A 121708-nucleotide genomic window follows, 5' to 3' on the forward strand; every position below is an offset into this window, starting at 1 on the left:
AATATAGAGTACTTGGAGTTAAAGGAAGACTTGGCGCAAAATCTAGTGGAGTGCTATTCTAATATTCATACAACCGACCTTAATTAGTGAAATATGACTTGGTGGTTGTTGTTATTGTTGTATAATTAAGCTTTCATATATATATATATATATTTTTTTTTTTTTGTTTTTTGTAAGCATAGTTTTGTATTAGAAATGGAAATTAAGGTGGTATAGCAGTTCGGTATAGTTAAGGGTTTTCCTTTGTTTGCTGCAAACAATTAAGGGTTTATGTTAGCCAAAATTATTAGACGATTTGTTTGGATCGATCATTGTAAGTTGGGATAATGAGAATGTAAGGATTGATCAATATTGATTATTGTTTTACTTCTTTATTCTGTTAATTATTACTTTCAAACTATATTTTGAAACTGGGAAAAAAAATGATCCTACTTAAAAAACCTTAGCTATCTCAAAAACTCACTTTTCATATTTAGGCAGGTTTGCTCCCTGGTCTTGGGTATAGGCACGAAGCTAGGTAAAAACATGTGCGATTCCCTAGTTGAAAGTTCTAGGAGGACGCGTGTCATTTGGTTGTGGTAAGGAGCTGGTTGAAATGTCTTTAGTCTTTACGGGTCTCACTAGGGAATAGTCCTACCTTCTGGGTGTGGGATACCTTAAGATTTGGCAAAAACAAAATAGGCAGCTGGGGGGAGAGGGGGTGTTTCGGCCAGATCTTTGCCGCATAGCAGGTGATTCTGGTTCGACCTCTGTTATCCTTCTCGTCTTGAGGAGATCTTCCTCGTTTGGTTTCTATTTGTCTCAAATCCCAACTATCTTGTTAGATCAATGTTTCTCCCACTTTGAACTGTGTACTAAATCTAACTTTTTGGGTAAGATAGTGGGTGGCCTCGATATGGCATCAGGGGCGCTATAGGATGAATTTTGCACATCTATGAGAATCATCTATGAGAATCATAAGCGTTGCAACTCGTGAGCTTTAGTTTCCAAAACCTTAGTTTGAATTCGTTGTATATTTTGTAGTGTCTCTAGTTGTGAGAGTCTTTCGTTTGCTTTTAGTATAGATACACACACACACACACACACACACACACAGATTGCTTAAGGGGAGGGATCCCCATTTTTTCAAAAAAATGGGGACACGCTCCCCACCATTAGATTGGTTTTAATGAAATTATGTGGTTGAGATTAAAACACAGACCACACAATCTCAACCACACAATTTTATTAAAATTAAATCCAACGGTGAGGAGCATGTCCCCATTTTTTTAGAAAAATGGGGATCCCTCCCCTTAAGCAATATGTATGTGTGTGTGTGTGTGTGTGGCACTATAATGTTGTGTGATATTTATTGGTGACTCGTATCAAATGACTTTTTACATAAGAACAGAGTGTGAAGCGCGACAAAATATAATAATAATAATTTATTCATTGAGCTCTAGGAATAGCGACATGAACTAAATATCTTGTCCAAGCCAAAGAACTCACTTCAAATAGTCTTGACAATTGATGATTTAGTCGAGATTCAGCATTTCTAAATCATCAAACGCTCAGTTTTCATTTCGATTGTAGGTGTAACCAACCCGCTATTAAGGATATGGTAGAAAGAAATAATAGAAAAAGAGCTCCAATATAAAGATCCTCTTTAGTACGTTAATTGACTGTATACCATCATTGATAACACCAAAATTCACCGAGGCATTTCTCTAATGCTTGGTAGACTTGTTGTCACTGGCCAAACCATGTTGCGCAAGCAATCTGATAAGTGATATCGAGAGAATATGTGGAGTGATGTTGATGCAACTATCGAGTTATGCCTAGCAGACATTACATCAGACACTTGGTAGACACAAAATGAACCCCTACTAAACATTTGGAGGGTCCTTAGAAGGCCTTCATATGTGTATTCTCGAAACTATGGGTGGTTTTGTGACCACCTTTATTCCAATGTACATTTGCCTCTGAAATTGTGGTATTTGGTGTTAGAATCAACGGTCTTTTTATCCATCGTTTTTGTTCGTAATTCTTTTCATATCTTTCAACTTTGCATTATTATTTGCACAAATCTGATTTTGAGATTGATCGCTAGCAAAAATTTTACACTTATTTGATGATATGTTTGTTCATCGTTCGAAGTTTTCTGCAATCAAGGTAAATACTGCATGTTTGTATGTTGTAATACTTATGTATAGTAATTCTTTAGGACGTAAATACCCTCAATTCAATATACGGTATTGCACTATGTATTGTTAAATTTAGAACAAAGTACTTAGTTACAAAGTTTGAATTTTAGTTATTAGTCATAAAATATTTGTAGGCCTTCCAAAGTCAATCATAGTTTTTGAATAAAACTCGATCCCACGAACGTATAAGTGAAAACCGTTTGCAAATCGAATTAATTTGAAGTTTTTACAGAACGCTAAACTCAAGGATAATTCTTAGTTTTCTCCATTTCTGGTAGAATTGTGTTGCCTGCTAGTGGTAGTGGGACCCAAGGGGATATTTTCATTCCCGCTCTTCTTCCAGGCTTGCGGGAACTCTCCCGATCTCTTTCTCGTCGTCCTCGGGAGACCACATCGACGCCACCACAATATTCCCCGCAAGATCCACTACAAAAAAAATTCATCACGATATTCACACACCAAAAAGATAAAAAAAAAAAAAAAATCATCACGGACTCATCATGATTCCTGAGCACAACTAAATTTGCTGGTCAACGAGTCAACGAGATTTGAGGAGGAGAAGCTCGAACTCAGTGGAGGGAAGCAACTCCGGCGAAATTCCGAGCCCAAAGCCAAGGTTCAAGCTCAAACCGAGGCTTAAGTACTAATTTGGTATTGAGATGATTTTATAAAAAATTAGTATAAAAAAATGATGAGCTCAAAAATATGTCTGTTAAATACTTAAAACTGCTTATTTTCACAGTTTTGAGTGAAAAAAAGCTGAAAACGTGAAGCAGTAAAAATGAGTTTATTCTCCCAACATAGCAGAAGCAATTTTTTTTTCAAAGCACAGCAATATCAAACCAGCCTTAAGAGTGGCCGAACAAGATGACAAATTACGGCAGGTGTAGAATGTCAAGTTTGACATTTTAGCTTCTGACAATTTATCACATGCGGGTTTGTGGAACATTTACTTGGGCCTGACCCAACTCCAAAACCGGAGCCTGGGTCCCATTGACATAACACTGCGCATGTCTTTATGGCAGATAGGCCTCGGCCCATACCCGATGCCAACTATTTGCGCGTGAATGTCACTGCGTGCATAAGTTTGAATCCCTAAGGATGAGTTTTTTGAGATTAAAAAGATTAATTAAATTAATTATTGAGTTTATTTATTAGACACCGAGCTTGAGAGACCCAAGGCCTAAGGCCTATCTTCTTCTATATATAAAGTGAGAGCTTCAGTTTGGTGAAACATTCAACATTATCAAAAATGTCCTTATTTAATAAGAGAGATAACTCAAAGGGACTAGCCTGTCCACACTCATATGCGAGAGGCATTTTCTTTAATCACGGGCACTACTCGCCCCTTAAGATGTGTTGTGTTAGTTGTTTTCTTTCTCATACCGCTTCATACAAATAAAATAGAACGTGCACTTCTAAATAAGAAAGAAATACGACATAAAGTTGTGTGTAAAATGCGTAATAAACAAAAAAACTCCTTGCATGCGAAAGCAAGTTTGAAGATGTTAACGAAGAATAAAGGAATAAATACAGCAAGGAACCAAATAATAGTGTTTGATAAAAATAAAAATAAAAAAACTAAACAATTAATTCATGACATTAAGCTGAGCAATAATTTATATGTATCATCTTGTCCTTAAAATACCACAAAATACAGCACACTTAAATCACATCTCTTTGAACACTTTATCTTATTAAAAGCTGCTAATTAAATATGAGTTGATAGGGTTTGTGGCTTCATAATATAATTTCTACTATTTTTCTAGACATATTTGTTGAACTTTCCCATTAATTCCACCTGCAAGCTCTTCCGTAAATTCAATGCTCCCACAACTTTGGTACTTTTTTCCATGGCTGCAAACGGATCATTGAAATGAGAATATGGGTTGAAGTGTACATAATTAGACGAAAAGTAAGAAATGAAATAGTCGTATCGAATTAGATTGAATCCCAAAGCTCAATCAAGATAATATCAAATGTAAAATTCCTTATTATGATTTCGTTGCCATGTTGAGCTGTATAAATTTGTTATTGTCACCAAAATTTAAATGGTTCGTTTGGATGTACTTTTAAAATAACTGAAAGTGCTTTTAGAGAAAATGTTGTTGCATTCCAAAAGCACTTTAAGTGTTTTCTGGAAGAAGCATCAGTTATGTGTTTTTTCCAAGAAGCACTTTAAGTGCTTTTCCAAGATTTACTTGCATTTTTACTAAGGATTCGTTCCAAAAACATTTTCATCAAAAACGCTTTCAATTATTTTAAAAGCACATCCAAACGAGTTTTAAAACAAATCAACCTATGTTCACAGAACGCAGTTAACCCTTCTTTTGCATAATCTTTGATATGAGCTCTCAATTTGGATTAGAGAGGAAATCATACAATTCTAAAAAGTACTCTCAAACATTAACAACCAATCTGGTATGAATTTCGAAAATTTCATGTAACAAACTTTATATTAATTGGAAAAACCTCCATAAATGAAACCGATGATGGAGCAATTATTTTCAAATTGCATACCAATTGATTGGACACCTTCCACAAAGAAACCACACATCATTAGCCCGCCCGGATTCCCACCACATCCCGGACTCGACTCCACTGTAACACGATATTGTTCACTTTGGGCCTCAACCACTGCCCTCACGGTTTTGTTTCTGGAAACTCACACAATAACTTCTCAGTAGGTCACTCATCATAGGAACGCTCTCGCCCCTTACTCGCTTAATTTTGGAGTTCCAATGGAAACTGAAGCCAATGAGCTCCTCAAATGCCTCGTGCTAGGTACGGATGAGAATATACACATAAGGCTTATAGGATCCACTCCCCTGGTCGATGTGGGATGTTTCAATCCACCACCCTTAGGGGCCCGATGTCCTTGTCGGCACACATCCGGCCAGGGATTGGCTCTGATACCAAATTGTCACATCCCAGGCTCGACTACTCGGGCTGGGATGTGACAAGTGTGCTTGAAATGTTGTAAAGCCCTGAAATTGGTACAATTTAAAGTTTAAGTTCATATGATTATATTTCTATACAATAGCATCAAAAATGGACTAAAGTGTAGAATATCAATTTCAATTTAATTATTAACCAAATCTCAATAACTATAAAAGTAGATCAAAGAAGAAAAAGCACATATCATGCCTATGCATGTACGTTTGCTTCTGCACATGAAAAAGAAATACAAATGAAAAAGAATACACATATGAATAAAATTAGACATCTATAAACCTTTACCATCGTGACCACTGTGAAAAATCTTCATCGTAGTTGGAGTCATAGATTGCAAAACCACGCTTCTTCAAACATTTTTTTAACAATTATAGGGGCTATGGTCATAAGAAAAATTAGTGTGACATCCCACATCGCCCAGGGGGTGATCCTTAAATGCATATTCCCATCCTTACCTAGCACGAGGCCTTTTGGGAGCTCACTGGCTTTGGATTCCATAGGAACTCCGAAGTTAAGCGAGTAGCGCGCGAGAGCATTCCCAGGATGGGTGACCTATCGGGAAGTTCTCGTGTGAGTTCCCAGAAACAAAACCGTGAGGGCGTGGTCGGGGCCCAAAGCGGACAATATCGTGCTACGGTGGTGGAGCGGGCCCGGGAAGTGGTGCGCCCCGGGCCGGGATGCGACATTTGGTATCAGAGCCTAACCCTGGTCGCGTATGTGCCGACGAGGACGTCGGGCCCCTAAGGGGGGTGGATTGTGACATCCCACATCGCCCAGGGGTGATCCTTAAATGCATATTCCCATCCTTACCTAGCACGAGGCCTTTTGGGAGCTCACTGGCTTTGGATTCCATAGGAACTCCGAAGTTAAGCGAGTAGCGCGCGAGAGCATTCCCAGGATGGGTGACCTATCGGGAAGTTCTCGTGTGAGTTCCCAGAAACAAAACCGTGAGGGCGTGGTCGGGGCCCAAAGCGGACAATATCGTGCTACGGTGGTGGAGCGGGCCCGGGAAGTGGTGCGCCCCGGGCCGGGATGCGACAATTAGACTGTTCGAAAGACATAAAAATGGAGAATTACCTGTTAGAACTGAAAAATTAGTGCAAAAGGTTTGAAAATTACCTAATTAGATACTAAAAAAGAGAAAGATGAGATGGAGTGTGAAGGTAAAATTAAGATCGGCAATGGTTAACAAATTCATCCTTTCCATCTTTGGACAGTGTTCCTTGTTGGATTTTTTTTTCTGAGAGACAAAGAAAACAATAACTGTCACAAGCGTTTGAGATTTACCAAATCTCCTCATTTGCCTAGCATTTAGAAAGGAATTCATAAATAAAAACATAACTAACTTACATCTTACATCAGTAATGCGTGGGTTTTTTCAAATCTGGTTAAGCAAACTATGTCAATCTTAATCTAATTAAACTAAGTGTGCAGTAAACAATATCCCTCAGACAACCATTCCCATCAGTGTTGTGTTTCATTTTTACTATCTTATTTGCCGCATAGCACGTGTTTCCCCTCCTCTTTCTTTTTGCACTCTCACAAAATAGAAAGCCTTGTTAGTTTGGAATTGCTCTTTTAATTGTAGTCATGAGCATTGCAACTTGTGAGCTTTAGTTTGCAAAACCTCAATTTCAATTGGTTGTACCTTTTGCAGTGTCTCTAGTTGTGAGAGTTTTTTGTTTGCTTTAGTCTACATATGTGGCATTATAACGTTGTGTGATCAATCTGCATTGGTATTCAATGTTCATCCTTTTTGTTAGTAAATATTTTCATATCTTTAAACTTTGCATTATTATTCGTACAAATGTTATTTTTAAATTTACCGAAAATTTCACACTTATTTGATGATACGTTAATCTTCGTATCAAAGTTTTTGCAATGTATGCCCAAAAAAAGTAAAAGAGAAATACTAAGATAACTCTCGCAAAAGTACAATTTTTCATGAATTATCTGACACCTTATGATTTAACGTCACATCATATACCAACTTATAAAAATTGCCTAAAATACCACTAAGATTCTTCTTACACACCAAAACAATAAAAATCAAACTTCCATTATTTAAGCAATATGATTTTGACTTCTATTCTTCTAGTTTACACCCTTAGCCATATGTAGTTGTTTTCTTTATGTGGGCATTCACACCAATTTCACAACAGAAATCATTACTTGAGTATTTATAGTCTCAACAACTACTAATGTTAGTGAGAAACAATTCAAGAATTAATTATAAAAAAAAAGGTACAACTTTGTATTACTTGTAGGGCAAGTAACCTCATTATTTTTCTTAAAAAAGGCACAAGGTACAGAAAAATATCATCACAGTAATTCCCAAGTCTATCTTTTCTCCTTATGCAGCTCCACCCCTCTTTCTCTCCTTCAGTTAAATTTAGGCCACAACGTATTGTTAAACACGTTCTTGACACTGAGCTAAGGAATTGAATGCTTGTTTAGTACAAAGCTGTTCACAATATTCATCAAGCAATCCAAGGAATCTATAAAACATGGTTTCAATTTTGATATTTTTTTAGCAATGATTGCATGAAACATTCACCATGAAGCATGAACTCTAATTTTACGTTTTTTTTTTCTTTTTCAAATTATAGATTCAGCTTAAACTTATTGTTCTTATAATTGTGGTGAATTGAATATGCGTGAATAAGAGAAGGAAAAAAAAAATGGGATTTTTCAAACCCTACACGCATGGGAGTCGCTGCCTGAAGCCGCGCTGCCTGAGCCATCAAGTCGTTCATGCTCCAAAACTCTAAGGTCCAAAACAAAGCCATTTTACATCACCTTTCTTACGGACCTAGGTTGCCTGCAGTCAATCCGCAACCCAATTGTGCATATGCACCAAACCATCCTACTTGTTTTTTTTTTTTTTTTTTTTTTTCTTTTTTCGTTTTTCTTTTGGGCCTTGTTTTTTTTTTGGCTCACATGAAATAACAAGCCCATGGGTTAGGCATTGTTTTTCACTTTTCCTTCTTAGCCCAATAATTGGGTATATAATCTGTTAACTCATTTACTTCTTATTTGTTGCCCAGCAACCCAACAACCACTATTTTGGATCTGCAAGCCGCGACAGCCCCATATTTTGGGTCGTCACTCATTCTTTTCACACATAGGTCCTGAAGCTATTCCCATTCACTACATATGTATATTGTGTTTGTTTGCATGTATCATGAACCTAGAGTTCGTACTTAAACTCGAACTTGAAGTTTTGAAAATAAGTGCTATAGAAATTCGAAGTTTCATAAAACAATACACCCGTAAAAATCTGGAGTTCTTGTAGGCGATTTGTTAGGATCACATGTAGATGATGCTTTTAAAAACAACTTGTAAAATTTAGTTTGTGCAAATTACTTTATTGTTCATAATTTTATTTTGTGATAGAAGACAAAAATGTTTTTTCACCCTCTTATAGTTGACAAAAAGAGTTTCATTAATATGTGGTTTAAATTAACTTCTTCTTTACAAATGTGGTATGTGTAAATAAACTAACTTGAAATAGGTCCAATTTTATGGAAAGATATCATCTCCGGATCCCTTCCACCAAATCCACCCAATCAATCAATCCAGGCCCTTGAAATTTGATTTAACGACTACAAACAGGGGGTCCATTTAAAAGTTATAATAACTTTAGCTGTTGGACTAAATTTCAAGGGTCCAAATTAGGTGATTGGGTGGATTTGATGGAAGAGATCCGGAAAGGATCTCTTTCCTAATTTTATGGCCTAACAATTAGATTAGTCCAATTTTTAGTTATTTATTTATTTATTTAGGTCCATGAATAGGACTCCATGTGTCAGCACTTTTTGTTGTTAGGTTGATACTTTGCATTGTGATTACTATTTTACTCTATTATAGCTATTCAATGGAAAAAGAAAAAATGAAAAAAAAATGAAAATGATACGATCGGTACTTTGCTAGCTATTGTCCTTGAGAATAATCGCTAAAAAGATAGCGACTAGTAGCCAAAAAAGTCGCTATCTTCATACCGATCCTCTCCTTTTTCAATTTTTTTTTAAGAAAATTAATGAAAAGAGCTTGAAAACTTTGAGTTTTAACGATAAGGACAAAATAAAGGGTAAAGTGAATAGTACTAGGATTGAATTTTTAGTGTAAAAATGTGGTTTTTCGTTAAAGTGAACAGTACCATGGGCATTTCGTTAAAACTCCCTTTTTTTTCAGTTTTTTTTTAATTTATTTATTTTGTTAATGTTTCTTTTATTTCTCTTACCATAACAACAAACTATCATATTTGTATTCTGTGCAAAATATATTATAATTCATTTTTAAACACTTGTAATCAATGATTTAAAAACTAAATTTAAAGATATTTTTCTATTTTCTCACTTTAAGAATCAATAAAAAATAGTTCCAGGACCTAATAATCGGTAGGATTACATCTAAAGGTTTTGCAATATTTTCCTTAACTCTAGCGCAAAATATTTCTTAAAGCTAAAAATTTCAATTTTTTTTTTTCACAAAAAACTGTGTGCTATAAGCCAAAGTTAGAGTCATTTTATTCGCACCACATGTTTCCTAAAATTAATTTATGATATTTCTAAAATTTCGGACACCTATAAATCTCTTGGGGCCTTGCTATTAGTTATATTATTTTTCTATTTTTTTTTCAACTCAGGTATCCTATTAGTCGGCATAAACCCTAGAATTCAGCTGATCTTTTACAATCTAAACTACCTATCATATAAGTACTTTTACAATCTAAACTACATGTATATAAGTGCTTGTACAAGCTAAACTACCTATCATATTATAATATTAGTCGGCATAAACTTAGATTTCAATTGATATTTTATAATCTAAACTACCTATTATATAAGTACTTTTATAGTCTGAACTACTTGCCATATAAGTACGTGTACAAGCTAAATTACCTATCGTATTGTAACTATCTATCATGATGGAATAAGTAATTTTACATGATTCTAACAGTAAGATGTAGTCCTCCATCTTGGTAATGTTAAAAGCTCCCGAAGCTAACACAATCAATGTCAAAAGCCACTTGAGCAATTACTTACGTAAGACAATCAATGTATAATACTTGCGACTCATGTAGACTAGAATCATGTAACAAATACCAGCAAAAATGAAGCTTACTGTTGTAAACGACTGAACAAAAACATGTAAAATTACTTGTAGTTCTCATAGCTTCATGCGAATTCAAATTCAAATTTGGATACTAATCTACAGGAATCGCATGGAAAATTCAAAATAGGAGTTGAACAGAGTTTTTGATGAAACGACGAGATTTGATGAGTAAATTTTTTTTTTAATTCTTTTAATAGAATGATATATTTTATACTAAAAATGATGAGAGTTTTTTGTGAAATGATAAGATTTGATGTGTAACTTAAAGTTCAATGTTAATTCTGGAAGAGTCATGATAAAACATTAAACAAAAGTCAGTGCAATTTTGTTTTCAAATTATGGACACTTTAATTGCTCTACCTATTAGACTCTACTTATGACTATGCAATACATTAGATTCATATCAAAACATACGGATTAGGATCCTCTCTTGAGCAAAAGGTGAGAATCCTCCTGACCAAACCCATCGGACTGTTGAAATTTTATCTAACGGCTACAAACAGGAGGCCCCTCTAAAAATTATAATAATTGTAGCCATTGGATAAAATTTCAACGACCTGATAGGCTTGGTTAGGAGGATCCAGCGGCCAGCTCTTACACATCATTTAATCACCTATGAGTGTATGCAAATCCAACGGCTAACATTTTTTGAAAATCCAGATCTGTTGACTTAATTTATATTTTGGTTATCAAGCGCTCCAATCCTCGGGAATCCATTATCAGAGAAATCCAGAGCTCCGTCGGAACCATGGCGCCACCGGCAGCGATTCGGTGGTTCTCGGTCGTTTTAGCTCTAATGCTGTGCTATCTCATCACTTCGTCTACGGCCATATACTGCGACGAGGACGACTGCTACGATCTCCTCGGGTCAGTTCAGTTGCCTCACAATTTTCCCTTTGATTCCCGAATTATCCCTCTATTGGTTGCATATTTACCCAACGTTTCAAGTCCTTGTCCAGGGTTACGCAGAGCGCCAATTCGTCGGAAATCAAGAAAGCTTACTACAAACTCTCATTGAAACAGTGAGTCCCCGCCATTTTTTCTCTGTAAAATTACTCTAAAATTTGATATGAAGTCAATATTTTGATCATATCTATTCACATTTTGGTGTTGAATTTTCAGTCACCCGGATAAAAACCCGGATCCGGAATCGAAAAAGCTGTTTGTGAAAATTGCCAATGCCTATGAGGTACTTGGGGATCATGTAATTTTGTGGAAAAAGATGGGAACTTTTGAAGGTTTTGTTGCTGTCTTGTGCTATTGATAATGGAGTTTAATTGCTACATTGCAGATTCTGAAAGACGACGCGTCGCGAGAGCAGTATGATTATGCCATTGCACATCCAGAGGAGGTAAAATGAACAAACTACTTAGTTATCAATGCGTTGAGTTATAGGCTGAAAAGTGGATTTTTTTTAGACTTGAGAATCGAGACTACACGAAACAAGAACATTCTTGTTAGTATGGTGCTGTATGGTTAAATTTAGATTGGTAATTTGAGTTCTTTGAACTGAGATGTTTGTGAAAGGTAATAACTTTTATCATGTTTTTTACTTGTTAGGTATTTTACAATACTGCTCGCTACTATCAAGCATATTATGGTCACAAAACGGTGAGAGACTTATTATAACTTCATATTCTGCCTGCGCAGAAGCAACTTTGTAGTTGCTAGGTGCAGCTCCAATTCCATTTACTTATTTCTAAAGTTGTTTATATGTTCACCTTCTAGGATCCTCGCGCTGTCCTGGTTGGCCTTCTTTTGATTCTTTCTGCATTTCAGTATCTGAATCAGTGGACAAGGTATAATCAGGTACTGTTGCAAATCAATAAAATTCCTACAAGACATTATATGTGTCTCAATGCGTTATTGTTTGATTTGTGGATATCAGTGTATTTTTTAAAAAACTTGCACCGCATGCCTTTGTTACTCGTGTGCTGACAGTTAATTTCACTCCCAAATATAGGTTTTATACTTTTATTAGTCTTTCGTTCTTGTACTTTGAGACTATAGTATAGAAATTGCAATGGTAAAGGTTTGTACTACGATGAGGTTACGTGCGTACTCTGGTGGATTCATACAGAACTTAGTCATACACATCATTTGTTTTATGACTCAGAAACCTGGAAAAGGTTCTTTTCTGTGACATTGTTGATTTTCCATGCTTTTGTAGGCTGTAGATATGGTTAAAAAGACTCCTGCTTACAAAAATAGACTACGGGCTTTGGAACTTGAGCGTAGTGGAGGGACTACAAATAAGAAAAAGAGCAACAGGCAGATGAACAAGTATGAACTTCTAGTCATTTTCAAAGAGAAATAATGAAATGCGTTGTGAAAAGTTGGAAATTTGTCCATAAGGATTAATCAATTGTGTATAGAACTGCATTTTATGATTGTGAAATTGTCTTTAAAAAAGGTGGATGTTTTTTTCTTCATAGGAAAGTGGAAGAAGATCTCGGCAGCGAACTGGAGCTGCAGATTAACGGAGCGGAACAACCCTCCATGTGGGATCTTCTTGGTGTTCGTTTCATACTTCTTCCCTACACTATTGGCAAGGTTAGAGTTCCCTTCATGTCATTCAAGAAATGCTGAGATTATAGGTTGAAGTCGGGGATTTTACATTGATTATTACATGGATTACCAATTAGTCTGTTGATTCAGCTATTGTTATGGTGTGGCTGTTGGTTCTGGAGATACAAGGTGAAAAAAGCACCATATACATGGGATGATGCCTCCTACCTGACACGGAGATCCCTTGGTGCGCCTATTGATGGATGGAGAAATCTAGGTAAATCAACTTTAAATTTTAATGATTTTTTTGTTCTTTTCTTCTAACGGCATTATGAATTTGGCTCGGGTTACCAACTTTAGATACATTAGGTCACCACCCATTCATACGAGAACCAACCTTGTTTTGCTTTAGCCATCCACCATGAACTTTTGGCTACACAAAATCTTCCATTCAAGACGCGACAACCTTAGAAAAACTGTTTCCGATCCTCAAGCTCAAGGGGATAAACAAGTCCCATAATGGAAAACTATTAAATTAATTACCGTTTTGAATTGTGAGTTCGAGAGTCTACATGCTTTCTTACACACCTACATCCCGGAGGTTCTTCATAACATATTACTCATTGGTTTGTTTTGTCAGATGAATCAAGAAAGGAAGATCTTATTCATAAACGTTTATGGGAGAAGGCAAACTTGGAGAGCTACCTTGCGGATATGCGCAAAGAATCCAAGCGGAGAAGATAGCAAATTTTGTCGCCAATGCTACCTTATGTTCTCAAAATACTGGCAAGATAATTAGACCAAGGCACGAAGGAGTCGACCTATATTTTTGTTGAAATAGCTGAGCGGCGGAGGAGGCGGAATATTAAGATTGTTACTTGCAAATCGCAACCTTAGCAAATTGTATTTTGTGACTTTTAATACACGAAGTTATAAGTTATATGGATTAATTTGTGTATATGAGACTTTGAGGCAAAAGCACTTTTACCTTCTAAATTCCATTTGATGGTCATTGTAAGAGTTACTGAAATTCTGTAAAATCCTTTCTTCATGGATACTCAAATTGACAATCAAATATAGGGTGAGACAAATTTCAAAAGTTTAAGGAAGTAACAAATAGCTTCTCTCAAAGTGCACTCTGTTTGTCAATTGTCGCTTGCGGTTTTGCAGACAAATTACAATTTGACATAAGTGCACAACTATAAGAAGGGTAGTACTACCTACACATTTTTCTTAATTTTTTTATTGTCGGATTGAACGAATTGAAGAAGATAAATTATCAAAAACTATCATATTTGTGTGGAAGGTAAAAATAAGTGTGTCGATAATACTTTTTGTATAAATAAATGTGTCGATAACACCTTTTGTATAAGAACTAGATCAAAGGTCTAAGTGGCTCAAAATCCACACGAATGCATGATCTGGTGTGTAAACAATTAATCTTGGTATGCCAGACTTGTAGTCAGAGGAAGGTTAAAATGTCTTTATGAGTTCTCCTAACCTCCGAAATGGGTGGATAACCATGACATACCACTATTGTCCTCCTTTTTGATTTAACAAAAAAAAAAAAAAAAAAAAGTTAAATAAAGAGCCCAAATAGAACTCATCAGTCATGTGATCAAATCCCTCAACGGAAAACTGCCGTAAGCTGCCTCCAAATCTGCCGACAGTCCCCTCCTGCTCCTCAGAGTCCTTCTTCCCCACCGAGTCAGAAACTCTTCCCCTCAAAAGCTCGAAGCTTTTCCCACTTCTCATGCACCCATACATTCCCCAATGGCTCACCGTCCTGGTACCTTTCTTCCCCTTTTGCCCCTCTCCAATTCCCACTTCTCAATTTCCAATCTTTTTTTTTCTTACTGATGTTTGTTCTGTGCTGCTGTGTAGATGGGATATTTGGTTCCTCTCAATGCCAAGCTAGAAGAAGACGCTTCACTCCCAAAAATACCCCTCTCCCGAGGCCCGAATTACATCGGCCGCAACACCACCGCTTCCCTCTCAGACAAACGACTCAGCCGGAAGCACCTCGCTCTCACTATCGATGCTAGTGATTCCGCCGTTTTGGTCGTGGTAATTTCGTAATTTAAACCTCGAATGAGTCCACTTTTTGAACTTTGATGGCCTTACTAGTTACTGGTTTATATATTGAAATATAAAGTTGTGAACTTTGAATTGAATGAATGTAAATTGTAGGAGGGGACAAATCCCACTGTTGTGAAATCCGGGAGTAACAGGAAGAAATTGTTTCCGAAAGAAAATGCAACGATATGCAATGGTGATGTTATAGAGCTGATTCCGGGGCATTTTCTTTTCGAGTATAAGACATTGTCTGATAATGAAAATGGAAATAATGTGCGTGTTGTCTGTGACCATAAGAGGGGATCAAATGATGGTGGAAAGGCCGGTGAAGTTGAAGAATTGGCTCGAAAGAGGCCACGTCAACTAGTGTCTCAAGATAAAGGTTCCGAAAGGAGTTTGAAGGTGTCGCTCTTTTGAAATGAAGTAGTTTGAAGTAAATAGTTGTTGATGATAGTCGAAAATGTGATTTTAAGATGTGAATAAAATGCATGTCTTTCTTCAATTTGAAGGCTGAGGTGGAAGGAAGCAGCTCGGGGGCTGATAGAGACGGTGGCAGTGTGGAGGCCATACGCCATTTTTGTGTTCCTAATGATCAATTACCACAGACCTTTCGGCTTTTGAATGTGCAAGGACTTCCCCCATGGGCAAATACCTCTTGTGTTTCTATAAGGGATTTGATTCAGGTAACGGTTGTCCCCTGCTGTATAGTTCATGTTGCATGTTACATGCATGAATCATGTTGCAAAGCTGTGTAATACGTTATAAGGTATGCGCAGCGGAAGTTCATATTCAGCATGCAAAATTCTGGAAGAGATTGACTGTCTTATGAATGTTTGATTTTGGATGGGAGTTTAATTATTGCCTTCTTCTTTCATAGGGGGACATTCTCGTTGCTATCCTTTCCAATTACATGGTAGACATCAATTGGTTGATCCCTGGTATGTTCATTTCACTTTGATTGTGTTTCCTGTTAAAATATTGGTCCTTTTCCATATATATACCAAACATGTATGTTACTTAATACTTCACAAATGTATATATGTGTAAGAATGTCTCAAATATATCTACAGCAGAACATGCCTTTCATGTTTGAAAGGTGTTTCTTACCCCAATGTTCTTTTGTTACAGTTTTTACGGTTACTATGTGTATATTCTGAATCTGGTTAATGGTATATTATTGTTGTGTTATGCATAAGCTATCCTAATTGGCTCTGATTGTGTTTTTTTCCCTCCTCATTTTAGCATGCCCATCAATTGCCAAGGTTCCACATGTGTTGGTTATTCATGGTGAGGGTGATGGTACACTGGATTACATGAAGGTTTGCTTTGGGTCTATTCTTCTTATCTCTGTCAACGTAATGCTTTTTGACCTTTTCCCATTTACATGACTTTAAGCTATTACCTGAAATTTTCAGAGAAAGAAGCCTGCGAACTGGATTCTACACAAACCGCCATTGCCCATTTCATTTGGTACACACCATTCAAAGGCCATGATTCTTGTTTATCCTCGAGGAGTGAGAATCATTGTACATACAGCAAACTATATACATGTTGACTGGAACAACAAAAGCCAAGGTTTGTGGATGCAAGACTTTCCCTGGAAAGATCAAAATAATCCAAGCAAAGGATGTGGATTCGAAAGTGACTTAATTGATTATCTCAGTGCACTGAAGGTATAAATACAACAATCCTTGAGGTTGATTTGGTTGGTTTTATGTATTTATTTATCGTTTTGGTTTGCTTCCTTCATTATCTTGTATATCTAGCTTCAAGATGTCTTGCCTATAGTGCCAATGAGACTATGAAATTGATGTTATTGGTTGGATGTCAGCAGTGGCCTGAGTTTTCAGTTAATTTTCCTAATCTGGATAGCTTCAAGATCAATCCGTCATTTTTCAAGAAGTTTGATTACAGTGATGCAGCAGTATGTTCTCTATTCCTTGAAATATTTAGATTTTTGTTTTGTCTGGGATAGTATAATGTCAATGTTAGTATCTGCGGCTGTGTGTAAATTTCAGGTGAGGCTAATTGCATCTGTCCCTGGATATCATACGGGTAACAACATGAAAAAGTGGGGGCATATGAAGCTTCGCACTGTTCTTCAGGAGTGTATTTTTGATAAAGAGTTTCGGAAATCTCCTCTTGCTTATCAGGTACGGTGACACAACTGCTTGACTCTTTTACCGGCAGTTATGATGATGGATGTCAATGCTGAATGTTTTTCTTTGATTAGTTGTAGTAATTCAGCAATATGTTTATTGCAAATTTACAAGATTCTGGACCTAGTGGGCATATATTTATTACATTTGATTTCTCCGTATTGGGGATTCTGGCCATAGGAATTTTGTTTGGTTTATAAAACGAAGATATATAGAACGGAATTGTGATTCAAGGGGTAAAGTTTGTGGTCATGAATGCTTCGCTCAGTGGAGTGTAATTATTAGAAATAGTGATAGTTTCAAAGAAATTCTATTTATGTATCCTTACCTTTGCAGTTCTCCTCCCTGGGTTCTTTGGACGAGAAGTGGATGGCTGAGTTTATGTCTTCAATGTCATCAGGCTTATCGGAAGATAGAACTCCTCTCGGTCCTGGGGAGCCACTCATAATATGGCCTACAGTAGAAGATGTCAGATTCTCTTTAGAGGTACTATCAAGTAGGCCATTCTTGTGAACTATTTCCTGTAGACCTTGTTTTACTATTAAAGTCAAAAGACCTTGTGTGGATAAACCTCGATAGATCTCATGTAGTGGTCAGGGTTATATATCATGAAAATTACCTCAAAACAGTTGAAAAGTTGGGTATACTTAGACGAGATTCCTTAAAAGTAGTAATTGAGCGTTAGCGTATAGCAATAGAATCATCCCGTCTATCATGTGGTCTTTGGGTGTACATTGTGATTCTGCATCCTGGTTTCATTTGCTGTTCTTTTATTGGTTTTTCCAGGGCTATGCAGCTGGAAATGCCATTCCAAGTCCACTAAAGAATGTGGAGAAAGACTTCTTGAAAAAGTACTGGGCTAAATGGAAGGCAAGCCATACCGGCCGCTGGTCTCTTTCTCCTACCTTTCCATTGAAATCTTTGACTCTGAGATGTTTAGTTGGACAAACTTATTACTTCTTTATTTTTCAATTTACCATTAACCTATAAATTGATTTACAGTTGTGCCTTTTCATTTCAGTCGTGCAATGCCACATATAAAAACATTTGTGCGTTATAATGGTCAGAAACTTGCGTAAGATTTTGGAATTTGGATCCTATTGATTGTGTTTTCTCAGTTTTATGTTTAAAAATATTTAGTAGTGTACCCATAGTCATACTAGATTTGAGCACTAACTGTGAGTTTCTACATTTTCCCTACAGTTGGTTTTTGCTAACTTCAGCAAATCTTAGCAAGGCTGCCTGGGGCGCTCTCCAGAAGAACAACTCACAGTTGATGATCCGTTCTTATGAGGTAGGTTTGTCTGAATCATATCATCTTCAACACAGACTTGATATCAATACAAGTGAAAACGATTCCTTTCATTTGCTCAGTTAATACAGTATTGCTTAGCTTACTTGAGATGTGCATCCAACAAGAAATTTGTCAACTTTTCAAATGCAAGTTACAACCGGTCTAATCATACAAGGACCTAATGGGTGTCGATATGTTGAATGATATGTGTCATTTTATATTTTTCTCTATATAGTTTGCTTCATCATCTACTCCTGTCAAAGCTTTTCTGATGTATATTTATTTACTTTGTGTGGCTCATTACAGCTGGGAATTCTATTTCTACCACGTAAAACATGCAGTTTTGGGTTTTCTTGTACGAGCAATGGGGTTCCATCTAAGGTAATAGCTACATCCTGGCCATTTTACGCATGTTACATAAATAGTTATTGAGTATCACACTTGCGTTGTTAAGAAAGGAAGGAAGGGAACATAAATGGAGCAGAAAGATATTAATTCAGTTGAGTTTCAGGATAAATCTGGACGGTCAGAAACTTCTGAAGCATCGAGAACAACACTCGTGACTCTGAACTGGCAAGGAAACAGGAATACAGATTCATCATCTGAAGTAATTAAATTGCCCGTGCCTTATGAACTCCCTCCTCAGCCATACACCGCGGAAGGTAGGCCGTTCTTAAATTTACTTCCTTTTCCGTTCCCATCTTTCATTCGTCTTATTTCTTTTTATCTCTCCGGCAGATGTGCCTTGGTCTTGGGACCGGCGGTATAACAAGAAAGATGTTTACGGTCAAGTTTGGCCGCGACATGTTCAGCTGTATGCTGCTCAAGACTCCTGAAACTCTTGTGTGTACTTGACAGCCATGTACTTACAATCTTTTCTCAGCTCTTTAAATTCGAGCATACTGAGCTTTTCTTACCCTCATCTTTTATGAGGCTAGAAATATTTTCTTTTAGTGTGATGGTTAAACCGCCACGTATGAATGTCACGGTCAGGACTGGTTCTAGGGTCGTTTAGTTGTTTCCTTTTGGGCTTCTGCCCCACATTCTCACAAGAACTAGTAAAAGATTCGGCTTTGATGTGTTCATTTTATTTATTTTTTAAACACGTTCTTAATTTAGTTTCCGAGAAAAATACTTGGGTCCAGACCAGTCAATTTCCATATTCTTATCCAACGAAATGAGACAAACAGGGTCCTGATTATGTAAGGATACTAATGGAAAAGACGTCACTCAGATCTTTCATTGGATGAATCCATGTAATTGAGCATTGTAAATGAGAATTGTTATTGGTATTATAAAATTTTTATTCTACGTTCCAAACTTTCTATATTTAGAAAGAAAAATACACTTGGGAGGAATGTAGAATGAGATTTTTGGAGTGTCAATAACACTTCCGTTGTAAAAGTAAAAAGCCTGGTCATAAAGTCGGAGAAAGTTTCTCATTCATCTAATGCAATCTAGCAAGCAATCTTGGACAATCGTTTTTATGAACCTTTCAGTTTAAATTTTGGATTTCGTTATTACTTAAAAAAAAAATAAAAAATCAAAAGTAGTTACTAAATGAATTTTAATTTAAAAGAAAAGGAAAAATCGAAATAGTTATCGAACGGCGCCGCTGAATAATTTTCAAAGCGAATCTAATCAGAACTAATTTTTTGGATTTAATTCTAATCCGATGCTCAAGATCGAGATCCTTGTAACAGATACCCACAAACATTTGAAAATTGAAACATTAAAACCTGAAAATCCGTGAAGATCACATAGTAAATGGATAACAATCTTTGACTCTTTCTCATTAATCCAGAAAATTTGAACCCCTTTCAGATTTCACAACATGCAAATCGGACGCAGTTACAACACATTTATATCGTAATCTTTATACATGCACAAATTACACACATATATATACACACATACACAAATATATAAACATATATGTATATATATAAACATATATATTTATATATATCCAAAACCCTTGCTGAATTCTGATTCCTGGCCATGGATGTTATTTTTGAGCTCCAGAGAGGGAGATCCTTCACAATTGAAGTTGGTTATTTCGACACCGTTCTCGAGATCAAAGAGAAGGTTCAGAAATACCAAGGGATTCCCATTTCCCACCAAACCTTAATCTTCAATGGCCGAGTCCTTGATGATGAACGCAACGTTGAATACTGCGACATCTACAACAATTCCCGCGTCCAACTCCTCATCGCATCTGAATTCGATAAACCGGCGAACAATAGCAATTGTAATAACAATGTGAAGGCTATGGAGGAGTACTGCCCGAAGAAAATCCAGCTCAACGTGAAGACCCCAACGTCCAAAATGCATGTCCCTATTGAAATGGATGTAAACGACACTGTCTCGAAGCTAAAAGAGAAAATCCAAGCGATGGATCAATCCATTCCACTTAATCGTTTGGTGCTTCATGCAGTTGGGAATGAGTTACATGATCATCGCTCGTTGCATGAATGCGAGCTTTCAGACAATGCGGAGATAGAGGTGAGCTTGAGACCTTCAGCTCCTGCAACCTCACCTGTGTCAATGGGTGGGGCTGGAGTTGGTGGCGGATGTGGAATGGGGTCCAAAAATAAGCTGAAGCTTATGGTCTTGACAAAGTGTGGGACGAAGAAGATTGCGGTGGACGTGAACCCATTGGATAATGTAGGAGAACTGAGGAAGGAGCTGCAGAGGTTGCACCAAAGTCAAATGAATTTTCATTTGCCGCAGGAGAGCTATTTCTTCATCTATAAGCAGAATGTGATGGAGGACGACAGGTCGTTTCGATGGCATCAGGTTGCGCAGGGTGATACTATAGAGATTTTTAATGGTAGCGTAACCGGTGGATCGTAGATTAAGCTATTGAGCTACAACATTTTTCATTTTGTTAGCATGATTTTTAATTATTATTTTTTAATTTGGAATAATTAGTGATGTGATTATATAAGTGTGATTTTTCTAAACCCTTCTTTTCCAAGTTGCTACCTAACTTGAGCCTTGAAAGTAACAGTGAATTATTCACATTTTTTTTCTTGTTAGAAGAGGGACAAAGAAAACGTAGAATCAATAACTATCTTGATTGCATGTTAGAACAGTGAATTAATCACATTTTTTTTTTCTAAACAAGGATGACTGAAAATCATTAATCAACTACTAAATAAAATCAAGATAATCAACTGAGCGAGGATGAAATTAGAATCTAAATCAAGCAATTTGATTTTCATGCTTAATGGTGAGAAATATGTTTAGGACCAACCAACGCACGTGAATCTATTACATAAGGCATACACAAATAAAAAAAAATGAGAATAAGACTGACGTAGCTTTGCCCGTTGGCGCAAGGCAGGACGTAAATTGCTCGCGCATTTGAGCCACTTTCGCATGCATCAATTGTTCTCTTCAAGATACACTTTGAGGTTGAAGGTCAATTTCCAAGTATCTCCTGACCAAAAGGAAATGCATTGGATACATCCAATATCGTCCCATGGTTGGTCCCAACAAAGGATCCAACCAAGCAAAGCCCCAGAATCGTTTTAAGAAAGACTCCAGCATCCTCCACCAAGCACCTCAAAGTTCAAATCCGCAGCCACCAAAAAAATGGAAACCAGTGAGAAAATACTTCTCACAAGCAACAGTGTCGAAACCGGCACACAGACTTGCTCTTAAAATATCTCTTGACCAAAAGGAAATGCATTGGATGCATCCAACAAAGTTGGTCCCAACCCAACATAATTATTGCCCACTTTCATAAAATAAGAGCCACCCACCCCACTTGGAATACAATACTATGTCTTTTTTGGGGAAAGGGATTCTCTCCGATCCCTTCCTTCTAATCTAACAAGTTCGGAGATTCGGACCATTGAAATTTGATCAAACGGCTACAAACAGTGGCCCACTTTAAAAATTATAATAACTTTAACCGTTTGATTAAATTTCAATGGTCTGGATCTCCAGATTTGATAGACTGGAAGGAATGGATCCAGAGATGATCCCTTTCCTTCTTTTGGCACCACCTCAATGGCTAATCTTGTTTAATACCTAATACTAAATTTTGCTCTGATTAATCGAAGGTCCTTGCAATACACGCATACATCATATTCAATTGCTATAAAAAATAAAATACAAATTTGTTTATCTTAAATTCTTAATCATGATAGTATTTATATTAGAAATACAATGCAAATGAAGTTTCAACACTTATAAACAACATGAAATGGTGCACAACCTTTTAAACTAATATAAATGAAAGTTGTAACTGGCGCGAAAGAAGTCGAGGAGTCAGGATTTTCAAATAATTGAGTCATGTTTTCGATAAAAAAATTTTATTAGATATTTCGTCGAGCACTTGTTCTACATGTCGATTTTTTACAACATTTCTTAAAGGCTTATGCCAATATATGTCAATAACTACTATTATATGTAGAGTCAAATATGGCTATATAGAATTTACAGTAATATTAAGAATGGTAGAACTTGTCATCGGAGCATTTCGTCAAGTATTTAGTGCGCACAATAGGTTAGATGGCCTAATACGAATTATTGGTGATTAGTGATCGTAATAATTCGAAGGGCAAGTGGACAGAAAAGTATAAATAATCAAGGAAATTGTTATTGGCACTCCAAAAATCTCATTTTACTCTACTTATAAATGTATAATAAGATTTTTGAAGTACTACTTCTCATACTCAATCTCGAAGATAACGCCGTAAGGGCCCCGTGAAGGAGGAAGTCATTTGAGATCACGGACTTTGATATTATCAAAGAAGGGGACTAGATACCAGGCTTTGCCGTTTAACCCGCGCCATCGGCACGTCATTCCATCCACGTGTCGCTAAATAAGTGGACCTCCTCGTCACGCCAACTACAATTCCGTGACGAAGTCGCCTTCTCTAACGCTATAAATCCAGGCATCAGCCTCTCCCCTTCCTCACAATTGCGATTGTTTTGCTTCTCAACAATCTGAAAAATCCTCCTCTAAATCTCTCTCGAAGCTCCCTCAGCCTTTCAAGGTGTGTTCTTTTTTTCTTGTTTCTTGTTAATTTCTTGTTTGGTTGCTAGGAAAGTGTAGGAAAATTGGAGATTCTGTATTTGATTTGGTTGATGTTTGAGATTTATGATTAATCGGTTGGATCTGTTAAATTTAGCATTGTTTTGGCTTTTGATGTTAGGGTTTTTTTATTTATTGGATGCGAAATTAGTAACTTGGAAAGAAAATTTGCGTCGAATCTTGTGTTCAATTTTCACGAATTAGGGGTTTTGTGTATTTTATCTAAATGATCAGCATGTCTTTTCGAATTGAAAGTAAATTTCTTTGTATCAATTTTGACAAGTAGGTTTTATTCTGTATCCGATATCGAAATTGAGATTTGTTAATGGTCAATTTAATTTTGCTATTTATTTTTATTCCAAAATTGAGTAATTTTAGACTAAAATTGTGTCTTTGATCTGTGATTTAAAGCTAAAGCAGGGTTTTTTTTTCCTTTACCTGATTTGCTGAAATTCAATTTGCAATCTTGATCTTGAATTGATTTATTGTATATAAATGGCTGTTAATATTTTGTTTATATAAAAATTGGGATTTTCTTGAATTTCTTTGATTTCTGATGCATTAGTTTCCAAATTAGGGGTTTTTTTTTTTTTTTTTAATCTGATTTTCTTATCTGTAATTCTTAATTTTAATCTAAAGGGATTTGTTTTTTTATGCTTAATCTTATGGTATTTTGGTTTCTGTAGATGCAAATCTTCGTGAAAACTCTTACCGGCAAGACCATCACCCTCGAGGTGGAGTCATCTGACACCATCGACAACGTCAAGGCCAAGATCCAGGACAAGGAAGGGATCCCCCCGGACCAGCAGCGTCTGATCTTCGCTGGAAAGCAGCTCGAAGATGGCCGAACCCTTGCAGACTACAACATCCAAAAGGAGTCAACCCTCCACTTGGTGCTCCGTCTTCGCGGTGGAATGCAGATCTTTGTTAAGACCCTCACCGGCAAGACCATCACCCTCGAGGTGGAGTCATCTGACACCATCGACAACGTCAAGGCCAAGATCCAAGACAAGGAAGGGATTCCCCCAGACCAGCAGCGTCTGATCTTCGCTGGAAAGCAGCTCGAAGATGGCCGTACCCTTGCGGATTACAACATCCAGAAAGAGTCAACCCTCCACTTGGTGCTCCGTCTTCGTGGTGGCATGCAGATCTTCGTTAAGACCCTCACCGGCAAGACCATCACCCTTGAGGTGGAGTCATCCGATACCATTGACAATGTCAAGGCCAAAATCCAAGACAAGGAGGGCATTCCCCCAGACCAGCAGAGGTTGATCTTTGCTGGAAAACAGCTTGAGGATGGCAGGACCCTTGCCGACTACAACATCCAGAAGGAGTCTACCCTTCACTTGGTTCTCCGACTCCGTGGTGGTATGCAAATCTTCGTCAAGACCCTTACCGGGAAGACCATCACCCTTGAGGTCGAGAGCTCCGACACCATTGACAACGTGAAGGCTAAGATTCAAGATAAGGAGGGCATCCCACCAGACCAGCAGAGGCTTATCTTTGCTGGAAAGCAGCTTGAGGACGGCCGCACCCTTGCCGACTACAACATCCAGAAGGAGTCCACTCTCCATTTGGTTTTGCGTCTCCGTGGTGGCATGCAGATTTTTGTCAAGACCCTGACAGGAAAGACCATCACCCTGGAGGTGGAGAGTTCGGACACCATTGACAATGTCAAGGCCAAGATCCAGGACAAGGAGGGAATCCCACCGGACCAGCAGAGGCTGATCTTTGCTGGGAAGCAGCTCGAGGATGGCCGCACTCTGGCGGACTACAACATCCAGAAGGAGTCAACCCTTCACTTGGTGCTGCGTCTGAGGGGTGGTATGCAGATCTTCGTGAAGACCTTGACAGGAAAGACCATCACCTTGGAGGTGGAGAGCTCTGACACCATCGACAATGTGAAGGCAAAGATCCAGGACAAGGAAGGCATCCCTCCGGACCAGCAGAGGTTGATTTTCGCTGGAAAGCAGTTGGAGGATGGAAGGACCCTGGCTGATTACAACATTCAGAAGGAGTCCACCCTTCACCTTGTCCTCCGTCTCCGTGGTGGTTTTTAAGTGCTGGATGTGGCCGGTGGCCGTCTTCTACCCGTTTTCGTTGAATTGTTTATGTTTTTACTGTTTTTATGTATTTAAGTTTGATGGTACTGTTTCTGCCTCCTGATTGAGGCATATGGACAAGTTTGGTTTATCTTTTACTATGTTTTGATAAATAAATTCCGTTCTGGTTAAAAACTTCGTGTTTGAAATTTGTTGTGAATCTCTTGGTTTAATTTGTTTGTTTGCATGGTGTTGTGTTTGTGAATGGTTTGCTTTCAATCGTCTGTTTAATGTTGATTGTGTGGTGCGGTTGCCATCCTTGAACTGGACCTTTGGTACAAGACTGGCATTTCAAGGTGTGCCTCAATCTGTGGTTTCGATTGTGGTTTCAGATTTTCCGGTGAGCTCACTCTAGCGTCCGGCATTTACCCCAATCAGTTTTCCGGCACGGAGAGGGAAATTGATATTTACCCCAATCAGTTTTCCGGCAACGGAGAGGGAAATTGATATATCGGAGTGAAGGTGTCCGACTCAACTATGGCAAGCGTCACTCTAGCATCCAACATTTAGCCGAAAACCTAAGACTTTGACACCCAAAAGAAGAGATGCTGTTGAGTCTATTGAAAACACGAGTTACACCAGTTGTGTGGAAAGAGGAGACGTGCCGTGTCCAATGTATGCTAATTTGCCCCTCATATCTGCAGCCACTATAGGCTGCCGATGAATTTCACCGTCACCTGATGTATATTTTCAGTACTTGTCCACGTTTGAATATTGACATCCACGTTTGAATTTCGCTATCCTGGTGCATCCGCTCGCGACTCTCTTAGTCGAGTTGGAAAAACCCAAATAAGTTAACTGGCTTTGGACCTTCTGTAAACGTCTATCCATTTAGGGCTAACCGCGTGGTTTTGTTACAAAATCGCTTTAGACCTCCCGTTTATATCTCGGAAACCATTTTTAGCGATTGAATTTTATCTTTTGTACGAAAGTATTGGACATACTAATCCGAAGTTAGTTTCCACCACATTCATATGGCCTAACAGGGCTAAATGGTTACGGTTCAAAGACGGATCCATTCCTTACGCATCCTCATGTGGCGGAACTAAGGCCTCGGTTGGTCTTTAAGTTCGGATTTCAATGGATAATCCGTTTACTCAAGGTATTTTGAAGGTAGATGTTATTCATACGAACAAATGTTGGTAGATGTCGGTGTCACACGTTTTTAGTTTCTTTTATCACGTTACTTGTTGATTGCGACATACATATTACACCCTACTAACCTCCAAACAACAACCAAACGAAAATAAAAGGCTCTTTTTTAATCGATTTGAACTCAAAAACCCAGTTTTTCATGTCTGCATTTTTCAGGGGCCCCTCCTAAATTAGGCACCTTTTTATTCTGCGGTCACAACAAACGCACAGGACGACACTGTACGGATGTATATACAGACACATATAAAGCTGTGTGGCATCAAGTTAATCTCCCTCCGGCATCCAATTCAGCTACCGATCAAACTCATATACATCCCAACTTCCATTCAACTTAGTGTCTCAATGGATCAGATTTTGATCTGAATTCGTTCAGTAGCTACTTGAACTTGACATCCGATAAGATAACTATTTCGATATGGATTTTGTCGTAAATTGACGGATTATTGAATGGAGTCGTGTCAGTATAATTTTAGTGGCGACAGAGTTTGGGATTTCCTGTTCATTGACATGCCTAGATTCAACTACCATTCTTTGCTTCTTTAGAACCGTTCATAGTTATTGTTGCTTTCAACTCTCGAACATATATCCCAAAATAAATGTTTGAGATGGATAGCACCCTATTCTATTGGCTCTTCCGTGACTTAATTCTCGTCAAGAAATACGCGAAATGGCGGACTCCGAGCACTCTTCTTCGGATGACACACACTCGGACTCTCGAGGTACTGCTTTTCTTTCGGTTTGTTCCATCTACGTGTGTTTCTTCCTTTTGCAGCCTCTTTTGTTTTGGTAGCGGTTAGCCTTACAACAATGCTGTAAGGGTCTTTTGACACTGGCTTGGAGATGATTTCATGGCTATAACCATGCATTAAAATCTCAAGGCCAGTTTGATAACTATTTCGGTTTTGGTTTTTAGTTACATTTTTTTGACAATTTGCAATTTTGGAGTGGATAACATATTAAGAAGGGAAGGATGAGCAAATCCGATGACGGAGCCACTAAGGGGGTCCCTAGCACATCCTGCCTTTTTTTTTCTTCTTATTGCTATTACAGATGTTGATGCTGCATATCAGTCTAATACCTTTAAAATTCAAGTGTGTTCTCAATCCAAACTTTTTTCTGTATCGGGCCGGGCCTCTTTTTTCTCTTCATCGCTCTTATTACAATGCAATCTTCACCTCCTCTTCTTATTCTATCAACTGTTCTTCGCCTTAAACTTATATTTTAAAAGATTTCTAGCTTACTCTTTACCTCATATTCGTATTTCTAGATTTGCTGCAAAACTGGAGGAATGACCATCATCAAAACATGCCCTCTATATTTACAAAGAAATAAATGAAAATTGGAAACTAAAAACGAAATGGTTATCAAATATGTCCTCATCCGAAACCAAAAGCAAAATAAGTTTGTGTATTAATTCTTCTCATTGATCATGAGTTGTTTATTTCAGAGAAAAGCACAGAAAAATCTGAGCTTCAATTCTCCCAGGATGAGGAAGCCCTTATCATAAGAATGTACAATCTAGTAGGGGAGAGGTTGGTCCGTTTTATTCTTCGACTTGTAATTATCTCGATCGAACTGTATGTTTTAACAATTTTCCGGCAGGTGGGCTTTGATTGCCGGGAGGATTCCGGGGAGAACAGCAGAAGAAATTGAGAAGTATTGGACCTCTACATACTCAACTAGTCAATAAACAAGGTGGTCAGCTGGTTGTTTCATGTGTATCCAAAATATTTACTCCTTGTCCTGTAAATTTACTACCTACGTTCAAAAGAAATCTTCGTGTATCAGACGATAGTCGTCAAGTAATTTAGTTACATCTATCATTTTTGAAAAGAGAACTGTTATTAGCACTCCAAAAATCTCATTCTACGCTCCTCACAAGTATATTTTTCTTTCTAATTATAGAAAGTTTGGAGTGCTAATAACAATTCCCTTTGAAAATTACAATTAAGTAAATGCTCTCGCTTGATGACCAGGGGTATCGGAACGAGTACCAATTATATGAGATCAACAAGTTTTCTACGAGTCATCGCACCAAATAGACTGTCAACCAAACATCTGACTTGCCTTATACATTACTTTGTTTGTAAAGCTTGGTGTCAAGTACTTGCTTCCCGCGCATCGCACTAACTCCTGCATAACATCGCACGCACACATCAGACTTTCCTGCAATAACAAACCTACAAAACCAGTTAGATCGCCACATAGAGACACTACCTTTGGAGTACGCACAAGTGTGACAGTATTTGCCATCCTGGTGTACTTGCTGCTTGCAAATGAAGCCCTTGGTAGTTCCGTAAGGAGTCCACCTACACGCAAATGAATGAAACTCATGTCACAAAATTTGCAGACGATCCCATGTGACACATCCACACAAACAAACTGCATAAAAAGAACTCAAGAAACAGAAACGGGGTAGTCAAATCAGTATTGTACACATGAATCATGAAAGCGTTTTGTGCAACCTCGTGGAACTGATCAACGACATAACTTGTATCACAGAAAACTCAAGAAACGGCAATGGGGTACTTAAGCAATTATTGTATACACAAATCATGAATCCATTTTGCGCATCATCTTCAACTGATCAAAGATATAACAGATAGTGGAGAAGACTATATCGAAACCTATACGAAACTTGTGCCTTTCTAGTCTCTGCAATACCCTACACAAGTCCTCTTCACAATTCGCAACCTCTCGATTTCCCAAAACCACGAGACATACTGTTTATTGTTCATTCGGTCTGTTAAATAAAGAGAGTATTATCGAAACACTTCTGGTACTGTTCACGTTTAACGAAAAATCATATTTTAAATTTTTTTGATACTATTCATTACACCTTTATTTGTCATTTTTATTAAAATTAAAGTATTTTTTTTATATTTTTCGTTAGTTTTCCTTTAAATTAAAAGGATGGCACCAAAATTTTCAAATCCAAATCCCTGATCTGAACTAGCTAAATCCAATTTAAACAAGAAATTTGAAATTCAGACATATATACACAGAAATAAAAGCAAAATAAAAATATAAGAAAGCGGACCGACCTTTTCTTCTTGGAGAGGAGCTTGTTCTCGTTCATTTTCCGGCCACCGCCTTCGGTGGTGTTACTGGCACCTTCCTTCCACTTGTCCGGCACTATAACCTTCGATAGCTTCTTCTCGCCTGTTAATTCAACAAATTCAGATAAAATATCGAAATTACTATCAATCGGAGTTCAGAAACTGCATAATACACTCTATGCATAATACACTCAATCGAAATTACTATCAAGAGGATGAACACGCTATTTTGATTAACTAGCTTAACTAACATATGTATATAAATTTAATTTTTAAGATTTACTGCAAATTCGCTTATTTTGTATTTCAAGCTAAAATAGAGTTTGAATTTGACATTGGAATTACTTTCTAGTGATATTTTATTTTCACATAAGTGAGAGGTTGTCGATTCAACTTAAACGACGAGTTTGACACCGAATTATTAAAGTTGACATATTATATAACTTGACTCAAGTCCCCCAATCCCTCATGTACAATATCAATATACAAAAAGAGTAGTGCTATTCACACACACACACACACATCTCTTTTTACTTCTACACACTTCTCTTATTTTTTTGGTCATCAAATCGATGAATTGAAAACGATAAAAAAACATAAATAACAAAGAGTGTATGAAAAGTAAAAAAAAAAAAATTTGTATAAATAGTAGATAGTATTGAGTCAGATAAAAATACAAGATATATATTCCTAAGATTTCTCATTTCACTTATTAGTAGCCCTTATATTACAATCAATCCATTAATAAATTTCCTCAACCTCAATTATTCATATGTTGGGTTCCTCACGATCTGGCTGCATCCCACATGACTTATGAGATAAGAGATGAATATGCCTTGTTTTATTCTTGTTTCTTACAGGTTATTTTATATTTCCCATGTCTTTTTCTATACTTCAACAACAAATCATTATCTCGCCAAATGAAATTGACTGTGTAAATCTTAAAACGACAATGACAAAGTCTTCTGTTTGCTCTAAACACTCCTTATCTTTATAGAATTTCTTTCCAAGTATTACTTATTCTTTTTTATGCTGCTGGAAAAAGAGAAAGAAATAGTTTATCATTGTTGTAGTAAATCTTCTTTATTGATCATGCTTTCAACCAAGAAAAAAGCAACCTCTTTTTGGGACCTAAACTTCACTAATCTCAGTAAAAGTCTTTGTTTAATATGATTAATCGTGCAATTACCACACAAATCAAAAGAAACCTCGCAAAAAGAAGCCAAAAATTGTGGAGAAATCATAGGCTTTATAGGCTGCTTTTGTTCGTTTGATTGATCAAAGCACATTTAACCATTTAAGTTCATTTTAATCTTCATTCTTAAAAAAAATAAAAAGATAAAAAAAACTAAGGGAACTGTTATTAGCATTTCAAAAATCTCATTCCACACTCCTTACAAGTGTAAATTTTTTTTCTAATTATAAAAAGTTTGGAGTGCCAAATAAGATTTTAGGAGTGTTAATAACAATTCTCTAAATAAAATAAAAACTTCCGTGCAACTAAAATACCACTCCGGCCTTAACACAATTTGTTTCCCTTGTTAAAATTTGAAACATGTGTCATTGACTTGAAATACCTTTAAGGTAACTTCTCGCAAAGTTTATCTTCTCATTTTCTCTTAACAACCAAATCCAGTTGTCTAGATGCCATTACGTTCGATTATTGTATGACCACTCACATTCAATCACGTTCATACAAGCAGCACATGGACCCCACCCCCTGCCCAATTGCCAAACACCAATTGAGGGGCAGCCTGGCTTTCCTCAGTCCCCAATCCTAAACCTTGTTATTTTACTCTTTTTCCATCTAAATATGCGGTTCACTCATGGATTTCTTTCCCTAAATAACGGTTAAAAAATGCAAAATATCCGATACTCCATAGCATTGTAAATATCTCTACAAGCAAATGATGTTTTTACAAGATGATTTATATTGATTAACATAAACTACTCAAAGCTTGAATGAAAGGAACAGGCACGCTGTATCAACCAACTGGCCTAATCCAGTCATAATCCAATGATTAAAAATACCAGACAGACAAATGTGACTTGGTTCCCAGCCTTCTTTAAGTCACATTCATAAGTCTGACAATTTAATGCACCTCTCCTCCTCGTCTTCCTGGAGATCCAGCTGAAAGAAGCTCTTCCATCCATTGTTCTCACTTTCTTCAGATTCTCTGCTCCAAATTCTTTGACCCGAAAATGGAAAGAAGGGCGCCTCCGATGCCAGTTCTTCTTTACATTGCAGCTCTCATGGCTGCTTCTTGTTGTTCTTCATCAGAGGCAGCTGCCCCGAAAAGTTCTTTCGAGGACAATTTCGATATAATGTGGTCTGAGAACCATTTTACAGCTTCAGAAGATAAGCAGATCTGGTATCTTTCCCTCGACAAAGACACAGGTAAACATACACAATATATATTATAAGCAACAGTAAATGCAAGTTAGGCCAGTTGACTACAACAATAAGTTTGCCCTTAGTTTATAATATCGTCCCGTCAATAAAGATTTATTTGCTCTTCCATATATGTTTCAATCTTACTTGAAGATTTTCTTGTAATCACAATTGTATATGGATGTAATTCTGTAGCTTTCTTTCTTAAAATTGAGCAGGTTGTGGATTTCAAACGAAACAAAAGTACAGATTTGGATGGTTTAGCATGAAGATCAAGTTGGTCGGAGGTGACTCCGCCGGCGTAGTCACAGCTTATTATGTGAGTAATCCCGCATACAGTGGGGAATATATCTCCTTCTTCTGTTGTGACAGCTTACTTATCATGTCACGCGATGAGCGCTACAGGAATTAAGAACGGGATACATGTGTACTGACTAATGAGACTTGAAAATGTACTTGTTGTTTGCAGATGTGCACCGAAAATGGAGCAGGGCCAGAAAGGGATGAGCTAGATTTTGAGTTCTTGGGGAATAGGAGCGGGCAACCTTATCTGATCCAGACAAATGTGTACAAGAATGGAACTGGAAACCGTGAGATGAGGCACCAGCTTTGGTTCGACCCCACTGAGGAATATCATACTTACTCAATTCTCTGGAATAATCATCAGATTGTGTAAGTATAGATCTTTCTTTTGCTCTTGCTCACACGTTTGACACACGAATGCTGTGTAAATCGTTTGATCAACAAAAGTTTGCTGATAGAACGGTTTTGATAGTTTGTGATAGTGATACGTATTTGTGTGGCAGATAATCTCTATAATATAGATGTGCCTTTGGATAAGTAAAAATCATTTAATTAATCGAGTTCTGCCTATCTGGTAGTGTAGACAGTATTTACAAGTGATGCATGTTCATATAACAAACAAACACATATGACCGACAATTTCTATGTAACACATGAAAGTATGCAAACCGAATGCATATGACCTACGAATATTGTCTGAGCCGTTAGATCAATAGAAATTGTCTAATCAATAGAATTCAGCTGTCTAAGTATACATACATCTGTTTTGCATATAGGTTTTTTGTGGACAAAGTTCCCATAAGGGTGTTCAAGAACAATGGGGAAGCAAACAACTTCTTCCCCAATGAGAAGCCGATGTACTTATTCTCCAGCATATGGAACGCAGACGAATGGGCCACCAGAGGTGGGATTGAGAAGACAGACTGGAAGAAATCACCGTTTGTGTCCTCCTACAAGGACTTCAGTGTTGATGCCTGCCAATGGGAGGACCCATTCCCTGCGTGCGTCTCCACCACAACAAAAAACTGGTGGGACCAGTATGATGCCTGGCACTTATCAGATGCCCAGAAGAAGGATTTCGCTTGGATACAGAGAAATATGGTGATTTATGATTATTGCAAGGATTCTGAACGCTTCCCAACATTGCCAGTGGAGTGCCCATTGAGTCCATGGGAATAAAAATATATATTGCCAAGTTTTGTAATTTTAAAAATATATATTGCCAAGTTTTGTAATTTAGAGGTTAAGTCTATGCGCAACGGAAATGTTGTTCTTTGTGAGTGAAAATGTACGGGATTGAGTCGTGAAAACAATTTCTTTGCAAAGTAAACTTAAGGTCGCGCACGATAAAAGTTCCCCCCACCCTCACAAAGCAAACGAGGAGCCTTGTTGGTTTGAAGTTACGTTTTTTTATTGTAAAGTTTTGTAATTTCAATTTTTGTTAAGGCACTAACATGTGCTTTTGTAGACCATCTTTTGTATTTGGCGATTGTATTTTTATTGAATTTTAAATCTATTTTGTTCAATAAAATAATTTATTCCATTTAAAATACCCATGTATCAAACTTACAAATAAGTGAGGATGGTGAAGTAAAATAATTTTGTAATTCTTGATTTTTTGAATATTTAGAATTTTAGAGCAAAAAATAAAATGTTTTAATTCGTTTCGCCAATTCTAACGATATTCTTTTTTTCTTTCTCTTGAGTTTAATATTTTATTTTATTCTATTCTAATTTACAACGAAAAAATTTAAACTTGCCCATGAGCGGCTAGCTTAGAAACACTATCAAGAGCAAGTGAAATTAGATTCCAATTCGTCCTATGTGTGATTAGAGCCAACTAAACGAAATATGTAAAAATACACAGAGACACATAACTTAAGTGTTTAAGAGCATTTTACTGTTTTATTTGTGCGCTTGGTGAAGGTTTTGTGGAGGAATCACTCAGTCGAGGAGGCTACTTAGGTGACAGAGGACTAGATGAGAGAGTTGTATCATCGCTTGTGTAGTATTGTTTATTCTGAACTGCACTTAAACTTTTTGTGCTCTGATACCAAATTGACACACCCCGACTGAAATCAAAGCGTGACGGCCAACACGCCTTAATATTTGGATCGGGATGTGTCATAAGTGGCCAAGTTCGATTATCTTCTTCCCTAAACCATCAAAGGGAAGAAAAAAAATTGAAAAAGAAAAGTAGAATTACAATTGGATAAAACGACATGTCGCATACTCTAGCCTTCTCATCTTCCACGCGAAAAAGGCAACACTCGAAGACTGAAAATCAACTATCTACCTCCGGAGGCTGCTTCTTCCTCTTCCCACAAAGCAAAACCCTCCCTGCAAAAATTGAACCCCCAAAAATGGGTTCAATTCCGAAACTACCCCTCCTCCTCCTCACCACCGTCGTCCTCCTCCTCGCCGCCTTCACCGAGTTATCCGAATCCAACCCGGTCCCCGAACTCCTCTCCCTCCAATCCCGATCCAGTTCTGGGGTGATCCGCCTCGACGACCGCTCCCTCGCCCAATTCCTAACCGGCGTTAAAACCCCGCGACCCTACTGGGTCCTCGTCTTCTTTGATGCTGCGAAGCTCCACGACAAGTCGGAGCTTCACCTCAAGGAGCTCCGCAAAGAGTTCGCCGTCGTCGCCTCCTCCTTCATCGAGAACAACCAGGACCCGTCGTCCCCCTCCCACGCCAAGCTCTTCTTCTGCGACATCGAGTTCCAGGAGTCGCAGCACAGCTTCGCCCAATTCGGAGTCAACTCGCTGCCGCACATCCGCCTGATCGGCCCCACCCACGGCCTGAAGGAGTCCCAGCAGATGGACCAGGGCGATTTCTCCCGATTGGCCGAGTCAATGTCCGAGTTCATCGAGTCCAAGACCAAACTCGTCGTGGGTCCGATCCATCGGCCTCCGATGCTGTCCAAGAACCAGATTATGTTCGTCACCATTGCCTGGCTGATTTGCATGCCGTTCATTGCGAAGAAGGTTTACAGTGGCAAGACATTGCTTCACGATCCGAGGATTTGGCTATCGGGGTCGGTTTTTGTTTACTTCTTCAGCGTCTCGGGCGCAATGCATAACATCATTAGGAACATGCCCATGTTTTTGGTTGATAGGGAGGATCCTTCCAAGCTCATATTTTTCTACCAGGGCTCCGGAATGCAGCTCGGAACAGAGGGGTTCACTGTCGGATTCTTGTACACCATTGTCGGGTTGTTGCTGGCATTCCTCACCCGCGTGCTTGTTACGGTTCGCAGTGTCAAGGTGCAGCGCATTGTGATGATTATTGCACTGTTTGTTTCGTTCTTGGCGGTGAAGAAGGTGATCCAGTTGGATAACTGGAAGACGGGTTACGGGGTGCATGCTTTTTGGCCTACGAGCTGGAACTGAGCCCGGGGAGGATGAGCATGTCAATTCGCGAATTGAGCTTCTATAAAGGTGATAGATTTATGTTAACGAAAACTTTGATAACGAATTGATCATGCAAAAGATGTGTACTTTTTGATAGTTGGTCCTGCATTAGCAGGGCTTACATTATGTTTGAACCGAGAACTATGTATTAGAAAATTTCGCCTGATTACATATGCTTTGCGTTTATGATGTTTGTTATATATGTTTGGTATTGTCGTCAGCAGACCAGGGCATTGCAACCAAGGTGTTTGCTTTCCTTGTTAAAGCTAGTATATTAACCGATTACTCGCCTCTGTATTAGACGAGTATTGTTATTGCTTCATCTGCAGACCGTTGCAAACGGAAATTTCTCTCTTATGAACATTGTCTTGCTAGAATTTCTTCCGTTGGTTATAACTTGACTAGGTGAATGTGATTTGCATTTGCTGGATGAGTTGCCCTACTGGACTGTGGACGAGATTGTCATTCGCGATGGCCTCTTGCGTTTGCAAAGAGGTCCGAAAACTTGGTTATGCTTGAGATAGGGTTTGTGGGGGGTAGAGTCAGTACCATTATATCTCGTAAAAGAAAACAATTAGATGTTGTTTGATAGGGGATGCAAAATAGAAACTTCAAGTAATCTTGTTGCGGAGTGTGCTTTGATCATATTCGTATGTCTCGGTTGTTAGAATCTTTAGTATGAGCATCGAGGAACTGATGCCTGCTTAAGAATAGATACAGGGTTGATAGTAGCCAATACGTCAAGTCTTTCCGTGGGTCTATATTTGAAGTGACATTTTAGTACTTGGATGAAGGTGTAATCTAGCTAATCGTTTTGTTCAAGCGTCAATTTGGGTACTGGTTGCGCGATCTTATTGTGATTGGTATTCGTGTTGCAGTATACGGTCATTTAAGATAGTTTCTGGCATTTAAATTTTGGCTGGATAGAAACTTTACTTAAATCTTGAAGAACAGGTTTGGTGATAGATTTGAAGGGCACCGGTGAAGGAGATGTTTCGGCTCTTGTACGAAAGACAATGAGTGGAGGGAAAGCTCTTGGCTCAGAGGTTTAGATTATAAATCTGAAACCAGCAACAAAGCTTTTATTTAGCTAATTGTCCATGGTGAAGCGTCAATTTAGGAGGTTGAACGTGTACATTGGTCATTGGTGAGTCAAAATATACGTACTAATTTTTTTGGTTCTAAAATGTGTTCATTTTTTTTTAATTATTCACCAAGAATTTGCTATCTCACTTTTCTTTTGAAGATGAGAACTTATATTCTAATGGATTTTGAGGAATTTTAGTGGATTTATATAAATTCATAGAATTTGATGAAATTCTCGTTGATTTCTAGAGTTTTTTCATGTGGCTTTTGAGTGAGATTTCACAAAATCTCGGTGAAATGTGAGATTTGTGAATACGAATTCGTCCAATTGCAACAAATTTAATACCAAAAGAGGAGAGAAAGAATGGATAAATTCCTATATAGACCTTTTAAGACCCAACCCTACTTGAGCTTTGCTTTGCCCCTCCAAATTTCTCACTTTCCATTAGAGTAGACATTTTGTCATAATAAACCCTAGATCCTTTCTTGTTCCTCAAGCTTCCTTTTGCTGGAGAGTTGAGACAATCGGTTTTGTTGTGATCTTATGTGAACGACTTATACTTACGGATTCCATAACAGAATATTAGTACATATATCTTGTCATATCTCGATTCGGACCCCCACCACATCCTGAGCTCGACTTCATCGTGGCACAATATTGTCCGCTTTGGGCCCCGATCACACCCTCACGGTTTTCTTTCTGGGAACTCACACGAGGACTTCCTAGTGGGTCACCCATCCACCACATCTTGCGCTTGACTTCATCGTAGCACGATATTGTCCGTTTTGGGTCCCGACCACGCCCTCACTGTTTTGTTTCTGGGAACTCACACGAAAATAAGAATATACATATAAGCTTACATGATCCACTCTTCTGGGCAATGTGGGATGTTACAATCCACCCCCCTTAGGGGCACGACGTCCTCGTCGGCACACTTTCGACCAGAGATTGGCTCTGATACCAAATTGTCACATCTTGGATCGAGCCCCCACCACATCCCAGCCTTGACTCCACCGTAGCACGATATTGTCCGCTTTAGGCATTGATTACACCCTCACGGTTTTGTTTCCGGGAACTCACACAAGAACTTCCCAATGGGTCACCCATCTTGGGATTGCTCTCGTGCGAACTCGCTTAACTTCGAAGTTCCGATGAACTAAGAAGCCAGTGAGCTCTCAAAAGGTCTCGTGCTAGTAGAGATGGGAATATACATATAAGTCTTACAGGATCCACTCCCCTAAGCGATGTGAGATGTTACATATCATAAACAAACCAAAACCCTACTTCTTTCTCTGCACTACAATATTCATTCTTCCTTTATTAACACGGTAACCTGCTTCAACTTCCACGCACTTAATCATGGTAACAATACCGGTTTTGTTTATGTTCTTCCTCATAATCGTGGAGATGACTACGATATTGGCGATGTTGGTGGGAACCGACTTAATCAAAGGGGACGTGATGGTAAGGGGTCCGGATTATTTCAAGTACAATCACGGACCTCTGTCCATGACCGTAGCACGAGGGATTTTCTGGCTGCTTATCACGTATTGTGTTTTCAACGTTACGATGATTCAGGAGATTGATGGCTACCATTTTGCAATCGTTCTCACGTAATATTTTATGAATTCGCTCTTTTTTTCTTTCTTTCCGTGAAAGCGTTTGGTACACTAATCCTTTTATGTGGCGCACATGACTATTCAATCTAGTGACGTTCAATCTTTATTTTTTTAGAGGACGTCCGAGTTCAAATATCATGGACCATAATTGCTAATCATAAGAGAAAAAAAAATCTCTTCATTTTTTATTGTACTCGCCATTAAATTTTGTATTTCGGTGGTCACCATTAATTCCCATTTTTGTTGCCTTACTTGCAGGGTACTCCCTATTCCTTGCTCTTCTTATAGACAAACTACACCATACGGCATCTGCCTGAACAATTACACAATTAAAGGAGCAACTGTCATCCTTGCGCATAAGAATCGAAGAGTTGCAATCCAAACTTGAGACGGCTACGACAGAAGACACTGCGTCGCGGGACGTAATATTGAAACTGCATGATGAACTTGAGGCAGAAAGCAATGAGAGCACATGTTTCAAGTATCAGCGCTCAGTTCAGCAATAGACGCTGAATTTGAGAACAAGCGAGAAGAGACCGCAGGACTTAAACAACAACTATTTAAACTTGAGGCGGAGATGCAAGAGAAGGACACGAGAATCCAACGAATGGGGGATGCATTTGAGTATGAAGAATTTGTGAACTAGGACCTCAATGAGCTAGTAACGAAACTTCTTGAGCATAACACATGAATCTCGGAACTGCGTTATAACGTTGAGGTGAACGGTTCTGATTGGTGACGCGTGACTAACGTCCGAAGATTGTCAAACTAACAGGGATAAGAAGATTAACATTTAATTAAGGAAGTGTACATCTTTTGATGTGCTTCTACAAGGTGCACTCAAAAGTTTTATTAATTTTTGATGTGCTTCTATTAAAAGTGATTTTGTTCATTGAGAAGCATTTCCAAACAGGATGTGGAATTTTCCTCGATTAATTGAATAAATTTGTTGCTCGCTCACTTTAATTACATTACATGCTGCAGGGTTATCCATGTTCCTTGGCATTGTGCTGCAGAAAAACTGCACTCCCGTGGTAGAGTCAACCAGCTAGAATATGAGACCACATTTCTTAAACATAAAGAATCTGCACTTGAGAAGGAGGACAAGAGAACGCAATACCCAAGGCAGAGGCGTGTAAACTGTTTCAGAGACAGAAATGGAGAGGGGCGAAGGAATCCGAAAACTTGTAGCTAAACTTAGGGATGAGAACAAGACAATGACAGCGATTAGGTTCTCAACTTGAGTCAAAGATACAAGACTTGAACGCTGCAGAAGCCGGTAGAATTGCTCTAGGAAAAATGGAATCTTAGAAACCAGTTGCAGTCGTTGGACTGGAGGTTGTCAAAGTCAGGTGCCAAGAACAACACTTAATTAAGACTTGATTGGTAACTTAGGATTGAACTTTAATGTAGAATGCCACTGAATATTGCCATAGACAAATTGTCATGCATTTGGATTTGGTTTCTCATTAAAACCAAACCAGAATATCCACCGACCCAAGAGATGGAGATGGGTCAGTCTCTTGGTCCAACAAATTTATGACTAAATTTTTATTTAAGAAAAAATGATAAACACGTCACGTGCGCGCTCTCTTTTTAGTTTCTCACATGTCCTTGTTAAATATTGTCTGTTGATTTTATTTTATTTACCCAAATATCCGCTAATGCAAACCATTGATTAATTACCAACTGCTAAAGTGTTGCCGAAACGAGCTCGTCTCTATATTCTATCAAGAAATTAGAATGCATATTGCATAGAAGATTTATCCTTTTGGAAAGGGTGGTCGTTCACGAAAGAAAAGTATATATTCCATACTTTCGGCACTACAAAAAAGACCCACAAACCGTAGAAATGCAGCAGTGTTTGATTCCCCATTTTGTTATGTCCAATTACCCTTGTATCCCTTCATCTGTTATAGCCATCCCTCCTCAAGGAAAAATTCACAAGGGCATCATGGCCATCACGTACTAATTAAGCAGACAAATCCTGTGTCATCTTTTTCTTTAGTGTACATGTTAAGCAACTTTTTGGAAAATCCCTCTTCCTTATATTCGTAGGCGGAAGTTCGCGTGAAGAGAGAAACAGAGAAGATCGAAGATCAAAAAATGGAAGAGCAGGCTGAAATGGTGGGGAGGGCATTTGTGGATCACTACTACCATTTATTTGACACTGATAGAGCTTCCCTCTGTTCCCTTTACCAGCCTTCCTCTATGCTGAGCTTTGAGGGGCAAAAGTTATTTGGCGCTAATGATATATCTTCCAAGCTTAATCAGCTGCCGTTTGATCAATGCAAGCATTTGATCAGCACCATTGATTCGCAGCCATCGTCCCCAAGTGGCGGCATTGTGGTCTTCGTCAGCGGCAGCCTCCAGTTACCGGGGGAAGAACACCACCTGAGATTCAGCCAGGTAATTATTTATTTAACTTTCTGCAGATAACATGGTAAAATACTAAAATGTGGACATTTATTTATTTATTGTTCTTATTATTTGGGTTGCAGATGTTCCACTTGATTCCCACTCCAGAAGGAACCTTTTTTGTGCAGAACGACATATTTCGACTCAATTATGGCTAATTTATAAATTATTACCCAAGCCAAACAATGGGTTTTGCAAAGTATTGCTGAAATGTTGTTGCAACCTTGTTCTTGACTCTTGAAGGAATAAATACGTTTTATCTGGTTAATTTTCTGTCATTATGCCTTTTATCTGGAGATGGTACTGTCACTACTGTGGCGGCTTTTTAAGTCAATTTTGTATCACCAATTCTTTTACTTGCTTACACGGCAATGAGTGATTGGCTTAAGATATCGCCTATTGCATGAAAGTTCTTCTTTCTTTCTGAGTGCGTGATTTTACTTGTTTAGACACGTAAGATGAACAAGGCATATGCCATTTGGGACCAAGCTCAAGTTGCTAGGCTCTGCTTTATCTGTATTTGGTTCGTTTTATTGGGCCTTAATCCCCTCTTCCAATTAAAATAGCACCCGGCCCAATGGATGGAGATGGGCCAATCACTGGTCCAACAAATTTGTTTCTGAGAATTTTTATTTGAAAGGGTGAGGCAAGTAAAATTTAGAAATTCTTCAGTTTTGATTTTCCGATTCACTCGTAAACAAATGCTGTACTTAGGCATCACCCTTGGTCCTCTATAGTACAAACCTCAAGGGAAGAATCTCATTACTTTGCGGATGTATCAGACAGTACACTTGCTCTGATTGCCGGACACACAAAAAAAGTTCAATAACAAAAGGTAACAACAGTGAATAGTGCCTTGCATTTCACATGCGTTTTGAAAGTGGGTGAGTTGGGGGGATTCCCACTTGTGTAGAAGATTAGACAATGCCCACTAGCTTTATCCAAAATCTGGTTTGGCACATTGCTTTCTACAAATGTTCAACAACAATTACTTGTTTCAGTAACACCCATGAAGGTGTCAACTAGTGGGCATTGACTTCGATCATTTTTCAACATGTTGAGTATTCATCCAATTGGGTGTCAACCAATCAACATTTCTTTTTTTGAATAGGATGTTTACAAATATATTTTTACTTGTGGTTAACCTACGAGCAAGAAGTTAAAATGGTCCACAACTATGTATCGAACTCATTAACGACGTATATTGCCTCTACATCTATGAGTTGAACCAGAAATCTTCTTTGACTAAGTGAAGACCGAGTGTCGCTAAACCAACTAATTATATGCCAAATCAGGCTAATATGTTTAATAATGTACTAATATGCAATGCATGTTTTGGATATACAACGAATCTAGAGGATTACGTTAGGATCTCCATGACTGAACAAAAACCCTAAAAAGTGGCCTCTAGGTGAGCAACACATTCCCGTTTTAGATCTTGCTGCATAATTTGCAGACCAAAAGAAGCAACCAGAATGAATAAACGTGCTTCCAACACAACAAAAGTTCTACATGTTTAATGTATTAGAACAGCTAAGCCACAGCAGCATATGATTGCAAGATGATACGCTACAATTCAAGTAGTTGAGAATAAACTATTACATGAAAATTAATAATTCTAAAAGGAAACTGTTATTAGCATTCCAAAAATCTCATTTTATACTACTCATAAGTTTATTTTTTTTTCTAATTATAAAAAGTTTAGAGTGTCAAATGAGATTTTTGAAGTGCTAATAACAATTTCTTTTTAAAACCATATATTAATTAAGAGGCCTAATTAATTACAATGCTGAAAATGATTTTTCACCAGTTAGAAAATATAATATTGTTGGAATTATCCATGCCGAACAGTTGGCACCAACGGCTAAAAGCTGCTTGTTATATATATATATTAGATCCATATGTCATACGTAATCTGTATTTTTTATTTTATTTTATAGAAATAATGTTCTTGGTGCTTGACTTATTTTACCTATAATCTATTAATCTATTAGCAAAAAGAAATGGAAGGAATTAGTGTGAGTTTGTAATTAAACATCTCTTTTTCTTGTTTGTGAAGTACTTGAGCTAATGAAAGACTTGGTGCAAAACCGACCACAATGGCGTTGTAAGATTTCTATAGCCAATCACACTTAATGAGTAATGAATAAGACTTGGTTGTTAGTGTTATTATTGTTGCGCATTGAATTTGTAATAAAAAATACAAAGCAGAGCTCAGATCAGCTGGCTGAAAAAATTAGTGAAAGCTGGATTGTAAATTGTATTAAATAAATGTCTAAGCATGGAAGGATTCAATTTGGACAATGTGTTAACCTGTTGCTGTCTTAAAATTTTCTATATTGGAACCTTGGGGTAATCCATTGAATTGATAGTTAGGTGCAAAAATAAAAAAATGAAATGTCCTCTTTACCATGTTTGCTGAACTACTAAAACTGAAAAACATCCTTCAACGTATGTAATTAATTTGTTTATGAAAAAATGCCTGTAGTGTAACCCTCTACCAAATGTTAATATATTAGTGAAAAATGCTATAAAAATCAAATTATAGAAAGAAAAACGCTTACCTATCAATGGTTAATGCTCGATGTAATAATAGTTGGGTTCGATGATTCTTTCTTGAAAACGATGACGAGGTTTAGGCTATGTAAGGAAATTATCTTGAAGGACTTGTTTGTGAGGAGCGTAAATTAGATAGGCTATTGTGTATGTAAGAAATTTATATGCAATTGTGGCATCAAAGTGGTGATATTCTAAATCTATCACGTGTTGTCATGTATTTTAATTTTTTCACATAATGTGATTGATTTGTGATATCACCGCTTTAACGTTCCAATTTCATGCACCTCGTGCATGAAAGCACGCCTTAACTCAAAGGGTGATTTTGTCAACAAAAAAAAAATGAAAAGGGGGACTTCCCTTCCCCTCTTAATCTCCATTGGTTTAAGACTAAAATATATAAACATAGTCTTAATAGCCAAGGTAGACTGCTATGGAAGCCAGTCTTGTCATAGAGACTGCACAAATACAGCCTCCTATCTCTCTTTGTATCAGATTTTAGCCCGCAATTTAAGTATATCTTGCATTATATGGAGGATAGCTAGCCGCTTGCATTTTCCAGAGAGCTTCTGAAAGAAAGTAAGTAAACGAGCACCACCCAATTTCTTTTGTATTGTCTTCCACTCTCTTCATCTTAGTTTTGTCCCGTATTTCACACCCGTCGTTTGTTGAGGTTTTCATTTTTGTCCACCCTCTCTCTCTATCATCTCTCTCTCTCTCTACACATTTGCAGATAAATCCCATCACACCATTATTTCTCCGTTTTTTTCCCATTTTTTTGGGTATATCCTTCCATTGATTTTCATTTGTTTAATCAGCTTCAAACAGTAGTTTGTTTCCGGGTTTTTGTTATTGCGACAAAAGACATTCCAAAGGGTTGTTTTATGCATGTTTTGATATCCATAAGAGGTTGGTGTAAAAAGATGGAGCTTGGAAATTGGCTACTTTGGTTGGATATGGAGGAGGAGTTGATTTTCTTCTAAACAATCAACCTCTCAAAGTAGGTTTTTTTTTTTTTTTTTCCCTTTTTACTTCAAAAAATGTATCAAATATCTCATAAAATCCATGGTCAGATACTAGTCTTCATTGACAGGGAAAAAAAAGGGTTCCCAAATCACATGCAGTGAACCTTATTGGATACTGCTCTTATCTTTTTTCTCCTTTGAAATTATTTTATGCAAAATCTCATCATTCTGAGTGCATATTTACTTTCTTGCAGGCAACAGGATCCATCTCTTCCAATCTTTAGCTTTGTTGTGTGCATTCTTAAAGAGGCTGCTGTTTCATTTGGGGCTTGTAATTTCCACCATGGCAAAGATCTTGAAGTACTTCTCACAAATGTTTGGTGCGTAATTATCTCTCGCTTTCTCTAATGTATCAATTAAATCAATTTTCCTTGTCAATATTGGTTAGACCAGTTGGCGAGGTTAGTGTGCCACTTGCATCTTAATTCGAATCCCCTACCATGTAGATTAAAGTCCGTAATTAACCACAATATTTTTCCTGTAAGAAAAATAATAATTATGCCTAATTTTGATAATTTGAGGCTAATTAAGCTGTAAAATTGGTTTTGCTGTTGCAGTTGTGAAGGAGCGTGAAATGAAAATTGGGCTCCCAACAGATGTGAAACATGTAGCACATATTGGTTGGGACGGGCCGTCTGAAAGCGCACCCAGCTGGGTACATGTTTACTTTCTAGTCTACCTGCAAAATAATTTTTTTTTTCTCTCTTGTTCTATATTATGCGAAAAGATTCAAACTTAGATGCAAATAGTGTCGTACAACCTAGCTACCTATCTTAAACCACATATAAATCTCTCTCCTGTTATTGATTTGTCTTATCGTGTCTCCCATTATACTACAAACCTACCAACCAAATCATGTGCTTCTTTTCTTATTGCTCTCGTAATTCTCTTATTGAGTTAAATTATTGTTAATCAAGCAGATGAACGAATTTAAAAACGGACCCGATTTTTCAACGAGCTCCCTTGGTCGTAATGCCAGTGATCGAATGGGGTCCTCTAATCCCATGGCTTATTCTCCTTGGTCCTCTCAAGGTATGCTTTTGATCACCACTATATAGCAGTTTCAGCATTTTGTGTTTTCAATGACATGACTATGTAGTATGGATAATAACCTACAATTAGGACGCCACAGTGACAGTACCTTACAAGCTTGATATTGTTTGATTGACTTGAGATATTGTTGCATTTGACATCCTAATCATAGGTAAATTTCTCTCGTATGTACGATTAGGCTAGCGGAATGCATACTAGGCAAAATAATGCACAGCTGATGGCTGGGACCTGGGTGTCATATGAATAATTTAAAGGCTCTGTCAATATGTTCCATTAAACTATGCCTCCTATCATGTGTAGTTGTGCGAGTACAATAATCAGACAAGTGTTTTTTTCACGGGGTCAATTGTCTTAGGAGAAATGTAATTAATGTCTTTTAGTTTAATGTTAATGAGATTTATGAGGTGTGCAAAAGCTTTCAAGATTCTTTGCCCCAACTGTAAGATTTTTGGATCTTCTGTCACGGGACAACACACACTTTCCTACCTAGAGGAATATGATAGCTTGGGGTGGCCCTTTAGAAAAAGCCTAGCTTAGTCTTGGTAATAGTGGTCCACAGGGTTGCTAAATTTGAGATTTTTGTACCACTACTTTACTTTCATTTGGTTGAGAATTTTTCTTTTAGATTTGGCCATCAGTTCGAGACATTTTTTTTATTACGGAGATGAAAACACACTGTTTCGACCAACTTGATTGCGTTCAAGTTGTTTCAAAACCTAAAAAATAGGTTTGCTTGAACATTACTAACGCAGTCATTATGTCATTGGTCTTAGATTGATATAGCAATATTACATGCAGATAATGGAGTAATTATCTTGTACTATTCAGACATAGTTTTAGCTGAACGTAGTGGATTAACTTTCAATTTTAGCAATTCAACTAATTGTGGTATCTTTGCTGTGGTATGTTGCTTTCACCAATTTATTTTATATAGTGCCACTTAATTTGCATGATTGAATCACTTTGAAGACACTTTAACCTCTCTTATTCTTTTTGTTTCTTTAATTTTTTTTGTGACAGATTTTGATCAATCCATAACCCAACAACCGTCATCTGGCACGTTCAGAGATCTTCCTCCGACTGAACTTCCTAACGTGCCCAAGAAACCAAAGCGAAAAAAGGTCAAATCTTCGTCAAGCTCGGGGGGAAGATCTTCACGAGGATCAAAGTAGAATGCGGTTGCGTACACCCAAATGGAGGCAACACAGAACCTGCCAACATAGAAAGAGTGCAAGATTCTGAGTTTGATCGATCAAAAGTTAAAAGGCACTGTCAATGTGCATAGCAACGATTTTGGATGCTCGTATGTTCTGCTTACTCTACCATGTTCACAAGATTGTGAAGGGATTAAGTTCTTAAAAATTGGACATAGCTTATGTGAATTTTAGAAATGCATGCATGATGCAAAACTAAGTGGTGGGAGAAATTTTTTGGAACAAAAATGTGAATGTGGATGATCATTGTGGCAAAGGGTGACGACCAGTTTAGGAAGACAACAGTTTTTTTCTTTTCACTTCTTAGTTTAATTTGTAATAAGCATGCAAGTGAGGTTTTAGTTGTGCTGGTGCACGATAGTGGGTTTTCCTATTGGTTTTGGGATTTAGTTTTGTGAAATTTACATATTTTAAACCCATCCTGTTGCCGACTTTGTGAGAATCCCGGATGGGAATAGGGGTATCCGTAGTGGGATTGAATTTGTATAGGATCATGATTTCACTGAGAAATCCAAAGAAAAAGGAAATAACAAAAGTAAAGGAAAATTGAATCCTAACACATGTTGGTTATATTGCAATAATACCCTTTTCTGGTTAGGATGTATGAAACCGTAATCCTTTTTAAAAACTAAATACCCTTTTTGATTTCCACCAAGGAAAAGGATTTTTAATTTTCCATAAACTACTAAGGCAAGAAAACACTATAAAAACGGGCTGAGTCTCAAACTCTCACTACATATTCAGTAGTAGTACTCAGAGAACTAAATACTCTCGATTATCTTCTTCTCCTACCTCCAAGCACAACAAAATTTGAAGATGTCTATGCCTAAACGAAACCTTAATCCTGAAGCACCATCTTTTCAACTTCACATTCCACCCCTCATGAATTTGTCCCAAACACGTCATGGACAAACTTTTATTTATCACCCAATACCCCAAAACAATTACTCTGTCAATGACTATGCATCGAATATGCAAGAACTCGGTGGTGACTACTGGAATCAACCAATTAGCGTTTACAACATTCATATGCAATGTGGTGTTGGACTTGGATCTACGTTTTTCTTAGGGCCTCAATATTATTATGGTCCTCAAGCTCCAACGATCATGGCTGATGATCAAAGCCTTCCAGCCAGAATATCGAATTTGAGGAAGAATATTATACAACAAATAGAGTACTATTTTAGCAACGAAAATTTGAGAAAGGACCGCTACCTAATTTCGTTGATGGATGACAAAGGATGGGTGCCAATATCAGCAGTTGCCGACTTCAAAAGGCTTAAGAGAATGTGCAGTGACATACCCTTTATTCTTGAGTCGTTGCTTGGTTCAACTAGAGTAGAAGTGCAAGGTAATATGATACGACGACGTAATGAGTGGTCGAAGTGGATTCCAGCCTCCGCAAACTCTGTGTCAACGTATTCCTTGGTTGCATAGTCGTTGATTAGTTCTGTCACTCATAATAAGGTTTTACGAATTAATAGTTCAGGGTCTAGGGTTTGAACTTAACCAGTTGAGTGGAACGACATGATGATATTAGGGTTTCGGCTCAATATGGGTTTTTGCCATTAGGCTCTATGTATTTTGTTTTATGACCAGAATAAAATAAGAATTAAAAAAGCTACAAATTTGCTGTGTTTCATCATCTACAAATTTACTGTATTTAATACAAGTAATATATATATATATAAGGGAAGGGATCCCCATTTTTAAAAAAAAATAAGGACATCTTCTTAACCGTTAGATTTGGCTTTAATGAAATCCTGTGGTTGAGATTCTATGACTTGTGATTTAATCTCAGCCACAAAATTTCATAAAAGTCAAATCTAATGATCAAAAAGGTGTTCCCATTTTTTTTGAAAAATTAGGATCCCTTCCGCCTGATATAGGAAGCATATATATATATATTCAATTGCACAGATCTACTACAGTTTACAAACATTAAGCACCATATTTAACTGAAAAATAGGCATGGACGAATGTGAACATAAACAACAATTTTTTTAGTGTAGTGCGATCCACACACCCATTTTTACTTCTTACTTACCCCGCTCAGTTTTCTGCTGTCGAATTGAATGAATTAAAGAAGATATAGCCAAAAATTAACAAGAGTATGAGAGGTAAAAATAAATGTGTGAATATCATTATCATTTTTTTAATGATCTGTTAGATATTTTGTCTTATTCTAAATTGAATAGTTTACATGGGCCAAAAGAAAAGGTTTCCAATTATATATTAAAATGCCAAAGACAATTGAAGTTAGTGCGAATTAATTAAAGTGACCAACATGAACATGAAACATCTAAAACATTTTAATCTCTCACCAAAGTAATGTAATTGACAACTTCTCCTTTTGAACCAAAGAGAATCCAGGATATATTTGTCATTCGGTTATTTAGAGAGTTTATAAAGTTCAAATGACCGTTAATCGTTACCTTGCCTTATACAGCGGGAGCTCAAGGGAGGAGGTTTCATCTGACTTATTCTCCACAAATTCATCACTGTCTTCTCAATTCTCAATTTTTTTGAGTTCATCGTTCGGCACTCATTTCTCAATTCTTTCCCCCTGACTCCACAATTTGAAACAATTTAGCAAAATCCAAGCTACCAAGTTTCATCTAGCAAGTCAAGTCCTCCAAAAAGCTACCTAATTAGAAATTAACCATTTCAATCGCATTCTTCCTAACTATCACACCGATGTCGCATTAGACTTCCGAGTAATTGTGAATAAAAGTGATGTAAAAAAATTAAAAAAATCCCGATGGATTCCAGACGCTTTTGTTGTAGGGTTACCGTTTGATGTCTTATGCTTGTTACGCTGCGTAAAAAGACATGACAAGGTCTTGGTGGATTGCCGCACTCATGTTTGCCCTTGGATTTTCTTTGGCCATAGCCCAAGATTATGGCGATGATCAGCAACAGCAACCTGCTGCACCACCCCCATCACAAGAAGATTGTGACGGGATTTACCTAAGCTATAACTTCCTTTCCCGGCGAAGAATCTACCCTTTCCTCAAGAATGCTGAGAAACAAGCATGGGCCTTCAATGCGACTGCAACCATAGTCAACACGGGAACGTACGAACTCAAAGCCTGGAAGATGTACATTGGGTTTCAACACAAGGAGATTCTAGTTGGTGCAGGTGGTGCCGTTTTGATGGACGGTGATGATTTCCCGGCTGATGTTGGAAATGGGACTAACCTCTCTGGAGCAGGACAGGCAGATTTGAAAACCGCCATTGGCACTGGTGGAGATTACACCAAAATTCAAGCCAAAATTCAAATCAGTGGCACTATGTTTGGTGTCAAGCCCCCCGGGAACCCAATGCCTAAAACAATTCGACTTGTTAACGATGGATACAAGTGCCCTGCACCAACCAATCGTAGTAAGTACTACTCATTCATCCCGCTGATTCTTACCTGAATGTGTCATCCAGATTTACAGTCTAGCAACAGAACTTCTCGTCATTCATTTATATACTATTACCATTCTAATTTGTGAGTTCTTTTCTCGTCTTGATTTGGTGATGGCCATACAGAAACGACAATGTACGTTTGTTGCGTTAGGAATCCTAAATATAAGTCCATTGTTACGAAAACCAAGTTCTTGCCTCGACAAAAGGGTGATCTCACAATTGCATATGATGTCATTCAAGCCTATGAGAATAATTATCTTGCTCAGGTGACAATGGAGAACAAGAGCCCTTTGGGACGTTTGGACCATTGGAACTTAACTTGGGAATGGATGAGAGGGGAATTTATATACTCCATGAAAGGTGCTTATCCGCGTTCGATTGACTATTTGAATTGCATATATGGTGCTCCCGGACAATACTATCAACAGATGGATTTCTCCAAGGTCTTGAATTGCCAAAAAAATCCAGTTATCGGAGACCTACCTCGAGAGAAAGCAAACGATACTCAAGTTGGGAAAATACCTAATTGCTGCAGAAATGGTAGTATTTTGCCTGCTATAATGGATCAAAGCAAAACCAAGGCTGCTTTTCAAATGCAGGTGTTCAAAGTACCTCCTGATTTGAATCGAACGGCTCTGTATCCTCCTGAAAAATTCAAAGTGGAGGGGGTGCTTAATCCGGAATACAAATGTGGGCAGCCTATTAGGGTGGACCCTGCTCAGTTTCCAGACCCAAGTGGGATTCAGGCTACAATCTTAGCTATTGCAAGCTGGCAAATAATTTGCAACATCACAAGAGCCAAAACTAGGAAACCCAAGTGTTGTGTTTCATTCTCTGCTTATTACAATGAGTCTGTGATACCCTGCAGAACATGTGCTTGTGGTTGTACCGACACGAAAAAATGCAACCCGAAAGCCCCTGCCATTCTTCTCCCTCCAGAAACTCTTCTCGTCCCATTCGAAAATAGGACGAAGAAGGCCATAGCTTGGGCAAGCATAAAGCACCATCACGTGCCCAAGCCACTGCCTTGTGGGAACAATTGTCCGGTTAGTGTAAATTGGCATGTCTTATCAGATTACAAGGATGGATGGACAGCTAGAATGACACTATTCAATTGGGCTAACATGAATTTTGAAGATTGGTTTGCTGCAGTGCAACTCAAGAAAGCTTCTCCCGGTTACGAAAATGCATATTCTTTCAATGGGACCAAACTTCCGACGTTGGAGGACATCATCTTCCTCCAAGGCTTAAAGGGCTTGACTTTTTTGGTGGCGGAGACAAATGGATCGAACCCGAAAGCTCCTAGGGTGCCTGGAAAGCAACAATCTGTTATTTCTTTTAAGAAGAAGCGGACACCAGACATAGAAGTAGCTAAACGTGATGGGTTTCCTTCAAGAGTGTTTTTCAATGGGGAAGAATGTTCACTTCCTACTCAACTTCCACTATCACAAGGAAGTTTGCATCATGGAAATTTGGTAGTTGTGATATTCCTTTCAATTTTGACTTTTCTTATGTGATGAATTAACTTCGGTTTTGCATTATCATGTTCTTCCTACATTTATCATGCCCTAGCTAGGATACAATTGATTTAGTTAGGGCAGAAGCCTAGAGTACTTCCTTGTATATTACAAATTTCTTTCAAATGTTGTAGTAGTAGTACTAGAAGAAAAAAGGTACAGTTATGAAATACTCTTCTTCAATTCCTTTGCTATACCGGACTTGGACTGTCTACCGAACAATCTCAATGCATATAACGCAAAATGATTCTACATGTTGAAGTTGGAGTGATGTCGCATCCCGACCCGGGCTCGACCACGTCCTCACGGTTTTGTTTTTGAGAACTCACACGAGAACTTCCCAGTGGGTCACCCATCTTAGGATTGATCTCACCAACTTGCTTAACTTCGGAGTTCCGATGGAATCCGAATCCAATGAGTTCCTAAAAGGCCTCGTACTATATAGAGGTGGACATGTACATATAAGACATAGAGGATCCTCTCCCCTCTCCATCTTCAAAAATAAAACACCATATAATTAAATATTATGTGTTTTCTCGTAAGAGGGAGCATACACCAGACATATAAGTAGCTAAAAGAGATGGGTTTCTTTCAAGGATCTTTTTCAATTGGAGAATTTTCTCTTCAACTATAATCTTATAAATTTCTATCAATTTTTGTAGTAGTAATAGTACGTAGTAATAGAAAAAAATACAGTTATACTGGACTTGGGATATGTCTCTCGAACAATCTCAATATATATCCATATGGTACAAAATGATTCCACAATTCGAGGTTGGAATGCAATCAGGTATTTTCACGTCTCACCGTAATATCCTGCTTTTCTCGCTTATGATTAATAAATGAAAAGGTTGTTCCAAGATTCTTTTTATAATTTATGCCTCTTACTTCCTATTTCTAATGTTCTTTTTTCCTAGAAACCCTAAGTATCTAAATAGGAAAGGAAATAAACAAATAACAAAATATTAAAAATTGTACTTTAAATAATAAAATCCGAATTAAACATGTTAAACAACATAATTTGCCCAAATCTGTAACATCAACTCTTGTAAATCAAGTATGTCAAGTCAAAGTTGCGTTAATCCAGATATCACTAAAAATCCAAAACATCAACTTTCGAGATATGGAAGCAACAAACAATCTCTTAACCCTTGAATTGTCAAATTTTCAATCACTTTTTATTATTAAATGTAGGTTCCTCCTTTTAATTTTACTATATGTAAAATAACGCGATTCTTGTCTTACTTCAATGGGCTTGGCTTCCAAAGCTCGATCCAACCCATTTGCTGTCATATGTTCTGGTCCAAACTGTTTTCCATGTTCTGACAAACAAACAAAAATGAAAAACGATGGCCGACAACCGTCCTCCAAACTCATTGTTACAAACTCCTCCATTGTTGTCTCCATCAATTAAAAAATACAACCAGACAAAATCACACCACATTTTTTTCTTGTTTAAATCATCGACCTTGCCTATACAACATCGTCACAACGTGAAACAAAGTTTTTCAATCAACATATAACTTACCTTTCATTGATCCAAATCAAATTAGACATTCCCTAATTTCCTTAATCATGGAAGCAGGCTCTCGAAAATGCTTGAAAATCTTTGCTGCTGTCACTGGTATTTTCTTCATTGTCACCATAGTTGTTCTAGTCGTTCTATTCGTCACAATTTTAAAACCGAAAGATCCTTCGGTTTTCACCGAGCCAGTAAGCCTAGAGGGATTTGAGTTAGTAGGTTTCCCAGTTATAAAGTTAAATATATCGATAAGAATATTGGTCACGGTGAAAAATCCAAATTATGGAGGCTTCAAGTATGAGAATAGTACGGCTTATATCAGCTACCATGGGAATGTTGTCGCCGAAGCTCCGATCAAGGACGACACAGTTCCGGCTCGTTCGACTCACAACATGACCACTGTTTTGAGTATTTTGGCTGACAAATTGGTAACTGATTCGCATTTCTTGGGTGACATGGTCGTTGGAGTGCTGAATTTTACTTCAGAAACTACCCTGCACGGCAAGGTGAACTTGTGGAAGATCTTTAAGATGAAGGCAGCCAGTTATACCGATTGCAACATTTCTATCACTATTGGAACCCAGAGTGCCGACTCCGTTTGCAAATCTAGGGTAAAGCTGGATAAGTAATGTTCTCTTGTTAGATAGTTTAGACTGTTAATTTATATTCATTAAACGAGAATATTATCGAGATTATAAATGATTAATCTGTAGTTTGAGTACTACTATTGATTCATTTATTTATTTTTCTCTTGGTCTGAAAATTATTCTGTTTGTGGACTAGCTGATGATTTGTTAATATGGAAATAAAGGAAGTTGTTGAATTGCTTTTAATTTTCTTTATTAGATGAACTCATAATATAGAAGTATTGGTGTAAATTTATTTTAGGTACTTATCTTTCAACTCCCAATTGGTACCCCGTTTAGATTCTCACGAACTTCAAGGTCGATTCCACCTAAAGATAACAGGTTGAGCAAGATTTAGGATTTAGATTTATGTATGAAGTTTTAATGCAAAACTACTTCATTAAAATTTACATGATATTTGAAATAGGGAATTATTATTAGCACTTCAAAAATCTCATTTTATACTTCAAACTTTTTATATTAGAAAAGAAAAATACACTTGTGAGGAGTGTAAAATGAGATTTTTGAAGTGCCTTGAAATATGGATTATACTTTATTCCTTGATAATTCTTTCGACGCATCAAAGTTGCAATGTTCCTTGTATGAAAGCTTAAGCCTAGATGTATGATGAAGATGTTTCAAGGACAAGCAGATATCAAATATCCATGTGGGAGAAAACAATTTAGTTCCCTAACAGCTATAGAGGTAATCCCTAATTTTCCTTCCACCTTCCTCTTTCTTTCACATTTTTCTCCTAGTGCGCTTTCTCTCTCTCCCCTCTTCTTAACCCGTTAAAAATAAGCGAATTTTAACAAAATGCTTCTGGTACTGTTCACTTTAACGAAAAACCAAATTTTATACTAAAAAGTCAATCCTGATACTATTCACTTTACCTTTTATTTTGTCATTGTCATTAAAACTCAAAGTTTTCAAGCCATTTTCATTAGTTTTTCCTTAAAAACAAATTACTATTGTAAAAATAAAAAAATAAAAAAAAAATCTCTTACAATGAGTGTTTGTCCCTTTTTTACTATTGTAAAAATAAAATAAAAAATCTCTTACAATGAGTGTTTGTCCCTTTTTTTTTAATAAAAAAAGGAGGACAATTGGTGGCAAATCATAGTTATTCATCATTTTCTGACCTGAGAAGGCTATGGAGAATTTTACTTTGTCTGTGACCACAATCAAGCAGATTCACCAACGCGGGACAACAAACCCAAGTGTGTGGCCTTTGAGAGTATATTTTGCTATAATATTTTCGTAGCAAATAATGCATCTTTTGAGCATAAAAAATATAATAAAATAATGCACTATAGTCTTGTAATCCCAGCCCAACTCATCAAAAGGAAAATAAAAGAATATTCGCAATTATGTGTAACGGTTCAGAGCCCACAAAATAATTTATTTTTTTCATTCACTTTCATTACCATTTATTTTCTTTTTCCTTGTTATATGAATCAATAACAATCTAATTAAAATATATCCTAGGTCAATAACTTTTTGTTGTCATTTTTATGACTCCAACTAGCTCAATTTTATTAATTTTTAAACGCAATAACGTATATTTATCCAAATTATGAGGAGACAGGGTAGAATTTAGATTTGAGACATACAAATTTTTCTAACTAACTTGACTAAGCGCAAGTCTATCAAAAAATAATCTTTTAAGAAGTCGCTTCCCTCTAAATTTTTCTTTCATCCTACCAAACAGTGGAATAAATTCTCCACTTTGCCATCTTTGGATCTTCCAGTTTAATTCATTCCTTTCCCCATTTTTTAATCCACCTTACCACATAAAAGAACAATACCTTTGAGCTAATTGGAGTCATAAATCTGAACACGGACATATTCAATTATGGCTTGCGAGGAAAACTCAATTGTGTTTCAAACGATAAAAGCAAAAATTCAAGGTTAGGGTATTTGGAGGACATGGACAAAGGGCGGTGTCCAAAACTGTGCCCTAAAACTAAAAGGCACTAAATACATGAAGGAGCATATGGGTACCGAAAGACTGTAACAGCTTAACGACTCACCCTATGTATGAATTCAAATTTGCTTTCATCAATTGAAGCAACAAAGATGAAAAAGAGAAAAATTTGCATTAGTGTGTGTGTATATATATATATATATATGCATGCCACATTGTGTACAACTAATATCAATATTAATGTTACTATATATACATTGGAAGTCAGAGTAGACAATTGATGTTGTCTTGTAAATAATTATTATCGAAAAAACTCTTTTGGGCGATTAAAGTTTGGAGCAGTGTGAAGTGGGAAACGACTACAGACTGAGAAGAGTAAGAACATAACGAAATCTGTTACAAATTTTGTAAAGAAGATCAAATGTACAAACCTGTACGCAAATCCAATGTATTATGAATTGTCTAGCAAACATTTTCAAAGGAAAAATTATGCGAGATCCCGTATTTTTTAGTATTATTTTCACTAGGATTAACCCTAGGTGCTTAGTAAGCTTTTTTCTTATTTACCAAGTTAGAGACTTGTTATGCTATGCATATTCACACCTCATTAATCATTATTACTATTATGACTAAGCTATATGGCCACCTATTTGACCAAGTGTCCGATCAATAGCTATGCAAACCAATTAGTCTCCATGCAGTAACTTGAAATGGCCACGTAGTTGATAGGTGTCATTTTTTGTAGTGACTAAGGTTTAGCACCAAGCTGGTGGTGGCAAAGACTATGCCGCCTTGATATTCCTATAAATAGGAGCTCTCAATTCGTTTTACAACATGAGCTAGCATGCATTGCATGCTAAGCTCACGTATTGCAGAGATAGAGAACAAGATGTAGCTAGGGTTTGATGCGTGAGATTTGGTAGATGGGTTGTCTTGCCAATTTTTTAGGTTTCGAGATGAGTGGTTTATGTAATGTGTTCGAAATATTTTTAATTTTTAAACCAAAATCATGAGTTATCGTGGGATTTTACTCCATTTACAAATCTCTCACCATTTCAAGTCAAGCATATTTATTTTGAAAAGTACTTTTGGAGTTCTTATTTATCGAATTAGTGAATTGTTTGAGATGTTCAGTATGAGAACTTTGGTGTTGTATTGATCTGAGGGATAAATGTCAAGGGACATTAGGGCAGAATGGCCATTAAGGGTCACATGGTGAGTTATAATTTATTTTGGATATAATCAACATGTAAGGGGACGATGTGATAGGGAACTATATGGCTAACGCTTTGATATTACTCTCATATTTTCTAGCATGTGTAAAACGACATTGGTTGACTGGCATATTACATATTCTGCTCATTGTGCAAAGGTGGTTGTTGCTCATCCCTCACCATTTTATTTTACAGAAGTTACTTAGCAAGACAGGTGCTAGACGAGATGGGATTGTATTAGACAAGAGATTTAAGGATTTTAATTTATTTTGTACTCATGTAAGGAATTTGGAGTTATTTTGTAAAAGAGAAGCTTGTTTGTCTTTTTATTTTTACTTTTACTCATGCACTAGGCGTGAGGTTTATTTTTTCGTCAACTCCGGATCTGTGGCGTGACAAATTAGCTTAAAACACGATAAAGAATAAGATCCTTTAATCAAATAAAACGTTAGATTTCATTTGTATATATTGCACCATCAACAATTGATATTAAAAAAGTGCGACTGAAATTAGAAAAAACTTACAGTAACTCATCCATAAGATATGACGGAGCATATAGAGATTAGTTGAATTTTGATATGGGAATGAGAAAGTGCATATAAAATACTAGAGTGGAAGCGAAAAAAATGGGATTGTAAGTGAGAATTGGGAAGTTACAGCTTGGTAGTGGGCGAAAGTTTTGATCTAGCATAAGTGTTTTTTAAGGTACTAATTGGTGACTTCGTCATCACAATAACCCTTTCGAAAGTCAGAAAGACTCACAAAATCATATGATAAAATTTTGTAAGAATACTTGTTGGACTGCTGGTGCGAACAGAGTGGTCTCTGGCCAAGACCAGGAACCAATTCGAATTTGGAAGAGATTCACATAGAGACTATTGCTATCCGGGAATAGATTTCTTTCTATGTTAGCTAGCAGGGGCAGGCTCTTCTATGGTAATTCCCGCTAGCATTCATCCTGAATGAGAATCAAACTCTTCGTGAGATTCATAATTGCATTACTTATAACTTCCTTGAAAAACATCCGCTAACGCCCACATAAGATCTTTTTTAGATCAGGCCGAGCTCTTAAAGTAGTTAAATTTGTGATAAACCCTGTCGGTAAAATAGGTCCTATTGAAATTCCATCTTACCCACGGACTGATCTACAATCACGTATTCTTTTTTGAGATTTTTCATGCTATGGCACTTTCGAGCATAGACCATTTCGTTTTAGTGATTTCTTCCACCAAGATACCCTCCTAATTTTGAAAAAGCCCTCAACTAGGGAAGAAAGCTATGATTAACAATGAAGTTAGTATCAAAAGATAAAACTTCCAACCAGCATCCCCATTTGCATCTTAGTCTTCGACGGATCTTCTAGCTTTATTTTTCGTGTCTTCAATGATTATCATTAGCAACAGTGTGTCTTGAGGAATGTTTTTTTTTTTTTTTTGAATAAACAATATTATCTACACTAAAGGGTGGGGTAGTGGGTTAAGCCTCACAATGAGCTAGCAATAATGTGGTTCAAATTCGCCTTTGGCGAGAATCAAACCCAAAACCTCTTACTTACTAGTGAAAAAGAATATCATTAGACCGTAGTACTAAGTGTCTTGAAAAATGTTAGAAAAGTTAATAAGCAACAGTTACAAAAAGGGATGTTGGCTTTATAGTTATATATAGGCCCTTTATGCAAGGGGATCTCCATTTTTTTTTTTTTTTTTATAAATGGGGATTAGGTGTGAGGCTCACTCCACATCGAATTTCAACATCCGAACCGTCTATTTTGTAAGTCTTGATTCATAGATCATCCTTGCAAAAATTCAATTCAATCCGAAACTATGTGCCTATTTAATTATCAAGATCAATTTTCATTGTTTTTTATATAACAAAGTATTCGTTAATTTTTTTGAACCCAATTAGATTTCTTAAATATTTCTGATTTGGCTAATATTTTGCAAGGATGATCTATGAGGTGCAACTTGAAAAATAGACGGTTCAAATCGTTAAAGTTCGATGTAGTGTGGACCACACAACTAATCCCTATTTTTATAAAAAATGGGGATCCCCTCCCTTAAAAATTTCCTATATATATCAACAAATAAAGTAACTCAGGGTAATTTTCTATTTCTTTAATTCAGGTCAATTTTTCCATTTATTGTGGGACGTGAACATTACATCAGATGAGAAAAAAATGAAATAGATAGATAGATAGGTAAACATTTAAGAAACAAGAAATATTCATCTCAAGAAACCCGAAATATAGAGAAGAGACTAGTAACCTCAAATTAGAATTAAATAATAGTTTTGGGCAAGTAGCCCTTTACCACAATGGTGAAAATGTGTTAAGTCCTTGCATGATAATGTGAGTTCGAATTCTGTCGGTAGCTAATCTAACAAAATCTATCGTTTGGCAAAAAAAAAAAAGTTTTCAATTTCTATAATAAACTTATGTTTGATTAGAAGTACTATAGAAAATGTATCATTGGTATTCCTCTCCTCCCTTAGTGTAGAATAATATATATAGTAAATATTAAATTAATTTTTTATAATTCACTTCCGATTGTTTAAAGGGAAATTTTGAAATAAGTCCAATTTTATAGACTACCTTTTAAAATAGGTCCAATTTTTAGTGACTTTTGACTTTTAAAATAGGTCCAATTTTTAGTTACTTTGACTCGTATAAAAAAACCCTTGTTTACATATTGTGTACTTTATGATCTTTATCTATATAGAAAATATTAAAAAAGAATCATTAAATTGGTTTTGTGGCGTACGTCAACATTGTGTACATAGTTTTTAGATATTTGTGCGAGAATTTTAACATTTTGTATAGCCTTTAATTTAGAACAATTTTATAGTCTTAATTATATATCTGTAATGAGTAATGTTATTTATACCATGTTTTTATGCCACATTTCTATACTACCTTGGGTGGCATCAGATGTGGATTGCTACATAATTTGAAAATTTTCCAAAGCCAAAGAAAGGAATGAGACAATCATTATTTAATTAACTAGTTTTTTCTTAATTATTAGTTTATTACATAAGGAACTAAATTTAAAAATCTAATTAATTCAAATGATGTGGCTGTCCACATCAAATGCCATCTAAGATAGTATAAAAATATGGTACAAAAACATGATATAAATAACATTACTCATCTGTAAGATTACAAGCCAAACTTGAACCAGAGCCAAGCGTTACTCGGTTTGTTGGGGGAAAAAAATTCGTTTGTTGGGTTTGACTAGTTTCTTAAACTAGCCTAGCTCAACTTATTTCTTTTACAAGCTAAACTTGAAGGAGCCAAATTTGATACGAACTTAGATTTTATATATCGATTCAATTTATTACTTATACTCTAAATTATTATTGAACGATATGATTAATTATCTTCAAATCCAATGGTTAATTAGTACCAAACTGTTGATGAAACTACAAAACAAGCTTACATGATACTGAATATATATAGAAAACCCAGAAGATATCGAGTGCTGGCTGAAGAAGTGAAAAACTGAGAGGGTTGAAATCTAGGGCAGCTAATAAAGCTGTAATTCATATTTCACCATACTCCCCTATAAAAAATTTAGAACATGAGGATGATGAGACTCCAAACCCTTGTCAAATACTCTCTTACTCTCTCTCTCTCTCTCTCTCTCTCATGCTGAGCAGCATTTACACCTCTCCCTCCCGCCATAAATGCAATCGCACCCTCTCAATACGCTCTGCATTAACTCCTTCGCTGTCACATCCTCTCCACCTGGTCCTCTTTCTTCCCCCTTCCCCTCAAAGTCTCTCTCTCTCTCTCTCTCTCTCTCTCTCTCGTTTGCTATTTCGATTCTATCTCCTCTTTTTTCTCGTCCGTTCTCTTTCTGTCTCTCCTTCAATCTTCATCACCGCATTCTTCTTCTTAAAGCCACAACTCTTCCACTCCTACCCACCACGGTCTCGAAGGGAACAGACAGTTCTTTGTTCCCCCAAGGGTCAGCTTCTTTGACCTTCAAGTCCCCCTTTTTGTTTTCTACACAAATCCTTCCGTTATTTTTAGAGAGGGAGAGGGAGTACTGTGTGGTATTGGGAAAACCGAGATTTGGTTAAGTTGGGCGTGACAATCTTAGTTTAGTGTGTTTGAAAACTCATTAACTACTAGCCACAGTCAATTAGCACGCAAGAGCAAAAAGGCTAAGGACTGTTTGAAGGGTCAGTCATTTCTTTCCCTTTTTCTTACTTGTAATAATCCAGTCAATTAGGGTTTTTGTCTCAGACACCGCCAGAGAATCTATTAAAATTTTCAACCACAACAACCCACAAAGAGTCAAAACCCCCCACACAGAACACCACACCCAGAAACCACCTCTTACCTCTTCAGAGTCAAAGAGGAGAGAGAAAGAGATGGAGGGTGTGTAGTCTAGGGTTTATTTGGAGAGTGAGATATATTTATATGGTAGTCGGACAAAAGCTTCCGGCAAGACATAGATGCACGAAAACTCTCGGCTAATCTTCTCAGGTCAGTTTAGCTTTCTTTTCTATATATTCCGGGGATAATATATATCCGTATTTGTAGGTGTATATGCGTGTATTTTGGTTTTGGGTTATTTAAGGGATGCATTTGAAGCAAAATCTGTTGGTTGAAACGGTAAATCTTCTGAATATTTTGAGATAAAAAAAACTGTAAATCTTCTTAGAGAGGGAATGGGGGAGACTTGTACGTATGTAGAATCGTAGATACATGTTTACAGATTTATCTTGTACATTTATTTTCTACTTCCAGAGTCTAATACAGGTCACTTGCCCTATTAAATTATATTACCATTTATTATTCTCTCAGATTTATCTTTGGTATTTCTTATTATTCTTTAATCTCTCTCCTCCCAAATTTCTTTTCTTTCCTGATTTTCTCTCTATGGATTGGGTCGAAGTACTGGAAGAAAAGGTTATTTCTCTTTTTAATTATTTTCCCCCATTATTTTTAATCTATATATATTTATATACATTATCAACTACAGTAGGAGTGTCTTAATTCTAAACCTCGCTCTTAGTTTTGGTCTGAGTTCTTTAAGATGTTTATCAGTGCCGTGCCCTTGATTTATTTATAAACGAATATAAATTGACCCATATTATTTTGTCTTGGCAGATTGAAATTAAGACAAGAGAGACAGGTATTTAGCTAGAACAAGAGTCCTAAATTCTAGGGATTTGGAAGGCGAAAAAAATGTTTCAGCCAAGCATGTTCGAGAATCACATCCTAGATCATATGACGACGAGCAGTACCCACAAAACCTCGGATAGTACTGGCCGACTGCTGGACGATGACTTCGAGACCAAATCTGGCACCGAAACGACTATGGACGCTCCTTCCGGTGACGAGCAAGATCCCAACGCCACCGGCCCGCGCCCCAAAAGAAAACGTTACCATCGTCACACCCAGCGCCAAATTCAGGAGATGGAAGCGTAAGTCCTTATTTTTCTTGTTTGTCTTGGTTTTAGGGTTTTTCAGATCATGAACTTCATTGTGAATTTAACATATATATCGATCGAATATTTTTTATTTTATAGATTCTTCAAGGACTGTCCTCACCCAGATGACAAGCAAAGGAAGGAGCTGAGTCGTGAACTAGGGTTAGAGCCTTTGCAAGTCAAATTCTGGTTCCAAAACAAGCGCACCCAAATGAAGGTAACGCATATTTTCCACCACCAAACACACACGCACACAGACATACATATGAATTGTACGTATATGTAGAAAAATCAATTGGATATGTATGCAATTTATGCGTTTCCATAAATCATTTCGTTCCAAATTAATGTTCGACTTATGAGAAAATTTATCCTTTATTCTCTTGAGAGTTTTGACTTTATACTAGTCATTAAGTGTTAGGAATGTCGGTACTCCAAGATAGAGAATGCACAAAGTAAAATAGAAAATGGACACCAAGAATTTATGTGGTTTGGCAATTTATGCCTACGTCCACGAAACAATGATCAATCTTCACTATATGAAAAAGATGAGTACAACAAGAGTAATCTTACCAAGCTAAAGACAAGGCCTAATGGATACAAGAAAGTATAACACACACTTTCTATCACTCTAAACTCCACTCACACAATATGTAGTGGAACACTCTCACTCTCACTCTTGGAGTGCAACTCTAGCTTTGGACTTGATCCTCTTCTACTCACTTATTTCTTAATTGGTTACATCACTACAACATCACACCCATATTTATAGGCGAGGGCTTGGCATTCTACTAGTTTCTAGTTCCTTCTACAAACTAGAACTAGTTTCTAGTTTCTAGTATATTCTACAAACCTCTAGCTTAGATAATTCTAGACTAGCCACAAAATTGTAGCTTCTAGATCTTTCCATTTGCAACCAAGGAAGCTAGTACTTTCCAGCTTCTTCCACCAACTTACTAACTTGCTAGAATTGTCTAGCATGCTTCAGCCACCTCACTTGCTTACTAGAATAATCTAGAACATTCATCATGGGCTGGACCATATACCAACATTAAGAACTTTCATTACATGGGACCTCTAGCACACATTAAGCTCTCGAATAACTTGGCCCTATTTAACTCCTTTTTTATTGGTTTGATTACTTTGTGTATCAATTTTGACATTATGTATTACTCTTAGGCACAACATGAACGCCATGAGAATTCAATTTTGAAATCTGAGAACGACAAGCTTCGTGCCGAGAACAATAGGTACAAGGAAGCCCTTGCCAATGCCACATGCCCCAACTGTGGAGGACCAGCTGCGATTGGGGAGATGTCATTTGATGAGCAACATTTGAGGATTGAAAATGCTCGTTTACATGAAGAGGTGACCATTACTATAAAACATACAACACCTCTTTCTCGTTATTATAATTGATCTAACCTATTGAGTTTTGTTCAATTGGTTTCACAGATTGATAAGATATCTTCGATTGCTGCCAAATATGTTGGGAAGCCTTTGACGAGCTCATTTTCCTCTCACATGTCATCTCATGTGCCTTCCGGCCGCTCCATTGATCTTGGGGTTGGCAGTTTTGGTACTCAGCCAGGCTTCGTAGGAGAAATGTATGGATCATCTAGTGATCTTCTCAGGTCGGTTTCAGTGCCCACTGAGGCAGATAAGCCGATGATCGTTGAGCTTGCCGTTGCAGCCATGGAAGAACTAATTAGAATGGCCGAGGCTGGAGACCCTTTATGGGTTCCTGGTGACCATAACTCAATTCACCAAGAGATTTTAAACGAAGACGAGTACTTGAGGACATTTCCGAGGGGGATTGGCCCTAAACCATTGGGCTTAAAGTCTGAGGCTTCAAGAGAAACAGCATTGGTCATCATGAATCATGTTAACCTTGTTGAGATTCTCATGGATGTGGTAATTAACACACATATTTGAACATTAAGTAAATGAACTTTGGATTTAAAAGAACTCTCTCTGAATTTAACACAATGATGTCTTTCAGAATCAATGGTCTACCGTCTTTTGTGGTATTGTCTCAAGAGCAATGACCCTTGATATCCTATCAACTGGAGTAGCTGGAAACTACAATGGAGCCTTGCAAGTAGTATGTACACAACACACAAATTAATTTGAATTTAGAATGGATTAAAGCATTTACCGAAGTTAACAAATATGATATAATTCATATGTAGATGACTGCTGAATTTCAAGTACCCTCACCACTCGTTCCAACCCGTGAGAATTACTTTGTAAGGTACTGTAAGCAGAATGTTGATGGAACTTGGGCAGTCGTTGATGTTTCTTTGGACAACCTACGCCCAAGTCCAGTTTCAAGAAGTCGAAGAAGGCCATCCGGCTGCTTAATACAAGAATTGCAAAATGGCTACTCCAAGGTCTATAAATTAAGTTTTTCACTAGCTTGCTCTTCTAAGCTCATTATAGTTCATGTTTTTTTTTTCTTTCACTAGTTAACATTGTTCTCTCACCTAATTCACACATTCGTGATTTTTATGTATGATTGTTTAGGTTATATGGGTGGAACATGTTGAAGCGGATGATAGTGCTGTTCACAACATATACAGACCACTAGTCAATTCTGGTCTTGCCTTTGGAGCTAAGCGCTGGGTGGCTACACTTGATAGACAGTGCCAACGTCTTGCGAGTTCCATGGCCAGTAACATTCCTGCTGGAGATCTTTGTGGTACACATTAATCTTAATTTACTTTTTTGGTAATTAGTTTTCCCTTAATATCAAAGTAATGGGTTTGAATTGTTGTCTTATAATACAGTGATAACTAGTACTGAAGGGAGGAAAAGTATGTTGAAGCTGGCACAAAGAATGGTGATGAGTTTCTGTACCGGTGTTGGTGCTTCTACTGCACATGCATGGACTACATTATCAGCAACGGGTTCAGATGATGTAAGGGTCATGACCCGAAAAAGTATGGACGATCCTGGCAGGCCTCCTGGGATTGTTCTAAGTGCTGCAACTTCCTTCTGGATTCCTGTTCCTCCCAAGAGAGTTTTCAATTTCCTGCGGGATGAAAACTCTCGTAGTGAGGTACATATTGCATGTTAATATATGTACATATATATCTCTGATATATTAGGGCATTGCTGAGTAAAGCATCATAGATATAAATCTGATATATTAGGGCACTGCTACGTATAGCATATGTGTAAACATGCATATTTAATTTATGGCATATAATTTTCAGTGGGATATACTTTCAAATGGTGGGCTAGTTCAAGAGATGGCACACATAGCTAATGGTCGTGATCCAGGCAACTGTGTCTCCCTACTTCGCGTAAATGTAAGTCTCGATCAAAATATATGCATGCGTTACATTGTCAAATTGTGAACAACTGACTAGCTAGGTTAGTTCTTGCATGAATGTACTCCCAAATCACAGTGAATATTTTATTCACCATAGTTTTTAAACACTAGACCAAGATAATTAATAGGGGAACAATTCATGTTTTGTAGAGTGCAAATTCAAGCCAAAGCAATATGCTGATACTTCAGGAAAGCTGCACTGATTCAACCGGGTCATATGTGATTTATGCACCAGTTGATATCGTGGCCATGAATGTCGTGTTAAGTGGTGGAGACCCAGATTATGTAGCACTTCTGCCCTCAGGTTTTGCCATCCTTCCAGATGGACCTGCTGGGTCCGCAGGAGGAGGAGCCCTTGATGTTGGCTCTGGTGGGTCTCTACTCACCGTAGCATTTCAGATCTTGGTTGATTCAATTCCTACTGCCAAACTATCTCTGGGATCTGTGGCTACTGTTAACAATCTAATTAAGTGCACGGTTGAGCGTATTAGAGCCGCGGTTACATGTGAACAAAATCCATGACAACTAAAAAGCCTAAATACATGGTGAGCTCACTTAATTACTAATTAGTATTTTGGTTTTTTTAATTATTTCACTAGACTTATTATTATTTTCTTCTTCTGTCTTTTTTCTTTGGCAGTTGGAAAGAGGTAGAGGAAGAAAGCAAGAATGGTGGGTTTACTTCGAAATTGAGGGTTACAAAGGGGAAAAAAGTCAAGAGCGCACCTTATAATATCCTTATCTTGTGGTGTTTTGGTGATATTTAGGAAACCCTAAAGCAAATCACCACCCCACAAGGGTAGTGGGTTCGGGTATTGACTTCCCCTAAACAAAGAGGAAACTATGCTCAAGACTTTGTTAATTGTTAGCTATCTATGAAAAGTTTGGAATAACTCTGTTCACCTTTAATTACTGTTTGGGTCTAGGGATTAGGGATAGGGTTATTAGGGCTAGGGTTCACCGCAGGGTGGTTTATGCCTGTCTAAGCTTCTTTTCCCTACTCTTGTTTATGTTTAAGAGAGGCGTTTAGTTGGAGTACTTTTGAGATCACATTAACAATGCTTCCAGTTTCAACTGTTTGTAGCTTTCAAAGTAATTTTTGTTTATTTGGTAATTAGTTATCATATTTTTAGGAAAGAGGAGTAGGTCTTGTTACATGCACTCCAATACTTGAAGCCTGACGAGTTAAAAATTATAGATTTGATTCTTTGCAAATTAATCTCAATATGATCAATCAATGCTGTAACTTTGAGTTTATCGAAATATATGGTGAAGTTTTTCAGTTAACATATGTTTTATCTTAAATCACTTATTCACAAAATTCTCTTTGTCAATCAAAAGAGAGTTAAAAGAACAAATTAACCTTGTTAACAAAATTAAAGAAAAATAACCAAAATAAAAGTTATGTTCAAAATAGGAAATTACACACAAAATAATTTTACTGTTTTTTAAGATATGAACAACCTATTTAATAAAAAAATTATTTGAAAGCCGTGGCAATCTTTCTTTGTAAATTTTATTTTCAAAATTTTATAAACACATACATACAATATTGTTAGTTTTGGTTTGATTATCGTCAAAGATGAAGTTGAACCACATTATTATGGCAAGTTCATTGTAGCCTACTCCCTCAACCCATGAGTGTAGATACTATCGTTTGTTCAAAATACATAAATTAGGATTCTCTCCACCTCCCCTTCCCTCCCCCTCACCTTTTATCCCTTTTTCTCACACTTTTCTCTTTATCTTTCTCTATAAAAAAAAAATTAATACAAAATATTGACGTAACTTAATTGTAATCGTTCAAATGGGAAAAAACTGAAGAAAAATGATTTGGAGGTGAGAATTCTACTCCTATTTTACATTGCGAATGTATATGGTGAAAAAATATATTTTTTTTTTCTGAAAAATTAAACTCATTGGAACTTGGAATAGGGTGAGTGTTGGATTATTGAAAATAAATTAGTGGTACAACAATCTTGGCTGTATGTCGGATTATTACAAAAAAAAAAAAAAAAAAAAAAAAAAAAAAAAAAAAAACAGAAAAAGGGTTCTTGGTTGTATGTAAAAATAAATAAATAAATCAATTGTCAATTTGACCCTAAGTCAACGTCCGGCTTCCGGAATTTTGAAAAAAATGCCAAGGTCCTTCATAGTTTGGCCTACCAAATTTAGTTTGACCTAGCAGTATTATTCTAACATGCAGCCTGATGCCAAAACTTTGAGGATATAATGGTTAGTATTGAGAATCTCTACTCCATCCGTCCCAAGATATTATACACACTGGAGCACCTCGACTTTTATGGGAAACCAGAAGACCAAATTTATGGTTTTATCCACGGTTGTTGAGATTTCATTCAATTTGTAGCAGAAAATTGCAAGGGCCTCCATGAAATATAGAGGTGGTGTTAATTGCTATCTTGCGGTTGTGGTACTAGTTCTAGAAGAATCGCTTGTATTTTATATTCCAATGCCCCATTCTTCCCTTCGAGGGAATTAAAGTCATCCCCAGACTTGCAATTACCTACTGATGAATTAATAAGAAACTTTGCCGCGAGCTTCATATTCAATTTATATATGTGACTCATATATATACATGTGCATGTGTGTATATATGGTACATGGACCTAACAGAGATATGACGCAAAACAGAACACAATACATTCTAAGATTCATATAATCCCACTTACTATGAGAATGCTTGGTTGTTGTTGTCGTTATTGTTGTTGTTATATGCATGAATACAAGGAATTACTTTAAAATTCAAAGTTTTTAGGACTTCCACGTTCCAAATGTGTTTGAAGTTCTTCTAACCACAAATGTCTTTGAAGAAAATGATGCAATCTTAGATTATATATGATGACCAAGCAAGTTAAATATCTCCAAATAAACTATTCTAATCAGTATCGCAACAAAGGGCGGAACTAAGAAATTTCGTAAAGGTGGGCTATAACTATAGTGGCCTATGTTTTCCGGAGATGGGTGGACTGATTTTCACTAGCCAAAGTGAATTTCATTAAAATTAACACTAAATTCTTACAATTCTAAATTTTTGCACTCGACTGCAGCCTACCCTAGTTTAAAGGTGGCTCTGCCGTTGTTCGCAACAACACCTCTAACTCTAGCTAAGTGTGCATTGTTTCAAGTGTGATTTCTATGTTATGCATGACAATGCGTATATCAATTGAAACATATTACTAAGGTGCTCTTTTAATTTATGAATTAATTCTTCGATTGAAACATATTTTCTTGGATTTCTTGTTTTTTTGGTGTCATCATGTTTTCGAGTAGTTAGGGACTACATGTACCAATTGATGCAAGCACCATAATACCACCGTAGACTGGCAACTGCACAGATGACAAAGATGTAGCATTGACTCTGTGCACCCATTAAATATTTCAGACTCAAATTTCAAAAAGAAAAGTAGTATCAAATTTTCATATATGGTAGATATAAGCTATGCTTGTTGCACAATTTTATATAAGATTTAACGTTTGTGTGATGTTCGTACTTTGCACAGTCATATATATAGTAATAAAGATCTCTGCTCCCTTCCAGTGTTAACTAAAAAAGATGGTTGTGAAGTACAGTATCTATTTATTCATGCAATAATATCTTTTGCTCCCAGAAATTTATAGCGTGTCGAAGAAAGAATATACATCGCTTTAAAGAAGGCCAATGAAAAACAAACCATACTTGTACCTTATATTTTGAGCAGTGGCAGAGAATTATAACTGCATGAAAATTGCAGACATTAAATTGTGTTAGCTTTAATTTCTTCTTCTTCTTCTTATCCTTCTCTTTCTGTTGCCTTCGTTCTTGTTATATATTCTAATTAGGGAAGGCACAGAAGTAGATGGTGGTTAGAGAGAGAGAGAGAGAGAGAGATGTGTACGTACAGTTGTGGGTTTATTGGGAGGAGTGGTACTGGTTAGATTTTGCTCTGGTGCTTTTACTGCTGTGACTCTGAAAGAATTACAGTGAGTGGTGGTTCTAGTTAATTACTTCTTTAATCATTTATGTGGATATATATTTGTGTGTGTGCGTGTTTTACAGTGTATATATGTATATACATGACTATTACAACTAGAAACAGTAGAAACTATTGGTTGAGAAGGAGTTCTTGAACCAGTAAATTAAGCAACGTCTTATCTCGGGTTCTATTCAAAGATTGAATTTTTTTCCTTAACCTTTTTCCATCTAATCAACATTGATCTGCGAGAGGGTGTATCTCAAAAATGATAATTTAGGATATAAGATTATGATGTGAGGAGCTTAGGCTCTCTATATATGTCCATTTGGTAGTTAAATTCGGCAGAATAAAGTATTGACATTGGCTGAGATGCACACTAAATGATATTTTATGCATCACATATCATACGCGAACACCATGCTGTAAATGCAAAAATTGTCTCTTGAAGGCACAAATGCAATTTAGTATTATCTGATCATTAGATTATTTTTAGAACATGGCTTTTGTGAAACAACATCACCACTATCTTCTTTGCATAAGAAGGGGAAGACTATAATCTAACACCAATGAAGTTTAACCTTCATCCACCTGTGACAGTACATTTTGAACAAGGTGAAGCTTCCGAAACATCAATTTTATGTTCCGTTCGTCAAAAATAATTTTTCTCAATCAATGTGTTTGTAGTTTCTTCGGTTAGGCTTTTATTCTACAATGGAGAGTGAGAGTGGTTTAGAGAGTTGAAGAAGATAAATAATCTTGTGATATACATGTTAAAAGTGATTTGGGGTGTATTTAGTATTTTTAAAATTGGATAACTATCAGTTTACTACCCTCAAGTTTTGTGGTTTTCAACATTTGGTACATAAAGTTTTTTTCGTCTCAGAGTCGTACCTAAAGTGTTAATTTAGGGACAATCTCATACATCCGTTAGTCTGGTTGTTAAATCTTCCGTTAACTGATGACGTAGCGCCCATGTGGACAATGACTGGGCGCCACATGTCATTAAGGGATCCACGTGGAAATTTAAAAAAAAAAACTAAAAAATTAAAAAACTTAAAAAAAGAAACTGATCAAAACCCTTATCATTTTCCTGCAGTTTCTCTCAAAGTTTCCTTCGATACAAAAATTTTCCGTTTTAGTTTGCAAGAATGATGTCGTATTAGGAGGATTAGGACAACGACAAATGTGTCTCTGATCTTAGCACCAAAACCGGAGACTCGGGAGACAACGACCATACCAGCAGAGACGGTGTCTTTTCGATGCAACCTAACTCCAAGGAAACGATGGAGTTCCATTCACTGAAGGATGAGCTTATGACTCCGACCCATAACAACAGCCGCAGGCTCACCTCATTGGAATGTTCCTGGTCACGATGCAAATGCCCATGTCCGTACATGTATCTGTCTCTGCCCCGACCCGACGATCCTCCACCAAGGACTGCCATACGAAAGTTGAAGGCAGCGATCGACGGATCTGAATACTCGCTACCTGTGCTGCCATGATCTTTCAGCTGACGCTAGGAACTCGGCCACAAGTCCGATGGACAAACCGTCTATTGATTGCTCAAACACGCCGAGCAAGCCATCATTAAAGCCACAGGTGCGGGTCCTAGTGAGGGTTACAAGGTCGCGATGGCTGAATCGATCTCCGTTCATCCATTACCAGTGGCAGTGAGACGAATGATGATGATTATAAGGTCCAGAAACCTCTGCTGAGGGTTACGAGGTCGCGAGGGCAAGGGTTGCTGGGGATCTGAGATTTGAGGGAGAGAAGAGAAAGAAAGATAGTAGTGAAGAGAAAAAGGGACGCTAAACTCACTAGCCCAGATCCCAACCAGATTCGCAGAAGAACTAGTTGCAGAAGAGAAGGGACGGGGAAGAAGAAAGCAATTATCCCCACCTTTTTCTATTTTTTTATTTTTTATGTTTTTTTAATTTATTAATTTATTTAAGTTTTTTAATTTTTTAGTTTTTTTTTTAATTTCCACGTGGACCCTTAATGACATGTGGCGCCTAGTCATTGTCCACATGGGTGCCACATCATCAGTTAATGAAAGAATTAACAGCCAGACTAACGGATGTATGAGACTGTCTTAAAATTAACACTTTAGGTATGACTCTGGGACAAAAAAAACTTCATGTACCAAATGTTGAAAACCACAAAACTTGAGGGTAGTAAACTGAGATTTATCCTTTAAAATTTTTTAAACCTTATAAGGTTGAAATTGTCATTGCATAATAGGGTATATAAATCATTTAATATTAAATTTTAATGTGGGATGTATTCAACATTATGTGGGGTGCTAATAAAAAAAGTCCTTGCAGTTGGCTCAAGTTTATTAATTTGTAGGGATTACTTGTAATTAGTGGGATACAATTTTTATTTAGCATTTTTCTACTATAATTAGAATTAGCAGTTATTGTTTTCCTTACTGTAATTAGGATTTTTCTACTATATATTTGCCTCCTAGGATGGAACATCCCACATCGCCTAGAGGAGTGGATCATATATGCCTTATATGTATATTCCCATATTTTCCTAGCACGAGGCCTTTTGGGAGCTCACTGGTTTCAGGTTCCATTGGAACTCTGAAGTTAAGCGAGTTCGCGCGAGAGCAATCCCAGAATGGGTGACCCATTGGGAAGTTCTTGTGTGAGTTCCCAGAAACAAAACCGTGAGGGCGTGGTCGGGGCCCAAAGTGGACAATATCGTGCTACGACAGAGTTGAGCCCGGGTTGTGGTGGGGGCCTGGGCTGAGATGTGACAATTTGGTATCAGAGTCAATCCCTGGTCGGAAGTGTGCCAACGAGGACGTCGGGCATCTAAGGGGGTGGATTGTAACATCCCACATCGCCCAGGGGAGTGGATCCTCTATGCTTTATATGTATATTCTCATATCTTCCTAGCACGAGGCTTTTTGGGAGCTCACTGGCTTCGGGTTCCATTGGAACTCCAAAGTTAAGCGAGTTCGCGCTAGAGCAATCCCAGGATGGGTGAACCATTGAGAAGTTCTAGTGTGAGTTCCTAGAAACAAAACCGTGAAGGCGTGGTCGGGGCCCAAAACAAACAATATCGTGTTGTGGCAGAGTCGAGCCAGGGTTGTGGTGGGGTCCTGGGTCAGGATGTGACAATTTGGTATTAGAGCCAATCCCTGGCCGGAAGTGTGCCGACGAGGACGTTGGGCCCCTAAGCGGGTGGATTGTAACATCCCACATTGCCCAGGGGAGTGGATCCTCTATGCCTTATATGTATATTCTCATATCTTTTTAGCACGAGGTCTTTTGGGAGCTCACTGGCTTCGGGTTCCATTGGAACTCCGAAGTTAAGCGAGTTCGCGCAAGAGCAATCCTAGGATGGGTGATCCACTGGGAAGTTCTAGTGTGAGTTCCTAGAAACAAAACCGTGAAGGCATGGTCGGGGCCCAAAGCGGACAATATCGTGCTAAGTTGAGCCCGAGTTATGGTGGGGGACCTGGCCGGGATGTGACAATTTGGTATTAGAGCCAATCCCTGGTCAGAAGTGTGCTGACGATGACGTCGGGCCCCTAAGGGGGGTGGATTGTAACATCCCACATCGCCTAGGGGAGTGGATCTTCTATGTCTTATATGTATATTCTCATATCTTCCTAGCACGAGGCTTTTTGGGAGCTCACTGGCTACGGGTTCCATTGGAACTTCGAAGTTAAGCGAGTTCTTGCAAGATCAATCCCAGGATGGGTGACCCACTAGGAAGTTCTCGTGTGAGTTCCCAGAAAGAAAAAAAAAACCGTGAAGGCATGGTTAGGGCCCAAAGCAGACGATATTGTACTATGACGGAGTCGAGCCTAGGTTGTGGTGGGGGCCCGGGCCAGGATGTGAGATAGGAGGGAAAATAATATCAAAATTCCCACACAAACTTAATTTTAGCATTTCTACAAAGATGAAGTAATATATTAGATTGAGATATAAGTGTATTTATCTATTCTTTATTACAATGATATTACTACTCTAATTTAAACTAAAAAGAGACATGATGGTTTATGTTATCGTAGGGTCCTTCCCAACCCCAACAAACCCAAAGGAAGAAAGGCCAAGGCCACACACTAGTAAAAAAATCTTTGTGCGACAATGTACACATCGTCGCGCAAAGTGACTTTGCATAACGAAATTTTAAAAATCATTGCGCAATGTATTTAAAAAATAAATAGAATTAAAATTATTTTTTAAACATTTGTGCGACGAAATATTTCATCACCTAAACTCAATTTATTTTCTTTTTTTATTTAATTTTATATTTTAAATTGTAAAATAAAATTGTTTTCTTTATTTGTTTTTAACTTTGCGCGACGGATATCAATATTTCGTTGCTTAAAACCTATTAATTATCTATTTTTATTTAATTTTATATTTTTTTAACAAACAATATTATCTACACCAAGGAGGAAGGTGTGAGCTTAGCATCACAATGGGCTAGTAATAATGTGGTTATTCAATTTTATATTTTAAATTGTAGAAGAAAATTGTTTTCTTTATTTTTATTATTTTTCAAAAACTTTTCACGATGAACAACAATATTTCGTTTCCCAAACCAATTTTATTTTATTTTTTATTTAATTTATATTTAAAATTATTTTCATTATTTTAATTATTTTTAAAAACTTTGCGCGATGAATATCAATATTTCGTCGCTTAAACTCTACTTATTTTATATTTTAAATTGTAGAAGAAAATTATTTTCTTTATTTATTTTTTGTAGAAATTTTGTGCGATGAATATCAATATTCCGTCGCCTAAACTCTATTTTTTAATTTTATTTTATATTTTAAATTGTAAAATAAAATTATTTTCTTTTTTGTTTTTTAAAACTTTGCACGATAAATATTAATATTTGATCCCTGAAACCCTATTTTTTTGGTTATTTAATTTTATATTTTAAATTTCATAATAAAAATTATTTTTATAATCTTTGCATTAAATGCAAGGATTGAGAAATGACCCAAATAAACAAGTTAACATGTAGATCCTTAGATATGGAATCACTACATCTAAATTATTTTGATGCTAAATGATTAGAAAACAAGTTTTAGATTAACGGCCAAAAATATTAAATCTCCTTTTTACTCTTTCACGCTCTTATTTCCAAGTAAAAGAAATCATAAAATAGACATTTTTCGGATGAAATGAATAAACGAGAACAAGAAATCGTAAGCAGATTTTTTCAAGTGCCAATGACTAAAAGATGAGTGGCACGATGTGAATAACAAATCAAAACAAAATAATAAATTGATATGAGTATAACTTTTATTAAAATTTCAACAGAATCCACAGTACAACTAATTTGGAAATTGCACGAACTTCACCATTGCTATCTGGAAAAGTCAGCAGAACCAGCGTACACTGTAATTTTAAATGACTTAAGAAAACAAATAAAAAAGAAAATGGGCATCAACATCTTCACATTTCGGTTCCACTTGAGCTTCCATTAAATTGATGTTTCTGAGAAGAGCAAGAAAGCACTCCCCTGCAGAATGTATACGCAACGATGCACAAAATATGTATTGCAGAAGAAGTTCCATCAGTTAACAGAATTTGATCCAACAGTTCTCCCTCCTCTCTCGGAGCACGCTGCAAAGTGCAAAGTAAAACCAAGCCATCCCCACTCTTATCGTGTTTAAAAGATAGTCTAAATGTCTGAAAAAGACGACAGATTTCGGTTTTAAGAGCCCTATCTGGGTTGTTTTGACAGAAAACATAAAATGCCAGATACTCAACATGGCAAGAGAAGCTGTAACCTTTTGCCGCAAGATAATGTGCATGAGTACAAATTCCACTATTCATGTACAAGCTGGCTTGAAAAAGCCAATGTGCTGCATACTCCAACAAAATGAGGAAAAATAAAAAAGTTGAGAGAATACCATAAAAATGAAGAAACTCATATAATGTTACAGTGAACATGGAAGTCGATCTAACTATGTTAACTCCGCAATCGTTTTCTTTGACTACCCTCTTCAATAATTCCCTGCGAGTCCGAAGAAAAGTGTTCAAGATAAGTACATAAATTTTCAGCACAGCTTGCAGAAACCAAATATGTCTCGGGTACATGCAAAAGACATAATGTTACACATCCGGCTTTTCCATTGTTCAAATTAAGTACATAAATTTTCAGCAGAAACCAAATAGGTCTCCGGTGCATGCAAAGGACATAATGTTACATACTACCAGTAAAGCATAACATATTCAATCTTGGTAATCACTAAACATCCTATAATAGCATGAAAATAACTGGGAGCCGCATGCACACCATAATATTCAGAAAACCATGGGCATAGGACTAATACAAATATGATATAGAAGATTGTTATCTTCTAAAGATGAAAATGCTTATCGATGCAAAACATTTAAAACAAAACTGGGAATTTACCGTTATCAGATATATTTTTGAGAAAGCAGTTATAAGCAATGAAAATTACTATGAAAAGTGGAGATGTACCCCTTGATCTTGTCCAAAACCTTCAGGGGAGACCACACTTGACTCGGATCTGCATTTAGCATGCACAATAGGACCTAATTGTGACCTATCCATGCCTCCTGTTGCTCCGTCAGGTGCATTCATGTACACAGCATCTTTATACATCCACTCTTCATTCTCATCACTATAAAAGTCATCAAAAGTCTCTCCACATAATGCACACGAATTCTGATCCTCATCGGCAGGAACAGCCATTTCTTCATCACTCTTCTTTTCCACTATGGTCTCAGCAGGCAAAAATCCAGGGACTGCCTCAGTACCCAATGCCTCTGCACCAGTGAGCCACATACTTGTATTTACAAACCATTTGCGAGAGGGCTTCTGCTTGCGGTTTTTAGACATGCGATTCTTTGTTACATGCCAATCCATATGACTACTGTGCTCTTCTTGGCACTTGAACCTAAGGCCACAGGTTGTGCATTGTCTAGGGAGATCACCATATAGGGCACTTATTACAGATTCATGACGCACCTTGAGAAGGTCGGCATTAAATTCGACTCCTACAGAATCCTAAACATTTAATAACTTGGTTGAGCATCCCCAGCATTGAATTATAATATCAAATATTCCAAAAGAAAAATATAGAAGGATGTCATGTAAATACCTGGACAGGGCTTTGATTTGTCAATGAGATCAAACCTTGAGCCATGAGAGAACTAATCAAACCAGAATAGGCATTGCCGGGCTGATTGCTAGAGACAACTGAACCAGGGTTTTGGACGGAAAGTATGCCTTGCGAGGGAGGAGGACCTGGTGGTAAAGGTGGCAAGGAGAACTGCGAACTGCCATTTGGGTTATAGGGGGTTGGTATGCCCAAGTGTTGACGAGGTACGGGACCTCGCAAAGTGTATCCGTGATTTAAGGGTGGTACCCCTAAATAAGATGGCACCTGAGTTTCTGCAGATGAAAAAATATTCTCCCGTGCCTCCTGAGGTGGACGATACTGTGGTTGTAAGGGACGATATTGTGGCACCTGAGTTGACTTTGTCGATCTTGACTCCTTGTTTTCATAGCCATCTAACTGCTGCTCCGGCATGCATAAAGGATTATATGGGCCTTGATTTTTTACAGTATTGCTATAATTTATTGAACCGTACAGATTCCTCTGGTTCTGCATTGCAAAAACTGAGTGCACTTGGGGAGGGTGAGAATTATGCACGTTTACTGGAGGCCTTAAACCCATTGACACTGGCATCACAGATCGAGAGTCAGCAGTAACAGAGTGAACACTAGAGGAACCCATTCTTGATGTAATGGGCCCATGAAGTCGTATATCAACATCTAGAAGCTTGTCATTAAAGGCAGACATTTTCTCACCACCTGAAGATATACCGCTTGTCACAAAGGGCGTCTGAATATTCCCTCCTCTTCCTTTGGCATTAAGGGGATTCAGCAAAGGCTGCAAGTGATGGAAAGGCATATTCCAGGCTTCTTGAGGGTAGCGAGAACCCAGATTATGATTTTTCTCAGACTGAAATCGAGACACAGCACCCGATGATCCATGACCAAACTGCAAGAACGGTATTAAATGTTCAGAGATGAGCTCAAAAAACTTGGAATAATTTTTCATGTAATTTAAAGAAAACTTGATAGCAGAAATCAATAATAGAGAACATTCATGATTGGAATACCATCAGTTTGGAATACTATACACAAGAAAAGGTAAGTGGTCATGGACTGAGCCTGACTGAAACAGAGACTGATTGAGGGATCTTCTGGTGCTAAAGTTTTATGTTAAGTCAAGCAAATGATGGGTTTTCAAGGATGGAATTTCAGTGATGGAAAGTTCCAATGAATATTGTTGTGGTTTAAGCATTAATGCAGTCACAGATGCAGAAAAAGAATATATTAATGTCAGTTGACCAGGACCTCAAATAAGGTGCCACTCCACAACCAAAAAAAAATATTATTAAAAAAAACCTAACGTTAGAAATAAATAAAACAGAATAATAAAATTTGCGGGATATAGGTAGAAATAATATGTAAATATAAGGGAAGAAATTATGAAAAGTTTACAATCTAACTAATTACGTTAAGGCAAACATAAAAATCATTTAATTTTTCATGTTAACTAAACAAAAATGCTTAACAAACTAGTAGAGGGAACATACACGAAGTGGGGGAACTGAATCTTCAGCTACAATAGAGGACTGTTCGGCTGAAGGTGGATGTGCCTGACTAGACCAAGTACTCCTAACATCTGGCTCCAAGGAGCTTGCATTCTGTGTTCCATGGCTTGCCTTGTAGCTTCTAGAAGGCGGTACAGTTGAAGCCATGAAATCGTTACCCTGACCATGGTCTGCTAAATTTGGGGTCATATCTTCCCAGTCAAACTCTTCCTCCTCAGTATTCTGCCATGACATTGGAGTTGCCTTATGATCTAAACTGTTCAGGCCCAGCCGCCCAACCAGCAGAGGCTTATCATTTAAACTTCTATCTGCACTGTCCTTCCCATATGCGTCAATTAAAGCTCTTGGGTTCGGATGGTCAACTCCATTATATGCAGCAGAAGTATCAAACCGCTTCTGACTACCATCAAGATAGCGTTTTCTCCGCCATTCATTCGACTCCTCATCTTTACCCATTGCTCCACCAAGTCTATAATCAAACACAGAATTAGATGGGGAAGCCCTCTCAACAAACCTTCTTGGAGACTGTTCTGCTGCATATTCATCAACTGCTGATGGCAAAGACCTATCAAGCCCAATATTAGAAGGCGACGAAGATCTTGCAAGCCTAGCAGTTGAAGATGGGTGTAATTGATTGGACCCCAGGGCAAAAGGTGAATGACTCACACTTCCTGTTGAGTTAAATCTTTGGGATACAACCTGCAAGGATACAACCTTTGCATTATTAGAATCACACTTGTCATGCATAATGGCAGGATTTTAAGAATACAAGTTTGACCTTTAAGCTCCTACTAAATGCTAAATACTCTGCAGGATTAATAGAGGTACAGATTTGAATGCCACAGTTCCATAGAGTGTGAAACAGAAACAGTTTAGACAAGCACCGTATTCGATAAAATGATCAACTTGAATTTCTTTTATGCTATATGCTTGAATTTTTCACGTTGGAGGAAGTCTCAAAATTTGTTTAATAATATGATGCTACAAATACAATTCTAGTCTAGGCCTTTGTTTGGGGATCAAATCCAAATTCTACATGGACTTGGAAAATCGTAACTAACAATTGGATGTCCTATTTGACAAAACTTAAAGGAAATCATGAACCAACTAGGAAAGGCGAACCAAAATCCTTATTGTTAAAAGAAACTCAAAATCCTTGTAATAAAAGAAAAGTGAACTCTTCTAAAAACATTAAATGTCATATTATCTTTTTCTACTGCTGATGATTGGTGGTAAAGCTACATCAAAGTGTCTGAATAATAGATCCCCTACCAAAAAATGTTAACCAATGGAAACATAGATAAATTTTCCACTAGTACACTAAATGCAGGTTAAGGTGTATTTTGAGCAGATTAAAATAGGGAGATTACACGGAAAGCTTACACCATCTACATCTGAACTGTCCAACTGACGCAAATATTTTGGATTGACATGGATGCCATGAGCTGGTCGAGGAGATTCAGAAGTCCTCAAAGGTGGTAATCCTGATGATTGTTGGTTTGCTTGCGGAGAAAATTGCAGTTGCTCTTCGATCCTGCGAAGGACTGAAGGTGGAAATACTGCTGACCAAGTGCCAAAGAGGTGGCGCATGGCAGGGTGCTGATTAGGGTGTACTTGCCTGTATGCCTCGCAAAAGACCTAATGCATATATAAAATCATGTTAGAATTGTTTAATTATCAAAGAACACTATTTATACATAGACTTGAAATTAGGGATAACAAAAATACATCTGCAGTTGAGTTTTATCACCTCAGGAAGACGGGAAGAGAGAAACTTGGCATATTCTCGGCCAATATTCTTGACAATACTGTCTAAAAGATACAGTGAAGGCAGTTTATGCTCGACCGGGACCTGCAATAGACAAGTATCACACAATTAGGGCAATCTTCAACTTGACTAATATGTGAAGCACTGCAACTTCATTTGCAGCAGGCTTAACACAGTTATTAAAATTCAACTGCAGATTAATGCTCTATTAGAGAAACGACAATTGACTTGGAGCTGCATCTTAAACATATTATCACAAATTTGGTGTTGATCCTAGTTTTTATTGCAATTCCTGTAGCATTAGGGTTGTTGATTCAAGAATGGCTAATAATTCACTGGGAAGTTTTGCTTGGTTGTTCATCAAAACAATGCTTCTGTGTGATCAAGCTTAATGGACATGTTTTTTGCAGGTCATTATGTTCATAATACCCAAACGCAACCGAAGAAAAAGACAGAGAAAGTAAAGATTACAACTTTTGAAGTTGTTCTTCCCAATTGAGTAACATCAAGAATCTAAAATTTAAATTTCTATCAAACCAAACTGAGCAAAAGATGAACTGGGAAGCGTGGTAGGAATTAGAACTTTTAGAGTAAAGATTGGTATTTTTACAATTCCTAGAACTCAAACAATTACACAAGTCCAATCTGGGTTATACAGAAACAGAAAACACCCCCCAAAAGGATCCCCAATTGGCATACACCAATTCAGCAAAGCTCCGTCGAATAATCAAAAGAGGTAGAAGCAACCCGCAGATACCGAAACAGACCTCGAGAATGCGGGCGCAGATGGCGTTGGCGATGCCCTTTCCGTGGTCCTTCTGTTCGCCGGCGATGATGGTGAGATCGGTAATGATGGGCTTCGAATTAAAGATGAGCTCCGACAATACAATCTCGTAAAGATGGACGATTTCTTCGGTGCTGGGCGGCGAAACCTCGTCGTCGGGCGAAACCCTGAGGTCCTCCTCCCGCTGCTTGAGCAGAGCCCTGAATCGGTCCACTATCGGAGTCGGAGGCTGGGGCTTCTGAGTCAACTCAGCACCGGGCATGGCCTTTCCAGCGGTGTGCGGGGAAAAAGCGACTCTAGGGTTTTCTCGGGAAAGTGTGAGCCTTTCCGAGTCCATGGACAGAGTTGGGAGTGTCGAAGTGGGTTATTGGAGAAATTGGGGCTGTTGGGGAAATTAGGGTTATTGAGGAGCGGCTTTGGGTGTTGACCCACGGCGGAAGGGGGAGGAGGATTACATAAGAATTAGGGTTTGGTGTTCCCACCACCACCGTAGAAGTAGAAGAAAACGGCGTGGTTTTGGCTTTTGATTCTGAGAACTGGTTACTTACCTCGTGACGTGACCCGAGAGGCCTTTCCCTCTCTTTTCGGCTTTCTCTTCCAAGGAACGACAAGTCGTTAGATTAAGTGCACCGACATGTCGTTTTCTAGGTTTAACTATAACCTCCAAAGCCAGAACGCCATATATACAGCATTTGGGGTATTCTGCTTTTGCCTTTTGCCTTTTCGTTTATTGTTGAAGAAAGCTTATGCTTATACCCTTTACATTTTATGGTGTTAAATTGAATCTTGTATTTGCTAATTTGTGTAATTTCCCAAAAATTGTTAGATTAGGCGTTTAATTAGTACCAAAATTTTAACGGTCTATGATTGTAAGCCAATGTAATTCGATATACCAACAATTTTGAAATGGTTGCTGCTGAAATCTTGGATTGTACATGTCAATCTATGAAGTTTATGTTTATGAAGACCGCTTTCTGGTCCGTGGTGTTCCCTGATGACTCAATGCAGCATCCGTTTTTTGGTTGTCCGGTTCTTGAGGAATTATCTCTAGAAAATTGCAGTTGGTCGAATGTCAAGTTTGTGAGTATACAAGCTCCCAAGCTTTTGAAATTGATTATAGATGAAGACCGCTACTTTCTAGAGATTCAGATGGCTGTCAGATTATGATATTTGATGTTAGTCTCACATATTTCACTTATTCTGGTAAGAAACGGAGACATATTGCTTACCGGTTCTATAAGCTCCTTAAAGGGCTCTCTATGTGGAGGACCTAAGGTCATTCCAACCGAAAGGTTCAGAGGGCCAGAGGACTGAAAATAGCCTAAAAATCATTTCCAACCGAGGGCTAGGCCAGAGGGCTCGTGGGCCCCATGGAATCTGAAAGGGCCAAAGGGCCAAAGGGATGGAAACATGCAGCCAGGTTGGCTGGAATTTTTTGAAGTAGTGTCGGTTATAATCGACACAAATAGTCGGACAATTTTGAACAAAAGTAGTGTCGGTTATAACCAACACAAATATGGAAAATTTTTAATATAATGGCTAGCTGATGTCAGCTAGCTGTTATTTTTGAATTTTTTTTTTTTTTTTACAAAATTTTAAATTTTTTTTTTTTTTTAAATTCTATTTGTTTCCTATAACTTCCTAAACCATTATACAACATTAAATTAAATTCAGTAACATGAAACAACATTAAATATAAATAATAAATTATGTTTGGCCTTATAGCCCTTTGGTCCTCGGTTGGGACGGCTTTTTGTGATAGGGCTAAAACGAGCCATATGGCCCTTTGGCTCTCGGTTGAAGATGGAAACAAATATGGTCATATACTGTTCATTAAAATATTAATTTCTTGGAGGGACCATAGGATTAAAACGAACCCTCTGGTCAACGCTCGGTTTGGAGATAGCCTAATCATCTCCAATGATGCCGCTTTGAGGTATATTGTCTTCTCCTTTGATTATACTTGTTAATGTCTAAAATCGCCTAATTTTGATGATTGGCTTCACCCTGTTCTTAGGTGGTTCTAAATACTGCACCAGAACTTCGTTCCCAGATGCCCTTTTTCAATGATTTGACCACTTTGGTATTGGAAGAACCGATAGATATTGGTCAAAAAGCACTATTCACGACGCTCCAATACTGTCCTTGTCTTGAAACTCTGGTATTTCTTGAGGTAACTTCCTGAGCACGGCACTGTATTGTTTTCTCTTGTGTTCTGTTTTCCTGTAATGTTGTTAAAATGGCTACGGTTTGATGATTTAGGGGATCTGCCTGTCCTCGGATCGCGTTGAAGATGGTGAGGTGTTGGAGCCACTGCCTCCATGTTTCATGCTCATCTTAAAACGATTGAAGTGGGTGAATTTGCTGGACAACAGGATGAGTTTAGCGCATTGAAGATTTTGGTAAAGAATGCAATGGTCTTGGAGAAGGTGGATCTCGTTTGCTCCACGAACCTCGAAGGGGGACCAGAAAAGAAGACGGAGATCACCAAACAGTTAACTGATCTTCCCAGAGGACCAGAAAGCAGCGAAATTGAGATTGGCTTCCTTTTGAACCTACTAACTTGCAGTGATGTACCTTGTTATTTGGTTGCTTCCTTTTGAATCTGCCCACTTGCAATGATATCTTCCGTGTTATTTGCTCTACTCCTGGCATCCTGGTTCAAATTATTTTTTAAGTTACGTACATAGCAACGTTTGATTGATCTGGGATATCGTCACGATAGTGAAAATTAAAAGTAATTATTAACTGCTAAAGTAACAAGCGTCTCGTTAGTGTAGAACATTAAACCCCATAATTTAAAAAACGCAACAATTGAATTTGAAACCAGATGGACCAAAGTGAAACTTTGTCCGAAAAAAGGAACAAAATCACAGTTTGGCCTTGGTTGATCGAGTACACCGACATGTCGTTTTCTAGGTTTATAAGTACCCTCCAAAAACAGAATTCTCACACAAAAAAGAGGGAAACTTTGGATGGGGGACTGAGAACTGCAAACCCTTAAGCAGACCAAGCGACGAGGAGACGAGGAGACGAGGAAGACGAAGAGTTGTGCGACAGCGTTTTCTAGGTCAGTTTCCTTCTTCCTTACCATTCATGCATTTCTGATTTCTGCTGATGAATGTTGCTCGCTTTCTTATTCCAAAAGAACAATATTAGCTACTGAAAAATGGGTAGAGACTCGTACTAAAAAATTTTCAAAATGATTTGTTATCAATTTATAGAACTTTGTGTTTTATAATCAGAATCGTTCATATTATAAATCACCAATTAAAACTAAAGTCGTTTAGTTATCAAACTGTTTAAAAACAAATGAACGGTATTGGTAAAAGCATTACACATCTATATATTACAATAGGTTGACTAATCAATCTTAGTTTTAATTTATTTTTTTGCAGATATGATCTTTACATTGTGATTTATAGTATAAATGGTTCTAATCACAAGCACAAAGTTCTGTGATTAAAACACTAAAAATTTTAAGCGGAAGTTCCTACTTATTTTTGAGCAGCCTTCGTTCCAAAATAATGTCTTGGGATTTTCTGTTTTTGCCAATTTTTCTTCGCTGTTGAAGAAAGTTTGTACATTTTTGTTTGTGTGCGAGTATTTTGAGGGTTTCTGGAATTGGTTTTTCGATGTAGGTTCGCTTGTTCTGCATCAAAAGCCGGTTGAAATGGAAATATAAATCGGGTTTTATTTGTGTATTTATCCGAGCGAAGGATCAATCGAGTCATGTTTGGAAATTTGTAGAATGTTTGCTTTCACTCTCATGTGATGCGTGTTACATTTCATAGTAATGGCCTTTTCTTTAATTTGATTATATCTGGGCTAGAAAAACTTGAAACTTTTGTATTTGCTATTTGTGTGATCACTGCGAAATGCTAATAGTCAGTGTAAGCGATTATGTTCTTGCCATCGATATATGAACAATTTTGATATGGTTCTTGTGTTTCTTGGAGTTATATTGCTGTAGTTAATCTTTCTGTTTGGTTCTTGTATTTCTTGGAGTTATATTGCTGTAGTTAATCTTTCTGTTTTGAGTAATAAGTTTTCAATGGCTGTATTTTCTGTAAATCACTTTTAAAGCATAATAAAATTCCGAATATATATAGGTCCTTTTGCTGCAATTCACTTTTTTTAGCTGAATGTTTGCACTTGCCGTTAATTATAAGGTTTCTATCATTTCCTAAACAAGTTTTCAAGTGATTTCTTACCTCGAGAGTTTGTTTGGTATAGTAAGGAAACTATCTGAACTATGGAGACAAGTTCTGTAATACTAAGCCCAAAAAGGCAGAAGCTGGATGGTGGAGAAGAGATGGAAGGAAGGAGAAAGGAATTATTCAATTTGCCTGGTGAGATTCTTCTAGCAATTATCTCCCTACTTGAAACGATGCAATCAGAACAAGCATATTGTCGAAAAGATGGGAATACTTATGGACTTCAATTCCTAATCTTGGATTTCGTCCTCAGCCGTCTACTCCAAGATCTACCCTGTGGAATATTGTGGAAAGAGCGCTTCTTCTTTGCGGCCCTGCTGACTATAAAAGTGTTCAAACTTACTTTTCCGGTGCTAGGTGATGCATGTCGTGTTAAGGCATGGATTTCTGCCACATTAAGGCGCAATGTTCAGGAACTTTATATCTATCTCCATAGCCTACAGGGACAATTTTCATTACCTCATTCATTGTTTACTAATAGAACACTGACGGTTTGTGACTTAGATATTCCTTTCCCGATCAAGGTTCCTTCTACCGTTTGTTTTTCAAGCCTAAAGAACTTTTCTCTTAGGTCCTGTGGTGTTTTCTGATGACTCAGCGCAGCGTCTGTTTTCTGGTTGTCCGGTCCTTGAGGAATTATATCTAGAGAATTGCATTTGGTTGAATAACAAGTTTGTGAGTATTTGTTCCCCCAAGCTTTTGACATTGTTTATAAATGAAAGCGATATGATACTTCCTGAAGGTTCAGATGGTTGTCAGTTTATGATATATGAAGTTAGTCTCCAAAGCTCTTGTTACAGGGGTGAGCTCCAAAATGAGTATTGCTTTTATGATTCCTCCTCATAAAAAAAAGCTGAGATCCATCTTTCTTATGATTCTAATAAGAACCTGAGACATGCTGGTTACCGGTTGTGTAAGCTCCTTAGAGGGCTCACCAGCATGGAGAGGCTAACTTTCTCCTCATATAATGCCTTTCGGGTATGGTTTCTTCATGTTTTATTGATCACACCTGTTAATTTGATGCATTAATACGTGTTTACAAATTGCTGCTGTTGCATTAGCATTTTGTGGTACAAGTCGCTTGTCTAAAATCCCTAAGTCCTGTTGATAGGTTGTTGTAGACAATGCACCAGAACTTCTTTCCAGGATGCCCTTGTTCAATAATCTGACAACTTTTGTATTGGAAGACGCAGCATTTATTGATGACGAAGCACTATTGACGATGCTTCAGTACTTTCCTCATCTTGAAACGCTGATATTTGCTGAGGTAACTTCACGTACACTAATTTTTTTTCTCCTGTATCGTGTCTGCATGTAATGTTGGTATAACGACTGTAGTTTGATGATAACAGTGGATTGGCATGTCCCCGGAATGGGTAGAAGATGAGGGGGTGTTGGAGCCACTGCCTCCGTGTTTCTTGTCACATCTTAAGAGGATTGAAGTCGGTGAATTTAATGGAGATCAGTATAACCAGCTTAACGCAGTAAGGATTTTGCTGAAGAATGCAAAGGTCTTGAAGAAGCTGGATATATCTTGGCCCAAGTATTTTACAGCGGGGGCAGAGTAGAAAGCGGAGATCACCAAACAGGTATTTGATTTTCCGAGAGCATCAGGAAGCTGTGAAGTTGTGCTTCGTTGAGTTTTTAATATATGTTTTCGACTTAAGCTTCGTGCTTTGACATGCCTTCCTTTTGAACCTGTTGACTTGCTATAATCTTTTGTGTAATTTAGCAGGGATTACTGGCTTAAGCTGTTATTTAGCAGGGTAAAAATATTACCAATGGATATTTTATCTGCTTTAGTTGGTGAAACTCTACTTTTTACATTTGATGTTCCAGATTTTAATTTTTTTTATATTATTTTATTATTTTATTTTTATATTTTAATATCTACATGGGCTCATATTGACACGTAGCGCTCAATCATTGTTCATGTGGATGCCACGTCATCAGTTAACGGAGGTTCTGACGGAAAATTAAAAGATATATGAAAGTATTTTAGAATTATGACTTTAGGTACCAGACTAGAACGAAAAAAAATTTCATGTATCAAATGTTGAAAACCAAAAAATTTTTGGATGGTAAACTAGGATTAACCTTTAGCTTTAAATGACTTGGCTCAAAATGACGTCGTTTTGGCCAAGTCATTTAAGAAAAAAAAAATTGTTCTTCCTCTTTCCGTTTGCAATAGCAGAACCTACAACTTAATCTGCAGCCATGGCTGCTCCTCCGCCGCAACCCAGACCTGATAGTCCCCATAGCCGCTCATTCGAGCTTTCAGGTGGTCTCGGAGTCGGGATCACCTCGGTCCCTTAATAGATCCGTTCTGGGTGAAACACACGATGGATGGTGGTCAGAAAAGGGTTGAAATGTCTTTTTAAGTCTTCTCAACTCTCGGTAGTTCACGGAAAAAATAGACTATCATGACAAAACTATCAACAAATTTTTCTACATTTAAAAAAAAAAAAAAAAAAAAATCTGTAACATTATACAATGATGTGAATGTTAGATACCATTGACTTTGTTCACGTGAGCTTGCGAACGCACCTGCCTTAAAGTCACGTGCATGTGTACCCATCCCATCCCACCAAACCTAAAAACGACACCGGAGGCTCAGACCAAAGAAAGGTCCCCTACCACTTCTTTCAGCCACGGCCAAACAACTCGTGCCTGCGCAAATACAATTCCGGTCAAATAATACAGCCTTAATGCAAACAAAACCACTGTCGTTAGCAGCCAGCCAAACCTCCAACTAGGCCAACTAATTAGTACAATCTTTTACATTAGCCGTCAATATTAACATTTTAGTCCAATTTTTTTCCATCGTTCAAAATTAAAATATGATGTATTGTTTTAAGAAACATTAGAAATCGTATTGTACTGAAAAGAACGATGTCGGAATAGATTAGGAGCAAGCACGGTTCAGTTTGTATTGGTTTGATATACAAATTGCGGCAAACCAATTATTACGTAATGGATTTAGTTAAAAGATTTCAACACATAATTAAAAAATTTTGATCATTCGATACTAAAACCATGTATTACTAAAGCAAAATGATGAGATGTAAATTAGCGTTAGGCATGGGCCGGGTTTTTGTTGGTTTTACATTTAGATAACGACAAACCAATTACTCTGTAACAAATTGGTTTGATTTTAATTAAAATCATAATTGAAATCAAATCAAACCAAACCATTGTTGTAGAGTCAATTAAATACATTTTTCATTGGATTTTTTTTGGATCGTTCAATATATTAATACGCAATATTGAAAGGAACATTGGGAAATCAGCATCATGTTGTGTATTTTAAGAACAACATGGGATGCAAATGCAAATGCAAATTGCAACGCATGGACAAAGTGCCTTACAGCGAGAGGCCCCAGGTATCAGATATTTTGTGCTTCTTCTCAATCATTCTGCTCAAAGTGTTGTCGTTTACATGTAGACTTTGGAACGTGGCTTGAGTTTGCGGTCCAGAATTTGCAGCAGCAGCTGGAGTACTGTGTTTGGTTAAATCAATCTTGGGTAGCTTGATAAGTAGGTGAATGAAAAAAATGGGCCAAGTTGTAGAAGTAGGTGGAAATTTTTTGGGGGGTTGGCCACCCCAATTGACATTTCATCAAGTCTTTGTTGGTTTTGAGGTTATTTTTCAAGTTATATTGCACATGTCGAAAGATGCTAATAACTTTCGAGCGAGCAGGCCGACTGGTGTTAATAGCATTTGAGTGAGCATAGTGACAAATGTCAATATATGACGAGTGAGCCTATCAACAGATACCCATGACAACGCATACAAAGGCATGAGGCTAGCAGTTACCTTGCCGAGTGCCCATCAAAGTAAATTCGTTGAGCAATTAGAGGGCAACTTTCAAGAACATCTCATATTTTTAAAAGACTGCACCTACAGCTCTTCCGTGAAAGATTGCTGGGCTTGGGAGTCATCTGACCACCTTGTACGCCTCTGGCCACATTAATCAAAGTAGAAGTGCTTATGTTATAAATTTAGATTCAAAATTTTCTTCTGGCAATTTAAATTAAATTAAAATATAATATCGTTTGTTATGATGTCGGTATTTCCAAATAAAGATGGGTGAGATTTTTTAACGGACTCTGAGAAGAAGGAAGGGAAAGATGGAAGTGGAAGTATGTTTCCTTAGGCGACAACCCTGAATCAATGAAGCAAGTTGTTGCTAAGCTTATTCTTTTGGTCAATAAGTTATAATTTAGTTAGAGGCTCAGACTTTACAGGAAATTTTCTGTTTCAAATACCGGAAATTTTTTTTATTCAACTAGTATTTACAGAAAATTTAGAAGAAACTTTATGATATCATTGAAAATGACACATCCAAATCCCGATAGCCATCAAACTAGGAGCAATTATGTGGTGGCCATCCTTAAAATGATGATGAGACATCACCAAAACGTTACAGAAAAATATTTAGCATGTCAAAATTCCGGTTTGATACACTAAGTGTCATAGTACACTTGGTTAGAAACTATTTTTTCTTCTAAATTTCTAACTAATTATCTTATTATATTTGATGTACCGAGCCTAGCACACTAAAAAATATCTAATCTTAGGGCTCAACAACTGCTCAAGTGAGCCTCTAATTCTTAGAAAAAGAAGGCTAAAAATCTTTCTAATATCTCTACTAATTAATAAAACACTCATTGTCAACCAAAATCCTATGAAATTACCAATTTAACTCTCTAATTAAAACATAACATGAATAAGAAATATGGGGCATAAATGTAATTTCATACAACCAAATTTCGTTATTTTTTTTTTCAATGCCTCACTTACATGTAATCCTAATATATCTCTAATTAAAATAAAAATAAATAAAATAAAAAAATATTCCCACTCCCACATTCTATATCACTCTTTTACCCTCTCCTATTTCAAAAACAAAAATAAAATTTTTTCTTGTAGTGGTTTGTCAACAACAAATACTAGGTCAAAATTTCCACTCAACTCCCTCCCTCCCTCCCTCCCTCCTTCAACTCGTATATAAACCCTCCTGCCCTGCCTCTCACATGCATCCCAAGAAAGACCGTTTCAAAAGCTTTCCTTTCAGTAATCACCAACTTATTACAAATCAATCCCAAGAAACTTTTTTTATTGAATCTAGACCCCAAACCCCACCATGCAGATCTCTTCAGTGAAGCTCAGAACTCCGGCTTTCGCGTCGCCGGAGTTCTTGAGCCGGAGGTGCCTCATAAAGTCTCACTCTTTATCACTACCCAATTTCCACAATGCCCAAAAAACCGCTTCTTCTTCCTCTTCCTCTTCCCTCAAACCCCTTCACATATCTTCCGGGGACTGTTTCGCATTGGCGGGCAAAGCCGAGAAGGGAACCGCCGTCTGCAAGGCCTACGAGGCGGACCAGTCACGGCCTCTGGAAATCAACATTGAGTTGCCGGACCAGCAGGAGGCGGCCCAGAGGCTGAAAATTGGTTTATATTTTGCTACCTGGTGGGCACTTAATGTTGTGTTCAATATCTACAACAAGAAGGTTTTGAATGTGTTTCCATATCCATGGCTCACCTCCACGCTCTCCCTCGCAACCGGATCGCTCATGATGCTCGTTTCATGGGCCACCAGGATAGCCGAGGCCCCGAAAACTGATCTAGATTTTTGGAAGACTCTGCTTCCGGTAAGTAAAAGTGCAATGATGTCCGCACACCTATTTTCTCCCATGCATATTGTGTTTGTTCTTTTATTGGTCTTTGGATTGAATAAATTAGCGGAGAATAAGGGACAGAAATAAGCCGTAATGTGCATAGGTGTGCATAAATTATTTTCCCAAGTCTAATTATGCTGCTCTGTTTTCTTAATTTGTCTTGTTTTTGTTTTGGTTATGTGTGCAGGTTGCGGTGGCACATACAATTGGGCATGTTGCGGCGACTGTGAGCATGGCGAAGGTGGCGGTTTCGTTCACTCACATCATCAAGAGCAGTGAGCCTGCATTCAGTGTATTGGTTTCGAGGTTCTTGTTAGGTGAAACGTTTCCTCTCCCAGTTTACCTCTCGCTCTTTCCGATCATTGGAGGATGCGCGCTCGCTGCTGTTACCGAGCTCAATTTCAACATGATTGGTGAGAAAACTTGTTCAACATTCGCCGCATTTTGATATTACAACGAAAAATCTTGAAGGGATTTGATAAATTGGGGTTTTAGTGCTTTTGGTGTGTTAAATTGTTATGAGGACTGAAAGTATGCTGATATTTGCATCAGGGTTCATGGGGGCTATGATATCGAACCTGGCATTCGTGTTCAGGAATATATTTTCGAAGAAAGGGATGAAGGGCAAGTCTGTTAGTGGGATGAACTACTATGCTTGTCTGTCTATGTTGTCTCTACTGATCCTGATTCCATTTGCCATCGCCGTGGAGGGACCCAAGATGTGGGCTGCTGGATGGAACACAGCTCTTGCGCAGATCGGTCCCAACTTCGTATGGTAAATATACAATGACTTCTAACTGTCTGTAAAATTGTTGTCTTTGGTGATGGACATAGAGGAGTCCTTGAATCATTTGTGTTTTTTTTAAACAATTCTAACGAACTTGACTAAATTCAGCTCCGCATTGAATCATTTGCTAATCTAATATTTAATCTAGATGGTGATTTTAGTTGTTGACTCCTGCACAATTTGTTTTCTGAATTGCATTAGTTTTAGTTATCTGCTAATGTGGATCATAAAAGTTTTGAAGAGATTAAGTAACTGAGATTTTGCTTGATTAAACCGTTAATTACCTTTCACCTTAATTGTTTTACTTATTTAATACGTACATCTATATGTTAACAGGTGGGTGGTGGCACAGAGTGTCTTCTATCACTTGTATAATCAGGTTTCATACATGTCACTAGATCAGATATCTCCCTTAACATTCAGCGTTGGGAACACAATGAAGCGGATATCCGTCATAGTCGCGTCCATCATCATCTTCCACACACCTATCCAACCCGTCAACGCACTCGGAGCAGCCATTGCAATCCTTGGAACCTTCCTCTACTCACAAGTAAGCCCCCCCACTCCTTGTATGAGAAAGTTTGTTAGGAGATTTTAGGTAGAGTAATTTGTTTCACATTGGATTACAAATTTACAAATGGTTCAATCTGATGAAATATTAAGAGTCGCAGTTTCATACATTCCGCTGAGAGATTTGGACTCAAAAGTCCTCAAGCACATGCGTTGAGTGGTTAAGTTAGAGACGGTCTGCAAGGAGAAAATTTAGTCATCTGAGAGAAACTCGCAGTTGATTGTATACTCCTTTCTGTGTCTCTCTCTCCTTACATGACATTTAAGAGAGAGAGATGGCACATAAGTGTATACACTCCAGGTTACACATACATACAAGTGAGCAAAGACATTTTCATTTGATATGCCATTTAAATCACGGCCTATTAAAATGGCCATCTCCAAAGAGTTGCTTGACTACCCTTTTGAAGGTTGGAACTTTCGATGTAGTTATGGCTCGATTTGGCTGACGATTTCGCCATTAACTTTGTTTGTAGGGCAAGCAATGAGGAATGTTTGAAGATGCCAAAGTTAGCTTGTATGATAGATGATGAAGAGAGACAAAGAGACTGCTCTTCCTATGGATATGAAAGTGTGTAAGAATCAATCACAGGGTGTTTGAGTATGGTCAGCCGAACTTCTTGGTCATGGATTCATAGAGTTGGTTTACGGAATCACATACGCTCTGTTACGCGCCCGATATGGTTTAATTAGATTGCGTTCATCGGTTGAGAAATTGTATTGTAAACTTTTGTAGTTAATAAGAAGAATGTTTGTTTTAAGGCAGAATAATAGTTGGAAATTAAATTTCAATTCTCAAGTAGAACCAATTTTCTCAAGGCATGTGACATAACTGTTATGGGTCTTTCTTTTTTGAGTAAATTGTAGCTATTGTACTTTAACTTTAACTCAATTGGACCAATGATTTCTCAACTAAAAATCTGTAACATCCCACATCGTTCAGGAGAGTGGATCCTCTAAGCCTTATATGTATATTCCCATCTTGATCTAGCACGAGGCCTTTTGGAAGCTCACTGGTTTCGGATTCCATCGGAACTCCGAAGTTAAGCGAGTTTGAGCTGGAGCAACCCTAGGATGGGGGACCCACTGGGAAGTTGCTCGTGAGTTCCCAGAAACAAAACCGTGAGGCGGTGGTCGAGGCCCAAAGCGGACAATATCGTGCTATAGTGGAGTCAAGCCCGTGATGTGGTGGGGGCTCGGGCCGGGATTTGACAAACTCTATTACCATTGGTCTCTTAACTCATCAAAATGTGCAGTTATGGTCTCTCAACTAAAAATCTATTACCATTGGTCCCTCAACTTTAATCCAATTGGAGCAATGGTCATTTACCTTTAACCCAATTGTAGTAATGGTCCTTCCAACATAACTCATTTTGACAAACTTCTAACGAAGTTGACGAAATAGACCATACACGTTTTGATAAGTTGAGAGACCAGAAAAACACTGGGAAGAATATAAAAGCTTGAAAAACAGCTGCAGCATCCTCAAATCAGAGAAGGCATTTTACTCGTCCTCTCTGAGAAACGAATTTTAATATGATAAAATCAAAATTGAGACAAGTGTCCCATTTTGGATTTGTTGGACATGTCATGTTGTACCGTGTCGTGAAGTTTGTGTATTTGGCTTCTTCAAATTGTTGCTGTTAATACTTTCCCTACCCTATAACTTCCTGCTGCTTGTATTGCCCAACATTGATGTTTGTTACAATTTTACAAAATTGTACAGTGGACACAACAAGTCTCTAAACCAAGCCAAGAAATCATTGTTAAAGCATTATTAGGAGCAAGAGATGCTATGCTTGGGATCAGGTATCATATGCAACAGATGGCAGACGCTGCAGGTGTTCCACTATGTGCATTTCTTAACTGGATTCTTGTTTCTTTCCTATAAAAAATATATGGTTTGTAAAATGGAGAATAATAATTGATATATTATGTTAATTGTTTCCTTTCTCAAAACTACATGTTCTGGACATTCCATATTTAAATAATTTGTGATTTGAATGTATTTTGACCGGGTTAAAGTATCTTCCCGGAATTTGGTGGGCCAAACCAACACTTGATTGCGGTAGGAAAAATTGTTGAGAATAAACAAACAACTTTGTAAATAAAAGCATAAAAGCACACTAATAATTTTTTAATCCACTGCTGATTAAGAAAAGCAACCCCTCCACTGGCAGCAAAACCCCAAACTTTCACGTCTCCTCTGTGCGCACTAGTGTCTATATAAAATGACATTGACAATTGACATGTTATAATTAGGTGGTATTATTCACACTTCTAAATTTTTATTTTTCCTGAAATATTCAAAAATATATGTTGTCTATATTTTAGTTATGACACTTGTACTATTCACAAAAAGCTCACTTTACCTCTATACTTTATTTTATTTGACTTTACTTCTTATACTCTTATTACATATCTCATTTTATCTTAAATCGTCAACTTTGTTGATAAAAACGTTTGCATTACTAATGAGACACGGGGTCTTGGCCTTTCTAGTGGTGAATGAAAATCTTGTGAAATATAACATTTAAGGTTGCCAAGAGGGAATTTGGATGGAGAGTTTTGAGTTCTTTTTTGCAAGGTTCTAAAAGACGTTAGATGTTAGTCGGACGGCGGGTTGGAGTCTAGTGTCTAGGTGGTTAGGCGGGCGCCTAGACGGACTAGGCGTATTTAAGTAAATCTATTATATTTCATGTAAATAAGTGTCTGTGTAACATCCTACAACGCCCAGGAGAGTGATCCTTAAATGTATATTCCCATCCTTACCTAGCACGAGGCTTTTTGGGAGCTCACTGGCTTCGGGTTCCGTAGGAACTCCGAAGTTAAGCGAGAAGGGGGTTAGAGCAATCCCATGATGGGTGACCCACTGGGAAGTTGCTCGTGAATTCCCAAAAACAAAACCGTGAGGGAATGGTAAGCCCAAAGCGGACAATATTGTGCTACGGTGGTGGCGCGGGCCCGAGAAGTGATCCAACCCAGGCTGGGATGTGACAGTATGCATATACTGTAAATATATATAATTTCATCATAAACTACAAAATATAATGACATATATATTATGAAATATTGGAATATAATGAAAACATGGGGAGCAAGGATATAAAGTGTGTTCATTTAAATATGCAACAAGTCTCTTATAATTTATTGAAAAAAATAAAATGCAAAATGAAAGTTATTTATTTTTTATTTAAGTGAGTCACGACCTAGGCGGACGCCTTAGCAGGTCTAGGCACCCTTTCAATTAATTTTCAAACACTTAGGCATTAATTGGGACGGTGCCCAACCGCCTAGCGCCTAAGCAGCGCTATGCAAGGATTTTTGGAACAATGCTTTTTCATGCCAAGTTGATTTTTTAGGTTTTTTCAAATGTCTCAAATGTGAAAAGACCAAAGAGTAACTGTCATGTCAACGAAACTAACGTTTTCTTCAACCCAATTGACAGACTGGTAAAATGGAACACAAAAGGAGAGCACAAGAGTTAAAATGCGACAACATAAAGTGTAGAGAATAAAGTAAGATTTTGTGAAGAGTGCAAGTATCATAACTAAAAGTAAGTCAAAAATATATTGTAATTGTGCACTGTTCATTAGTATTTTTTTTATTTTTAATATACAATGTTTGGATGCACAATAAATTTTTTGGAATGCATAACATGAACTATAAATATGCCTGAAAATTTAAGGTTGGAAAAATACAGTGAATCTGACGGTAAACAGATCCTGTATATATGTGAGTGTTTGCTAAGTATATTTGCCAAGCAAAATGGTGACCTCACTTAGAAAATAGTTGTTTGATCCATGTTTGATAAAAAGACACAAATATTCTATGGCGAACTCTGAATCTCCATCTCACCTAAGTATTCACTGTGGCCGTGAAGACACAGAGAAGAATCTCATCAGACAAGAACAACCTTCCAGTTCAAGAGGTGGCTGGAGTGCTGCAATTTTCATCATCTGTAAGCCAACCTTTTCATCTTCTTACAACTATTCAATTCAGACTACTTTTTTTGTCTTTTTGGTAATTTATTTTGTTGTTGTAGTTGTTGAGATGGCAGAGAGATTTGCTTACTATGGCACGGCTGGAAACCTCATCACATACCTCACAAATGAACTCCATGAGCCCATCCCCATGGCTGCAAAGAATGTCAACACTTGGGTTGGAGTTTCATCTCTCCTCCCAATAATCGGGGCCTTCGTCGCCGATGCCTTTCTCGGTCGATTCAACACCATTCTCGGCTCATCAATCATTTATTGCTTTGTACGTCTGTTGCAGCATGAAAACTTATAATATTGAATGGTTCTGCTACTAATTGTGTCGATGCATTTTGTATAGAAACCCCCACACTTATTGATCAACTCTGAAAATGTGACACCACAATTAAATCCAGAACTTTCATTTATTTTACTACTCTTTTAATTTCAGACCATGATTGCTAAGTTTCATATTAATTTCAGGCACTGATAATGTTAACCTTAACGGTTTCAATAATGCCTCGGCATTATCGGAAAGCAATGTTCTTTGTATCACTTTACCTTTTGGCAATTGGGCAAGGTGGCCACAAACCATGTGTACAAACCTTTGCGGCCGACCAGTTTGATGAAGACTCGCCGGAGGAGAAGAAGGCGAAGAGCTCATTCTTCAACTGGTGGTACATGGGGATCGTTGTTGGTGCCTCCACTGCTACTTTGGCAGTCATATATGTGCAGGTCAACATAGATCATATTTGCAAGCACAGATAGGGGTTTTCTGAAATTTTAGCCACTTAAACTCAAATGTTGTTTTAGCATTAACAGTCTTTTGTTTTCTAGCATGAGTCGACTCTAAACCTTATTTACTTACAACCAGTAATAAACCGACTAACAACCAGTAAGAACCGAGGACGCAACTTTGTGATTTTAGAAAGAGAAAGTGGTGAATGGTTATTGAAATGCTGAATCCCAAAATTAGTGACTATGCTTTGGTGCAGGATAATGTTGGGTGGGCGGCGGGGTTTGGAATATTGACAGGGGCAATGGTGGTGGCATTGGTTCTGTTTCTGTTGGGTTACAAGAGATACAGAAAGCAGGGACCCTTAGGCAGCCCCTTCACCAAGGTGGTTCAGGTGCTAGTGGCGGCAGCGAGGAAGCGGTGCGTGGATGGAACACTCATGACTGGTTTTGGTGTGTACAAAGATGACGAGAGTCAGCATGATACTAGGAGGACTTTAGCACATACCAGTCAATACAGGTATGATCACAGGCCACCACGTTGATAAGCCTTATCTTATTTTTAATTAGGTGCAATTTTATAAACACAAAATTTCACTCTGATGACATCTCTTGTGATTCAAATAGTTACATTTATAAATTATATATAAATCAATATGGAACTTTATGTCTACCACATGACACCTTATCCCTACTTTATACAATATTTAAATTTGTATTGGTTCTAGCACTAAGGCATGTATGATCAACATGATTTGCGTTAGGCCTTTTACAGTGGCCGAAATTTTCGAGTTTGGAAATAAAACTCACACAGTAAGCCTATAATTTAAGTCAAATAATGGTGAGTCTTTTGAGTTTGAATCCTTCAAAATTATATGGCTCTCTAATCTATTAAACTCGCACTATTAAAAATACTTTATTAAAATCAAACTCAAATGGTCTATCTCTAACCGCTAAAAGTTCTTTGTATTGCTAACCCTTTTCTCCTGGAAGTTCAATCCTGATTTTTTTGTCTTAATTTTCTTTTTTTTTTGGTTAAGTCTATGGTTTGTCTTACGAGCTGAAAAATGTAGATGCTTGGACAAGGCAATGATCATTGACCAACTTGATGCATCAAGCATGACCAGAAATCCTTGGAGATTGTGCTCACAAAATCAAGTCGAACAAGTAAAGCTCGTCCTACGCCTCATTCCCATATGGTTATGTTGCTTAATGTTTGCTGTAGTCCAATCTTTTAGTGTAACCTTCTTCACGAAGCAAGGAAGCACAATGGTCCGCTCAATTGGTTCGAACTTTAAGCTTCCCCAAGCATCACTTCAAGTCTTCATTGGCCTTACGATTATAGTTGTCGTTCCAATCTATGATCGTGTTTTTGTCCCTGCAGCCCGTAAAATCACGGGACACTCCTCCGGCATCACCACCCTACGAAGAATCGGCATTGGCCTATTTGTATCCATATTCACTATGGTTGTGTCAGCTTTGGTAGAAGCCAAAAGGATTCGCATTGCAAGAGACCAAAACCTCTTGGACAACCCGAAAACAATAGTGCCAATGAGAGTGTGGTGGTTAATTCCACAGTACATGATATGTGGTTTGTCTGATGTATTTACATTCGTTGGACTCCAAGAATTCTTCTACGATCAAATGCCGGAGGAAATGAGAAGCATGGGAGCAGCAGCATACCTCAGTGCAATAGGTGTTGGAAACTTCTTGAGCAATGCTATAATATCTGTGGTGCAAGAAATTAGCTCAATGCATGGTGAAAAATGGCTTGGTAACAATATCAATCGTGCCCACCTCGATTCCTTTTATTGGGTAATTGCAGCTTTGGGCACTTTGAATTTGTGCGTTTACGTATTTGTTGCTAAACTTTTCGTATACAAAAAGTTTGAAGCACAAGAAGCCAACAAGGAGAAAGAGCTGACTTGAAGCTTATGACTTATCTTGCAGTTAACAGATAAGTACTGGTATTAGTGTAGCAAAATGTCTGTACTCATTCCGTGTTTAAAATAAGGCTTTTATAATATAGTGGACACCTCACTGCCTCAACATTATGCTACATTGCTTGCAGACATAAGCATTATACTACAGTAACTGTACAATACGTATAGAATTTGGTGCATTGCGTTGATGACAATTTATGGTAACGAATCCTTTTAATGATTCAATAAAAAGGAAGCCGTTATTGTTTCCTCGAATCCTTTATCCTTGTATTTTTCTTTTGAAAATACAAATGTACGAATCATTACATTGCAATTGGTTAACTAGTAGAATTGGATGATCTTTTTCAAAGTACACATGAATTTATGTACCTAGAGTAACTGTACAATACGTATAGAGATGGAGCCCCCAACAAAACATAAAAGATAAAACAATCAAGTAATTGTCCCCTAGGTGACAGGGAAATGTTGGAATCGGTGGAATGTCCGAAAAGAGACAAAAATGATAAAAGCACTCGCATGCATTACACAAAACTATTTAATTTTTGTTTTTCTGTCCTCCACTTGTTAGCAGGAAGTCAGAGAGATTTTTCGGTATTAATTATTTATATTTTGACATTTAATGTATCAACTGTGTTATAAAAATATTGAAAAAAAAAAGTTCTATAAAGTGAAACCTCACATGTGTAATGGGTGGCGTTAATTTTAAGTCTTCTTCTTTGCCGTCTCCTTAATTTTTCTTTTTAATATTGTATGTATGAGATGACAGTTTACTTTAAAAGAAGTTTTAACGAAAAGTCAACGGTATCGTTTATTTTAACGAAAAATCATATTTTTACGCTAAAAAGTCAATCTTGATACTATTCATTTTACCCATTATTTTATTCTTATCATTAAAACTTAAAAATTTTCAAGCTATTTTCATTAATTTTATTTATTAAACTCTTTATATGTCAAACGATTCACGTCGATACACGCGAACAGAGTCGATTGCCAAAAAAATATATTCGTAAGAGTTCGAAATCGGGTTGCCGGCCCATTAATTATTCTAATCCTTAATTCCAAGTGAATAATTCAAGGGATCCCAGAGAACGGTGAAATCCATTTCCAGAAGAAAAAGTGGAAAAAGCGTAGAGATCCAGGAAGAAACAGAACAAACCCAAGAAATCAGAAATGGGAGATGGTGAGGGCTGTACGACCGTCCCACTCATTGATCTGAACCAGTTTCCAGATGCACAAGCGTACAAGAAACTGAGGGAAGCGTCTGAGACATGGGGTTGCTTCAGACTTGTCAACCATAAGATCCCGCTGAGTCTGATGGCAGAGATGAAGGCTGTGGTCAGATGTTTGCTTGACCTGCCCATGGAGATGAAGATGCAGAACAAAGATGTCATTGCTGGCAGTGGCTACGTGGCACCCAGCAAAGCCAACCCTCTCTATGAGGCTCTGGGTCTTTATGACTTGGGCTCATCTCAGGCTGTGCATAGCTTTTGCTCTCAGTTGGATGCTTCTTCCCACCAGAGGTTAGCTTTTTGGCTCTCTTTTGCTTAGGAAAATAATTTCCGCACACCTCTTTTCTTTCATCGCACTTTCTATACCTTGGTTCTCATTATTAAATTGTTTGATTACATACTTGCTGCCCAAATCAAGTTACAATGTTACAATCGTCGAGATTATTTGGTCTAGTGGCACCATGTCTTCGCAAAGTTTAGTGGATGATAATTTGTTCAACAGAAAAAGGAAGTTGCAAGTTGCAACTTCAATATTCTACATTCGTCTATAGTGTTATATATAATCATTTTATGTGTTGGACGTCTATTAATTTTTTGGTTTGAGCAATATTCTAATTAATTTGATTTAAACTATGGAATGAGAATTCAAACTTTGGTGCGGATGGGAAGCAATCTGCTGTAGCCTATTTGGGTGTATGACGTCCATTATTCTTTTAAAGAATGGACGGGCATTGGTAATATGTTGACACCAATGACATCGACACATTATCGATTGATTGCATCTCTTTAACTTGTTTTGTAATAAATAACATATATGTACACATACATATACGTGGTCTTTTCATAGCCGGCTACATTATTGATGAGAGTCTTGAAGTTGGTTTTCTTATTGAATGAGCAGAGAGGTGATGGAGAAGTATGCTCAAGCAGTGTATGAGCAGTGTGTGGATATAGGGCGCAAGTTGGCAGAGAGTTATGGACTGGTTGATAGTGATTTTCACAAGGGCTGGCCCTGCCAGTTTAGGATAAACAAGTACAACTACACCCCTGAATCAGTGGGCTCTTCTGGTGTACAACTACACACAGATTCAGGATTTCTAACCATTCTTCAAGACGATGAAAACGTTGGTGGTCTAGAAGTGATGGACAAGTCTGGTGCTTTTGTAGCAATTGATCCTTGCCCAGGCACTCTCCTTATCAATTTTGGGGATGTTGCTCAGGTATATATATATATATGCATAAAAAGATTGTCTTGTTAATTTTTCGCTAATTTGCACTATAATAAGGCAATCTAATCTTCTTGTTGATATTTTCATATCAAGGCATGGAGCAATGGGAGGTTGTGCAATGTGAAGCATAGAGTACAATGCAGGGAGGCAACTACTCGAGTTTCGATCGCTACATTTCTCTTGGGACCCAAGGAAGAAGCAGTTGAAGCTCTTCCAGCATTTGTGGATTCAGAGCACCCTCGACTCTATGTCCCTTTTACTTATGAAGATTATAGAAAGCTCAGACTATCCACAAAAATGAGAGCTGGTGAAGCCCTTGAACTCCTACGCACCCCATCCTAATTTCTGATATGAGGCAAATTGCTCAGCTTGTTAAATTTCATTTCCTATTGTTGGTGTGATATGAAATGTAATATTCATTTACCGTCATTAGACTTATGCTTTGCTTTGCTGATAACAGGCCACTTCAGTGGCTATAACTCTGCTATGTGGGTAAATTCGGCTGTAAATTAAGCCTAGTTATGTTGTATTTGGAGTATCAAATGTGTGTTGGTGTAAGTGTTGAGACAACTGCCACCTTGAAATTAAAAAAGAATAGGTCTTGGCAGCAAGACTCGACCGGCCACTGCTTCATTGGTTCTACTGATCGCCGGTCCGTCCATGATACTTGCCTCTCGTGCTTGTTCTTTGACAGGACTACTCCTAATTGTTGTAAGTTTTGATTGACCCAAAATCCAAGATCTTAATATATATCTGGAAGAGATGATGGATTTCATTTTTGGAGTCTCTGACATGCCCAACAATTCTTAGGAGTTGTCTTAAAAACATGCCCAACAATTATCCCCTTATCTACATATTTCTTTGAGCAGATGGAGTTGTTGACAGTATGTCTTGCTAAACCTTATTGTATGAGAAACAGAGTGCTTTCCATTAGAGACTTTGTTAACCAAACAAGAAACTTGCTAGTTATGTCATTCAATTTTCGACAGTGACAGACTCGGTTCTGTTTTTGGCAAAACCTCCTCTTGCTTCAGCATCCCAATAACTAAGTTATCCACTTCAATTGATTACTGCGCTTGGTTTCGGTTTTCCTTGTTTGAGACTCTATTTTTGTGCTTTTAGTTTCTTTTTCAATTGCAAGGGGCAGCTCAAATGGACGATAACCATATATATATATTCATGCAATCGAGATCCCATGTTCAAATACCTCTGTTTTTTCGATTCTTAGAATCCTCCCTTCGGCAATATCGCTTGTATAAAGAAAAAAGGTAAATTAATAAACAAAAGTCTTGTTTCACAAAGGGTATGTAGTTCAAGTAGTTAAGAGTGTTTATTCTTGCACTCGAGGTCCCTTGTTCAATCCCCATCGTCCAATATCGTTTAATAAAAAACATTGTTGAATTATTTCGTTACCTGCCTACTCTACTCATCTGAATGAAACCAATCTGCAGAAAATCAACATACATGCGTAAGTGGCATGTGACTCCTCAAGATGTTAATGGATATAACTATCTCTTATTAAAACAAACAGGACTTTTAGAGAGCTGAGCTAATCGAAAAATAGTTGGATACAATTAATTAACTTTCCTTCTTTATGATTTAAAACATCAGTCGAGTAGACACTTCTTGCTAGTCTTTCAAACCTCGGTTTCTTCGACTGAAATCTCTGTCCTTCCGCTCACTTTCTCAGAACAGAATCGGAACTCACAAGCTTGGAAAAATTAGACCTCCCAAGAAATCAGGCGGAATCTCATTTATTCCACCAAGTTGTTTCATTTCTTATCTCCACCACCGGCCAAGACCAAAATCCGTTTTTCACCTGGTACTATGTTAGCAACAGTAGTCAGTAAATCGGTATGCCATAATGTTTATTCTCGACAAATCTTTTATTTACTAACACACAAAAAAATGAACAAAATAAGTCGGTCCTATGCAGTAAATTATGTACGTCTCAACAAGTATCATTACCAATGAGAGAACCTTTATCCGATACGTGAACAATACGCATCAGTCTCCCCATTTATATCCCCCTCATTCTCATTCCCAAAAGCATTGTAGGAAAGCATCCTCTAAAAGCAAAACTAAGAAGAAGCATAACAAAGATGTATAAATAACATCATGTAATAGAAATCACTAGAAGAATTGATGCCTGCGCGTTGCGGTGGGCTAAAAAAATTGTCTTAGCGATTCAAATCATATCTTAAAGAAGAGTGGTAATTTTTTCTTTTTTAATTTTATTTTTATTTTATTTGGAGAACAACATCACATCAAAGCAAGTGACATTTAATACAAATAATAGAACAAAATTAAATATTTTAGCAGAAAGTGATCACAATACAATGTGATTGCATAGGAAATACATGTAGCATGCGGTTTAATAAGCTTGTTTGAACTCATTGACGATGACTTTGTTTATACATATTTACAACGACGACATCTGTACATTTTAGTTTTAATTGATTTTTATATAGATGATCATTACATGGAAATTCATAATATGAACGATTTTGAACACAAAATTTTATAAATCAGTCACTAAATGAATTAAAGAGGAACTCCTCCTCAATTTGAACAGTATAATACAAGATTGTAACAAGATTGCAATATGTACAATCTTGTGTAGAATTCTAGTCAATATGGAGAGACAGAGCCAACAGAGCAACCGACAAGATATAGTCACATATAAAATGAAAAATATGCAGCACCTGAAGACGATGACGGCGACGGCCACGACGGGACAATGACAATAACCATTTTATGGGTATTAAACTAATTAAACTTTTGAAAAGGAAAAAAAAAAAGTTATGCCCCCAACCTCCCGGCAGGAAGTGAAAGTGTCAAACCATCTGGTCAAAACTCAAAAGCAAAGTGAACAGACATTCCGAGTCCTTAAATCTGGAAAAAGATCCTGGCCAGATCTTTTTTTTTTGAGAGATTTCATAATCGTGATCATTCATCGTATATTATGTGATTAATTTTTGTTAAGTATTATTTATATTTAATTTTAAATTTTAAATTTCAAATAATTTATGATCGTATGATGTACGATGAATAGCCACAATCATGGGATCCTCATAATCATTTTCCCTTAAATCCAACTACCCATCAATAAAATACAATTCTTTTTTTAGTTGTCCACCAAAATATAATTATAAACATTGAATTAAGAATGCTTTTATTCACACATCATTTTTTCATCTCACATACTTTTTTTACTTTTTAACCTTCAAATTAATGAATTGAAGAAGATTAAAGTACATAAATAAACAAGAAATGCGTAAAAAATAAAAAACAAGTGTAAAGATAGCATCACCCTAAACTAAAACATCCGCCCAAAAGTATTATGGATTTTTTCTCCGGAAACAATCCTCTTTTCACAAAGGAATGTCACAAAAAGAATTTCATCACACCCTAATAAATTAATAATTAGTTGGAGCTAGTTGAGTGAGATTTCTCTTGAATTTGACTTTTTAAGTGTGTTTCTATTAAAAAAAAAATAGGAGTAGTTGTTAGGGTTTAGGGTTCGGGATATATTACTAATTAAATAATAAAATGATTAAGTGATTTGGGATTGAATTGGTTTTAATGCAAGAATGATCTATAGATAGAGGCTTAAAATTAGACCGTTCGGAAAGAAGGGGCATGCTTAAGTGAACTTAAAGAAATAATGAATCCTAAGGGACTACGCTAATTACCATTTAACTGTATCTTCATGCAATGATAATCTATAGCAGCTAGCTAGCTCTCATTCCATCATTTTGTTTGTCCAACAATGGCATACTCACCTTGGTCTCAACTATACCTTTTATTCTTTTGGGAACCGATCCCCTCCAAACCCAAACAAACTGAGTCCCCTAAGCAAAGGATCTGAATCGTTAAAATTTAATCCAATGACTACAAACATGGGTTCCCTCTAAAAGTTATAATAATTATAGTCGTTGAATCAAATTTCAACGGTATAGATCATTTGATCCTTATGCTCAATTTATTTGGGTCCGGAGGGAATCCGGTTCCATTTTTCTGCTTGTAGCACAAAGTCCGAGCAAGGCTGCAACGTGTAATGACTGTTTTGGTCTCAACTGAGATGGCATGATTGATTTGGGGTTTCCAAACCTCCGTCTTTTCGTTACAAGCTTTCGGTAATAACTAAGTTTCAGGTGAACTTCCAAATTTAGCTTTGCAGACAACGAGGGCTGGTATCGCAAAAGGCTGCAACTCAAACATTCCACAAACAATCTAGCTGCTTTACAGTACAAGTTTCTATCCAGCATGCCACAAGAAATTTAACTCCGACTCAACAGTCTGAACAGCAATATATGTAACTACTGAGATTGGCCAACCGAAACTTTTTTAAGAGTTGGATCCTAGTGTCAACAACTTCTAACATTCCAGACTAAAATATCAAACCTCGCAAGATTGGGGACATTGGACCTCTCTCCAGAAATCTATCAGTCGTGCAGCATCCTAGTTTCGCTATCAAGTCGTCATTTCTTGTCATCATTTACTGTTGCATACAATAATCTGGCCAGCTGTTGAATATTAAAATGCTACTTAATCATCCCGTCATGTATTCTTTTGAAATTGAAGTTCCGAAAGCTTGAAATACCGCTACCACAGACCAAGACTAAAATCATTTTTCACCTGCAGTCTTCTTGGCTCTAGATTAGCAATAGTAATCACTACATTGTTGCAAGTGCAATATAGTCAAAAGAAACGGCCGTGCGTATATAATAATATGATTTGGTTGCATTCTACAAAGGCACCTTCCAGCACGCTAATTCTGTGTTCCGCTGCTGTTTCTACATCATTTTGCCCATAAAAAGCAGTATAGACCTTTGAGCGATCTAATATACTTGTATGCCACTTTCAACAAGAACCATGGCACTGCAGCCTAAGCATCTAACTAGATCATATGTCCTCCTCCTTTTCATCTTGTTTATCACAAGCTTTATTTCTACAACCCATGCTGCATGCAGCAAAATGGACCAACACTCTTTTTTCTTCGTTTGACATCGCTTCTTCTAGTTTAAACTGGACTTCCCAAGATTGTTGTCGATGGGAGGGCATCACTTGTGATCCGGCTGGTAGGGTCAACCGTCTGTTGTTGCCCTCCAAACGCCTCAAAGGAGTCATTTCTCCATTTCTTGGAAATCTCAAGCATCTCTCCCACCTCAATCTTTCCCATAATATACTTTATGGCCACCTGGAAGCTGGATTCTTTTTGTCCTTGAGTCGCCTTCAGATCCTTGATTTGAGCTACAACCTTCTCTCTGGAGAACTACCGCTATCTCCACCACCAATTTATATCCGAATAGTGGATTTGTCCAACAATCAATTCAACGGAACAATTCCACCTTCGTTCCTCCAGCGTGCCTGGAATTTGAGCAATTTAAATGTCAGCAACAATCTCCTCAAGGGCCAAATACCATCTTTCAACTGTTCTTATTCTCTTTTAGTTAGAAGCTTGGATTTCTCCCACAATGATTTCAGTAGCATAATTCCCCTTGAACTTGGTAACTGTTCAAAATTGGAGCTCTTTTATTTTTCTCTTTCTAGTGAAAAATTAATATAAAATGTTGATGTGGCTTAATTGTGACCATTCAAATGGGAGGGTATGGAAGGGGAAGAAAAAAAAGAAAGAAGAAAATTCTACTCCAAATATCAAACCTCGCAAGATTGGAGAGATTGGACCTCTTTGCGCAGAAATCTCTCGGTCATGCAGAAACCCAGTTTCGCTATCAAGTCGTCATTTCTTTTCATCATTTACTATTGCATACAATGATCTAACTAGCTGTTGAATATTCAAGTGTGTGTGTATCTACAATTACACCATTCATTGTATATCGTGCGGTTATTGTTTGTTAAGTACTTTTTGTATTTAATTTAAAAAAAAATCATAATGATTTCTGATCGCATGTTGTACGATGAACGAATAAAATGGATCCGAGAATCCAAATCCCTATTCCCCATCCCTAATCTTCTGATGAGTTGTGATTACCACCTTTTCCCGTTGATTTATGGCAGCTGATTGTGCCTTGTATTTGGTGTTCCTTATCTTTGACTTGACGAGAAAGTGAGGCGTGTTGTTTGTGTTGTCCGGCAATTTATGCCCACCCTGTCAATCCCATTCTCTTACACGTCTTTGTACTGATCTTATTGTGAAATATGCACATAGTTGAAACATAAAATCAACACTTCATAATTAAAGCTTGAAAAAACGTTAGCATAGACCAAGACTAAAATCATGGAATTTTTAGATCTACGGGTCTTCCAGGGCCCTACTTAGAGTTCTGTTCAATGGAAGAAACTTTTTATTGTAACGGAAACATATGTGGTATACTACGTATTTTTATGTAAGTGGTGAGAAATTTTATATTTTAAGTTATTAACTTTTTAATACATATGTTTCACTGTTTATATAGCAACACGTGATATACCACTCAGTGTACTTGTGACATTGAAAAATATCTCGTTCAATGGCGTCTGTTTAACGCATAATTCTGTGTTCCGATGCTGTTTCCACATCATTTTGTCTATAAAAGCAGTATACACCTTTGAGCAATCTAATATACTTGTATGCCACTTTCAACAAGAACCATGGCGGTGCAGCCTAGTCATCTAACTAAATCATATTTCCTCCCACTCTTCATCTTGTTTATCACAAGCGGTATTTCTACAACCCATGCTGCTTGCAGCAAAATGGACCAACAATCTCTTTTTTCTTCATTTGATATCGCTTCTTCTAGTTTAAACTGGTCTTCCAACGACTGTTGTCGATGGGAGGGCATCACTTGTGATATGGCTGGTAGAGTCACCCATCTATTGTTGCCCTCCAAACGCCTCAAAGGAGTCATTTCTCCATCTCTTGGAAATCTCACGCATCTCACCCACCTCAATCTCTCCCATAATATACTTTCTGGTCACCTGGAAGCTGGATTCTTTCTGTCCTTGGGTCGTCTTCAGATCCTTGATTTGAGCTACAACCTTCTCTCTGGAGAACTACCGCTATCTCCACCGCCAAGTTGTATCCGAGTAGTGGATTTGTCCAGCAATCAATTCAACGGAAAAACTCCATCATCGTTCCTCCAGCGTGCATGGAATTTGAGCAACTTAAATGTCAGCAACAATCTCCTTAAGGGCCAAATACCATCTTTCAAATGTTCTTATTCTCCTTTCGTTAGAAGCTTGGATTTCTCCCACAATGATTTCAGTGGCATAATTCCCCTTGGACTTGGTAACTGTTCAAAATTGGAGCTCTTTCGTGCAGGCTTCAATAACCTTTCGGGGACACTTCCAAGTGATATTCACAAGGCTCGAGCACTAGAAGAAGTTTCGTTGCCCTCCAATAAGCTTTCTGGGACCATTGATGAGAATATTGTCAATCTTACCAACCTCAGAATCCTGGATCTCAACTTTAATGGGCTGAGCGGCGCACTTCCTCTTCATATTGGGAAGCTCTCCAGATTGAAGCTCATAATCCTCCATTTCAACAATCTAGAGAGTTTGCTGCCTCCGTCTTTGATGAATTGCTCAAGCCTTACAGAACTGAATCTAGGATACAACCAATTGGAAGGAGATCTCTCCGTGCTTAATTTCTCCAAGCTTACTCAACTTATTAAACTTGACCTTAAGAATAATCACTTCACCGGTCCCTTGCCAATAAGTGTTTACTCATGCAAGTCCTTGATTGCACTCCGACTGGGCGTCAATTATCTGGAGGGACAATTACAGCATGAAGTTCTTTCTTTAAAATCCTTGGCATTCCTTTCCCTTTCTTCTAACAGATTGACCAATGTCACAGGGGCAATGAAGATATTGAAGGATTCCAAAAGTTTAAGGGCACTCCTTTTGGCAAATAATTTTCAAGGTGAAGAAATGCCAGATGGTGATCTCATGGTTGATTCATCAGGGTTCCAAAATCTCCGCATTATCAGTTTGTCAGGGTGCCAGTTGACAGGAAAAGTACCTGTATGGCTGTCGAAGCTCAAGAAAATGAAACGGTTGATTATGTCTTTTAACAGACTCACGGGACCAATACCTGGTTGGTTGGGGACTCTTCCAAGTCTTTCCTTTATAAACTTGCAAAGTAACTTCATTTCAGGTGAATTTCCAAAGGAGCTTTGCAGACTACAAGCGCTCAGATCGGAAAAGGCTGCAACTCAAACACGTCACGGCGTTATAGAGTTGCCCGTCTACTACCAAAGCGTTAATGGGTCTCTAACTAGGTTACAGGTCAACTATTTGTCCAACATGCCGATACTAATCGCCCTCAGGAACAACAGTCTAAGTGGCAATATACCCCGCGATATTGGGCAATTGCAACTTCTCCAAGAACTGAATATTGGTTTTAACAAATTCTCTGGCAACATTCCACACCAAATCTCGAACCTCCGAAAGTTGGAGATATTGGACCTCTCAAGAAACCATCTTTCTGGTGAAATCCCAGCATCACTATCAAGTCTTAGTTTCTTGTCTTCATTTAGTGTTGCCTACAATAACCTCCAAGGCCAAATACCATTAGGCACTCAGCTCCAAGGCTTCAATGCTACTGCCTTTGAGGGTAACCCTGGACTTTGCGGTTCCCCACTTCCAAATAAGTGCCCGAAGAAGAGTCCAGGTGATAGTGATACGACTAAGGACCGGGAAGATGCACATGACTCTGGGAATGGAATTCCATGGCTTCAAATTTCAGTGTCTCTTGGTTTCATTGTAGGGTTTTGGGGAGTTTGTGGCCCTTTAGCTTTGAGTAGGTCATGGCGATATGCATATTTCGAATTTTTCTCTAGTGTTGTAGATCGCTTTGTGCGTTAATCAAGTGTACTTTTCTTTGAGAAATAAAAGACTTATTTACTAGTGCACATTACTACTGCTATGCTACATCGCAACAATCTAATATACAATAGCGTTTGATAACCATTTTGTTTTCAGCTTTCAATTTTTGTTTTCACTTTTCCAAAAACTGAAATTTTGTTTGGTAACATTGAAAACTTAAAATGAAAAACTGAAAACTACTTCCTAGAGTTTTCAAAATTTGACCCTGAGTTTTCACATTTTGGCTTTCAGTTCCAATTTGACCTTGAGTTTTTACATTTTGACCTTGAGTCTTTTGTTTCTTATTTATCTTTGTTCTTCTTCTTCTTGGTTTTACACCTATACTTTAATTGGATTTCGATCCGAATCCAATGTATTAATAGGATATAGATTTGAGACTTCAATCTGACAATTCGTTAATGATTCAAATCTGGTGTCTTTTGTAGCAAATATGATCTGATAATAATCGGATTCGGTAACCCGATAGTCCGTTTTCATTCCGACGTAATACCATGTTTTAGTCATACGATTAGCTAGGGTTTTGTGGGAGTTTTCCACCACTCATGAAGCTCAATTCCTTAGGTTCATGGGCATTTACTGTTGGGTGATTTGGAAGGAGCGATGCAATATTATATATGTTTGCAGAGAGTATTGTCCTCGTCCTGCTGCGAGATCAAATCTTTTGCACCCAAAATGAGTTTATAAACAGGTGTCAATCAATAATTGAGGCCACACCCATTTTGAATGCAAACGATTAGAGAGAGAGAGAGAGAGAGAGAGATTACCAAAATACAAGGGCAGGCCGCAGGCATATCCAACTATGAACTTATAAGCAAAAGTATGTCTACATTGTGCCTTGTAATTATAGAAATCAAGCATATGATCCAGGCAGACACCCTAACTCCACCAAAAGGAGAATACCATACCATGCAATCAATCCGCATCCACCTCTTCTAATTTTAATTGCACCTCCACCAAGGAGCTCCAGCCTCAAAAGTGTACTTCCCATCATCCCATGATATCTGACATGCTTGAAGACCAATAGCAACACCAGGTTCCTTCCCATGCTGTGCACTCCACTCTTCAATCGCTACTTCTTTATCAGTTACATGAGTATAATGCTTCTTATATTTGCCAAAGGGGTTCCGCCCAGGACTTGCCATTTCTGCAACTGCAGCTGGCATGTACATGGAATCGCCAACTATTGGTGCACCAAGCGCTGCCAGTTGTGCTCGAACCTGCATCATCAATGTAGTTATTTCCAAAGAAATTATCATTATCTGACCTTACTTGCAACACAAACTATTAAGAGAATCGTCGATATTCTTTTAACTCCTAGTTCCTTAGAATCCAATGACATAACTAACGGAAACAGAATACAGTAACCATGTAAGATTCAAGTGATACATTCCTTGTGCCAAAGAACGAGAAGTCAAAGTTTTTAGATATCTAGTTATAAGTCATCTTCCCAAAATCTTGAATTCTAAACTACTGAAAATCTTATTCCTTTTGAAATATTATATGCTTGAAGCAGCATGACGTCTCCTTTTATTTGAACCAATTTAAAGCCAATATTAATAAGACCATATCTCAAAGATCTCAGAAAAACAACAAATTGAGAAAATGATCACCATCTCGCTCCAAATCAGAGACCGAAAAGAAAATGAAACTAAATGAATTCATGTATCAGTGTAGTTTTTTGCTCGTAACCTGATGAGTCCGCCCAGTCAGAAGGTTGATTTTACACTCATATGCATATTCTTTTGAAGGCCACCCACAGTCTTCAATACAATATTTCTGTTCAACAACAGAACTTGGCCAGGGAACCTCCTTGCATTCCATGACTTCAAGTTGACACAAACTCCACCGTTCCATGAAATCTGCGTTGCCAATAATTGTTTAGCTTCATACAGGAGTTTACTACTAAGTGTAAAAATTTCACAAAGTGTATTTCTATTCACAAAGTTTGTTTCTTCAACTGTGGTTGTGAAGATGTTACATCAAGTTAAAGAAAGCTTTCTATGGGTGGGCTTCAATTAATTAAAACCTTAAATTGGCTTTTAAAAACATTTATAAAAACCGAAAGGACAAGACATAATCCTGAAATTACGTCAAACAACAGTCATGTCCTGTCTATTTGAATCATCCCACCAAATGCCCATTGTGAGAAATAATGGTTTTTAGTTCAGCACACAAGCAGCACACACTGAAGGTGTCATTTCAGCTCCAAATAGGAAACAGAAAGAAAAGATATTGGCAAAACAATGTAGTAAGGATGTAAATATCTCAAGGCACTTGACACATTCAAAGTGCAACTCCTCAAACACCAAACTAGTTTCTATGCAGTGCTTGACATAGACTATTACCTTCTGAAGTGAGTCTTGGAGCCATGTTAATTGGACGCATGTAGTGAGTAATTGTTCCAATTGGCACAGGGGCAGCGGCAAGAGCAAGATAATGCTTCTTCACCTTTTTCTCCTGGGTGAAAGAAAAGATAAATAAACTTAATGACCTAAAGAAAACAAACTCCGTGTTGGAGGGAAGTAATAAGGAACCCCTCAGCTTCTGAGTTATCACACTCTGCCCTCCCCCTCCCAGTAATTATGGCTATCAAAATTATGTATGCCAAAGCATGAGATTGCAAAACTTACTCTGATTTTTCCGTGAAAAGCTGAGCAATACTCCTTGGTTCTAGCTAAGACAACACTGCAAGTGAGTGAGTAGCATTACACTCTCTGTCTCGAGTCTCAATAACAAGAAAAACGACAAACTAGTATAATAGAACATACCATCCTTCTGTACAATTATCAATCTGATGTGTAGTCATCAGGGGCGTTGTTAGTCCCAAGGCACGAGTGGCAAAGGTTGCACAACTTTCTTCAATGTTGTCTGTAGTTCCTCCTACCTGGACAAAAATTGTTATCCAATCATAGTTGATGTAAGCAACTAATTAACTACTCAAAAAAAAACATTGGATAGTGCCAGATAACAGATATCGAAATGTGTCTGTAATGATACGTACAGTTGTACCAGCAGGTTTGTCCAAAACCACGAATTCATCAGTTACAGCTACAATTCTTGCTTTCCAGTCAATTTCATAGCACCTGATCAAAATTTGATGTGAACAAGAATAATACTAGTAAAAATTATCATAAGGACGCGTAAAACATTGTGTTTTACCTAGGAAAACGCTTTGGGTGTACATGAACACGTAAGTAGGTTCCAGTTTCAACAAATTGGTCTGGATGTGTTATGCGGAAAGTCTTCTGTGCTTCTCTTACAGTTTTTCCTTTGATGGAAGTTCTATCTTTTAGTACTGATGGTGCTGTAACTTCTTTAAATACCCTCATCTGCTCTTGGGTTGCAGTTGGAGGAGGCCGTGGACAGACAAGGGCATAATATACAGCTCCAAAATGGATGAGATCTGCAACAAACCTTCAAAGAATGAAATTTTTTTTCTATTTATCAACTCAAACTTGATAATGACGGAAATCATATGCCATACATCAACAAAAAAGCAGTGAGAAGACAAAAGGAGCAGCACTCACTGAAGAGGAAGATCCAGAACTTTGCAGATATATTCTAGAACAGGCCCCCCTTCTGAAACAACCAAGTGCTCAATTCTTGGTGGTCCATTGTCTGAGGGACATGGAAGCAACCGAGTATATTCAGGGTAGCTGAAAGAAGATATGATATCAAAGTCAGCAAACTATAGAACACGAAATGGCAGAAACTCTATGTAACATTTTGTTGTTGGCGACAATTATATCAACACATTATCCATCACAATGTTCAAAATTATAAAACTCTAAAACGATAGAGATTCAAATTTTCATTTCCAGATTCTTTTGCTCTGCTCATTTTCTCAGTAACCAAACAAAGTGCTTCCAAAGTCTACCAGTTTAATCCAAGCCTCACTTTCAACAAATAGATACTAACAATTAAAAGCCAAAATCTCAGAGCTTCCATTTCCATTACAAAGAAAGAATTTGGTATTCTAAAACGATAAAGATTTAAAATTTCCAATCCACATCTTAATCTCTGATCATTTTCTCGGTTACCAAATAAACTGCTTCCAAGTTCGACCTTCATTCGAACTCTCACTTTCAACAAATAAATACCAACAATTAAGCCAAAATCTCAGAAACCCAAAAACAAAAACAAACAAAAAAGCATCAAAGTCGGAAAATTTAAGGTACCCATTTGCAGAAGAAACGGCAGTTGGCTGCGAAACATCATGTTTCAGGGACTGACGTGCAGATTTTCGTTTATTCGAACTCCGAGAAAACCATGCCACCTTACCGTGCCTGTAGCTGTTGGAGTGTTCACTGAGAGCAACGTGGGTGAGTGCTAACGTGCGCACAAGGGCCGCCGGCGCACTGAAAGTCCGGCAGCCGTTGGCCAACATTGAGGAGAAGCTCACCGGCGCCATCTTCTTCCTCCGGAGGCTGAAGCTGGATAGTACAAGCTGCTATTTGAGTTGATTTTTGAGGTGAGGTTTAACTCAGATTTTGATTTCTAAAAGCCGGGTTGTGGGTCGGGTTTTTACAGAGTAATGGACCGCGTCCAAAAGCGTTATCCAAGCTCGATCGAGTCCACTAGTTATTGGGCCTCTGTTACCCAACTACCCTTGAGTTGGGCCCGATGAAGTTCTTAGGCTTTTTTTTTTTTTGGAAATTTTAATTAAAAGCTTCCGTATTGTTCACTTTAACGAAAAACTATATTTTTACACTAAAATGTCAATCTTAGTACTATTCACTTTACTCTTTATTTTGTCCTTATCATTAAAACTCAAAGTTTTCAAGCCATTTTCATTAGTTTTTCTTTTTATTTTTCTACCCTCTAGGAGGGTGTTTAGAAGTGTATTTAAAATAACTGAAAGCGCTGTTCATGAAAATATCTTTGGGGTCCAAAAGTATTTGAAGTGTTTCCAGCAAAAAACACTATGAAATCTTTCAAGAGCTTTTCCAAGATTCACTTGCAGTTTAACTACCGATTGAATCTAAAAATATTTTCAACAAAAACGCTTTTAATTATTTTAAAAATATTTCCAAATGAGCTCTAGGTTGAGAAGTTCTTGTGTGCGGACAACTATATACACTAAAATAATAAGAATAATCTTAGGGAGCCCAAATTTTAAAACCAAATTTGCAAACCAAATTATGTGTCACCAATAAGAACTAAATACGTTAATCGACACTTAATTAATAATCCAATAATTTACAATGACATTATTTAATTAGTAAATTTAGTTAAAAAAATTTGATCGTCCAAATATTATTCAAACAATAAATATAGAACTGAATTAGTCCGGACTAATGAAAAGTTACCGAAGCGAAAAACATTATGGGCTTTGTCTTCTTTCTACCGTCAGCAATCAGCGTTGACTTGGCTTGCTTGTCATGTCATTGACACAGCTCAGATGTAGAATTTCTACAGCTTGAAGCTATAGAGGTCCAGGCAGCTAAATGCAATATAAGAACAAAAAGAAACAGAGTTATCAATGGAGGACTGGCTGTCAATGCCAAAGGTGGAACTTCACGCTCACCTCAACGGATCCGTCAGAGACTCCACTTTACTGGTACTTCTCTCTCCTCTCTCTCTCTCTCTCTCTCTCGCTTTGTTTTCAGGAAACACAATCTAATCTCTGGTGTTCTGTTTTGTGTGCAGAGAACTTGCTAGTGTTTTGGGTGAGAAGGGTTTATATAGTTGCTAGTGTTTTGTTCTCTCTCTCTCTCCCTCTCTCCCTCTGTCTCTCTCCCTCCCTCTCTCCCTCTCTCTCTCTCCCTCACAGTTCTGACGCTGGCAGTCAGAAGAATTCCTCACTTATAAACCATACATGTAGGCTTGTAGCGGAAGTGCAAGAAAAAATATTTATGTTAGGCTTCTTTTGAGCGGTCACTGACGTTGGCAGTCAGAAGAATTCTTCACTTATAAACCATACATGTAGCGGAAGTGCAAGAAAAAATATTTATGCTAGGCTTCTTTTGAGCATTGACCGCCGGGAAACCGGAGGCTGCAATGGAAACTGTATGTGATGAAACGTACTATGAAGAAATGTGTCTGTAATGATACATACTGTTGTACCAGCAGGTTTGTCCGAAACCACGAATTCATCAGTTACAGCTACAATTCTTGATTTCCAGTCAATAGTATAAATTATAACAAGGACCTGTAAAACAATGCAGGGAGGCAACCATCCGAGTTTCGATCGCTACATTTCTCTTGGGACCCAAGGAAGAAGCAGTTGAAGCTCTTCCAGAATTTGTGGATTCAGAGCACCCTCGACTCTGTGTCCCTTTTACTTATGAAGATTATAGAAAGCTCAGACTATCCACAAAAATGAGAGCTGGTGAAGCCCTTGAACTAGTACGCCCCCCATCCGAACAAGAAACTAGCTGGTTATGTCATTCAAATTTCGACAGTGACAGACTCCATTCTGTTTTTGGCAAAACCTCCTCTTGCTTCGACATCACAATAACAAAATTATCTACTTCATTGATTACTGCTTGGTTTCGGTTTTCCTTGTTTGAGTTTTTATTTTTGTCCTTTTAATTTCTTGTTCAATTGCAAGGGGCAGCTCAAATGGATGATAACAATGTTTATTCCTGCAATCGAGGTTTTGTGTCCAAATACCTCTTTTTTTCGACTGAAATCTGTGTCCTTCCTCTCACTTTCTCAGAACAGATTCGGAACTCACAAGCTTGGAAAGATTAGACCTCCCAAGAAATCAGGCGGAATCCCATTTACATTGTCAAGTTTTTCCTTTCTTGTCTTCATCATTTACTGCAGCATACAATGATCTGCACAACATTATGGACTCCTCTGTATATCAACCTATAACTTAACCTTAAAGAAAAACAATTTAACAGAAATATTGTATGTGCACAACATTATGGACTCCTCTGTATATCAAACATTTGGCCTTTTAATTAAAAAAAAAAAATTGGGTAAAGTACAAAAAACTACCTCAAATACTGGTGTCACGACACTTTCATACCTCATCTTTTAAAATTGGCAATGGCATACCTTATCTTGCAAATTTGTGACAATGTTATACCTTCCGTTAACTTGGCATGAATTTCTTAGTTAAATGCTGACGTGACTTGATCCAGGGCCCATTTTCTATTAAAAAAATTATTAAAAACTAAAAAAAATCATTTAATATTTTTTAAATATTAAAATAATAAAGAAAAGTTATAAAAAAATATTAAAAAAAAACCAAAACTTAGTTCGTCCCCCTTCAAACCTTTGGCATACCAATTCTGAAGGTTGAGAACTTGAGCGTGGAGAAAATAGGGGGAATGGGTGTGGAGGGAAGAGGGTGGGTGCTGGGAAGGGGGGGACGGGCAAATTGGGTTTTTTATTTTTTATTTTTTCCTTCTCTCTCTTCTTCTCCTTTTTCTTCTTCTGCAAGTTTTTTTTTTTTTTGGGGGGTGACGGGCAAATTGGGTTTTTTTTTTTCCTTCCCTCTCTTCTTCTCCTTTTTCTTCTTCTGCAAGGTTTTTTTTTTTTGGTTTTTGGGGGGGGGGTGAACGAGTGAACTGGGTTTTTGTTTTCTTTCTCTCTCTTCTTCTTTTTCTTCTTCTGCAGGTTGGGTTGGGGGGGGGGGGGGGGGGGGGGGCGGAGGAGGGGACGGGGGAAGGGGGACGGAACTAGGTTCTTTTTTTTTTGGGTTGCAGGGGGGGAGAGGAGGGGACGGGGGAAGGGGGACGGAATTGGGTTCTTTTTTTTTTGGGTTGCAGGTAGTGAGTGCGAGGGTGGGTGCGGGTTTAGGGAAGACGGGAGGGGGGGGAAGAAAGGAAGGGGGGTTGGGGAAAAATTGCAAGTTTCCCCCGGGGGGGATAAATTGGTTTTTTTTTTTTTTTTTTTTTCTGGGTTGCAGGATGGACGCTAGAAGGGCAAGAAGATGAAGATGGGGGAGAAGAGAGAGACGGGGGAGGGGGTGTGGGGAAAGGGGACGTGAGGGTTTTTTTTTTTTTTTAATTTTAATTTAATTTTTTTTACTTTTCTTTAAATAATTTTTTTTAGTTTTTAATAATTTTTTAATAGAAAATGGGTTCCGATCAAGTTACGTCAGCATTTAACTGAGAAATAAACGGCCAAGCTAACGGAAGGTATAACATTGGTATAAATTCTAAAGATGAGGTATGATATTGTCAATTTAAAAAAATGAGATATTAAAGTGTCGTAAAACCAATAGTTCAGATAGTTTTTTGTACTTTACCCAAAAAAAATTAACAGAAATATTTTATGCGGCAGGCATGCTTACTGATACTTTTTTTTGTATCGAACTGCAGTTGGTGCGTGTGGGTTTGGTTCATTTGGAGCAACGATCAATGGTGGGGATGTCTCAGGTGCCTCTGACCTTTATCGCAATGGTGTTTGATGTGGTACTTGTTACCAGGTGAGAATGCACGATTCTAAGCACGAAGATATGAGTATATGTGTGCACGCGCACGGGTTATTTGTTTCTGGTCACGTATACTATTTAGTTTTGCTTAATGGTTCATTAGGTGAGGTGCACCAACAGTGCCCGTTGCTCAAAAAAACCGCACAGATTTCATCCTGATCGCAAACAAGCATTTGGTCGGATGGCTGTAACTACTAAGGCAGCTGCTTCTCTGTTTCCTCTTGGTATCGTTGACACCGAATACAGACGGTAAGAGCATATAAGTCTTGAAAGCAACTTTGAGAAACTTCATGATTAATTTCTACTTCAGATTTTGAGATAAATTTTTCATGACTAAAAACCGACTCAGGTAGCTCTATCTGTCTCTCTTCACAAAACAGTGTTTCATGCAGCTATCCAAACAAAAATATTACGATCAAGATTGACGAGAACCGTAATTATCTTCATATATTTGGCTTTTGCAATAATGTACCAGCAACGGAAGAAAAATATCACAGCCATCCAGCTATGTGAGGTACATTATATGCTCTTTTATTATTACTTACAAACTTGTGCTTAATTTCATTCCGTCAATATTTATGAACCAACCAACCCACAAATGTGGATTACGCTAGCTAGTTGGTCAGGGTAGTGTGTCCGGCTTTTTCATTGCTCAGCTCTTTGCAAGCAATTGTTTTTTCTTCAAAAGGAAACAAAAGTTAAGTTAAGACTTATAGTTATACACCAAATAAAATATATAACAAGGAGCAGCGTATGAATTCAGCAAAGTTGATATCTTTTAGCTAAACTCTCGTTCTTGTATCTGTTGAATTTATTTGCTTTATTCTTATGTTACCCTCATCATGACATATTAATTGAAATAATATAAAAACTTTGCAGACAAACAACTTTGTATGCAAAGTATTAGACAGGGGTTATGGAGCAGTTTGGACAACAACCTCGTAATGATGATGGTGATGAGACTTGGGTTCTTCCTCCCAATAAGTCCTAGTTTGGCTTAGCTTAATTTTTAAAAACAGCGAGTATAAAAAAAATTGGAGCATTTTAAGTGTTTGGTAAACACTTTAAATCAATTTTTTTTTTCAAAGTTATAGGTGAGAAAAAAACTGAAAATTAGAAGTTGGAAATAACAGCTTCAACAAAACAGCTTATTTTAGTAAAACACGGATGAACAGTAAAAAATAAAAGAACTTTTCAATTTTTAAATCCTACCTTCTTTCTCTCTATCATCAATCGTGCCCTCCTCTTCTACCTCTATCATTACACATTTTCAATATGTTGCTTTCAAAACTCAATTTTTGTTTTGAAAATTATATAAACCGTTGTTTGTTTCTCTATGTTTTGGGTCTTTCGTGCATGAGATCAATTTATATAGAGAGATGAAATAAAAATTGTGGGGCTAAATAATTTAGGGACTTGAAAAGGAATTATAGCAGAAGAAAACAAAACGGACAAAGTCAAAACGTCCAAATCACAACGGAACAGATTTATGTCTATTGACTTAATCTTTATCTTTATTCAGAGAAGAAATCCCATCTTGAAGGTGATATTTATCTCCGTTGGGAGAAGGAATCACAACTTTAAGGTGAGAAGCTTTCCCACGTTGCTTTTTGCGGAGGAGAGTGCTCCTTGTCAAATCATAGGTTAATAATAATTTATAAGGTTAGTAACAATTTACGTTTTATATTTGGTGTTCAGAATAAACCAAAATATAAATATGTTTAAAATATTTAAATAAAAATATATTTACTCCAATAATAACATACCACGACACTGAAAAGTTGGACAAATATATGACTCAGGAGTTGAAGCGGATTAATGTTTTCTTTCGCAAATGGGAATGCGCGCGCACACACACTTATGTACAATACAAAAAGTTGCTGCTGTATATATAATTGTGCTGCCAAATTATTATGAAAAACGCTATTGATAGCAAAATTTTTTATTATGCTTAGAATACAAGTAGCATATCATGAAGTAGCATATCATGTGTTATTATATAAATGAAAGGAAATTTTATTTTTTTTAAATTGTTAATTTTTTAATATAAGTATCTCACCATTTGCATAGTTAGTGATACGTGATGTACTACTCTGTGTTTCAAACACATTGAAAAATATCGCCTATTAATGATACGATTTTTACTTAAATATGCACGGTCCACATTCCAATGAATTATAAACATTATCTAACAACATATGCCTGGCTAGCAAAATATCTAAAATTAGAGTCATTTAGTATAACGATCTATTGATATTCTTTAACTTATAAATAAGATGTGTTAAGTTCGAATTTCAAAAATAATGAATCTGTAACCAATTTATTCTCCATACTCTCCATACCACGAGGGCTAGTATCGCAAAAGGCTGCAACTCAAACATTCCACAGGCAATTTAACTACTTTACTTTACAGTAAAAGTTTATGTCCAACATGCCACAGGAAATTTAACTCTGAAAAAAGGACAAGGGTTGTCTGCCCTCCCACTTTTCGTGTCCTCCTGTGCCTTTCTGTTTGTGTGGTCACGGTTAAGTCACGTCAACATTTTATATTACTATTCATCTTTATCTTATTATCTTTATATAAAAAAACAATATAAAATGTTGACATAGTTTAACCGTGATCGCATAAAACATGAGGATACGGAAAATGAAAGGACAGACAATCCTTGTCCCTTGAAAAAAAAACAGTCTAAGCCGCAATATACGTACATATTGAGATTGGCCACCTGAAACTTTTTCAAGATTTGAATCTTAGTGTCACCAAATTCTAACATTCCAAACCAAAATATCAAACCTCCCCCTCAATCCCATTCGCTTGAAAAAACGTTACCATAGACCGGATTTGTCCAATGGAGTCCGGATTTCTTTTTCAATTTTTTTTAGGAAGTGCTTCTTAATAACTCAGATGTTGAACCCACACTTCTTGGTGACGAAAGCCTCTTTTTAGGACACTTCTCGATGACAAGCCTTTGGCCAGCACATGCCCATAACCGTGTGGTCTGATACTATGTTGGAATTTTTAGATCGACGAGCCCGAGGACCCCACTCTAACAAGACCAATAGAGTCTCCAACTTGGTAATTACCACTTACCAAATTCGTCAAGTGTGGTTTTATCACAAAAAACAGCAATATTATTTAGAGTAGGTTAATCATGTTTAAACCCATTATTTTCTTTGCCCCACCGATGTGGGATAGATAACAACTTCCAGAA

The 121708-nt window shown here is 37.5% G+C and overlaps 20 protein-coding genes and 1 pseudogene across 31 annotated transcripts in view; 18 read left to right on the forward strand and 3 right to left on the reverse strand.

The window, feature by feature from the left end:
- LOC103933008 (gibberellin 2-beta-dioxygenase 8-like) overlaps positions 1 to 411 on the forward strand; it is a 5513-nt gene extending 5102 nt beyond the window's left edge. The window contains exon 4 of one of the 2 annotated variants that reach the window (XM_009342659.3): positions 1 to 411. This exon is cut by the window's left edge and continues 358 nt beyond it. The gene's annotated coding sequence lies outside the window, so the exon portion shown is untranslated. The other variant, XM_009342660.3, reaches the window with a different exon arrangement.
- Positions 412 to 10962: 10551 nt separating this feature from the next.
- On the forward strand, positions 10963 to 13788 carry LOC103948130 (chaperone protein dnaJ 50-like). Its single transcript, XM_009359124.3, has 10 exons — positions 10963 to 11123; positions 11216 to 11278; positions 11379 to 11445; positions 11548 to 11607; positions 11817 to 11867; positions 11985 to 12065; positions 12427 to 12539; positions 12692 to 12809; positions 12915 to 13041; positions 13405 to 13788. Exons 1-10 carry the CDS (start codon positions 11005 to 11007, stop codon positions 13506 to 13508), a joined length of 903 nt encoding a protein of 300 aa, XP_009357399.2. The 5' UTR covers positions 10963 to 11004; the 3' UTR covers positions 13509 to 13788.
- Positions 13789 to 14370: 582 nt separating this feature from the next.
- Positions 14371 to 19378, forward strand: LOC103933010 (tyrosyl-DNA phosphodiesterase 1). 2 transcript variants are annotated; one of them, XM_009342661.3, is made up of 16 exons: positions 14372 to 14553; positions 14649 to 14831; positions 14955 to 15242; positions 15350 to 15523; positions 15718 to 15778; positions 16083 to 16159; positions 16256 to 16513; positions 16675 to 16764; positions 16859 to 16993; positions 17336 to 17485; positions 17786 to 17889; positions 18021 to 18074; positions 18203 to 18293; positions 18600 to 18674; positions 18805 to 18955; positions 19032 to 19378. In XM_009342661.3, exons 1-16 carry the CDS (start codon positions 14518 to 14520, stop codon positions 19127 to 19129), a joined length of 2025 nt encoding a protein of 674 aa, XP_009340936.2. In that variant the 5' UTR covers positions 14372 to 14517; the 3' UTR covers positions 19130 to 19378. The 2 variants fall into 2 exon arrangements, with proteins under 2 accessions (XP_048447372.1, XP_009340936.2); XM_048591415.1 differs by lacking the exon at positions 18021 to 18074 and having other exon boundaries at positions 14371 to 14553.
- A 700-nt stretch (positions 19379 to 20078) lies between these two features.
- LOC103948133 (ubiquitin domain-containing protein 7SL RNA1-like) lies at positions 20079 to 22216 on the forward strand. Its single transcript, XM_009359130.2, has one exon. It carries the CDS (start codon positions 20295 to 20297, stop codon positions 21147 to 21149), a length of 855 nt encoding a protein of 284 aa, XP_009357405.2. The 5' UTR covers positions 20079 to 20294; the 3' UTR covers positions 21150 to 22216.
- A 931-nt stretch (positions 22217 to 23147) lies between these two features.
- Positions 23148 to 25580, forward strand: LOC103933013 (polyubiquitin). Its single transcript, XM_009342664.2, has 2 exons — positions 23148 to 23305; positions 24030 to 25580. The coding sequence occupies exon 2, from the start codon at positions 24030 to 24032 to the stop codon at positions 25401 to 25403; it is 1374 nt and encodes a 457-aa protein (XP_009340939.1). The 5' UTR covers positions 23148 to 23305; the 3' UTR covers positions 25404 to 25580.
- Positions 25581 to 26767: 1187 nt separating this feature from the next.
- Positions 26768 to 28387, forward strand: LOC103933014 (MYB-like transcription factor ETC1). The gene is made up of 3 exons (XM_009342665.3): positions 26768 to 27319; positions 28048 to 28132; positions 28203 to 28387. The coding sequence occupies exons 1-3, from the start codon at positions 27268 to 27270 to the stop codon at positions 28288 to 28290; spliced, it is 225 nt and encodes a 74-aa protein (XP_009340940.1). The 5' UTR covers positions 26768 to 27267; the 3' UTR covers positions 28291 to 28387.
- Positions 28388 to 28528: 141 nt separating this feature from the next.
- LOC103948283 (cysteine-rich PDZ-binding protein-like) lies at positions 28529 to 30467 on the reverse strand. The gene is made up of 4 exons (XM_048591352.1): positions 30448 to 30467; positions 29645 to 29800; positions 28818 to 28909; positions 28529 to 28733 (listed from the first exon to the last, which is right to left on the reverse strand). Exons 1-4 carry the CDS (start codon positions 30465 to 30467, stop codon positions 28669 to 28671), a joined length of 333 nt encoding a protein of 110 aa, XP_048447309.1. The 3' UTR covers positions 28529 to 28668.
- A 1095-nt stretch (positions 30468 to 31562) lies between these two features.
- LOC103948136 (probable xyloglucan endotransglucosylase/hydrolase protein 8) lies at positions 31563 to 33904 on the forward strand. 3 transcript variants are annotated; one of them, XM_048590950.1, is made up of 5 exons: positions 31563 to 32057; positions 32270 to 32370; positions 32521 to 32723; positions 33131 to 33559; positions 33591 to 33904. In XM_048590950.1, the coding sequence occupies exons 1-4, from the start codon at positions 31862 to 31864 to the stop codon at positions 33531 to 33533; spliced, it is 903 nt and encodes a 300-aa protein (XP_048446907.1). In that variant the 5' UTR covers positions 31563 to 31861; the 3' UTR covers positions 33534 to 33559; positions 33591 to 33904. The 3 variants fall into 3 exon arrangements, with proteins under 3 accessions (XP_048446907.1, XP_009357409.1, XP_048446906.1); XM_009359134.3 differs by having other exon boundaries at positions 33131 to 33535; positions 33567 to 33904; XM_048590949.1 differs by having other exon boundaries at positions 31565 to 32057; positions 33131 to 33904.
- A 657-nt stretch (positions 33905 to 34561) lies between these two features.
- Positions 34562 to 35956, forward strand: LOC103948137 (probable dolichyl-diphosphooligosaccharide--protein glycosyltransferase subunit 3B). The gene has a single exon (XM_009359135.3). The coding sequence runs from the start codon at positions 34577 to 34579 to the stop codon at positions 35747 to 35749; it is 1173 nt and encodes a 390-aa protein (XP_009357410.2). The 5' UTR covers positions 34562 to 34576; the 3' UTR covers positions 35750 to 35956.
- A 4552-nt stretch (positions 35957 to 40508) lies between these two features.
- On the forward strand, positions 40509 to 41162 carry LOC103933017 (nuclear transport factor 2B). Its single transcript, XM_009342668.3, has 2 exons — positions 40509 to 40885; positions 40978 to 41162. The coding sequence occupies exons 1-2, from the start codon at positions 40583 to 40585 to the stop codon at positions 41050 to 41052; spliced, it is 378 nt and encodes a 125-aa protein (XP_009340943.2). The 5' UTR covers positions 40509 to 40582; the 3' UTR covers positions 41053 to 41162.
- Positions 41163 to 43871: 2709 nt separating this feature from the next.
- On the forward strand, positions 43872 to 47083 carry LOC103933018 (CRIB domain-containing protein RIC10-like). Of its 2 annotated transcripts, none has more exons than XM_018643921.2 (5): positions 43872 to 44029; positions 44670 to 44795; positions 45033 to 45130; positions 45396 to 45507; positions 46549 to 47083. In XM_018643921.2, the coding sequence occupies exons 2-5, from the start codon at positions 44759 to 44761 to the stop codon at positions 46698 to 46700; spliced, it is 399 nt and encodes a 132-aa protein (XP_018499437.1). In that variant the 5' UTR covers positions 43872 to 44029; positions 44670 to 44758; the 3' UTR covers positions 46701 to 47083. The 2 variants fall into 2 exon arrangements, with proteins under 2 accessions (XP_018499437.1, XP_009340944.2); XM_009342669.3 differs by lacking the exon at positions 43872 to 44029 and adding an exon at positions 44057 to 44450.
- A 2115-nt stretch (positions 47084 to 49198) lies between these two features.
- Positions 49199 to 51824, forward strand: LOC103933019 (COBRA-like protein 10). Its single transcript, XM_009342670.3, has 2 exons — positions 49199 to 50127; positions 50281 to 51824. The coding sequence occupies exons 1-2, from the start codon at positions 49575 to 49577 to the stop codon at positions 51672 to 51674; spliced, it is 1947 nt and encodes a 648-aa protein (XP_009340945.1). The 5' UTR covers positions 49199 to 49574; the 3' UTR covers positions 51675 to 51824.
- Positions 51825 to 53249: 1425 nt separating this feature from the next.
- Positions 53250 to 53825, forward strand: LOC103933033 (late embryogenesis abundant protein At1g64065-like). Its single transcript, XM_009342686.2, has one exon. The coding sequence runs from the start codon at positions 53250 to 53252 to the stop codon at positions 53823 to 53825; it is 576 nt and encodes a 191-aa protein (XP_009340961.1).
- Positions 53826 to 60717: 6892 nt separating this feature from the next.
- Positions 60718 to 66853, forward strand: LOC103933020 (homeobox-leucine zipper protein MERISTEM L1). 3 transcript variants are annotated; one of them, XM_009342671.3, is made up of 12 exons: positions 60718 to 61452; positions 62080 to 62396; positions 62502 to 62619; positions 63582 to 63770; positions 63858 to 64316; positions 64405 to 64506; positions 64595 to 64795; positions 64929 to 65103; positions 65192 to 65463; positions 65621 to 65716; positions 65890 to 66284; positions 66380 to 66853. In XM_009342671.3, exons 2-11 carry the CDS (start codon positions 62158 to 62160, stop codon positions 66259 to 66261), a joined length of 2223 nt encoding a protein of 740 aa, XP_009340946.2. In that variant the 5' UTR covers positions 60718 to 61452; positions 62080 to 62157; the 3' UTR covers positions 66262 to 66284; positions 66380 to 66853. The 3 variants fall into 3 exon arrangements, with proteins under 3 accessions (XP_009340946.2, XP_048446890.1, XP_048446891.1); XM_048590933.1 differs by having other exon boundaries at positions 60718 to 61145; XM_048590934.1 differs by lacking the exon at positions 60718 to 61452 and adding an exon at positions 61753 to 61878.
- Positions 66854 to 74974: 8121 nt separating this feature from the next.
- Positions 74975 to 81455, reverse strand: LOC103948144 (polyadenylation and cleavage factor homolog 4). 5 transcript variants are annotated; one of them, XR_007260797.1, is made up of 8 exons: positions 80885 to 81454; positions 80100 to 80201; positions 79733 to 79987; positions 78332 to 79048; positions 76825 to 77730; positions 76182 to 76730; positions 75484 to 75710; positions 74975 to 75382 (listed from the first exon to the last, which is right to left on the reverse strand). XR_007260797.1 is itself a non-coding variant. In XM_048591138.1 (8 exons), the coding sequence occupies exons 1-8, from the start codon at positions 81236 to 81238 to the stop codon at positions 75666 to 75668; spliced, it is 2796 nt and encodes a 931-aa protein (XP_048447095.1). In that variant the 5' UTR covers positions 81239 to 81455; the 3' UTR covers positions 74975 to 75665. The 5 variants fall into 5 exon arrangements, 4 of the variants coding, with proteins under 4 accessions (XP_048447095.1, XP_048447094.1, XP_009357416.2 ...); XM_048591138.1 differs by having other exon boundaries at positions 74975 to 75710; positions 76825 to 77408; positions 77541 to 77730; positions 80885 to 81455; XM_048591137.1 differs by having other exon boundaries at positions 74975 to 75710; positions 76162 to 76730; positions 80885 to 81455.
- Positions 81456 to 84356: 2901 nt separating this feature from the next.
- On the forward strand, positions 84357 to 87773 carry LOC103933022 (annotated as a pseudogene).
- Positions 87774 to 90177: 2404 nt separating this feature from the next.
- LOC103948146 (glucose-6-phosphate/phosphate translocator 2, chloroplastic) lies at positions 90178 to 92977 on the forward strand. The gene is made up of 5 exons (XM_009359144.3): positions 90178 to 90775; positions 90990 to 91215; positions 91355 to 91577; positions 91926 to 92139; positions 92636 to 92977. The coding sequence occupies exons 1-5, from the start codon at positions 90266 to 90268 to the stop codon at positions 92645 to 92647; spliced, it is 1185 nt and encodes a 394-aa protein (XP_009357419.1). The 5' UTR covers positions 90178 to 90265; the 3' UTR covers positions 92648 to 92977.
- A 2859-nt stretch (positions 92978 to 95836) lies between these two features.
- LOC103948147 (protein NRT1/ PTR FAMILY 5.4) lies at positions 95837 to 98930 on the forward strand. Its single transcript, XM_009359145.3, has 5 exons — positions 95837 to 96120; positions 96205 to 96422; positions 96620 to 96871; positions 97132 to 97391; positions 97945 to 98930. The coding sequence occupies exons 1-5, from the start codon at positions 95991 to 95993 to the stop codon at positions 98798 to 98800; spliced, it is 1716 nt and encodes a 571-aa protein (XP_009357420.1). The 5' UTR covers positions 95837 to 95990; the 3' UTR covers positions 98801 to 98930.
- An 865-nt stretch (positions 98931 to 99795) lies between these two features.
- On the forward strand, positions 99796 to 101801 carry LOC103948148 (2-oxoglutarate-dependent dioxygenase DAO). Its single transcript, XM_009359146.3, has 3 exons — positions 99796 to 100334; positions 100945 to 101263; positions 101366 to 101801. The coding sequence occupies exons 1-3, from the start codon at positions 99985 to 99987 to the stop codon at positions 101612 to 101614; spliced, it is 918 nt and encodes a 305-aa protein (XP_009357421.1). The 5' UTR covers positions 99796 to 99984; the 3' UTR covers positions 101615 to 101801.
- A 6003-nt stretch (positions 101802 to 107804) lies between these two features.
- On the forward strand, positions 107805 to 110130 carry LOC103948289 (receptor-like protein 3). The gene has a single exon (XM_018647701.2). The coding sequence runs from the start codon at positions 107849 to 107851 to the stop codon at positions 110081 to 110083; it is 2235 nt and encodes a 744-aa protein (XP_018503217.2). The 5' UTR covers positions 107805 to 107848; the 3' UTR covers positions 110084 to 110130.
- A 743-nt stretch (positions 110131 to 110873) lies between these two features.
- On the reverse strand, positions 110874 to 114580 carry LOC103948150 (RNA pseudouridine synthase 6, chloroplastic). Its single transcript, XM_048591129.1, has 9 exons — positions 114283 to 114580; positions 113632 to 113760; positions 113264 to 113518; positions 113106 to 113187; positions 112873 to 112988; positions 112735 to 112789; positions 112450 to 112561; positions 111794 to 111963; positions 110874 to 111321 (listed from the first exon to the last, which is right to left on the reverse strand). The coding sequence occupies exons 1-9, from the start codon at positions 114513 to 114515 to the stop codon at positions 111043 to 111045; spliced, it is 1431 nt and encodes a 476-aa protein (XP_048447086.1). The 5' UTR covers positions 114516 to 114580; the 3' UTR covers positions 110874 to 111042.
- Between the last annotated feature and the right edge of the window lie 7128 nt (positions 114581 to 121708).

Source organism: the organism of the source record quoted next, unplaced genomic scaffold, assembly GCF_019419815.1.
Source record: "Pyrus x bretschneideri cultivar Hongxiangsu unplaced genomic scaffold, Pyrus_bretschneideri_v1 Contig33, whole genome shotgun sequence".
NCBI classification, from domain to species: domain Eukaryota; kingdom Viridiplantae; phylum Streptophyta; class Magnoliopsida; order Rosales; family Rosaceae; genus Pyrus; species Pyrus x bretschneideri.

What these genes read in the sequence shown, in the direction of transcription:
- LOC103933019 (XM_009342670.3), top strand. Translation starts at nt 49,575, where the DNA reads ATGACAAGGTCTTGGTGGATTGCCGCACTCATGTTTGCCCTTGGATTT. An exon ending in CCCTGCACCAACCAATCGTA is followed by an intron (nt 50,128 to 50,280) that starts GTAAGTACTACT and finishes ATGGCCATACAG; the next exon opens with AAACGACAATGTACGTTTGT.
- LOC103948130 (XM_009359124.3), top strand. Translation starts at nt 11,005, where the DNA reads ATGGCGCCACCGGCAGCGATTCGGTGGTTCTCGGTCGTTTTAGCTCTA. An exon ending in AAATTGCCAATGCCTATGAG is followed by an intron (nt 11,446 to 11,547) that starts GTACTTGGGGAT and finishes GCTACATTGCAG; the next exon opens with ATTCTGAAAGACGACGCGTC. An exon ending in CATATTATGGTCACAAAACG is followed by an intron (nt 11,868 to 11,984) that starts GTGAGAGACTTA and finishes TTCACCTTCTAG; the next exon opens with GATCCTCGCGCTGTCCTGGT.
- LOC103948148 (XM_009359146.3), top strand. Translation starts at nt 99,985, where the DNA reads ATGGGAGATGGTGAGGGCTGTACGACCGTCCCACTCATTGATCTGAAC. An exon ending in GATGCTTCTTCCCACCAGAG is followed by an intron (nt 100,335 to 100,944) that starts GTTAGCTTTTTG and finishes TTGAATGAGCAG; the next exon opens with AGAGGTGATGGAGAAGTATG. An exon ending in ATTTTGGGGATGTTGCTCAG is followed by an intron (nt 101,264 to 101,365) that starts GTATATATATAT and finishes TTTCATATCAAG; the next exon opens with GCATGGAGCAATGGGAGGTT.
- LOC103948133 (XM_009359130.2), top strand. Translation starts at nt 20,295, where the DNA reads ATGGATGTTATTTTTGAGCTCCAGAGAGGGAGATCCTTCACAATTGAA.
- LOC103933013 (XM_009342664.2), top strand. Translation starts at nt 24,030, where the DNA reads ATGCAAATCTTCGTGAAAACTCTTACCGGCAAGACCATCACCCTCGAG.
- LOC103933014 (XM_009342665.3), top strand. Translation starts at nt 27,268, where the DNA reads ATGGCGGACTCCGAGCACTCTTCTTCGGATGACACACACTCGGACTCT. An exon ending in CACACACTCGGACTCTCGAG is followed by an intron (nt 27,320 to 28,047) that starts GTACTGCTTTTC and finishes TGTTTATTTCAG; the next exon opens with AGAAAAGCACAGAAAAATCT. An exon ending in TACAATCTAGTAGGGGAGAG is followed by an intron (nt 28,133 to 28,202) that starts GTTGGTCCGTTT and finishes ATTTTCCGGCAG; the next exon opens with GTGGGCTTTGATTGCCGGGA.
- LOC103933020 (XM_009342671.3), top strand. Translation starts at nt 62,158, where the DNA reads ATGTTTCAGCCAAGCATGTTCGAGAATCACATCCTAGATCATATGACG. An exon ending in TCCTGCTGGAGATCTTTGTG is followed by an intron (nt 65,104 to 65,191) that starts GTACACATTAAT and finishes CTTATAATACAG; the next exon opens with TGATAACTAGTACTGAAGGG. An exon ending in TCTCCCTACTTCGCGTAAAT is followed by an intron (nt 65,717 to 65,889) that starts GTAAGTCTCGAT and finishes CATGTTTTGTAG; the next exon opens with AGTGCAAATTCAAGCCAAAG.
- LOC103933018 (XM_018643921.2), top strand. Translation starts at nt 44,759, where the DNA reads ATGGCAAAGATCTTGAAGTACTTCTCACAAATGTTTG. An exon ending in GTACTTCTCACAAATGTTTG is followed by an intron (nt 44,796 to 45,032) that starts GTGCGTAATTAT and finishes TTGCTGTTGCAG; the next exon opens with TTGTGAAGGAGCGTGAAATG. An exon ending in CTGAAAGCGCACCCAGCTGG is followed by an intron (nt 45,131 to 45,395) that starts GTACATGTTTAC and finishes TTAATCAAGCAG; the next exon opens with ATGAACGAATTTAAAAACGG.
- LOC103948146 (XM_009359144.3), top strand. Translation starts at nt 90,266, where the DNA reads ATGCAGATCTCTTCAGTGAAGCTCAGAACTCCGGCTTTCGCGTCGCCG. An exon ending in TTTGGAAGACTCTGCTTCCG is followed by an intron (nt 90,776 to 90,989) that starts GTAAGTAAAAGT and finishes TTATGTGTGCAG; the next exon opens with GTTGCGGTGGCACATACAAT. An exon ending in ATCGGTCCCAACTTCGTATG is followed by an intron (nt 91,578 to 91,925) that starts GTAAATATACAA and finishes ATATGTTAACAG; the next exon opens with GTGGGTGGTGGCACAGAGTG.
- LOC103948150 (XM_048591129.1), bottom strand. Translation starts at nt 114,515, where the DNA reads ATGGCGCCGGTGAGCTTCTCCTCAATGTTGGCCAACGGCTGCCGGACT. An exon ending in TCCAAGACTCACTTCAGAAG is followed by an intron (nt 111,964 to 112,449) that starts GTAATAGTCTAT and finishes TTGGCAACGCAG; the next exon opens with ATTTCATGGAACGGTGGAGT. An exon ending in TGACTGGGCGGACTCATCAG is followed by an intron (nt 111,322 to 111,793) that starts GTTACGAGCAAA and finishes TTGATGATGCAG; the next exon opens with GTTCGAGCACAACTGGCAGC.
- LOC103948289 (XM_018647701.2), top strand. Translation starts at nt 107,849, where the DNA reads ATGCCACTTTCAACAAGAACCATGGCGGTGCAGCCTAGTCATCTAACT.
- LOC103948147 (XM_009359145.3), top strand. Translation starts at nt 95,991, where the DNA reads ATGGCGAACTCTGAATCTCCATCTCACCTAAGTATTCACTGTGGCCGT. An exon ending in CATCAATCATTTATTGCTTT is followed by an intron (nt 96,423 to 96,619) that starts GTACGTCTGTTG and finishes TATTAATTTCAG; the next exon opens with GCACTGATAATGTTAACCTT. An exon ending in TGGCAGTCATATATGTGCAG is followed by an intron (nt 96,872 to 97,131) that starts GTCAACATAGAT and finishes GCTTTGGTGCAG; the next exon opens with GATAATGTTGGGTGGGCGGC.
- LOC103948136 (XM_048590950.1), top strand. Translation starts at nt 31,862, where the DNA reads ATGGAAAGAAGGGCGCCTCCGATGCCAGTTCTTCTTTACATTGCAGCT. An exon ending in TTCCCTCGACAAAGACACAG is followed by an intron (nt 32,058 to 32,269) that starts GTAAACATACAC and finishes AAAATTGAGCAG; the next exon opens with GTTGTGGATTTCAAACGAAA. An exon ending in GCGTAGTCACAGCTTATTAT is followed by an intron (nt 32,371 to 32,520) that starts GTGAGTAATCCC and finishes TGTTGTTTGCAG; the next exon opens with ATGTGCACCGAAAATGGAGC.
- LOC103933010 (XM_009342661.3), top strand. Translation starts at nt 14,518, where the DNA reads ATGCACCCATACATTCCCCAATGGCTCACCGTCCTG. An exon ending in TGATGATCCGTTCTTATGAG is followed by an intron (nt 18,294 to 18,599) that starts GTAGGTTTGTCT and finishes GGCTCATTACAG; the next exon opens with CTGGGAATTCTATTTCTACC. An exon ending in TCAGCCATACACCGCGGAAG is followed by an intron (nt 18,956 to 19,031) that starts GTAGGCCGTTCT and finishes TCTCTCCGGCAG; the next exon opens with ATGTGCCTTGGTCTTGGGAC.
- LOC103933017 (XM_009342668.3), top strand. Translation starts at nt 40,583, where the DNA reads ATGGAAGAGCAGGCTGAAATGGTGGGGAGGGCATTTGTGGATCACTAC. An exon ending in ACCACCTGAGATTCAGCCAG is followed by an intron (nt 40,886 to 40,977) that starts GTAATTATTTAT and finishes TTTGGGTTGCAG; the next exon opens with ATGTTCCACTTGATTCCCAC.
- LOC103948283 (XM_048591352.1), bottom strand. Translation starts at nt 30,467, where the DNA reads ATGTGGGATGCAGCCAGATC. An exon ending in CTCCTCTCCAAGAAGAAAAG is followed by an intron (nt 28,910 to 29,644) that starts GTCGGTCCGCTT and finishes ATTTGCGTGTAG; the next exon opens with GTGGACTCCTTACGGAACTA. An exon ending in CACTTGTGCGTACTCCAAAG is followed by an intron (nt 28,734 to 28,817) that starts GTAGTGTCTCTA and finishes GATGTTATGCAG; the next exon opens with GAGTTAGTGCGATGCGCGGG.
- LOC103933033 (XM_009342686.2), top strand. Translation starts at nt 53,250, where the DNA reads ATGGAAGCAGGCTCTCGAAAATGCTTGAAAATCTTTGCTGCTGTCACT.
- LOC103948137 (XM_009359135.3), top strand. Translation starts at nt 34,577, where the DNA reads ATGTCGCATACTCTAGCCTTCTCATCTTCCACGCGAAAAAGGCAACAC.
- LOC103948144 (XM_009359141.3), bottom strand. Translation starts at nt 81,238, where the DNA reads ATGGACTCGGAAAGGCTCACACTTTCCCGAGAAAACCCTAGAGTCGCT. An exon ending in ACAGTTCAGATGTAGATGGT is followed by an intron (nt 79,049 to 79,732) that starts GTAAGCTTTCCG and finishes GTATCCTTGCAG; the next exon opens with GTTGTATCCCAAAGATTTAA. An exon ending in CAAATCAAAGCCCTGTCCAG is followed by an intron (nt 76,731 to 76,824) that starts GTATTTACATGA and finishes TTAAATGTTTAG; the next exon opens with GATTCTGTAGGAGTCGAATT.